General features: G+C 40.4%; 6 protein-coding genes, 2 long non-coding RNA genes and 1 pseudogene across 10 annotated transcripts; 3 read left to right on the forward strand and 6 right to left on the reverse strand.

The window, feature by feature from the left end:
* Window positions 1–411: 411 nt before the first annotated feature.
* Window positions 412–17204, reverse strand: eif4eb (eukaryotic translation initiation factor 4eb). The gene is made up of 7 exons (XM_033642087.2): window positions 17096–17204; window positions 14367–14470; window positions 10285–10380; window positions 10074–10137; window positions 6541–6654; window positions 1251–1390; window positions 412–1160 (listed from the first exon to the last, which is right to left on the reverse strand). Exons 1-7 carry the CDS (start codon window positions 17111–17113, stop codon window positions 1046–1048), a joined length of 651 nt encoding a protein of 216 aa, XP_033497978.1. The 5' UTR covers window positions 17114–17204; the 3' UTR covers window positions 412–1045.
* Window positions 17205–17207: 3 nt separating this feature from the next.
* Window positions 17208–34142, forward strand: metap1 (methionyl aminopeptidase 1). The gene is made up of 12 exons (XM_033642086.2): window positions 17208–17367; window positions 18735–18786; window positions 19019–19128; window positions 19694–19754; window positions 26044–26135; window positions 26221–26304; window positions 26567–26705; window positions 27494–27625; window positions 29033–29176; window positions 29283–29348; window positions 30727–30889; window positions 34004–34142. The coding sequence occupies exons 1-12, from the start codon at window positions 17251–17253 to the stop codon at window positions 34017–34019; spliced, it is 1176 nt and encodes a 391-aa protein (XP_033497977.2). The 5' UTR covers window positions 17208–17250; the 3' UTR covers window positions 34020–34142.
* A 2091-nt stretch (window positions 34143–36233) lies between these two features.
* Window positions 36234–45194, reverse strand: LOC117267274 (alcohol dehydrogenase class-3 chain L). Its single transcript, XM_033643061.2, has 9 exons — window positions 45047–45194; window positions 44318–44419; window positions 42697–42838; window positions 42520–42607; window positions 42188–42407; window positions 39985–40245; window positions 39527–39662; window positions 36598–36736; window positions 36234–36335 (listed from the first exon to the last, which is right to left on the reverse strand). Exons 1-9 carry the CDS (start codon window positions 45062–45064, stop codon window positions 36311–36313), a joined length of 1131 nt encoding a protein of 376 aa, XP_033498952.2. The 5' UTR covers window positions 45065–45194; the 3' UTR covers window positions 36234–36310.
* Window positions 45195–49244: 4050 nt separating this feature from the next.
* On the reverse strand, window positions 49245–67044 carry LOC117266820 (alcohol dehydrogenase 1-like). 2 transcript variants are annotated; one of them, XM_033642192.2, is made up of 9 exons: window positions 66916–67044; window positions 64604–64705; window positions 53004–53145; window positions 52838–52925; window positions 52425–52644; window positions 51938–52198; window positions 51099–51231; window positions 49866–50001; window positions 49245–49535 (listed from the first exon to the last, which is right to left on the reverse strand). In XM_033642192.2, the coding sequence occupies exons 3-9, from the start codon at window positions 53092–53094 to the stop codon at window positions 49502–49504; spliced, it is 963 nt and encodes a 320-aa protein (XP_033498083.2). In that variant the 5' UTR covers window positions 53095–53145; window positions 64604–64705; window positions 66916–67044; the 3' UTR covers window positions 49245–49501. The 2 variants fall into 2 exon arrangements, with proteins under 2 accessions (XP_033498083.2, XP_078031033.1); XM_078174907.1 differs by lacking the exon at window positions 66916–67044 and adding an exon at window positions 66453–66867.
* Window positions 66978–68214, forward strand: LOC144466932 (uncharacterized). The gene is made up of 2 exons (XR_013493326.1): window positions 66978–67112; window positions 67970–68214. It is a non-coding gene; the product is annotated as an uncharacterized LOC144466932 (long non-coding RNA).
* Window positions 68215–79879: 11665 nt separating this feature from the next.
* Window positions 79880–90729, reverse strand: LOC117267268 (alcohol dehydrogenase 1-like; annotated as a pseudogene). Its single transcript, XR_013493429.1, has 9 exons — window positions 90688–90729; window positions 89414–89515; window positions 85819–85956; window positions 85116–85203; window positions 84644–84863; window positions 81447–81707; window positions 81194–81326; window positions 80161–80299; window positions 79880–80054 (listed from the first exon to the last, which is right to left on the reverse strand). The product of XR_013493429.1 is annotated as an alcohol dehydrogenase 1-like (transcript).
* Window positions 90730–97016: 6287 nt separating this feature from the next.
* LOC117267546 (alcohol dehydrogenase 1-like) lies at window positions 97017–116305 on the reverse strand. The gene is made up of 9 exons (XM_033643509.2): window positions 116166–116305; window positions 100986–101087; window positions 100569–100710; window positions 100408–100492; window positions 99165–99384; window positions 98043–98303; window positions 97702–97834; window positions 97426–97564; window positions 97017–97331 (listed from the first exon to the last, which is right to left on the reverse strand). Exons 1-9 carry the CDS (start codon window positions 116181–116183, stop codon window positions 97298–97300), a joined length of 1134 nt encoding a protein of 377 aa, XP_033499400.2. The 5' UTR covers window positions 116184–116305; the 3' UTR covers window positions 97017–97297.
* A 3180-nt stretch (window positions 116306–119485) lies between these two features.
* Window positions 119486–141103, reverse strand: LOC117266986 (alcohol dehydrogenase 1-like). The gene is made up of 9 exons (XM_033642513.2): window positions 140949–141103; window positions 139732–139833; window positions 136669–136810; window positions 123061–123148; window positions 122583–122778; window positions 122072–122332; window positions 121722–121854; window positions 121425–121563; window positions 119486–121337 (listed from the first exon to the last, which is right to left on the reverse strand). Exons 1-9 carry the CDS (start codon window positions 140964–140966, stop codon window positions 121304–121306), a joined length of 1113 nt encoding a protein of 370 aa, XP_033498404.2. The 5' UTR covers window positions 140967–141103; the 3' UTR covers window positions 119486–121303.
* On the forward strand, window positions 126079–127320 carry LOC144466933 (uncharacterized). The gene is made up of 2 exons (XR_013493327.1): window positions 126079–126565; window positions 126715–127320. It is a non-coding gene; the product is annotated as an uncharacterized LOC144466933 (long non-coding RNA).
* Window positions 141104–144179: the final 3076 nt, after the last annotated feature.

The raw sequence follows: 144179 nt of genomic DNA on the forward strand, positions 1-144179 counted from the left end.
TGCTTCGCCTGCTGGCTTAAAGAATGCCCATCCTTGAGAACGTGATGACATTTGTCATGTTGAAGTGACATTTTTAAAGGTGGCGATGGGAAGAAGATGGGAAGCCATGTTGCCCAAAGTAACCTTTTCTTTCAAAGTTCCTTTTATACTGACATTTTAAGGGAACTTGAGATGATGGGGAGGAGGTGGGTAAGTTTGAATTAGGCACTTTGAATAAGGTGCATGGTGAATCCTATGCTATTTGGAAGCTGAGGAAAGGACTTTGTTGTTTTCCTGAGACAAAACATGTCTCTGTCGGTATTCTTGTTTCATACACTAGGAATGTAAACCAGTGGAAAACTATTGGATGGTCTACAGTAGACGTCCTCAGCAACTAAAGGTCAATATCCTCTAATACAGCACCACTGCAAGTCAAAAGGCAAATCTTTTATGACAGGGAATGTACCAATTACAGGTTGCAAAAAAGTATTACACAATTTAACAACTAATAATTGCAAAACCAATGTTTTAATTATATTAACACTCAAATGAATATGAGTCATGAAATACTTTTAAAAGGTTGATTACGTGCAACAGTTCAAGGCAAAAAAAAAGCATAAAACAGAGGCCTAACAATCTAATCATATGCAGGCAAATTAATAATAAATTAAAAGGGTTTAATGTCATTAAGGATTACAGCAACCCAACAATGCTGTAGTGACTGGGAGAGAAATATACATTTTTTTTGCATTTCAGGATTCCCTGACATTAAAGAAAAAAAATCAACACAAATTTCTTTAGTAGAGTATGCAGCACTCTAAATCTTATCCACTAATAATACCTCTCATTGTTAGTGTTTTGGAAGATTCATGTTCATCTGTTTTCTGTGTTTTTTTCCCTGTGGTTCAAGTCCTGGGCAGGTTATGGAAACACTTGGCATGTAGTCTTGGATCGTTTTTTTTTTTCTTCTTCCAGATTGCATTTCCGCAGAGTCTTTGCAGCAAAGTAAACATATGAACCAACAACAAATAAGACAAGAAAATGAAAGAGGCACATAGGGCATTTCTCAAACGACAAATTTGTTCTTGGTGGTTGAACCGCTTTTGGTAGCTGTGTCTGCGTGAGATTGGTAGCCGATAGTCATCTTCATGGGAAGCCCCAAGCGCTCCTTGTAAACTCTCCTGTTGACAGAAGAAAGACACCGTGAGAGGATGCAGGGAATCATTTGTATTTATGAATGGAAATGTTTTGATGCAGAAGACACGCCTCACCCTATGTGTGTTACGGCATCCCGGTTCTCATAGTCTGATGTCCAGACGGCTATTTTATCTCCTTTCGTGCGGATGTTGACCACAGCTCCACAGACGTCATCGCTGTAGTCGTCAAAGGCCTCTCCGACTAGGCACAGGAGCTGTTGAAGAGATGAAGTGGAACAAAAGCTATTGTCATAACCTGTTTATTCACATCTCCAACTTGATTAAGTAGAAATACTCCACATGGATCAGCAAGAAGTTTGAGATTTTTTCTCATAGCTGCACCAGTTTTACAAGAATGTTTTCAGGCTTTGTGGCAATAGAATGCTGCAGCAAGAGTCCCAAAGGCCAAGACAATGGCCAAAAGTTGCCCTTGAACACACCACAAAGACTACAGCTGACTAGCATGTATGTTCTGCGCCTGCGTGAGAAGAAATACCTCTATAACAGCATGTGGTGGTAGTCTGTATTCATCGTTCAACAAGGAAAACCAGAAGACTGAAAGGGCGGATTCAAGACATTAGCTAGCCGATGCCGAATTATCAAATGATATTTACCACAAGCTAGTGAAAAATACAACATGCTGATTCGTCTGAAAAACAGCCGACTGGTGACAATGGTGCGGGAACCGTTGGCTTGGTTTGTCAGAGCCCTAAAACCTGGAGGTAAGTTAGCATTTATGCACTTGTGGGTCCCTCTTGTTGAAGTCAGTGAGTTTTTTGGATGTGTTTTTGGTTAGACATGGATGATAAACAAGGTCTGCGGTTAACACAAGCTTAAGAGACTTTCACAGTTTGTTTTCTGACATATATCAGTTAATACCCCGTCCGAGAATGTGGAAGCTTTTACATGTCTTAAAAAACCTGGTTGCTACGTGGCTAAATGAGACTACAGAATGCCATCATGCCGAACATGGATTTACAGCCTCATTGTGGTGGTGACATTAAGGTCATTCGACTGTGGTGTAGTTTATTTATAGCCTAGCATTAGCTTTTTACTTCTGGTGATTGCATTTATACTTCAAAAATCATAAAAATGGTGTTCATTTGTGAAGATTATCTTGCTGAACAAAATGTGTAAGTATCATTAATGTTTGTTTGTCACAGAACTTATTTTCTGCAATAATCCAAAATCCAATGAAAAAATAGTAAATAATTTCTATTTCAGCAATCTTTACTATATAATGACGTAAACTCTGTCTGTGGGTGTGTCTGTTCCACGTTTTTCTCCTCACTGACTTGGTCAGTCCATGTAAAATTTGGCACAGTGGTAGAGGATCATGGGAGGATTCGAATGAAGCAATATTACACCAATTGGTCTAAGGGGGGGCGCTATAGCAACCGACTGAAATTGCAAACTTTGAATGGGCATATCTCATGCCCCGTATGTCGTAAAGACATGAAACTGTGCACAGAGATGCCTCTCCTCATGAGGAACAAATTTACCTCAAGAACCCATAACTTCCGGTTATATAGATTTTCCACCATTTTGAATTTTTTGAAAAACACTTCGATCTCTTCCTAGGAAGTTTGACCGATCTGCATGAAACTCTGTGAACATAATCTAGGGACCAATATCTAAAGTTCCCTCTTGGCAAAAGTTGGAAAACTTACTAAAACTGAGCTTCTATAAGGCAATGAATATTGCGGAGGGCGTGGCTCATCACATAAAGGTGTATAACATCTCAAGGGTTTCACCGATCACCACGTAACTTTGTAGGCATATGACCACACATAATCTGAGGGGACCCCTCCATTATTGACCCCATCAAACAAAATGGGGGCGCTAGAGAGCTAATTTCTTATCTAGGCCTAACCGCCATATCGATTTTTACTAAACTTGGTAGATATGTAGAACAGGACGCCTCAAGGTGACTGGAGAAATTTAACTCTAATTGGCAACTGGGTGGCACTATAACAACAGAAAAATGCTTAAAAATGGCTAAACTGCGACTGATCGCTGTGGCTCCCCCTGTGGCCCAATGTTTGTTTTTGTTTTTTTTTCTAATTTTTGGTGTGACTAAGTCATGGTATGGTATGCTGTACATAATCACGGAAACTGTCAGTGTGTCACTCTGTCAGTCAGTCATTCTGTCTGTCCCACGTTTTTCTGCTCACTGACGTGGTCAGTCTATGTGAAACTGCACATAGGCATTGAGGATTGGCATAGGTAGAAGGTGACAAAGCTACCAATGGGTATGTACTAGTAATACTTAAATTGGATTAGAAAATCTTAAATTTTGTCCTTGCACATTCCAATATAAACATAGTAAGGACCAATTATCTAAACTCATGTCTTCCCCATGGCATGTTGGCATTTCCAGAACTTTTCATCATTCTAGTGTTGACCAAATCTTCACGTCAACACACAATAGATAATATTAACATAAACTAATCAGCACGACTGACCAGACGAAACTAGACTAGACAAACAAGGCAGGGTTTTAGATGATCAGCATCACCAGCCCAAACCCAGGACTGTGTGCATGGATATACAGTACAGGCCAAAAGTTTGGACACACCTTCTCATTCAATGCGTTTTCTTTATTTTCATGACTATTTACATTGTAGATTCTCACTGAAGGCATCAAAACTATGAATGAACACATGTGGAGTTATGTACTTAACAAAAAAAGGTGAAATAACTGAAAACATGTTTTATATTCTAGTTTCTTCAAAATAGCCACCCTTTGCTCTGATTACTGCTTTGCACACTCTTGGCATTCTCTCCATGAGCTTCAAGAGGTAGTCACCTGAAATGGTTTTCCAACAGTCTTGAAGGAGTTCCCAGAGGTGTTTAGCACTTGTTGGCCCCTTTGCCTTCACTCTGCGGTCCAGCTCACCCCAAACCATCTCAATTGGGTTCAGGTCCGGTGACTGTGGAGGCCAGGTCATCTGCCGCAGCACTCCATCACTCTCCTTCTTGGTCAAATAGCCCTTACACAGCCTGGAGGTGTGTTTGGGGTCATTGTCCTGTTGAAAAATAAATGATCGTCCAACTAAACACAAACCAGATGGGATGGCATGTAGCTGCAGGATGCTGTGGTAGCCATGCTGGTTCAGTGTGCCTTCAATTTTGAATAAATCCCCAACAGTGTCACCAGCAAAACACCCCCACACCATCACACCTCCTCCTCCATGCTTCACAGTGGGAACCAGGCATGTGGAATCCTTCCGGTCACCTTTTCTGCGTCTCACAAAGACACGGCGGTTGGAACCAAAGATCTCAATTTTGGACTCATCAGACCAAAGCACAGATTTCCACTGGTTTAATGTCCATTCCTTGTGTTTCTTGGCCCAAACAAATCTCTTCTGCTTGTTGCCTCTCCTTAGCAGTGGTTTCCTAGCAGCTATTTGACCATGAAGGCCTGATTCGCGCAGTCTCCTCTTAACAGTTGTTCTAGAGATGGGTCTGCTGCTAGAACTCTGTGTGGCATTCATCTGGTCTCTGATCTGAGCTGCTGTTAACTTGCGATTTCTGAGGCTGGTGACTCGGATGAACTTATCCTCAGAAGCAGAGGTGACTCTTGGTCTTCTTTTCCTGGGTCGGTCCTCATGTGTGCCAGTTTCGTTGTAGCGCTTGATGGTTTTTGCGACTCCACTTGGGGACACATTTAAAGTTTTTGCAATTTTCTGGACTGACTGACCTTCATTTCTTAAAGTAATGATGGCCACTGGTTTTTCTTTAGTTAGCTGATTGGTTCTTGCCATAATATGAATTTTTACAGTTGTCCAATAGGGCTGTCGGCTGTGTATTAACCCGACTTCTGCACAACACAACTGATGGTCCCAACCCCACTGATAAAGCAAGAAATTCCACTAATTAACCCTGATAAGGCACACCTGTGAAGTGGAAACCATTTCAGGTGACTACCTCTTGAAACTCATGGAGAGAATGCCAAGAGTGTGCAAAGCAGTAATCAGAGCAAAGGGTGGCTATTTTGAAGAAACTAGAATATAAAACATGTTTTCAGTTATTTCACCTTTTTTTGTTAAGTACATAACTCCACATGTGTTCATTCATAGTTTTGATGCCTTCAGTGAGAATCTACAATGTAAATAGTCATGAAAATAAAGAAAACGCATTGAATGAGAAGGTGTGTCCAAACTTTTGGCCTGTACTGTATGCCAGCACCTGATCACAGATCTGCTCATAAAATTTATTACGTTAAGAATGTTGGCAAAACAAACTCATTGGACAGCAGAAAAAAGTCTTAGCAAACTGTAAGCTGGGCAAAAACAACATCAATGGGTAGTAAAGTAACAACAACATAACTATTCTAAAAGAAATGGTGTTTTCCAACGATTATTACAAATCATTGAAGTTGAAAGACGGTGCAGGGCTCCTCACTTGCTCACAGGCTGGAGTGCTGCTTATCAGTGGAGAGCTCAGTGCTGCCACTGGTGGCCAGATGAAGAATAAAAGAGATTACTACAAAACATCTTTTAGTGGCAGCTATGAGTGTTACACTGCATAGCAGCACTCCATCCTTCTTATGTTTTTTTTCCGTTTTGTATTGGGTGTCTGAGGTGACTTTCCCATGCTGGCGCAACATGCGATGCATTTTATTTCAACTGCAGAGACTATAGCACCGTAAACTGCTGTATACAGAAAATCTAAGCGTTCACTCAAAGTATGTGCAGTGGATGCTCCAAATAAAAAACAAACACACACACAGCATTCAGAGGCAGGATTAAAGTCAAAATAAGACTTGAAGAGAATGCTCATGGTGACGGGGGAGATGTGGCGAGCTCACCTGCAGGCATACGTCATAAACGCTTGTCTACAGTGTTTGTGGTAGTTACTCTCACTGCCAGAGGGCGGAGACAAAAGTACCACAGTCCAGCTTTAACATATGGTAAACAATAAACCCAGAAAGACCAGTGGTTACAGTATTAACAGTAAAGTAAGTGCTCTGCGCTTACTGGAAAGGCACAGCCTGCTGGATGTCTGTATCACTGTCAGTGACCTTTAAGAGCCCGTCACAACACTGTGAGGACTGCACACTTAGCAGAAAGCAAGCCAATTTTCAGTTGCTCTCATTTGACTGTGTTGTGACTCCTTATCATCGGTTCAGCATGCAGTCAAGGCAATATCATACATATGTTTTGGGTATTATAGAAGACAAGGATGACAACACTGAAACAATCTGATCTGTGGCTCACTGCAGGTATGCTCTCCGCAGTGTAACAAGAGTGTTACGTGGGTAATTAGTGCACAAGGGGCACAAGACAAGAGAAACAGCATCACTCATTTGAGTAACACCACTGAACAAGATACAAAGGACAGTGGCTAGAGCCAAACCTACAGTTTCCAGCCAGAAGCGGTCCAGGTCTAATCTCCTCTGCTGCTTGTTGAGTGTGATCAGCCAGCGCCCGCCACGCTTGTTCCTCTCGTCCTCCCACATGGGTTCAATGCCATCCTGCAGCAACGGTTCAAATTGTCAATACACATTTTAAACCACTAAAAGTTCAAAACAGACTTTAATAGTGAGGCTGAACTTGATTTCCACACTGCCTGCAGGAAATATATCTTTTTCAACTCTTCAACAATCGCTGCATAAATTCTTTCAATCTGATTTAAAGTTTGCAGCGGGTACTAAAAGTTTGGCAAGATCTCAACACAAGTCCAGTGGTTGTTAAATAGTGAGTTAGCATGTCTTTCTCAAGTTGCATTTATGCCCTCCAACACAAGCTCTGCCTCAACATTCTGGCACACATTTTCTAAGATTTCAGGTGTAAAACTTAAACTGCACAGGTGCTGATAAACTAACTCCCCTGCTGTGGATACAAGTTCACTGGTTAGTCTTTGCCACAGGTGATCCTGCTTATTACTTTAATAAAGGCACACTTAATTATACACTGCAGTCATACTTGATTACTGCTTTTCCATTCATTATCATCACCTATCCATCTCACACAGTATAATTAGTGGCTGCTAGCCACCTCCTGCCATTTACCTTACTGAACTTCCACAAACACTTCTTATTTTCACATCATGTTAAATGAGGTCTTTTGCAGATTAGCTGAGTTGGTACAGACACAGTTAGTCAGAGAAACTCCTGCAGTATTGTTGTTGTTTTGAGTGAAACTCTGTGATGACAACTCAACAAGGTATTCATCTGTTTGCAGGAGCTTTATTTGAGTCTGTTGTCATTAAAATTTGTCTTAATTAGTGAGCTTGTGTTAAAAACATTTTTATTACATTTTTAAACTGGGACCCTACCTGGACCCTTTTTCCCCATGTTTTTGTGTCTGAGTGACTAGTGGAGACAACAGCTGTAGTAATTGTTCAGAACTGAGAGAGACTGCTGCAGCCACAGCAGCTAAACAGGCTGCAATGTAATCCCTTCGGGCAATTGTGCAGGGTCAGTTTGCTTCCATTAAATGTGCATTTTTTTGCCACTGACAGGCTCAGATTGTTATTAGAAGTAGCCCCTTTTACACTGCCTCTTCAAGGCGGGAATTTAACAATAGCCCCTTTTACACTGCCAGATTTTCGGCGAATGTTGGGCCATTTTGCCAGCAAGCTGCAAGCGTTTATACACACAGAGCTGGATTGGAGAGTTGATCCGAGGTGCCCAATTTTCCGCCTCGTAGGGTAGTCATATTGGCGGAACCTTTTTGGTTTAAACAGAACGAGGTGCCCTTCTGCAACAGGAGGGGCTATTGAAGACTTGTGGGAGGAGCTGTCGATGACGCCGCACGTGCGAGCCACTGGCGATGGATAAACAGGAAACAGCTGATAGCAGGAATTAGCGAGCAGCTAGTAGCAAGAGGGACACGCAAACCGGACAGACACTGTAAAGATGAGCAACTGGGGAGACAAGGAATTGCGCACCCTCCTTGGCCTCGCAAACGAAGAGGCCATTTACGTCAGATGACGGGGACGGTGAAGGACGGGCCGACTTACGAGAGAATAGTCCAAAGGACTGACTAGCCGCGGCTCCCTCTCATGTCACTGTTTAAGTCACAGGTTGAGCTACACGTTTTGTTACTTGCTCATGCCCCCCATGGCCCCGAAAAAGGCGCATTCTGTATAACCAAAAGTAGGTAGGTGGCATTTTTGCTGCACTCCCAGATTTTGCTTTTATACTGCCAATGCTGAAAAAAGACTGATTGGGCTTTCCTGAAAATTTGCACAATTCTTGTTTAAAAAGGGCTTATGTTATTCCAGACTGCTGTTCTGTATAAAAAGTGCAAATGCACATGGGGGGGGGAAACAGTCGTCCCACCACTAAGTCGGCATCAGAGGCAATGTATGAAACAGCACAGCACTTTCATACAGACATAACAGTGTCTGTATGAAAGGGACAGCTGGTAGGACAGGCTCATGGGCAGCACGGGTGTGAGGTTTTGATGATGCGTTATGTGTGTGACCCACTGCAGGAGATTTAAGGAGTAGCTGTAGCAGTTAGCAGCTAAAGCTAAAGAAGAAGAGCAGTGGCTGAGAATGTCCGCAATTTAGGAGCCATATAACAGGGTGGTAAATGATTGTTATTATCAAGTTAATTCCATTTTTATTATTTATAAAGCGCTGCTGTATGTTGTATGTCACACTGGAAACTGACGCTGTCGTATTACATGTCACACCCATCATGCCTGTTTTGCTTCCCCATGCTGTCTGAAGTCACCCACTGGAGTGAAATGTTTCCGCCGTTGTTTGGTTCTCTGTAAAAATGCAAAGGCTGCATAAAGACAGGACTTTGTAGTGGCCCTGTAGCGGGATATCTGTGTAAAAAGGTCTAGTGTCTGAGAACATGATGGAAAAGACCTTACAGATATATTAAATGCATTTTTTACTTTTGCTTATCTGGTTGGCGTGTCAGTGTGTAACCCAGGCTGTGTTCAAAATCAATCACTATATAGTGAGTGGGAAGTAGTGAATGAGTGAACGATATTTAACACATCTCAAGTCTCACTCAAGGAGAAGTCTCATTCTGAAATCTTGAGTATTTTTCCACATTGTTGAAATCAGCTACATCTTTAATATAACACTAAGCTATGCTCAACAACCTCTTCGTGGCACTCCTCTCTCCATCTCTCACTAACATTTCCAACTCTCACAAGATCTCAGAACGAGACCTCTCCTTGAGGGAAACACAATAACAAACAGAACAGCGAAAGGTAAAGAAAAATGTTTGATTTCTCTTTAGGGTGCTTCCCATAATGTTGTCAGACACTTTTAATAACCATTGGAGCATGTTAGTGCTAAACACAAGCACTTTTACTGGACATGCATTGATGGTGCAAAACTGCTCGTGGAGATAACACTGCAGCCTGTTTCACTGCTATGGCTCCACAGTGATCTCTCTCAATACTGGACCAATATGAAAAATGTTTGTTTCCATCAGTCACTTAAGACACAGAAATACAGGAAAATAGGCTGCAGGTTCAAAAATAGAGAACTTTCCCTTTCATCTTAAATATTCTCACAAAGAAATCAGTTTTAAACTAAATGTTTTTTGAAATAACTGTCAAAAGATGACTTCTTCTCCTTGTACTGCAAGTGTGAATGATACCAGCTAACATATGTGAGGGCTTAGGCCTTTGCTTAGTTTGAAAAAATCATGTTCCCTGATGTAAATGTCATCTTCCACTTTGAAAGGAAGGCGTTTGTAGCCTTTTACATGGTAATTTTGTTTCACTGAGGTGGAAAACAACACTATTGTCCCTGTACATACTGTCGAACACACAATACAGTACTTCTGGACTCTGGTTGTAAAATATAAAATACTTCTCTCAGCCACCACAGAGGATAATGGTATGCAAAAATATTTAAAAAAAACTGGTTCTCACTCACTCATCACATTTACATAAATGCTAAATAAATCTTACGTACCTTAAAAAGAGAGTAATCGCAGCCTGACATGAGGTTGCTTGACAACTGGATGTGGTTGTAGAGACTGAAATAAAGAGACCACAGCATTAACAAAACATGCTGATCTGACAGTATTTCAAAACACATATAAAGTCATGACAGTTTACTGCTGCAGTCGCTCCATGGAAGTACAGGAAAGGTAAAAGACTTGGAGAGATTTATTGCTCCTTACGCCCAGAAATCTTCAACTGTGTCAAATGTAGAGATGAGTCGCAGGTTGGCCTGCCATGTTTTGCTCTTGTCATTCTTGAAGAACCACAGGGACCATCTGTTGGACGAAAACAAGAAAAAAAATTTGCATAAATGTAACAAGCCTCTAATTAAACACGAGGTAAACAAAAGTAACCAAAAGCCACTGAGCTTTGGAGCAAATGAGTGACGTATGGATGCACCTGGATGCTGCAAACTGTTCCGTAAATCATGTCATCACTGTCTCTGTACAATTAATTGTGACACTGTGCCATACTTATTTCACGCTAAATCCTCTCATGGCTCAGCAACTGCCTAAAGCTCTTCAGGTTGAGAAATATTAAAAAAAACTGACTGTTGACGCTATTATAAAGCCATTATAGCAGCCAGTCTATCAGCAGGGGTTTAAATGAGAGCACAGTCCAAATAAATGCCACAAATTGAATTGAATAAGCCAACTGATACAAATCCAATTCCCTTGACTGGCACAATATTTGCATAACAGAGCGTCTGATGAGCAAATACAACAATCCGACACGTTCGTTTCAGTTTATGCCACAATATGGTGATACTGTCGGTGGGCATAGTTCATTAGAAAGAAAATAGTTCCTACATGAAACTGCTCACAACAAGGCCTGTGGATCATTGTGTAACCTGGTCTTAACTCCTGGAAAGAGACATTGCTGTTGAGTTTTTCAAATGTATTTTTTGAGCACCACGAGCTGAGTGCCATCTAGTTCCAATATATTGGAGAGAAGGCAGACATCTCTATGGCCGATATCTCCAACACTTGGTAACTCACACCAAAACAATCTAGACTGATAAATAGCACTACAGGTAAGGGGAAAAATATGTAATTTTGATTTTGCGGTGACCTGTCCCTTTAACTATAGACCATAGTCTGTGGCAGCATATTGTATAGTCCTTCAGATGGACCTTCATGGGGTGTTTCTTTGTCTTCTAGTGCAAACTGTGATAGCCTCATGCACCCCATGACACTATAAAGAAATAAGCAGGTCAAGAAAATCAAAGAATGCTAAAAGGCAGAAGTTGTTTGACCTTTTACTAACATAACTTAGCTGTATGGAAAATCATGTTGGATATACTGCACCAATTTAGCCAAACAAATTTTGGTTATTGGTCAATATGGGGAAATATTTTTCTGTTAGACTTCAGCCAATGTGTTTCAAACCTCACGGCTTAGATGTGAAACCCCAGACAAGTGTTTGTGCATACATTTTCCTCAAGGTGACTGGCTTTAAGTTAAGTAGAGTTTTCTATTTGACACTTGTAGACATAAATATCCTGGTGGAATTTAAACATATATAAAATATGCAATCATTGCTTCTTTGTATTTTGAAGGGAGTTAAAAACTATCTGAGTACGGATTAAGAGGAAAGCACTGAAACACCCGAGAAAGGTCATCAGACCATCAGAGTCTTACGGTGGGGAAATAAAATTTCCAATCTAACATTTATTTGGAGAGAATCCACTTTAACAAATAAATATGTTTTGCTGCTGACCCATCCATAGCAGTGCATTGCTTAGCTTTTGTGGCGGTACTCTTGTCTGCTTCTCCAAACTGGGGACATGCCAACCATCATCTACTGTATGTTATACACCGACTATGGATAAGTGACTCATACAAGCCCACTTCAAAATGATCCAAACCATCCCTTTAACTCATGAAGAGCATGAATACACACAGACAGGACTGAAGCCATTAAGTCACACTGCTAACTACTGAGTCACTAACTACAGGCACAATATTATAAATCATTAAATTATATATAACATTCTCAAATATAATTAAATTGGTTGTTAGAACAAGCCCAGAATTAAAGAAATTATCAAAATGTAATCCCATTTATTTTCACATAATTGTACTTTTTTTTTAAATCCAAGTTGAAAATGGATTTTTGTTAATTTAACTGCTCAATCTATCTGAAAAGCGAACATGTTGAAATTTGAATTGATACATTTTTTAACATGCTCAGCTTCTTCATGGTGAACACAGTGTCCATTGCCTCCGGTGAATGGTCGATTCATGTCTTGCTTTCACTTCAGTATGAGCAATCACCCATTCAGCTTTGTGAAAGAAGGGTCATTCAGTTCTTGAACTCTGCTTAGCCATCAAAGAATTGTATCACACGAGTCACCAATCTTTTCTTTAAAGCTGATGATGCATACATTTTCCCAGCTTTGCGTTCATACAGTTTCACACTCTCACATCTGGGAGTAGCCCATTATGATAACTGGGTAATCAGATAATGGTGTATCTTAACAGGGGCCAATAGATAGGATTTTTCGGTTTTGCCTCTCCAGTGGAAGTCTAAGCAAATAGCAAAATTAGCAATTTAATACATTCTGTTCCACCTTGTTTCAGTTGAAACCCTTCAATTCAACAAAGCAGTTATTACAGCATTACTACAGCCAAGTGCATAGGTTTTGTTTCAACATTGGTGGTGATGCACTTTCAGCTGAGGGTGTGGGGGTCCTCCCCCAAGAAATTCTGAGCATTAAACACATAATTTCCTGAATTCTGGTGAATTTTTATGCAACAATTTAAGGTGGAAATGTCTTTATTCATTAAGGGTGGAGAAAAAAAATTGATATAGCATAGTATCGCAATATTTTTATGTGACAATATTGTGTCATCACAGAGTGCCAAGTATCAAATTTTTTATTATTCAAATTATCAATATTACAAATACAAATTGACCTTTAGGTAGCATACTAGAAAAATGTAATCAAATGCTTTTCTTGTCCACTAGATACATTTTGCTGCTGCGAAACAATGGCTGAGGTGAGATGAAAAGACTTGAAACTTTACCTTATTAGATTAAAAAATGTTGACAAAGTTTTCCTTAAGGGACATAATTAACAGTTGTAAAAAGGTAATAAATTGCAATATATTTTATCCCAATACTCAGCATATCACAACACAATAATATAGTATCATGAGTTAAGTATTATGATAACATCATATCGTGATTCTCACCTCTATTATTTATGTAAAGAAAAACACAAAATTCAGGCCCATAAATTAATAGTTCATGTGTTTCAGCAACGTCTCTGCTCATGTTCAAAACTGATCCCACATATCTTTGTTTACTGAGAAGTTGAGAATAAAGTTATATTATGAGAAACGCTGAAATTTGATGAATAGAAGTAATAATTCAAAATATTTCAAGAAATAAAATCTACCCCTTCAGACCATCTGACAAACAGAACTCCGTTTGCGACTCAATCTGGAGGAAACTGAAACGAACTGAAAACACCTCTGATGAGGAAAATCTCACCATTGTGTACCTTATTATCCTCACAAATACGATTTTCACCACCCCTGATAAACTGCTTGTCACAGCTGCCTCCTGAATGTTTACAGTGGGAACCAGAGGAAAGACGCCACACTGTAGTCCAAACTTGTTACAAGTAAAAATGACTGGAGGCTACAGTAGCCTATGGAGTGTCAGAAAATGTTAAAACACGATGCACATATGACTTGAAGCAACCTATTCTATAATGACTTTATTCTGGAAATATCACGCCTTTTTTCTTGTAATGTAATGACTTAAATCTTGAAATCTCTCTTCTAACAGTGGCTCCGTCGTAGTTTGACAGACTAGGATTCTGTCAAACTTTTGTTTATTATATTCTCTCGCTAATTTGCAGCTGAATCAAAGCAGTGTCTGCAGTGTTTACTCCAGTCCACCCTCAGGACTCCTGCAGCAGCAGCAGCCAGCTCTCCCTGCACAATCTGTCGAAGCAAAGCCTCAACATTGCTTCTTCTCCCTTAACCTTTTATGGCAGATTGCAATCATTGCTCCTGGGGTTGCATACTGCCACCCAAATTACCAGAGACATAGTTGCATCTATGAGAGGTGTTCTAGTATAGTGGTTCCTCTAAATAAAAGCCCTCTGTCTGCTACTTTTATGGTTTTTGTAAACCATAAAATTTGTAAAAAAACAAAAACAACAACAACAACAACAACAACAAAAAAAGCTCAGCTTCCATGGTGATATCTTTAAGCATCAACAGTACAAGTCAGTACAGCCTCTAACCTGTTCTGGAGGGGGTGTTTGATGTAGGCCTCTGGGTTCACAATCTCTTGTCCAGTCTCCTCAGCTCCATCTTCATCAGGCTGGGATGGGCTTGGGTTGGTTTCCTAAAAAGCAGTTTGGTAGAGGTGAGACACGTAAAAGGGGAGTAGGCAGTGGGCGTCCTTTGCCCAGTGCAAATAACCATACTATGTATGGCAGCATGGTGCATAATTTCTCAAGTTAGAAACTTTCCAGTTGTTGATTAGTTATTTATGAGTGAACCCTTCAGCCAGGGCAACCAGATGTTGGTACACATAACCTCCTGTGACCCTGCGTCCTCATATGAGGACATTATATTTTGTGTTTGCTGCACCTTATACTTCATTCTGCTTCACTTAAACCTGTTGTCCTCATTCGTGGACACTTTTAGCAAAAGCACAATACACTAATCTATCTAAAAACAAGATGGCAGCCATCTCTGCCAAGTCAGTCTACAGCCAATCTTGACACAAAAGTGGACAAGGTACAAGCCCTGATAAATATTATGGTTGAAACTTATTTTTTTAAGCTTAACAAAGTTTATAGTTTGATATTGTACATAAATGAGACCAATTTTTGCAATAGCAACCAACCAGATGCTGTTAATTAGGAAGTACTCATTTGAAGACACTGGGACTTTTATTATTTTATTATTGCATTATCACAGCATTGAGGAAATTCCTTGACTGGAGTATGGAGTGAGAGAAAAATCATAGAGTTACAAAAAAGGCTTTTAGATATGTTGGATTATTTGCAATTTGGTCTTTATACGGCCATGCTCAGACATTGAAATGAACAGTTTTGAACAGTTTAAGACTTGAACATTGACCTCTAATCTATAGAGTAACAAAACATTGAACAAATGTTGCATTGTTTGTAATTTTCTTTTTGCACAACAATGTTCAGGCACTGAAATAGTTTTATACTTTATTACACACTTGTGGAAATTAAAAATAAACCCAATGTCCCCATATGATGACATAATTTTTTTTTCAAAGACAATGCCTAGTTTTTTTTATATACTTATCATCAGGTCCTACTAATCCCAAATAGCTAAAAGAAATTAAAATGTACACTGAACAAAAGTTCAGATCACAGAAGGTTAAGCAGAAGTCAAAATTTAAAAAGCACCCATCAGACAAAAGAGTAGTAACATTAGTAGTGGTAGTCATGGTATTTCTATTCTCAAATAAGATTAGTAATTTCCTAAATAAAGTTGAATAAATACAAAAAAGTGAAAACCAATATAAACATCTGTATACTTCACCAGTATGTGGCTAATTAACTCTGCAGCTAATTACTGTGTAATTCCCATTTATAACTATCAGCCTGTTAAAAAATGAATGCTAAATTACTTTCTTTATGTTAGAATGACATAACCTTCCATCAAGTAAGAATTTGGTCCAAATCTTGAATTTGGCACATATTTGGCACTCCTTAGCAAAGGAGGGCGATGGCTCAGATGTGCCTTTGTTTGTTTGTTTTTTTGCCTTGACCATTACTGAAACCTCACATATTTTTTCTTGAGCATCCTTATTGACACTCTCTTCACCTCAAATAACCATGACGGGCAAACATGACGGGAATAAAAAAAAAGAAGTACACAACAGTGGCAATGTCAGTAACTTGGCACGGCGGACATCATTAGATTTTCCAAACTAAGCCTTTGATGTCTGAAAGTTAAAAGCTGAAAATGAAATTCTGCTTTGTTTTTCTTTTTTTCCTTTTCTTTTCCTTTTTTTTTTAAAAAAAAAATTAAAATTATTTCATTTTACTGGATCTGGTTAGTGCAAAGATGAAAGCCTCCATGGCATGTGATATGTTCAAGGACTGTCAATTTGAAAATCTGAAAACAATTTCTGTTTTCAGGTTACTGGCTGTGTTATAAATGGTTTAGTTTTGGTGGTTCCTGGTTAAACGTGGCTTTTAAACTCGCCAGCAGGAACTGGCGTTTAGAGGATATTTTAAGTAAATACAAAATACGACCATTTTAAGTTGTATGTCCCTCCCCTTGGCCCAAATTAAAAAACACAACTCCCTCCCCCCTGCTTAAAAAAAATAACAACCCCCTCCAAAATTAACGAACAGTCCCTAAATAGTGTTTATAGGGGGTTGAAAAAAACTTTTAAACTGACACTGGAGCTGTTTTACCATCATCTAGCGTTAGTTAAGTTAACGTTACCTCAGCCACTAAAGTTGCTAACTTTGCATCGTAGAGGTCACCGGGGAGCAATGACAACCACTTTTGACAGCTGAAATTTAAGCTACAAAAACAAACTACTACTTGTATTTGTTGCATTATTTTACGTGCCGAATTAACTGGTAGTTCATAATTATCATGACTGTCTTTAACATTTGTTACCCATGTATGTATTTTTGCGGTTAACCTGAGCAATGGCAAACTGACTAAACTTGTAATGGAACTTGGTGTGGTTCTCTTCGCAAAGGTGAACGGCACGTCGGTTAGCTATAACGTCAGCATTAAAGTTGGGAGATCTCACACACAGGCATTCCTCTTTTACGCTTGGGTCGTGGCACACAAGACAAACTTAAAACTAGTCAAAACACCACGTGTGATTGTAACAACTGTCCATTTCCACTTGAAGACTAATGTTTGAAGTTATACATAAACTTTAAACGTAAACTTGCCCCGTAATTAAAGCAAGAAGCCCCCCAAACGTTTTGATATGTTCTTAAGAGAAAGAGCTCACCGGTTCGGCGGTCGCCATCTTACAAATCTCTGTTGGGAAAGTTTCTGTTGATTGGACCGAGCTGTACAACGTGACGGCCCCGCTGCGGACATGCGCTGTGTGCCGCCGCTGGCTGGCTGCTTCTCCGCGACTCCACCCCTCCTGCAGACGAAGGCATGGCGAGCACCGAGGCTAGAAGGGAGTGTGAGACGGAGGGCTGCAACAAGGACGCCAAACTTCAGTGCCCAACATGTATCAAGCTTGGTATTCAAGGCTCCTATTTCTGTTCACAGGTACTGCTGCTTTTTCGGCTTGTCCGCTTTAAACCTCGGCTGTAGCCACACAACTAGGCCCTCTGTGTCATCACGAGGCTGCTAGCTGTCAAGCTAGGTAGACATGTGTAGGTGCTTTATAAACCGCTAATAATGCATTTGCTTAATGTTAACTGATGCCTACTGGCTGTGTAATGTTACACAGATTGCAGAGGATGAATAATGCAGTCAGTAATTGAAACTGATAATGTACCGGTAACTGTAGGCCGAGGGTTTGTCAGCTAGCTAACTTGGTTGATTAGCTTAAGTCATACACCGTCCCTGCTTAAATTGAAAAGCCCATACTGTGAAGTTGTTTTTGCTGACAGCGTAAAACTGTATGAATTAATGAATGTGTAGGAACCAGGTGTTCTAGTAATGCAAATTACTGCAAGTAAGGATGAGTAGTGAAGTGCCACAGAGTTAATGTTGCGTGATGAAGCGTTTGGTGTCACAGTGTTTGACCCTCGCACTCTCCAGCGAAACCAAAGCCCATTCACAAATCTGTCAGTTTAGAGATGGATTTGTCACAGACAAATTCAGTTTAGAGATGGATTTGTCACAGACAAAACCTCATACATGGCTGAAGCCCTTGGGAGCTTAACAGTAGCTACTCTCAGCTACAGATGTTCAGCTGAGCAGGACTTTACTTAAACTTTTATTACTGACAGACTCATACAGTTGTTTTTCACTCAGGTACTAAGATAGCTTGTAACAAGTCATGTGAATCACATGTAAGAGTTGGTATTATGGTGTTAAAGTTTTTGCATGCTTCTGTGGGGCTACTTTTTTTGCACCACACACTATTTTGGAAAAGGTTTATGCCAGAAAAAACTACACATTAAACTACAGCAGTCACTCTCTGTGTAAGCACTCTGCGATTCTCTGAGTCAAAAGCTTTATAAATAGTTGGGTAGGCTGGCAGTTTAAATTATCTTGCGCTGCCATGGTATTTGACCCCAGAGATCTTTGCTGTGATTGCATTTTTTGGCTGCGCAACTGGACCCTGCTTTCTATATTTCCTGTCTCTCTCCCACTCTGCTGTTGACTGTCCAGTAAAGGCACAAACGTCATTGAAATTAGCAATACATGGTAGAGCGATTATGCCAGGATTCATACAGACATATCTATGAAAGGCTGGACTTTTATGGCACTTTATATGGTGCAATATCTGTTGGCCAAGCAGTCAGGTTTGAATCAGCACAAAGTCACTGACCAGGCATGTGATTGTCAGCCATTAGTTAAGCGCACTTTCAAGCACAGTTTGCACTGTGTGAGTAATAAAAATGCATAGGTCAGTCTGTCTATCATTGTGCACCCCAACTTAGAGATTGTCTTTTTTTTTCCAGGAATGTTTCAAAGGGAGCTGGGTGTCTCACAAGTTGCTGCACAAAAAAGCAAGTATGTATTACGGGTCATTGTCACTTCTGTACTTTAACATCTGTGTTGGACTCATTTAGAGTATATGAATAACATGCATGTTGTTTTGGTTAATAGGCTTTCAACAATTAAACCTTATACATGGTGTTCAATTAGCACATGTTACTGAATTCAGAAACAGATGTTTTCCCTGGACTGTGAACTGACACTGTGTTGCCAGATGCTTCAGATACTTTGTGCTGTGTTTTGTCAGAGGAGGACAAGAACCTGAATGAGTCTAAGAACTGTGTGGAGAAGGACATCAACACAGACCCATGGCCAGGCTACCGCTACACAGGAAAACTACACCCTCACTACCCACTGGTAATTTCTTCCTTTTCAAAAAACTCTATAATTGTACATACTTTGTCATGTCTGATTTATTAATTAAAAAATTGAAAGAAGACTCAAGTGCAGGCATGCATAAACAATGCCACCCTTTTTGTCTCCAGTTGGTTGTACTGAGTGGTGCTAAACTGATTTACCACATTTTTTAAATGTCAATTTTTCCCTTGTGACACAATTGTGCTGAAAGGGTGTCAGTATACAGACTGGTTTCAGGCTTTGGATATTACATTAACTCTCGTAAGCAGAGATGATTAACAGTCAGTGCTACACACCACACCATATATTTCAAACCATGGAAAAATCCAAAACAGGGTCATACACTGAAATGTGTCAGCGTATATTTGTTTTGGATGTGTCAAAATATTGTGTTACACCAAATGGCCTCCTAAAAAGAATGGAGGATGGCACCAGGGAAAAAAGAATTGACAGAGGATAACAGGAAATGTTAAAAATTGTAGCTTGCTTCAAGTATTTCCTCATCCTTCTGCTGGTTTATGTGAATTCCATAACATTTCTGTCCTTTTCCTTGCCCCTGGTGTAGACTCCCATGAGGCTCATTCCCGGTGACATCCAAAGACCTGACTATGCTGATCATCCCCGAGGTAACTATGCTTTTTTCTCAAGGAAATATGTTTCAGTTGATCACATTTGCTCATCCTTCACTTGGGAGGCTTTGGTGTCTTCTTTGAAACTTAGTTTTTGACATGGAAAAATGCAGAAAGATGCAATTTTAGCTTTGTGTGTATTTCTTTAGCCTTTTTTAAATAGGAATTGTGCAAATTTGCAGGAAAGCCCAATCAGTCTTTGTTCAGCATTGGCAGTATAAAAACAAAATCAGAGAGTGCAGCAAAATGCCACCTGCCTACTTTTGTTTATACAGAATGCGCCTTTTTCGGGGCAATGGGGGGCGTGAGCAAGTAACAAAATGTGTAGTTCAGCATGTGACGTAAACAGTGACATACTCCAAGGAAAGCCACGGCTGGTCAGTCCTTCAGCGATTCTCTCATAAGTTGGCCCGTCCTTCACCGTCCCTGTCATTTGACGGTTAATGGCCTCTTCGTTTGCGAGGACAAGGAAGGCACGCAATTCCTTGTCTCCCCAGTTGCTCATCTTTACTGTAGTGTCTGTCAGGTTTGTGTTTCCCTCTTTTTTTTTTTGCTATTAAGAGTTTTTTATTATTTTACAACAAGACAACATACATACAAATCACACATACATACATACAGGACAAAACATACAACGAGAGTAGGGAGAAGAGAAAAAAAAAGGGGGGGGGGGTTGCAAGAGTGTCATGCAGTGTTCATATAAAAGAGAAGCAAGCACGCTGCCCGTTCCATATTCAGGAGATCTAAAAATTCTCCAAGCCATGACTCTCTGGTAAAACAACCCGGTTTGCGAACTTTCCAATTCATAAGGATGAGTCTTTTAATTGTGTTTCCCTCTTGCTACTAGCTGCTCGCTAATTCCTGCTATCAGCTGTTTCCTGTTTATCCACCGCCAGTGGGTTGTACGTGCGGGGCCAATATGTCTACCCTACAAGGCAGAAAATTGGGCACCTCGGATCTTTCAACATGGGGGTCTATGGGGAGTGACTGGCTTTCGGAGCCAGCCTCCAGTGGCCATTAGAGGAACTGCAGATATTGACACTTCCATTTTGACTTCATTTTTCAGCCCCAGAGGTTGCCGCTTGTCCAGTTCAACCTTATTCCACTGGCAAAGTTGCCCTGCAACATTTACACTGTCAGTCATTGAATCTAAAATGCATCCTAAAGCTCGCCTTCTTTGGACGACTGGTTGCTGTGCTGTTCCTGCAGGGTTGGGTTCTGCCTTTTTCTTACCATCAATATACTGTTATCTGGTTTTACGAAAATCCATATTTGGTGGTATATGTAAGTCAGTTCGGATCCAAAGCAGATGAGAATAGTGATTCTTAAGTAATTATTTTTTACCCATCCCTGCTGCTACCCATATAAATGTATAGTTATTGGTGGAAGATTGGAAGGATTTTGTACAATCCTGAGTGAGAATCAATCTAATTTTTGCCTACTGGCAGAGTGAAGAGTGCCTAATGACCCCCCCCCCCCCCCCCCCCCCCCCTAAGATCCACAGATTCTTTATATCACTTCAACATAACATTTAGCCATTGGTGGCATAGATCTGCCAACATATGAATGCACATTCTGAGCTGCAAGCTGTTGAAGGCCCGTCTCAGTGTGTTACAATGGTAGACAAAGCAGCCATCCATGCATGCTTTATGTAACTTTTTGCATGAATACCCAGATAGGCTGATATGTCTTGTGCTGTAGGCTAGAGAACTCTGTACAAACAGGACGGTCAGAGCGTCTGCAGCCCTGTAGCATAAACTGAAGACAGAGAAATTAGTGAAGAACAAGACCATCAACTGTACAAGTTTTGTAACAACTCAGAGTAATAGCTGCTCACTACTAACGTCTTAAACCCTGTTTTGTCACCAGGTTATATCATGGAACGTCTGGTTTTCCTCATAAAAGGAAACAAAGTAAAAAAGAAAACATGATAGAACATATAATGTGGTGTCGTCACTAACAACCAGCTATCTGTGAATAAGGTCACACAATTCCATCCTTACTATGTGGTTTGAGCGAGTGGCTAAAAGCTGAATACAGCTGCAGAATGAGGTGTGTATGCTCAGTGTGACTGGCAGTAGTAATAACATTTCACTGACTTAATTTTGATTCAGTATTACAATGGGGGAAAAAGTTTAAGTATTTTAACAATTAAGAATTTTGCGTAGTTCCCTATCTCCCGATGACATTACTTTCAAGGCTGACATTTTAAACCGTAAACTGGAAATGATTTTGCTTTGTTAAACAGCCCAGTAATATCTCATATCTCTTGCCACAAGTGGTTTCAGTTTTATTGCAGGAAACAGTCAATCTTCCGGCAGGTCGGCAGTCACGCTATGTTTTCATGACCAGTTTGCCGCTTTCGTGTTAATTATTTGACACCTTTAATTATAACCTGACTTATTTATGTCTGTTTCTCTGGACAAGTCATTCATTTCCTGCGCAACCATGGCAACCTCCACATCCTTGTCATCTGACTGCATACATCCATACTCCGGTAGTCATGGTTACAGTCTCTTCTCATTCTCCTGTGATGCCTTCTCAGGGACTGAAGCACAATTGTTAGACTTTATACTTTATTGTCCCCAAGGGGAAATTCCTTTTCACTGCACTGTACCCATCAGACCCCAGCATATATATCAGCACGCTGTAACAACATGCAATTACAACAGTATATAAAAAACAGCACATGATAACAACATGCAATAACAGACAATAGAACACACTCAGGCTTGTGCAGCGAGGCCTATCGTTCAAGGCAGCTATGGCTGCACTGATCAGGCTTTTCCCAAAGCGAGCCCCTCTGCACCTCAATGCTCTGTTCCTGCACCCGGAGGACAGTAGGGTAAAGTGGTGATTGAGTGGGTGTGTGATGTCCTGTCCTGTTGAGGTTGGAATGCTTGCAGTTTAGCTCTGCAAGGTTGGGGTGTGAAGAGACCAATTATCCTGGCAGCGGTTTTGGTTATGCATGTGATTTGGCCCTATTAGTAGCAGATAACGTGATAAAGAAGCAGGTGGAAGAGTTCAGTAGTATGGGCTGAATGCAGCAGAGTCCTTTATGCTTTTGTGGCCCCCTTTTGGATGTCAGAGCTGAGTCTTTTGTCCAGCATTCCTCAGAGGTGTTTGAAACTGTCACCTATGGCTGCAGCAATCAGTTATTGTAGTAAGATACCACAGATATTCTGCCAATTATATTGATTCGTGTTAAATGCAAATGTTAATGTTACCTTGTCTCGGGTCCGCTCAGTAGACTGGATGTGTAGATTGCATGCTTTCTGCTGAGATGCAGAAGCACTGGCTTTATGCTATTATGGTGAGCTAGTTTGGTTTTGCAACAGATACATTGTACAAAGTTTTTAGTTTTGTTTCAGCTTGAAAGGATCACAAAATTTGGACACTTCCCTTCATTCTCTCTGGCCTGTTTCTTCTCTTTGCCCCTCACATTTTGCTGTCCACGCAATCAGATAACATCTTCTATTTTGAGATAGCTTTTCAAGTCATGTGTCCACAGCATAAGCACGTTGTGCCACAGTAATAATCATCCATGTGAAACACAGTGCTGTATGTAGCTATATTGATTAAACAAAGCATCGATGCAAATAATTTGAATCAATGATTTTTAGTTATTGAATTACTCAAGTTGCTTGATGAATCATTTCAGCCCTACTGTCAACCATTGCAATTGTTTGGTTGTTGATGAGAATGGGGTGCTGAGGTGAGGGGGGACCAGTTATTACCTTTGTCTTCCTCACATTGAGGTGAAACGGGCTAATGTTTTTTAACTTGGCGCTGTTACTGAGCTGAAGTCAAATCTGGAACTGTTTTTATTTTTAAATAAAACATAAACTGGTTATTATAACCTCTGGAAAACCACTAAGGATGTATCATTATGAAGACATCATAATGTGAATGCTGTAATTCTCTCACACTTTTCTTCCTCTCTGAGCAGCTGTATCAAAGCGTAAGTAAGTCTAATTGATTGGTGCGCTCACACTGTCAGCTCTGCAGCTCAGGAGGTCTGTATTTGACTTGTACACAAACCTGTCTAAAGTCTGTGTTGCTAGGCAACTGTTCATGTTCGTCGAGCAATCATCTTGTTGAGTTGATAAATTATAGATTAGTGAATTGTTGATGACTCCATTGCATTGAACAACATCCATGTATATACCATCCTGATGTGCTTCTCAGTCTAAGAATTATATAATCTTGTTTAATCTGTAGTTAAATTGCGAGTATGTGTTGCCAAGCTGACAGCACTACCCCCCCCCCCCCCCCCCCCCAGCTCCTATTAGTCTCCATATAACAGTAACAGTCCGCTCTGTTCCTTGGAGTCGACAGTGTGAGTGTCATTAGAGTCTGCCTCTGCTCAGGTGCTGATGCTGTAGCTTATTCTGTGCAAGAGCAGCTAGGTGTCCATAGTACCATAGCACTGTAAACGCTTTCATGTTTGTTAGAAAATTGGGATTTAAGTTGAAAGAATGGCATAACAAAAGAATTTTTTAATGTATGAACCATTAGAAAAAGGCCTTACGTTGAAGATGAGGTTTGATAAGAGATTTCAAAGACGATATCAACATCGGCTGCCTGGAGCAATCTAACAGCAAGGAGTTCCACAGCTGTGAAACAAGATCAGACCAAAAGGCAGTCTTTTATATTTCTGGTTATTTTGAAAAAGTGCTGTGCAGTCTGTAAGGGTGAGAAATTATGCAGACTCAACATGTTAAATAAAAAAACTTGTTTGTGGAATTATTTAAGTTCCTTTTTTAAATTTGGAATTTTGGTCACTGGTTTGAAATTAACCATTTATGTGATTTTCTTTTATTGCTCAAATTTGATCCCAGTGAAGATTTAAAGGGTTACGTCAGTATTTCAACCTGGACCCTTTTTTCTTGTGTTTTGTGTCTGAGTGACTAATGGGAACAACAATTTTTTTGGAACTGGTCTAGTACTAAGAGCCAGCAGCAGCCAAACAGACTGCAATGTAATGCTAATGGGCAATTGGGCACTGTCATGTTACATCCTCTAAAACTGTTTGTTTTTGCCACTGACAGGTTCAGTTTATTATCCTGTGTCTGACAACATTATGAAGAGGTTCCCTACAGAGATAGACCTATTTGAGATCCTTTTTGTTTAACCAGAAACAGCCCTGAAGTCTCTATCGCCAAACCCACCAGACTCCATTTAAATAAATAGTAATTTTATGATTGTAAAACATACTTCATTCAAAGTTGACAGAAACAAAGTTAAACTCACTTCCACTGTTATAACAATCAGTCAGCTCTGGTTTGGTTGAAAGAAACCCTTAATTCATCCATGTAGATGTAAAAAAAGATGCTGGCTCTGTACATGCTAAAATTACTGTTTATTTAAATGGAGTCTGGTGAGTTTGGCGATGGTGATATCAGGGCTCTTTCTGTTTTGTTTTGTTTTTTTTTTTGAAAAATTATCCAAGTCTTTAATAGAAAGGTCTGTAGGTATCCTTTCCAGAAGTTGTCAGACTCATAAAAATAACAATCTGAGCCCATCAGTGGCAAAAACAAGCACTATTAGTGGATGTGCATTCACGGTGCAGAAATGCCCCAAGTGGTGACATTGCAGCCTGTTACGCTGCTGCCGGCTCCAGCGCTCTCATTCAGCACTGGACCAGCTAAAAAAAATCATAGTCTCCATTTGTTACTTAGACATAAAGCCAGGGGAAAATAGGGTCCCAAATACAGAAGTTACCCTTTAACTTCACAAATATCACTGAGCGATATTGACAAAACCGAACACTGAGTCAGTCTTAGACATGGCTTATGCTGCGTGTAGATGTTGCTTACATTAAATAGAGAGAGTGTTTTTTTCTTCTTCTTTTGATTAATCAGTGAAAACAAAATCTTCTCTAATGTACTCATAGTCTGGAGTTGTATTAATCGTGTACTCTGTTGAAGCTGCCAGGAGTCAGACACCACAGAAGGTAAAAGATAATAATACGGGTGGATTCAGTGGCTTAATATAATCCATCCACTTGATATTGCACCAGTTATTGTGTAACTGCAAAATAACAGAAGGATGATGATGTTTGTTCCTTCTCGGCACCAAACAACTTTTTGTTAACTGTCACTTATATACAAACTAATCCAATTAGAAATCTGCAAATCTGACTGTGATGGTCCAAACTGACGCTGCGTCTAAAAGTTGATAGACTTAGAGCTGCTTTAGAAGGTCCTATTTAAGTCAGCTCCTTGGCCTCGCTGAGCATTGACGTGTGAATAATGCCAGTCGTCTGTCCTTGTTTCCTTCACAGGGATATCTGAGTCGGAGCAGTTTCTGAAGGGGACGTCACAGATCAAGATCCTGTGTCCTGAGGACATTGAGGGCATGAGAGTGGTGTGCAAGGTAACAAAAACTGCTGTTGCTGTTATGATGTTGCCATGGTTTGTATTTTTAGTTTTCCATTGAATGACATGAATGTTATTTGCAGCTGGCACGAGAAGTCCTGGACATCGCAGCGGAGATGGTGAAACCTGGTGTCACAACAGAAGAAATCGACCATGCTGTACATCTGGTATGTTTATACGAACACACACACAAGTTATAAAGGCTAGAATTTTGTGTCCTTGTACTTAAAGTAGGCTTTACACAAACCCCAAATTATTCCATGTGCATTTGGATGTAGAATCACTGTGTACACATACGAACTACATTAACTTGTAAGGCTGCTACATGAGGGGCACGGGGTCACTCATCTTCTTACATACAACCGTTCTTGTCTTCCCCTCTTGTTGCTTCTCTACTGTCTCTTTAACCAACATGCTTTGTGTTTTCAGGCCTGCATAGCAAGGAACTGCTACCCCTCCCCTCTCAACTACTACAACTTCCCCAAATCCTGCTGCACGTCTGTCAATGAAGTCATCTGCCATGGCATCCCAGACAGAAGACCATTACAAGAAGGAGATATCCTTAACGGTAAACTCAACGCACTGCATATTACATGATTTTCAGACCCTAGTATTTACAAATCTCTGCCATGGCAGAAGTGTAGCAAAAATCATACATTTCAGCAAGGGATGCATGATTTTTTTTACTTTGTTCTTTGTATGAATGTTAAAAATTCCCCTAACAAACCTAACATTGATCTTCCTCATTAAAACTTTCTCACTGCTGTCATGTTCTCAATTTTCCGACCAAGTCCTGGGAACAGTTTAGCTAAGTATGGATGTGGAGGAATGTTTTATTAAAGAGAGTGTGTGGGGGGAAAAAAAGATGCCTCCTTCATGACTAATGGTTGTACCAGCATCTTGAAATGGTGTCAGCAGGAGTTTGGCCAATTTTAGCTTCTTTATGAATATTTCTGCTAAGGCAATGTCTTCCATCCGCCACTCCCCTCAGAGTATCTGATGGAGCACTTGCCAACAACTCATCTCTCGCTGCGTGGTCCGACAAGACAAATTGTTTCATTAACCTTTAGCAGTGGGGATTTGCTTGTCAGGTTCTCTGCTCTCTATATTTCTCCTCAAGTGGGAAAAGTCCCAGTTTGCCCACTAGTAATTCCAATTTCATCAGCAATTTTCCAAAAGAGACATTTTATTTGGCCTTGCAAATGGGTCTATATTTTATAAAAATGTTCACCCAATACATAGTGGGTTTTTTTCAGGTTATTCAAATCAGCACTGTCTTTGTGTTAAACATAATAGGATCTTGTTTGTCATGTAACACAGCAGCTCTGACGCATGAACTATCTCACTCTTGCACAGTGGACATCACTGTTTACCACAACGGTTTCCATGGTGACCTCAATGAAACCTTCTACGTCGGTGAGGTGGATGAAGAAGCAAAGAAACTGGTTCAGACCACATATGAATGCCTTATGCAAGCCATCGACTCAGGTAGGAACTCCAGCCTGATTTTCTTTCATTTTACTGAAGATGTATGCATACAGAATACTACACAGCCAGAGAGATGGCAACACCCTCACCTTCACCGCACTTTGTTAAGAATTTTGTGCAGTCCTACATTATTATATAGCTGTTGGGCTAGAAGGGTTATAATCAAATATTGGTATCGGCATATATGTCAAGTAACAAGAAATGCACAAGATGCATTTTAATCGATGTAGAAACAGTGTTGCCATTACATAATCTGTCCACCAGAGGGCACTGACATTTCAAAGCAAGTTGAGATTGGTTTTGACAGTTACTTTTCTGCTCCTGACCTGTTTTCCAAGGTCAAGAACGAACTTTCAGTCTCAGATTTTAAGCTAATCCCTACCATACACTAGAAGACTGCGAAAAGACATTTAAAAAGCTAAAGTGTGACAGCCTCTCACATTGAAAGATAATGTGGGTTTTTAAAACTAGATTCCTTTTAAGGTTATTTCTCGCTCCTGGTGTGAAATATTACACCAAACTATATATATAAAGAAATATGAGATATTAACAATTCCTTATGTGTAAGCAAAAAACATATCATTCTAGAAACACAAGATAAAGATGAACTGTATTTGCGTACAAACTATATTTTGGAATTTGTTGCCTCAACTCGCTGCCAGCCTCCGTTGGTTATCTGAGCTTTTTTTAATGAGAGGAGACTGGGAAAATGAGAGATGAACTGTTTCAAACATTAAGATTTCTAACTAAAATAAGTGCTGGTTGGTGTATCAGTATCAGATACATGCTGAATTAAACTCAGACATTGGTTCACCCAACAACTCCACCAATTTTTCCCCCTTTTCCAAAGCACAAGAGAAGTGTACTTTCCTGAAGTGTCCTCCATGTTTACTTGTCGCCTGTTTGCTGCTTCCTGTTTGGTGCTAGAGAGAGCACGGTTATTGCTTGTTGACAGTGTTCACATCATTGAACTTCACTATTTGCATACGCCAAGACTAGAAAATTAAAATAATATTTAACATGTTTAATATGAGAGAAAAGACTGAGTTAAGATGTACTGACTGAGTTTTATGACCATCTTACACCAATTGATTGAGATCACAGGAATGCACCACAGCTCGAGGGAACTCTTATGAATGACATTGGCAAATATGTCTGCAACAGTGAAATAGTTGTTGTTGGCTGTAAGACCACCATAACATGGGTGCAACTGTAGTCACAATTCTGTGATGGGTCCTTGTTTGGTGGTTTCCTCAAGTTTTTGTAAAATAAAATATTGGCAATACATCATCAGATTTCTATCTCTCTCAAATATCAATATTAGCCTCAGAATTTCAGTCTCCATGAGACTAAAAAACTATAGTAAAATTTTCAAGGCCTGTAACCACCGTGCTTACCTTTCTACAGTGAAGCCTGGCATACGCTACAGAGAATTAGGTAACATCATTCAGAAGCACGCTCAGGCCAACGGCTTCTCTGTGGTGCGGAGCTACTGTGGCCACGGTATCCATAGACTTTTCCACACTGCTCCCAATGTGCCACATTATGCCAGTGAGTAGTCGCACACACACACACCCGCCATCATACATAAGTTACTGTTGAATTTCTTCCATGCTCTCCTACAATAAGATGATTACTATATCCATTCATTTCACAGAAAACAAAGCAGTTGGAGTTATGAAGCCTGGCCACGTGTTCACCATTGAACCCATGATATGTGAAGGTGAGTGGAACTGCATTTTGTATCAATAGTGCGAGCAACAACAATGATAATTATAAAGATAATAATCATTGAAATTGGTAGAAATATAACATAATGGCCTTAATTAAACAATTTGCAAAGTTGTAGCAATTTTATAAAACAAATATCACAGTAAAGAGAGTAAAACAGACAAAAATATTGCTAAAAACCACGAATCTCAAAAATGTCAACTTTTCATTGGCAAGGAAAAATGTTTTCAGCTTTGTCACAGTGCATTTTTCTGATAATTAATTGGGTTTTAAATGGATTATTTGGCTTTAGGAGCAGATTGTGTGTTCTCAACCCGCACAGGAACACTTTTGTCTTCAGTTTATCCAACCAAATTTGAGATACATTGATTTCCTAGGACAGCAACAAAACTAGAACTGTCTTAAAACAAAGTTTGTAATATTGCTTCTTCAAGTGTGATGCTGAAAGTCAAAAATGTTGTCACTTTTACACACTTTGTGAAACTAAATGTAAAAGTGACAAAATAGAGGAAAAAAATGCTATGACTTGTTTGTATTTCTTTAAGCCAATCACAGTCGTCTTGGAGCTGTTGTCGTTTGGGAAGTTGTTTTGGTGGAATAGTTGCATGTGGGGAGGTGAGCAAGGTCATTAAAATGGCAAATTCTCTTCAAAAGAAAATACCACAGAAACAGTAATAGATAGAGGTCAACTTGCTGGCTTTATGTAGCTCTAGCTTGTGTAAAATGGAACAGATCGGTAAACTGGTGAAGTCAGGGTCACTAGTGCATGCCAGTGCCAGGGTAAAAAGATGTGGCAAATCAACTCCAGATGGCTGTGTGAGAAATCAGGGCATTAGAGTCCTGCCAGACGGAGCCTGGGCTTTTCTGAGGTGTGTTTACAAGTTGTTTTATTAGTTGTAGATCTTTGCAACAATTCACTGAGACGGCAAAGGAGGTATGCGTTGTAGCATGATCCAAATCTTCATCAAAACATTTTCAACGAAGTGTTGAGCTCAGAGTGTTATTGTTTCCTGTAACAAAGGGGATTTTCAAAACAGCAACACACAGATAGCCAGAAGGAGTTAGAATGTTAGTTTAAATAGCCGACCAATGGCAGGTTTATAGCCACAACCGGTGAGTCAGACTATTTTACACTTTAACCTAGACTTGGGTACAAGGATTTGAGACTGTTAACTGGCTCACAAGGGGTTAAATAAGGTGTAATACAGCAGACCCAGTCATGCTTTAAAACAGGTCATTAAAATCCACTCTCTATCTCACTGGTTCAGATCGCCAGACTTAAAGTGTTTGATTCCACAACTCTGTTTAATTAATGCTGTGTAAGCTGAAGCCGTGTGTATTTGTGTGTGTGTTTGTGTGTCATGTCTCAGGTGGCTGGCAAGACGAGACATGGCCTGACGGCTGGACGGCGGTGACCAGAGATGGGAAGCGCTCAGCTCAGTTCGAACACACCCTGCTGGTGACAGAGACCGGCTGCGAGATCCTCACCCGCCGCCTGGAGGACAACGGTCGCGCTCATTTCCTAAACCAAATGTAGGCCGGACTTGAACGCACCCAAGGACTGGACTTTCCAGACACAGACACCCAGCACCTCTGGGCCTCACACACACACACGCACACGCACACACACACACACACACACACACGTCAAATGAGGCACCACTGCTAGAGCTCAGTGTAACTGTGGCTCTCATTGTTCTTCGAATTAAATATCGGTTCCTCAAAGTAAATGGAAGTACTTGAATTTGTGTTATATCCAACGTGGATTGCTTTATTAGTGAAAACTGTATACTCTGAAGGAAATATGAACGTATTTATGAGATTTGGTTTCGCTTAGTGGTCAAGCTTGACATCGGGCCTTTTTTGACCTCTGGATCATGTGAACCAGAGATTTTACTGGCTGGCTAGTTGTTGTCTGTGGTGTGTGGAGCTCAGGGCAAATCCAACTAGTACGCCATGCTTCGCTTCTTTTTTTCCTCAGCTTCTGCTAACTTAATCAGACTTCATGTGAATATTCCAGAGATGGACTGAAAAGACTCAGCAATACTAGAGACAGTGGAGGGTATCCTGGAAACGGGGTCAACAAGTCTCACAACCTCAACAACCAGCGACTCACAACAGCAAATAGAAAACACCAGAGCCAAAAACGTATTTAATACAAGTTTAAATTGAAGGCAACAAAAATCATCCACTTGACAGTTTTTATGCAGACGAAGCAAAGATTAATGGCAGACACATTTAAAGAAGTAGTTTGAAATTTTTGGAAACATACTGTCACTTTCTTGGCCAAAGTTAGGCAAGAAGATCAAAACCACTCTCATTTCTGTCCCTTAAATATGAAGCTACAACCAGAAGACAGTTAGCTTAGCATGAAGACTGTAAGCAAGAAAAACAGCCAGCCTGGCTCCATTCAGAATTGGAAAAAAATATATAACCACCAGCACCTTGAAAGCTGTATCTTCATGTTAAAAAGGATAGTCCACTCTAAAAGTAAAAATAAATATTCATCCTCTTACCTGTAGTGCTAATTATCAGTCTTGATTATTTTGGTGCGTGTTGCCAAGAGTTGGAGATGTCAGCCGTAAAGATGTCTGTCTTCTAGTTCTCTCCAAAGTGCCAAAAAATACATTTTGAAAAACTCAACAGCAATGTCTCTTTCCAGGAACTATGACCTGGTTACTCAAGATAATCCACAGTTTCATGTAGGAGCTATTTTCTTTCTACTGAACTACACCCACCAATCCCATCACAGCCTAGAAGGAAGTGTGCATCTACTGCTACCTCACCTTGCACCACTGAGCTAATGGTACAGCTCAGACAAAAGGACGCCATTAATGTTTACATCTTGCACTATCATGAGCACGAGCCCCTTGTCAATGAGTAGATGCACGCTTCCTTCTGTGCAGTGATACGGTTGCTGGATGAAGTTTTGTTTCTGCATGAAACTGCTCACAACAAGGTCTGTGGATTATCTTGAGTAGTGTTTATTCCAGTCTTTATTCTAATCTGGGCTGAGCTAAACTAACCTCTCTTGGCTGCATCGTCATATGTGTTGAATTTTGCTCATCATCTTATGCAAAATTAGCATTTTTCCAAAATACTGAACTGATTTCTGTACTGGCTTTGAAAGAAAAATATTCAGTAAACATTTAGTCTATTGCTTCATGTCAGCCTATAATTATAGTACCAGAGGTGTGTACTACGAAGCAAGTTTGACACAGCTAGACTTTCGTTGTGTTAGCTGGCTTGTCAAAGCCTCCGATTATACCCATACCTTGCTGTCGGCCTCTTGAAACCATATTGCCTGACTCCCAGATCTAATAAACACTGCGGCACCCGGCTTCTTTTTGTCAAATTTGTCTGACCTAGCAACAGTAACTAAGGGGGGTGGCACTTAGGACTGGATTATGCACATATGCTATGTGTGATTTTATAGAAGACTATAGGCTATTTTAGAGTGTTGCAAATAATCGGGGGGACACTACAAACAACAACAACAATAACAACAACCCTGCAAATAAAACAAAATGGTGGCACTAATGTAACATTGTGGCTTAACAAGTTTGTATATATAATGTATTCCTTCAGCTGGGAATCTGTATCACTCATAGATTAACTATTGACTATGCCCAAAAGAGTTGATGGTGACGGGATTTCAATCTGAAACATAACCTGCTTCAGACCAGGTTAGGTCAGCATCGGCACAAGTTACCATGGCGATCTAGCCAGTGTAAAAGAGAGCCACCTTCAAAGCAGTCACATTGCCAAAATATTCTGGTTTTTGCCCTTCCAAAAATGACAGTATTCCTACTAAGTTGTTTACATGGCTAATGAAAATGTGTATTCCACTGATAATTCTGTTTACATGCAGCTGTGCATGCTTTGATTAATGTGCCCTAACATGCTGTTTTACAAATCAAAATACAGAACAGTGGAGCTCCTCGAGCTGCTCGTGATTGTGCTTTTTCCTTTGCTTACTGGTGGCGGACTTGTTCAATCATGCAAACATAGCCTCTTTCCTTCCTGAAAAGAGCAGTGTTGGGATATTTGCACATATCCAAAAACCTGTCTTTGTCATGTCATCTCTATACAACCTCTGCAACCTGTTGTAAAACCCCAATTGAGACGTATATCTAAACGGAATGTGCTGTTTACGTCATACGTGAAGTTCAGAATATTGTCATATTTGGAATAATAGTGGATTATTAGTGTGCATGTGAAACCAACCAAACTTGCTAACCCACTAATTTGGCCTCAGAGTACACACCTCTGGTCCGCTATCACGGTCTTATTTACCTGCTGATGTGTCCAGCACAAGCCCTCTACTTCAGTTATTATATCTTGACTGTGGCTATTATTAGTGCGCACACAGTTTTCCAGTAGATTACGTCAGCCATGGTTGCTAGGAGAATTGTGACGCAACCACAGAGCATCTCCATTGATATCCAGAATGAGAATAACAACATTGATCACAAAGTCATTGAAGTGCTGAGCTTATTAATCCTGCTTTAAGGAATATTCTTTTGAGTGTCTCATGTTTCCAATAGCCCTGGTGTAGCAAATTGAGCCTTAATGTGTGAACCTAGGAGTTAAAACTTGCCGGATATCTCGAGGCATGTTAATTGATGTTTCCCCTTATCTTGACAGTCACTGTTTACCTTGACGTGGGGAGTTTCCTGGTGTGAGCAGCAGCCGTTCTTTCTACATTTTCAGAGGACTAATGTGATCACAGTTTCTCTGCCATCTTTGTATTTCTTCTAATGGAGTAATAAATGACTCTTCTGTAGCTCTGTGTGGGCGAGTTTGTCCTTGAATAGATTGGTGATCGAAGTCCCCAAAGTGCTTTAATTTATCAGGCTTTTATTACTGGAAATGTGTAGCTGTGGGCCTTAATGCCTTTTTAAACTCAGTGAGTACAATGGTAGTCTAAACTGCATTTAAGATTTGATTTTGACACTGTTTCCTTTAAGCTGTACTAGTGTGACTATATCAGCAGATCTTGAACTTCATGAAGTTACGGTGAAGGTTCTCTGCTTCTATAAACATACATGACATACATACATGGCCCATAAACATGACATCATTAAAAACTTTATCAATACAGTATTTAGTCTGCAGCAACTAATCCAAGACCATCCATGCCCATAGATTGTGTAAAATAATGGATGCAGCCACCATGACGCCACCAATTTGTTTGTGGACTCCCGCTTTGAAGCAGCAGGTTTGTCATTTGGCCGTCGCCCCCTGGATTTTTGGAGTCAGAAAGGACCAAAATTGGACAAGAGGGTGGAGCTGACTCAATCTGTGACAACACCTTGCAGTCAGCCTGTCACTTAAAGCTTAATTTTAAGCCCTAACAAAATGTTAACGGGTGAGTTTTCTATAAAATTGAGACTGATCTTGGGTGTCTGCTTTAAAACTGTGCTGACTGTATGGATCTTCTGTGCTGCTGGGTCAAAGATATGTGTGAAGCATCCATGTTTTAGAATTGATGCGCTTTTGCATGGACATGGATAATTACTCTAATATGACTAATCCATAGAAACATACATCCGCAAGGCAGTAATTCTAGTTTCTTTTTCTTTGCAACAGATGTCTGATATGGGTGATGCACTTGGGCTTGGCAGACTGGCTCAACAGTGCCACCTAACAGCTTTTTAAGTAAAAGCCCCCATCTTTAAATTTCATGTAGATGAATGAAATTTGGAAGGAATTTGTAACATGATCAGCCTTAAGAAAAAACGTCTTCGAGATATACCCAACAGGAAGTCAACCTCATGTGATAAAGATCATCTGATATACACAAAATTTATGTAGTGTGGTCTACATGATATACAGCGACAACCTACAGGTAGTGAATGTTTTCTAGCGCCATATGGTGGATCCAGGAAATGGTTCACAATTTATAATATGTCATAAACAATGTCTAAATCATGTAAACAGTGTCCATTAGTCATGGGAATGCACGGCTGCCTGGCAGTAGAACTGGTGTCCTGCCAGCACCACCAATGTGCAGGAAGATGCAAGGGTCGGTCCATCTCTGCTTTAATTATACTTTTTTCTGCTATGAATGAAATGTGTGCATTGGAAAAGGCCTTTTGAGAATCCAGTGTAGTTTGAGGTTAATCAACCCAATCAAGCATAAAGGCCCACAGTCCTTTGAGCCAACCATTTCAATATTATATGTCCTCATTGTCCTTGTACAAGAATCCTTCAGAAGTTTGCCTCACAGGCGGCAGACCAGTCTTCATCACCATGGAAATACAGAGGAGGAAAACTTTTTTGCTTCTGGGTCTCCACTGTAAAGCATGAACTAAACTGTTGGGAAACATGGCCGTCTACATGTTTTACCTAACTGAGTCTGGCGTAGCTGAGCACAAGCCGTCGTAGTAATTCTCTGAAGTCTGCTCCAGTTTGAGTCAACATTTTCAAAATGAAAGCGCCTCACCCAAGCTTGGAGAGACGCTTACATTTGTGAGAAGTTATGAAACAGTCCGGCTAGAAGCAGACTTGTTCTCAAATCCTACGGGAGAATAATCAAAGGTTGTTTTGCAACTGTGTCAGCAGGCAAGTTTTACTTCATCTGTGGTGTCTTAAACACAACTTCATCAGGCCTTGATGTCCATGCTGCTATCAAAAAGAACCACTCAAAAATCCTCATCGATTAACGCCCCTCCAACTCTGATGCCATTTGGTTGTTTGTGGTTGTCGTAGCATATTATTCATTCAGTCTGGATCAAAGAATATTTCAGAGTAATCTTGTTTTGGTTCCTCTGTTTTTCCTTCACACAATGTTCTCTCTGTGTATGTGCGTTCCTTCAGGGGCGAAACACTGATCAAAGAGGTGTCTGTGTATTGTTCAAATAAAACACGAACAGAAATTTGACAGATTATTTATTAAACTGAGCAGCGTAAACTTGGAGTGACATCATGGTTTCCTCTGCTCTTCTGCATCTAGAACTGAAGGACGACGCGGATGCTGAAAGATGAAAGTTGGATTACATTGTGTTTTTTAAGACTTAAAATACACAATTGACTAATTCAATGCTCATATTTGAAGAAAGAACCCTCATGGTGCAAATAATTATGAAGTCCTGTCTTACAATCTCGTCTCAGCTTTGTCCTTAACAGAGGGCAGCAGTGATGCATAATGTCTTCAACAGTCAAAACCCAGAGGGACACTAAACCACAGCGCATATTAACATAAACAACTTCAAAATGTTTCTTAAATCGTGGCTTACCATTTCCCAGCATGCATGAGATCAAAACCATCAGTGATCTTCTCGAAGGGCAGAGTGTGAGTCACAAATTCATCCACTTTGAGCTTCTTGTTCATGTACTCCTCCACCAGTTTGGGGACACTTTCCACACTCTTGTATCCTGGGAAAAGTGTAAATGAGCTCATTAAGTAGAGGAAAGTGGCGATGTGCGTTTTATCAAGTGGTTGCATTAAATCTGAATGGCACGAAGTTACTGACAAGCTACAGACAGGGCAGAATACTGAGCAAAGGACAAGTGTGCTTATGTGAATTGAACAGAGCTGTTACGTCAGTGTAAAATGAACCTTGAATCCTTTCATATTACAACATAGCCTCATCTCTAAGGAGGGTAAGATGTTCATGCATGTGAAAAAGCAAACAAGAAATCCAGATTATAGTAGTTAAACAGCTGAGCTTCAACAGAAGTGACAAACTGAGGAATGACTGTTCTAAATCTACACCTACACATCTTTCTACGTGTAAATGCTTATGTAACAGCCTGGCTTCAATCCACAGTCACAAAGCACTGCAAGAAATTAATGAGTAGTTTGCTCTGTGCAATATGAGCTCATTATGAGCCACCTTCTCTAAGCTGGGATCTTTGTTTGTTACTGTAGAAGCAGGTTCCCGTTTGGAATTTCAGTCAATGCAGCTATATTAATTTTAATCACGCTTAGCCTGTTACCCACCTTGAAAAACTTTGGGCCATATTAAACAATCTATATTGCATTGTGCATGTATTTAGGGCATATCCAACCACTTTTGCTCATTAAATGGCGCACAATTTGGGCACAAAATAAGGTGCAAGGGGCAAAGGGGTTGTAATTAGTCCCTTCATTAATTAATCATAGGTGTGTGTTCAGCCAGTCAAAGTGTCATCTGCACTTCCCTCGGCGGCAGTGGCTCGGCCCATAGGGACTTAAGTTGGGAACCAGAGGGTTGTCAATTCAAGTCCCTGTCCGGACCAAATAGTGGTAGCTGGAGAGGTGCCAGTTCGCCTTCTGGGCAGTAAAGCACTGAACCCCCAAACGCTCGGAGCACCTGTCCATGGGCAGCCCCCTCACTTTGACATCTCTCCGATTAATGCATGTATAGGTCCTGTTTGTGCATATGTGTGTATTTTGGGGCTATGTGTGTATGACAACCTCGGGGATTAATAAAGTATATATTCTATCTTCTCCCTCTTCTTGAAAAGCCAGGTGCGCCTGCAGCTGGAACACTGCTATTTATGTGCTGGATTTGGTAACTTGGGAGAAGCAAGTGTTTTTTTGCTGAGAGTAATGCAGTAACGTCACTGCAGCACATACTGTGGGACATTTAAGCAGCAAAATGAAAACTGTAGTTATAAACTTTACAGAGGACACTGAACTAAACTTTTAGCTTCTGAGATATTCAATGAAGTTACACTGCTTCTCTCGTGTAAATGCGCACAGCGTCTCTCTTAATGGGGAGTTGGACAGCAGCTCTGCTCTGATCTCTGCTACGTTCATATTTTACAGAATGTAAGTAATATTTTCCTCAATATTGATGTTATTATCTCACTCACCCACAACCTATCTGTATGTCCCTGTGTGTGTAATTAGCAGAATGTAAGCGTGTTGTAAACCCACCTATGTAGGCGCATCTTACAATATGAAGAAAGTGCCCTTTAAACAGCAAAAAAAAAAATACTGCGCCATTCTGACTTCAGACCAGATGTTTGCTGGTCAATAATGCAGTCACTTTCTGCTGCCTCAAAATAGCAATCTCAGTTTAAGAACTACATGCCCATGGCCACACAGAAGGGCACAAGAACATTTGTTACTCACACAACATGGCCGCTAGCTGCGAAAATTACACCTGCGTTGGTCTGACAAACCTGGCCACTTTGCGTCAGGTGTAAGATAAGGCCCAAAGAGTTTACAGCCATTACTAATGGGCAGTTCTTGTCAGTGTACTGAATCACTAGAATCCATTCATTAAAAAAATGTGTTAAAAGGAATGGTTCACAGAATTGTTTAGTGCTTGACTTGAGCTCTGACTGCATGTAGGCCCATGTACTAAATGTATACTTTCAGTTGAGCAAGCTAACTGCTTAACTGAGAATGGTTGTTCATGTAGGATAAGCAAATGTGGTGAGAATTTAGTTATAATGCTTCCATTTATAAACTAAAAGCTGAAGACCCACTATATTATGTACAACACATTTATTTTTAAGACGCCTTATTTCTAAGTTAAATATTTTGTAATACTTCCTACTTTGAGACTTCAAGACATGAGGGAAGAGGGCAGGCTTCAGTGACTCAGGGATTCACTCAGGGCTCACATTTACTGTGCAGTACATTCAGGGAACGAATCACCGAACATGCTGTTCCCTTGAGGTTAAAGGTTCTGAGACCGTCACAGGCCTGAATCACAAAATCAGTGAATCCCTGCACGATCGCTCACAACTGACTAAGAGCTCAACTGAAATGAGAAATTAACAACTTGATTCAGTTCAATTTGTCACCCAAAGATTCATTCTTTTAAACAAACTGTTTGCAAACATCACAACAGCCATGCTCGCAGCTCTGTGAGACTGTACTCAGGACCAGCTGTTCTTCGAGCTAACTGCTAATGCCAGCATGCTATGCTCACAATTAGAATGCTGACATGTTGATGTCCATCTTAGTTTAGCATTTTAGCATGCTACCTTTCACTAACTGGGGCTAAAAACCAAGTGTAGCTGAGGCTAATGGGATCTGTGTTTGTTTAGCAGGTATTTGATAGTAGTGATCAGATTAAAAGTTCAACCTAATGATGGTGCAATGTGAAAAGTTATCAGTTTCTCATCCTGAGATGGACATTAGTGTCTGAACACATATGTTGAAAAGCAAACCTCCTTACATCTGCATCGCAAAACAAATCATTCTCAGAACAACTAGCTGGTTACCTCCAAAAGCAGTGCCTTTCCAGGTGCGTCCAGTCACCAGCTGGAAAGGCCGGGTGGAGATCTCTTGTCCGGCTGCTGCCACCCCAATGATGACACTGGTGCCCCATCCTTTATGACAGGCCTCCAGGGCTGCCCTCTGCCATCAAGAGACAATATCAGGATGAGACAGTATCACATCAACCTGATCCAAACAGCACCTGACCAGAATATATTTGCACATTGCCCAATTTTGTTTATCATACATTTATTATTTTTTTTTAAGGCCTGATGTATGCCAGCATTTTTAGTGGTGGAGTGGGGTGTGCTATGCCTCCATATTCCCATCCTGCCAAGAGTGAAATTGCAGTTATAAACAACTGAATTTAAGTTACTTGTATTCCGTGGAATAAAAGTATTCAAAACTACAATATACCTGCTGCATAACATCGATAATATGGGATTATTATTTCCCCGCTCACCATGATTGCCACATTGCCCACACATTCAAAGGAGTAGTCCACACCTCCATCTGTCATCTCCACCAGGACCTCTTGGATCGGCTTGCTGTGATCCTTTGGGTTCACCACGTCTGTGGCACCGAACTCCCGAGCAGTTTTGAACTTATCGGGGTTGAGATCGATTCCAATAATCCTCGCTGCCCCAGCTGCTTTGCAGCCCATGATTGCTGCAAGGCCCAGCGCCCCCAGGCCAAACACTGCACAGGTTGAGCCGGCCTCCACCTGCAGGGTGAGGCAAATACAGGTCAGCACATTTCTGCTGCTATTAATGGCACAGCACACAGCAGGGAAAACAAGACTGATGTTGAATAGGACACCTTAAATTAATGCCACATAATGATTAGAAAAGGGGACAACACATTTTGCATGTGCTTGCTTCTTTAGGCTTCAGCTGAGTTTCCCCCTGGCATCAGGTAAATACTGTAGGTACATACTAGCTCATAAACAATAAATGGACATATTAAATCCATATTAAAAATGCTCCCAGCAGTTTGCTGGGACTGTAGGCACAACGGTGCTTTGACCAAATTACTAACATCAGCATGCTAATATGCTCACAATGACAATCTAACATGCTGATGTTTCGTAGGTTTATTGTTTACCATGTTCATTATCTTAATTGTGTTAGCATGCTAACATTTCTTAATAAGCATTAAACACAAAGTACAGCCAAGGCTGACAGGAATGTCATTAGTTTTGCAGGTATATGGTTATAAAGAACTGGACAAATTAAGATTTTGATGATGATGCTAAATGAAAATTTAAGGGATCACAACAAATTTCATGGCAATAAGCCCCATAGTTTTTGAGACATATAACTCAAAAATCACAACTTAACGTCACAGTGGCACTAATGGATAACTCAGAGGGTCACCAAAGTCATCAGAACATGTATTCTGGGGACCATGACTGATTGTGCCAATTTATCCAGTAGACACTGAGGAATTTCACTTTGTAAGTAAAAGTCTAACCTGTTGGTGGCGCTGGAGGAAAAGTCAAAGGCTCACCAAAATTAGAGGGTTTCATCCTCTGGGAACCATGAATGTCTCTATTAAATATCATGGCAATGCATTTAATAATTGCTGAGACAATTTAGCCCAGAACAAAGTGGTGGGCTGCTATCCCATGTGCCATGCTGCTAACGTGGCTTAACAATACACCAGCACTAGCTTACAGTCAAAGAACTTACAGTCCTGGTCATACAGAGGCTAAAGTTAAAGTCTGCCTAGTCTGAGTGGGCGGAAGTTTGCTGCATAGATCAGCCTCTCATTGGGCGGAACGAGCCACCCGCTGAAGTCCCACCCTACCACCTCCGGTTGTGTAGCAGTTTTCAACCGTTTTCAACACGTACTTTACTAACTTTTGCGGTGTTTGATCTTGCGGGAATGTAGCCATTTTTCTGCCATGGTTCGCGTCCTGTAGGTGATATTTTTGTGGGCGTGTTACACCAAAACCTGTTTCCCCCCGGCAATATTTTTGCAAGCGCACCGTTGCTGTGGCACCGCCCAGAACGATTGTGATTGGTTGAAAGAAGTACAAGCAGCCAGGGCGTTTTTTTCTCCAATCTCAAAGTGAGAGTCGGCCCAGCCAGACCTTTCTTTTCTTGAGAAAGGTCTGGTGAGCGAGACTAAAGTCTGCCTAACATTTAAATGAATAAAAACTTGTGACCACACTGAATACAAGTATAGATGTAATTGCGGTTTCAATCCACACACAACCACCAAGTGGGTTGGAACCTGTAATCTTGCATGACTGTTTCAAACCAGCAAGGTAGCAGCCATTAGCCTGCAAGTCAGCGAAGCTGCTGGGAAGAATGCGATAAGACAGCTCATGGATAATATTCAAGACACTCAGACACAGAATATCTGCTTTCAGTGTGGTCTGATGAAAGTATACAAGTGAGACTTGGTAATTGAAAATGCAACCGAGCCATTGAGGAAGCAATGGGGAAACAAATGGTGGAGAACAGCTACAACCATTTGGTTATTTGAGCCCAACAGAGTGATCAGATTTCAATTGTATCTAGACAAACTAAAATAAAAGTGTAAGTGTAATCAGGTTTAATCCTCTCTAGATACAATCTAAAGCAAGGCATAAAGGGGGTCTTAGTGACCAGCTGCAATGACTGATCATAGCACCGTGACATTAGAGGCAGCAGACTCACCTTGGCAGTGTTTAGTGCAGCTCCATAACCAGTGGTGATGCCACAGCCCAGCAGACACACCTTGTCGAGAGGAGCCCTGTTGTCCACTTTAGCCAGGGAGATCTCAGCCACGACAGTGTACTCAGAGAATGTGCTGCAGCCCATGAAGTGGAAGAGGCTCTTGCCCTTGCAGGAGAAACGGGTTGTCCCATCTGGCATCAAGCCTTTGCCCTGAGTGAGCCTGGAGAGCAAAATATAACACAGATCTGACATCTGATCAGCTGCACAAGGCAGGAGTTTTATGTTCGAATCTGATGTACACAGTCGCACATGATTTAACCCTGGATATTTACCTGATCTTTTGACACAAGTTGGTTTTTGGATTCTTACAGAACTTGCACTCTCCACACTGTGGGACATACAAGGGTATGACTGTGTCCCCTGCAACAAAAACAGCCTGTTTGAGCATTACCATAATATATAGTGATCCTCAATGAAGAGAAGAGAAGAAAAGAGAAGAGAGAAAGAACCTGGTTGAAATTTGGTGATTCCCTTTCCAACGCTCTCCACAATGCCAGCTCCCTCGTGGCCCAGCACTACAGGGAAAACTCCCTCAGGGTCGGAGCCGCTTAGTGTGTAGGAGTCAGTGTGACAGATCCCTGTGGCCACAATCTGAAATGAGAGACTGTGATCTGATCCATGCTCAATTGATTTATCATGCTCTGATCTGAACATGAACTCCTGCTGTAATCTGAGGAGATCAATCGGTTCATGAATCAAATGCTAATAGTAATAATTTAAATCCTCAATTTGTGAGAATTACTTTTGGTAGAGGTTAAGTTTCTGTTGTGAAGATAGTATTAAGTTAAAGAGCAGGTCTTTCTTGCTCAAGGTAAATTATGAATACAGTAACAATAGAGCAGACTCTTTTCTTTTACAACATATAACCAGATATAACTACAGGGGCAAAGTACACTGTAGTGTTGGACTGATTGAGGAAAAACTGAGTATAGATAAGCTTTTACATGGAGCTGGTTGTCATATAGTGTAGATGTGTGTAGATGTTATAGACCATATACAGGTACAGTGACTTATCTAAGATGAAAAGGCAGCAAACCTTGCTTTAATTTTATAGTTTTAGTTGATCAGGCTCAGATGATTTCTTAAATGGTCTTCAAACATATACAACTTTTATAGATTTGAATGGAGGGATCAGTTTGAGCTTAAAAAAAACCCCCAGCACATTAAAAGAGAATAGCCTACGAGTCTACCAAGGGCGGAGGCTTTGTTTCAACATTTGGGGGGGCACATATAAAGCGAGGGTTCAAGGGTTTTCCCCCTGAGAAAAAGTGTGTCAAATACTTCATTTCCTGCATCCTGGTGAATTTTTCATCATTTTAAGATATTTATGTAAAGAAACACAAAATTCAGGCAGCGGGTGACAATTCAAAATATAAAAATAATATTTAAACTAATAAACTTATAAACTCCTTCATATGTTGTCATGTTAACTCAATAGACCAGTTTGTTAAAGTTACTGATTGGTGCAGGCATGTTTCAGATCATTTTAGAATCAGTAGGCCAGGATTTTTTTTTTTTTTAATATTACTTCTTTTCAACAATGAATATTTGTTTCATCTATATTTACACTGCACTGTGTAATTTGCAAAGCATTTGTTGGTTAACATGTTTTAGGTTTGGACTATTTTTCAGAACATTTTGAACAATTTATGTTTTAAAAAGTGATGTGGACAAAATCTGCCATTTCAAAAAGGGGTGGGGGCACATCCAACTGTCTCCAGTGTAAATTAAACTTATTTACTTGAGTAATGTAAACCTGGCTGCAACCATAGAAACAGTGGTTACATAACCTTGGAAAGAGCCGCAGCTCAAAGGTGTGTCTGCACGCATAGGCGTGATTCAGTACTTAGACAAATAACCCTTAATCCCTACTGAGACGTCATTTTTTGTTATAAGAATGAGCTTTTTTCTTATCTTTCCAACTTTGAACAGTTGCTGCATTGACTTTAATTAACTGTAGATAAATTATAAGCATGACAGATGAGTTTGCAGCAACATATTTATCTGGTAGATGCACAAATCTTTAGTAAATGTGTATCATTAATAAACACATCAGCCCTGTTTCATTACCTTGAGGCGAACTTCCCCATCTTTAGGAGGTGCCACCTCCACCTCCTCCATGGCCAGAGGTTTTCCAGCCTCCCATGCTACTGCAGCTTTACACCGGATGACCTAAAACACAACATCCAGGATCTTGAGCAGGCCTGGCATCACTCATGGTAATTACTCTGTGGACATTTAGCCCATTCAGTGCTAAAATGGAAGCATCCGTGATTCAAAGGGTGGAGGGAGACACACTGCAAATTTCTTTTACTGTAGACTACTGTAAAACAGGATGAAGGTCTGTTTATCATTAGTTCTCCAACCCTGTTTCTCAATGGCTTAACATAACAAAACCATAACTGTCACCTGTCTTCAAAAAAAACTTTAACTTTTTTACCCCCCATTGTGCAGACATGTTGCAACAACAGGAAGCCTTAACCAACACCCAGAGTCCTCCAACAGATACACAAAACACTTGCCTATTATAGATTGTGAAACAGAGGGTCTGTTTCTTTTTTACGGCAGTTAAATTAAAAAAAAGTCCCAATAAATAGCAGATCTAACCCCACTCCCCTTACCCCTCCTTTTGTACTGTAAACATTCCCTCTGTTCCATAAACACTTGACTGAGCAGAGGACAAAGTCCCAGCAACTCTAGCAGTGTTGATGCACCCAGAACAGCTCAGATCCATTCAGACATTTACAGAAATGTATTACTTAGATGTCATTGTATGTGAGGAGAAGTCAGTGTGCTTACCTTCCCTGCAGTTGCCATGTTGTTTCACAACCGGACTCTCGCTCACAAGGTTAGCTGAAAGTGCAGGTCTTATCAGAGTTTAGACCAATCACAAAGACGGGTGCTGCCTGCATGAGCTGTGGGCTGTGTCCACACACTTTCTGCTGATCTTTCCACTTCCTGCAATGCTCATTTCCTCTGTCCAATGGTTAACCAGAGGGGAAGATGAGTGTATTTAAACAAAACACACATACTTAATAAAGATTTATAATATGTAATACATACATTTCATGGAAACCACATTTGTTTCTTTCTATTAAATCCCAGTTTACAGTGTGCCATTTAGTTTAACACTTCAGTAAACAATTTAGGATCAAGAAACATTGGTTGGGTTTTTCATTAGTTTTTGATTTTTTTCTGTATTTATTTCTGTTTGATTCCAGTTATATTTCAGTTTGGGTTTAATGCTTTTAATATAGTTATTTGTATTCATCATTCATTTATTATTGGTTTTATTAATTACCTATTTATTTTGCACTAAAGTCCAGATGAAATGGCATTTTGAGAGCATCTAGTTTGTTAAACAGTTTCAGCGAGATATAACATTGGGAGTAACGTAATTTGATCATTGAAAAGTGTCCATGTCATAACAAACATGGTCTCAATGGTGCACACTGTTGGGAACTTGTGGTTAAAAGTGCTGTGAAATAATTTATGGTTATGATAAATAATTATTAATTATATCACAGTATGTAGTATGATTTAATTTACATCAAATCATATCATGGGACAGCATTTCCGAAAAAGGAAAATGACAGCCAATTAATTAATTCTGTCTCATAAAATATACACTGATTGCTCACTAAAATAATAACTATAACCAGAATCATCCAATCAGTAGTAAATACTGAAGGATTTTGGAGTTTCTGACAGAGAAGAGGTTGGCACATTTACTCTTGAAGCCAAATTAACTGGAGAAAAGTAAGGTACTACATGTATGAACTACAGCCTGTCTTACTTTCAGTACAGAGGTGGACTGTGATTTTAGCTATGACCAGTAGAAGCAAACTCTGGAGCTCTTGCGCTTAACTTGCAGAGAGGCATTTAGTGGTCTGTCACCGTTGGATGTGTGACCATGTTCAGTTTCAATTTACAAAACAGAACAAATCATTTATGGAGTCCAACAACACCAAATGCCCAGGAACAGTGCTGGCCTTTAAGCCAATTTTACACGAAGGCCAAATGTGGAATTACAACCTCTGAGTCCATCACGTAGAGTAATGGGGCCCAGATGTACATTCTGAAAGAGGCGTCTATAAATCAGTGGCAACCCTGCAAAACGACTAATTTCACTATCAGAATTTGAGCCATTCGAATTTGATAACATTCTAGAAGATGGCCAGACGATTAAATAATTTTTATCCCCAATCATGTCAGCAGACAGTTGCTCAGCCAATGAAAGTTAGCTGCTTGGCAGCCACAAGTCACTAGTCTGCTTGCTCTATGGGCCCCATAGTGCAATAATTGCATACTGCAGAAATCAATCATCTGAAGCTGTCAGATATACCACTTTCCTCAATGTGAATAAATTAGCCCAGTGACCATGGTATTTTTGGAAAATAGAACAAGGATTGGAAAACACCAGAGGACATACTAACGTAGCATGCTGTTGCTAGCTGGCTAACCAATGAATTTCTCTATGCTGCTCAACGTTGGAGATTTATTGATGGGTGGATGTCATATTATTGGTTGAAACTGGTTTTTACTAGCTTACGTTAGCATACAACATATTTTATTTTACAGGAGGACATCATGGTTGGATTCCAATGTAAGAATACAAAGAAATTGATTTTTTATTTATTTATTTATTTTTTAGCATAATTTGTGCTGGGTCATTCTAAAGATCAAAAATGTGACAGTTTGAGGCTCCTCTGGGAATCATAGCACCACATCTGAGGAGGCAGAAGTCCAAGCACCAAGGTCCTGTTGACCTGCAGCAACGTCTGGCAGTTCATCTGAGGTAAGTTGTAGTGTGACCTACTGTCAGCTATTTTATTGAGTTTCCTCTTAGCAAAATGCTGTGAGCATATTGGAGTACCCTCCAGTTAACAGTTACACAATGTATACATCAGGGGCTTTTGAGCAGAACTGCCATAAGCTTGTGCTGAAACCATTAGCATGTTGTATTTGTGGGGAAAATGTGTCCAGCAAAAGACAAGTACTTTGTCTATGAATGCTGTGAGTCATAGTGAATCTGATATGTGTACGAGTGTTTGAAATTGTTGCTATTAAGCCATGTTTAAAGTGTGCTTAATGTTTGTTTTGGGTGTGTTTTGAACAAGTGGTAACCTCTGGGGATGACGAGTGAAGCCAATGCGGAAGTGCCAAAAACTGCAGTTCGTTTAATGGCCACTTGAGGCAGACTCCAAAAGCAAGTCAATCCCCGTAGACCCCCATGTTAAAATGCTCAAATTTACAGCAGAAATAAACATGTTTACGGTCTAGTACAAAAAGCAGTTTTGGTCTCTATAGCTAATGTCCCCTTTCATGACAGCTGTACGGGGGGTGAATTTTTTTATATGTCAACCGTTTAGATTTTATAAAGACTTAAAGTTGCGCGTAATTAAGGGCGTGGTCACTTTGAGTGACAGGTGGCGCCATCACGGGTGGCTAATTCGCAAGTCATTGAACCTGGCCACTCAGCCATGTTTGTGCCTTGTGGATATTTTGTTTCATGAGGGAGCTGGCAGCATGAGCGGGAGCAACCAATACCACAGGGCTAGCCAAAGTAGCGTAGCTTGTTAGCCTAGCTTGTTAGCCTTAGCTAACCTAGCAGCTTCGAGCGAGGTGGGAGTGTTTAAGCAACCAGGTTTCATTTGGCCCACCTCTTTGCCCATTTTTGATTGGCCGGGAGTTGGGCGGAGTCAGGCACTGCCAAGATGGCGACGTCCAGAGCCGCCTACTTTGAGCTTCAAACCTGCTCCTCAGAAACCAGTGGGTTACGTCACGGTGACTACATCCATATTTTTATACAGCCTATGGTTTTGAATCAACTAAACTTCAATCAACTAAACTTTACAGAAACGTCTGCTCCACACGAGTATAAATTCTCACAACGGCGTAGGCCATGTGCGTAGGCTATGGTGTAGGGTCTGCTGCACAAGTATAAATCCCTTTACCTTTATTGTGAAAAATAACAATGAAAGGGGTCGATCTGTGATGCCATGCCTTTGTCAAGGTTGAAAGGAGAAACAAAAAAAATCCATTTTGTTCCAAAATTTTAAAAAAAAAAAGACGGTGCTTTTTTGCCAGGTAATATTCATGTTCTGTGTGAAAGTACTCATAAAAAAAAAACAGTTAAAAAAATACTGACATGTGAATTAAGCCCGTTCTTACTTACAACTGTCCAATTTTTGTGTCTGTCTAAGTGCTAGGGAAGGAATAAAGTTCTTACACTTTTGAGCAAACTAAATAGTGCATACAATTAAGAGTTGGATGGGATCATGTACCGGCCAAGTAATGCCTCATCTGACTTGTAATAGGTTCTTTTGACAAATATTGACAATGTGTAGTTCAGTTTTAAGTGAAGCATACTTTTCATTTGTGATCCCAGTTTTGAAATCTATGGCGGCCAAAAGCAGCACATGTCGTAGTAATTTTGTATCTTGTCAAACTGCATGACTGAAACAAGTAACACAGTAAATCTAGTGTGGTTGAACCTAAATGAAGATGCTGCTGAATCAGCTTATGTTTTCCAAAGATCATAATGATGAACAATTAAAATCAAATCATGGTCCCTCTCAGCTTCAACATAGAACAATCATGACCTGTAATTTCTTCACCATTAAACCTCACAGTGCCAAACAACAGCTGTTTATGTACCTATATGGCCTCATGTCATTTCATTTAGTGTGCCTGGTGTCTGCAATATTGGATCCTTTATTGTAAATTCTTCAATAAACAGGCAGAAGCTGCTCAGGGATAAATCCCGGAGCACATCCTAGCAGAATATTAACAATGCTGTCTGCCAAGTTAAACAAATGTTGATATGATTAGGGTGGTCTGAGTAAATCTGAGGGAAAACTATTTGACGGACACTTAAAACATAGTTTAACAGAGCATTCAGAGACATGCTGTAGATATGTGAATGCTGTGCCAATGACATACAACACCATAAAACCAGAACACAAACAAGGAGGCCACAAACCCCATCTGTTAACATCATTTATTTTGCTCTATAAACACCAGACATGTTTAGCTTTCCTTATGTGAACACTGCAGATAATTCTCACGATCTGCACGTACTCCACTGAATAGTATTCACTGTTCAAATCAGGCATGTATAATGTGCATAATTTAAGAGATTTCTTGACTATAGGTATTGCATTATTTGTGTGAATATTATGCTAAGATTTTGTATCACATAGTGAAAAATTACAGAGTTACTTTGTGGTCACTGAAAGCAACACAGTGGTCTTATTGTGGAGAAACAGTCAGGATGGTCCGGATGCTGTAAGAAAAAAAAGATATGAATATTAACTTCATGACTGATACTGTTAAGTCATGAATGGTAGAAAAGTATAGTTGTATAAACATACCATTTGAAAAGACCAAGGAGTGACGTTTCGGGCCACAGTTTCGGGCCACAGGTGCCCTTCCTCAGACTGAAGAAGGGCACCTGTGGCCCGAAACATCACTCCAGGTTGGTGGAATAAATGCACCTAAAGGGAGCTAAAGTGTGCGGACTTTTCTTGGTCTTTTCAGTTTTATTAATTTAGTCCAGCACCTTTTTAATTTTTTGGATGTGCACGACTACTCTGTTTGTTTTCAATAAACATACCATTTGCCATGTTTCATCAGTTCAATGGCATCATTGACCTGGTCCAAAGTCACGTGAGTGATGAACTCATCTACCATCACCTTCTTGTCCAGGTAGTCTTTAACCATCTGAGGCACAGCATCCCGACCCTTAAAGCCTAAATGGCAAAATAAAAACATAAAAGTCTAAATGATAAAATATAAACTTAAGCCTAGATAGGAATTGTGCAAATTTGCAGGAAAGCCCAATCAGTCTTTTTTCAGCATTGGCAGTATAAAACCAAAATCGGGTAGGGCAGCAAAATGCCGTCTACCTAATTTTGTTTATACAGAATGCGCCTTTTTCGGGGCAATGAGGGGCGTAACAAAACATTTAGCTCAGCGTGTGACGTAAACAGTGTTGTGGGAGGGAAGCCGTGGCTTGTCAGTCCTTTGGCGATTCTCTCATAAGTCGGCCCGTCCTTCACTGTCCCCGTCATCTGACGGTTAATGGCCTCTTCGTTTGCAAGGGCAAGGAGGGTGCGCAATTCCTTGTCTCCCCAGTTGCTCATCTTTACAGTGTCTGCTAGGTTTGCGTTTCCCTCTTGCTACTAGCTGCTCACTAATTCCTGCTATCAGCTGTTTCCTGTTTATCCACGGCCAGTGGGTCGCATGTGCAGCGTCATCAACAGCTCCTCCCACAAGTCATCAATCGATCAACTCACCAATCCGGCTCTGTGTGTCTATACCCTCGCAGCTTGCCAGCAATATGGCCCAACATTCGTAGAAAATCTGGCAGTGTAAAATGGGCTTTAGAGTCTTATCTAGTATACATTCGTTCACTTTCTGTAACCACTTATCCTGTTAGGGGTCGCGGGGGGCTGGAGCCGATCCCAGCTGACATTCGGCAAGAGATGGGGTACACCCTGGACAGATCGTCAGACTATCACAGACACAGACAACCATTGATACTTACATTCACACCTAAGGGCAATTTAGAGTCACCAATTACCCTAGCCTACATGTCTTTGGACTGTGGGAGGAAACCCGAGTACCCCAAGGAAAACCATGCTGACACAGGGAGAACTCTGCACAGAAGGGCTCCGCCACCACGGGGTGTGAACCTTGAACCCTCTTGCTGTGAGGCAACAATGCTAACCACTTTTCCACTGTGCCACCAATCTAGAATACAGCTACTTAGATAATGGCAGGACATAAGCCCAAAGCCATTCGGTTACTGGAGATTCATTAGTGTTGGTGGTCATATTTGTCTCACCTCCAAATGCAGAGCCCGTCCATGCGCGTCCAGCAATGAACTGAATGGGTCTTGCAGCAACATCTTGCATGTCTGTCCAGCCAACAATCACGCTGACACCCCAACCTTTCACACATGACTCTAAGGCACTGCGCTGGATGGAGAAAAAGCACAAAGTCAGTGGGCTTGTAACATGATGGGTGCTGGTCCAAATCTCTTGAGCAAGCTGCAACCTCCAGGGCTGAAAAATGAAGCCAACATGGAAGTGCCAAAAACTGCAGTACCTTGAATGGCCACTTGAGGCTGGCTCCAGAAGCAAGTCATCCCCCATAGACACCCATGCCCAACTTTACACCAGAAATAATGATGCTTACAGCCAGGTACAATTAACAGTTTTAGCTTCTAGCTAATTTCTCACCGATAACATTTAAGTAAGACTTAAAATTATTAAGGGCTTTGTGTGACAAGCTGTCAGCAAGACGCCACCTCAGTCTATGAGCCACATCTCTTGCTTGCTCCTCCATAGCACCACTCTCTCATCCAAATATAATATAATTTCTGGCTCCCGAAAAACCACAATGGCGATGGCCAAAATGTCAAACTCAAACTTCAAAATGGCAGTCCACACACCATTGGTTGACGTAATGGTATCTCCATCCATTATTTTATCTATCCATTTGTTCAGCTATGCTATTTTGTTGCCCTAGCTACAAAAATGTGGGCTTTGTAACTCAATTAACTACACTCAGCTCTTTTCCAATAACAATTGACTGATGAGAAAAGAGGTTACTGTTTAATAGTTAGGTAACACCTCTTAATTGTATATAATACTTGAACCACATGAAATCTAGTGTCCCTACCATAACTTCCACATTCCCAACACATTCCAGAGAGTAGTCCACTCCTCCATCAGTCATCTCAGATAGCACTTGGCTGATGGGTTTATTGTGATCCTTAGGGTTCACAAAGTCAGTCGCGCCGAACACCTTGGCTTTCTCAGACTTCTCTGGATTGATTTCAACAGCGATGATCCTCTTGGCTCCTGCAGCCTTGCAGCCCATGACTGCAGCCAAACCCACAGCTCCCAGGCCGAACACAGCACATGTTGAGCCTGGTTCCACCTAAAGTGTAACAGACTGTGGTCAACATTGCTCTTCAGGTGAGACTTGTTAAGGCTCCATAATAAATAATGGACAGGCTTAGTGTTCCATGATGGGTGTTTACTCTTTGAGAGGCTTTCCAGTTTGAGCAAGAATTTTAAAACAAAAGTCTTTTATGTCATAAAAATAGCCCCTTAACACAAATTTCTCATTTTGTTGTTTGAGTCTAAAATAATGACAAACACACCTTAGCAGTATTAATTGCTGCTCCATATCCTGTGCAGATCCCACAGCCGAGCAGACAGACTTTGTCCAGAGGGGCAGCGGGGTCGATCTTAGCCACAGCCATCTGGTTAACCACAGTGTACTCAGAGAAGGTACTGGTTCCACAAAACTGCAGCACCTTCTTCCCCTTACAGGTAAACCTGGACTCTGGGCCGGACATCACTTCGTAACGACCACTGGATCTGAACAAGAGTTTATTTTTTTTATGTCAAAACCTGAAACAAAATTTGAGTGCTGCTCTTGTCCTATTAGAGGGTTCACTGAATATTTGCAATAAGCTTATTTTGAAAAACACTGTTAGGGACACATAGAGTAAAAATGTTTCTGTCTGTGGAGTGCAATGGATAGACAGAGATGAGTGCTTGTTTTACTCACAATGCCACTTCACACATGTTGGTCTTTGGACTCTTACAGAAGCGACATTCTCTACACTGAGAGATGAACAGAGGGATAACCTTGTCTCCTGAAAGACAAAAACAATGTTGCTATGTGAGAGTCATGCAAGTATATATCTCACAATGCTGTACCATTCCAAACTGACCTGGCTGATATTCAGTCACTCCAGGCCCGACACTCTCTACGATGCCAGCTGCCTCGTGGCCGAGGACTGCTGGGAAGCCATCTTTATGCATATTCTCAAAAAGGTGGTAAAGGTCTGAATGGCAGACAGCATTCGTCACAATCTGCAGCAAAGACAGTAAAGAAACAATGTAAGCACAGAGACAAATTAAGGGGACAGGATGATGACTGTTCACTCTCAGTGGGTTCAGCAGCACTAGCAACACTTTTATATTATGTTGAAACTTTTATTCAGATTTATATCAAACACATCATTAAATGTGGGCAGCACAGTGGTGTGGTGGTTAGCACTGACGCCTCATAGCAAGAGGGTTCCTGGTTTGATCCCAGGTGGGGGTGCTCTTCTGTGCGGAGTTTGCATGTTCTCCCCGTGTCAGCGTGGGTTTTCTCCGGGTACTCTGGCTTCCTCCCACAGTCCAAAGACATGCAGATTGGGGACTAGGTTAACTGGTGACTCTAAATTGTCCGTAGGTGTGAATGGTTGTCTGTCTCTACGTGTCAGCCCTGCGACAGTCTGGCGACCTGTCCAGGGTGTACCCAGCCTCTCGCCCAATGTCAGCTGGGATAGGCTCCAGCCCCCCCACAACCCTCAAGAGGATAAGCCATAGACTGCGAAACCGGGGGGGCCCGGGGGGCCATGGCCCGGGTAACTTTTGTACTCTGACATAGAGGGCTGCATTGGGATTGGGTCCCGCCGGGTCCCACGGGTCCCCATTAAACAGTAGAAGAAGAAGAAAAAGAAGAAGAAGAAGATGTAGCCTAGCGACAAGATGTCAACACAGAAACTTGGTGCACATGCATGAGCGTTTCCACTCCATATTTATTCATAAATGGACGAATATGCCCTGAACCAGCTTTCATACCAATTTGCCGCTTGCCTGTCTGTCTGTCTGTCAGTCAGTAAGCTCCATCTGTCATGAGACAAACATGAAAGAAGACATGCAGTTTATTGTGTTTCACCGGCGACGAGCTGTCATTACGCGCGACTATTACGCACGTCTGCACGCTCTTTATAACTCACTGTGTGAACCTATGTTGCATAATAAAGATTTGTCCCCTCGTAATTTTTAACCGCGCCCTCAGTAACTTCATCCTGGCGCCGGGCTTGCCTTAACCTCAATCACTGCGTGATTATATAAAGGTAGAAAAATAAATAAATACAGAGGAGGAGAATAGAATATGAAACAGCCTTTATTTAATTAAAAACTTAATGAAAACAACGAACTAGGAGCGCTATTCCCGACCAGTGCGTCAAAAGACATGCAGACCAGGGAAACGAAACAAACAACCCCATGAATCTCTTTATTAATAGCCTATAAAATGACGTGTTTTCTCTTGCGGGACGGGAGAAGACACAAAATCAATGCATCTCTATTATTGTGCAGGCATAAATTCTCAGAGTTTTGCGGGAGGGGGCGGGAGTGGACATACACATCGCGGTTGCGGGTGTTAATGGTCAGAAATTCAGTGTTCTGGTTACTTTTCAGTAACTGCACAGCTGCGCTTGTTTTGTTGTTGTTGTGTGTGTGTGTGTGTGTGTGTGTGTGTGTGTGTGTGTGTTTGCGTGCGGCTCTGCACATCAGTCTGATATGAGTGCTGACTTGTGATGATAATGAATATGATGTTGATTTAGATTCAAGACAGCAAGATGAGTTTTGGTTGTGGTTGTGGACTGGATGTACTTTGTTGTTTGCTATAGTTTCATCTGTGTGTTTATGTGTAAATAGGCTTGGCCTGTTGTGTGTGAATGTTAGAGTGGGATCAGAGGGGTTAATCTGAGCAAGCATGTGTTTGTGTTCATGCGTGTACTGTAGATGTGACTGTGTGGCGTCGGAATAAAAAAGTGCTCCGCAACGTTATTTAATACATCAGTAATATTGACTGTTTCAATGCATATACCGGATCAGATGTGTTCCGCGGTCCATGGGATAAGCGGTTAGAAAATGAATGGATGGACATCTCTAAATGGACCTTATGAATTCCCCTTGCACAGTAGGTGGATCCCCGCTATATGATCAAGATCATGTGAGAACTGCAGGATCACAAGATCACACAAAAATCCATCTTGTCAGGCTTCAAGGACTGTGTTTGAGTCAGTGTCCTGTTAAACACTAGCTACTGGCAGGTGTCAACATGGTTTAGGTGTGTGTCATGCAGTGTTGGGAACATTACTTTAAAAAAGTAATTAGTTATAGTTACTCGTTACTTTCCCCAAAAAGTAACTGAGTTAGTAACTGGGTTACTGCACTATAAAAGTAACTAATTACCTGGAAAAGTAACTTTAGCGTTACTTTGTTATAAAATACTCAAATACGTCAAAACAAGCTTGGACACACCCCTCTTAATGGAACTGTATGTAATGAAACTCAACATTGAATATGTTAAATGAATGAAAATGACACTTAATAGAATACATCATTATTATAAAACATTGTACACTTATCTACACCAGTTAAAGAACCTCCATTAATTGCGCAATTTAAATGTGAATAGTCTCATTGACTGACCGTCACCTGTGTGTATGCGGAGAAGGAGAGGGGCGGAGGGAGCGGAGCTGTGAAAACATCCTGCAGTCCGAGTCATACCAGCATGTATTTAAATAACTTATTAGATGGATATATATAGAGAGAAAGGCGACGTTTAGAGAGCAAGCCCAAATAAGCCAAAGTCCAAAGTCGCGGCTACTAAGCGGACCTGGCAACTCTGCTTGTGTGCTTGTGAATACCTGCCCTACTCTGCCTCTGATTGGTTTATAATAAAATTTTATTCTCCCTAAGCCATCATCACTTATGCGATTGTCTCTCCCTCCCTTCCCCCTCATGTGCCCTCACCAAAGAAAAAAAAACACTTTAGAGCTCCGCTGAGAGGGAGCTTGCTTGGGTGAAAGCCGCTTCAATGAACTCAAGTAAAGCCGAGTATCGGCGCATTTCATTGTGAGTAAAGGTAACGGCGTTACAACGGGGGAGACAGTAACTTTTTGATTACTCATTACTGAAAAAAGTAGCGCCATTAGTCATGCTGTTTATTTATAATGGCGTTATTCCCATAGATCATAGATGACTCATTCCTGTGGCTACTGTGCGCCAAACATCTGACGTCAACTGGACCGCCAGATCAGGTCCATTTCGCGTCAGTCAGTCCAGGACCATATCTGTACATCTACATGACCTCCGTAATAGGTTGTGCATCTGAACATCGTACTACAACTTCATCTGAATGTTGATGTGACATTCAATATTTGAACGCTGTAGTCGATTTTTTTCTGCTCACCACATGAAATTTTAAAACAGCCTCTGTAATCAAACCTTAACAAGTGGACTCCCAATACATTTGTAATGTGTTTGTGTGTGTATGCGTGTGTGTGTGTAGGTGTGTGCATGTGCGTGCATGCGAGCGGTATTAGCACAGCAGCAACGGTTGCTACCTGCTGGGTGTTCTGCGCAAGCGTGAACCCGCCAAATTGAATTTACGTAGCCGTTATAGTTTATTTTTAGCTGCCTGCAGTTGGTCGGAGTCGCACTCGCAGACACAGACAGAGAGAGAGGTTGAATTGATCAGTAAGTAGCTATATTTAGCACATTGCCTTTTATTTCATGTTAGCAATACAAATCTTTTTAACATCTACTTTTCCTGTTTACTTTTACTGTGTTCATGATTGTCGTCTGAGAATATCTCCAGCTTTGCTTTTAGTCAGGGCCAATTTCAATGACCGTTATTTGCTAACGTTATTGCACGGCTACAATTCACTATTTTAATTATTAAACAGTTTTTTTCGGTCCGGTTACTACCGTTTACGTCTAGGTCCGGACCAAATTAAATTATGGTTTGTTTTTTTTTTTTGGTCATGAACCAGCATTAACGTAACATTATGCTTCTGCCCATCCATGCAGTTCTACTTCGACGCTAACGTTAGCTAGCTAGCTAGCTAACTAGCTAACGTTAGCGTCGAAGTTACTATCAGACAGTTTGCATTATTTGTGCCATTTTCAGCCTGATCTCACAGAAATACGTGAAATGACCACGACCTCATAACACTGCATTCGGTGGCAGCATGTTTCTAGATGCAGTGTAATAACTAGTTCGGCTTTACTAGATATATTCAGTAGATCTATCTTTTTACGACCCTATTTTACAACAAGCTGCAAACAAACCTACTGTCCCAAAAATGCTGTTTCTAGCGTATTAGCTAAAATATTGAAAATTAGTCGACATCTTTACTTTTTCTTAACATAGTTCATCTAGATGCAGTGTAATAACTAGTTCGGCTTCACTAGATATTAGATATATTCAGTAGGTCTATCTTTTTACGACCCTATTTTACAACAAGCCGCAAACAAACCTACTGTCCCAAAAACGCCGTTTCTAGCATATTAGCAAAAATATCGAAAATTAGCCGACATCTACTTTTTCTTAACATAGTTCATCTAGATGCAGTGTAATAACTAGTTCGGCTTTACTAGATATTAGATATATTCAGTAGGTCTATCTTTTTACGACCATATTTTACAACAAGCCGCAAACAAACCTACTGTCCCAAAAACACTGTTTCTAGCGTATTAGCTAAAATATCGAAAATTAGCCAACATCTTTACTTTTTATTAACATAGTTCATCTAGATGCAGTGTAATAACTAGTTCGGCTTTACTAGATATTAGATATACTGGGCAGATATATCTTTTACAACCCTATTTAGAACCGTACTTTGCAAATCAGAAGAATTACAACTATGTTGGGACTGCAGGGAATTGCAGTTTTTAAAAAATATAAGTGTTTTTCCTAGATTTGGAAGTTGTAAATACTGAATTGAGAGTACACTGTGGACTTTAAGGGGATGGTAACCACACTTGTGTAATCAGATTTTAAATATCTAATTTCTAAATGGGTGAAAACTAATTTTATCAATTTTATTAATTTTTATTTTATTATTTTTTGTCAGTATGGAGAAGCTGCTTTGACAGCAGCACCGCCTAGTGTTGAAATTAAGTATCATACAGTGAGATAACATATTTTGTCATCCAACTTTTTCAGGGGCTGTACTGAAAACATTTAATGAGGGGACTGAGGATGCTGTCCACAAACATGCTGGGGAATACCATAAGCATGCTCCATCCAGAAAAACATATTAAACATACACAAGATAACATTAAACAAACACAACACAACATTAAACACAGACAAAATAAGTTGAATTTGTGATTTGTGAGAGATTTGAATTTGTGAGAGACAACAATAAAGTGTATTTTGAATGAAATATGACAAGGGGGACATAAACAACGCATTAAATATACACATTACAATACACCCAAGATAATGGTATTTGTATGTTCTCACAATGGAAGACAACAATTGAAGTGTATTTCGAATGCTGTACTGAATATTTTCATTGGAAAACAAGGTTGTAAATGGACCATAATTTGGCCAATATTTTAAATATTTTTGCACATAAAAATTACGTTCAAATTTGGTCCATATAAGACGTCGAGAGGACATCCACACCAACCATTTTTGGACCATATTTTAACCTTGTACAGACGTCCTGTAGCCGTCAAAACTAAACGTCCAGAAGACGTCCAAAAAAGACGTTGTAAAAACTTTCATTCTGCACCCGATGGAAACGTAATTTCTACGTCGGACCATGACGTCTAAAAGACATTGTCAGAACGTCAGCTTGCCAAGATGGCGGCAACGTCTTGGGGAGGTCACTGCCGGCTGGCTAGTACTGTTGTGTATGGAGATAAGTCTTCAGGCGTGCTCACTCAAAAGTCTCAAAGTGTAATTGGGTGCCGGTCCAAAATATTACAGCAAAGCAGAAAAACCCAACAACACTCACTAATAAATATAATACTTTTTAATATAGTGGACTGCACAGCAGCAGTCAAATGGACACGTTTCAGCTCATAGCCGTCCTCAGCGTTAGGAAATGGCCACTTTAGAATGAAAATACAGACAGTACTTACTGACCCTCACGTCGACAAGAAGTCCAGTGTAGTTTTTTAATCCACAAAACACGTTCGGGGTATCGGAGGATAACATCTAGGAGTGCTGTGTTTACATGGCAACTTTTAGTGGAGACGGTGGAGTCGTGTCCACACCAATACCCAGCGAGTGGCCAGGTCACTCTTGGAAAAGAGGTTTTAAATCTCAATGAGTTTTTTACCTGGTTAAATAAAGGATATTGATTGAGTGCTGAAATGTCCCCACCAATAATTTGGTACACAAACGGTTAACCTCTAGTCACACCTCATTTACTGCTAAAATGCTTGAGACAGGATTCCCCATCCAATCCAAGCAAGTCTAGTTTAAAGCCCCACCCTTGAATGAAAAACTACGTTTTCATTGGCTGAGATGTCCTCCACTTTCCTGGGAGCTGGAGCTCCAGCACTGTGCAGCGCGCACTTTTCGTCAGAGGCAGGCAGAGCTGAGCTGCTACAGTAGTTAGCGTAAATTATCAATCTTCGCTCATTACATCAATATACTAAAGTTATTCATCAAAACAACTACTTATCCTATCTCTATATATTAGTATAATCGTATCAACACCTCAGATATACTCAGAATGTTTTAATTATGTTCGTCATTAATTAGCCGCCAGTTTAGCTAGTGCTAGCTAGTTTATCTGCTCGATGTAGCCTTCCAGCCATCAGTAGCCCACTTCATCCAACGTCAATAGGTGGATGTCATGGGATCCCTCTTTCCCTGCATAATCTAGCTAGCTAACTGCTATTGTCGTTATAAGTGCCGAGTTTGGACTCGGGCTACAAAGTTTCCTCCGTTTTGTTGTTCTGGAAATAGCCTAGGAAGCCTAGTAGCTAACTAGTATAGCCTGTGTGTATGTTTAATCCAGATGGCAGCCAAAAGAAGAAAGGTGCACATAAGGAGCTATTTCAGAAGAGTAAGTCGACTTTAAAGAAAATGTTTTCACAATTGCCAGAGTCAACAATTATCATAGGCTGATAATAATAGCCTACTTAACTAAGCTATTGCCTGGCTACACGTTTTTCCTCACTGTTAATATGCCATGTATCAACATGCAGGTGACAGAAGCAGTGCCAGGCACTAGTGCAGGCAGAGGAGAGGAAAGTGGAGAGGCAGGGACAGGGTCACGGGTGAGTTACAATGACTTGGTGATGTGTTAGTTAGGCTAGATATAGTACTTTATTGTGACAAATGTTAGGCTAATGATTTATTGTATAACAATGATTCGCCAATGTTGATATGTGTTTGAATTGAGAGCTTTGAATAGGCAAATGTCTCACTGCTCATATGACATGGATCCATGTGTATGTGACAGAAGCAGTGGTGCCAGGCACCAGCGCAGGCAGAGGAGAGGAAGGTGGAGAGGCAGGGACAGGGACACAGGTGAGCTAGAATAATAATGACTTGGTGATAGTAGTTAGTAGTTAGATTTAGTATTGTGACAAATGTTGATCTGATGATGTAACTGGTTGGTTCATCACCGTCTGTTTGAAATGGGAATTTTGAATAGGCACGTTTCACTGGTCACATGGCATGCATCAATGTGTTATTTTATCAGTCAACAGTCTCAGAAGCAGTCCTGCCAGGTATTGGCACAAACAGAGCAGGAGAGGAAGAGTCACAGGTGAGGCCCAGGTTTCTAAGTTACAAGTAAATGTAGATATTACTATACTAGTATATAAACAAGTGGTGACTAGCATCATCAGTGTGTAGATCTACATCTATGTAATTCTAAATACATCTATGTATTTCCATGTGTAGTTACAGTAGTTGATAGAGTGGCTGACACTGTTCACTGATGTCACTCTCACTAGCCATGTTTCCATCAGCCTGTTTAGATGCGCATCTAGAAGTATCGCATCGGAAAATTATGATGGAAACACCAAAATTCGAATTAAAATCCCCTGATTTGCACAAACTAAAATACACTCACTTTAGCCAGGTTTTGGTTGATTCGAAAAAATGTTGATTCACAAAAGGGGGGATGGAAACAGTTATGTTCGAATTAAGTCTGACGTAGCACACCTCTCTCTATGGTGATATCCACACTCCGGGTCAGGAAGGCGGTAATGCATTTACAAGCTGGTTGCCAACCGCCAGAAAACGTAGAAGAAGAAGAATGCAAAACTTGTTTTGTTTCCGGTTCATAGTTTTCACCAAAGTCCATACATTTAACGGAAACACACAGGATTCGTTTTTCTTTTAATGCGCATTTCCCAATGATTCCAATCACTTTTGGATGGAAACATAACTACTGCTACTCTCTGTTGCTGTCTTCTCTGTCTGGAGCAGTTTCCTTTGATAAACACAACAGTAAAGGCTACAATTAGCCACTCTATCAACTAACTACATGTGGAAATACATAGATGTATTTAGATAGAATTACATAGATCTACACACTGATGATGCTAGTCACCACTTGTTTATATACTAGTATAATAATATCTACATTTACTTGTAACTTATAAGCCTGGGCCTCACCTGTGACTCTTCCGCTCCTGCTCTGTTTGTGCCAATACCTGGCAGGACTGCTTCTAGTCTCTCTTAATATCCTCCATTAAAAAAAATAAACAGTTGATATATAGATAAACACAAACACAGCATAATTGGAATTTAAAGTTATTCTTGTTAACTTGTCAAGGCTATCTTTACTGTGACCGTTTGGATGTTGGAAACGGTTTAGCCAAAAACTCAGCACCACCCACTGACTGGAGCAGCTAAACAGCTAAACAGTACACTAAAATATGTTTCTGAAAACATTTGAGGCAAGAAATAGGCAATGAAGTTACAGAATCTTAATTTATATTTGATCAGTGCTGCCTAGTCTTATGTAGCCAGACTTATCTCCACAGTAATGTGTCAGTACTAGAGATAGGTCTGGGATCTCCATTTGGTGTTTCTCTAAACCAATCACAATTGTCCTGCGCAGTGCTAAGATGATGGTACCCTTGCCAAATAGTGCCGTGGGGTGGGGGGGGGGGCACAATGACAGGGCTAACTTATAACATCACACAGCTAGCGAGCCTTGTCACCATCAGTGTGAGTTTGTTAAGAACGTTTACTGGCTCAGTGTTTGGTGTTAGCCCTGCTGGTGTGTTAGCTCCTGCTAACCAAGCAAACTCATGGGAGGAGAGTGGCTCCAGAGGCTGCGGCAAAGGAAAATTTGCTGATGTGATGGGGAGTTGGGACAGTCTGGGATCAGTGCAAAAAGTATCGAATTCAGATATCCCTTGACTGGAGTAGTGTTGCTTTCGTCAACGAAAAGTATGGCTAAATATCGTCGTCAACGAACCTTTATCACGTGACGAAAACGAGACGAGACGCAACGTAGATGGTGGTCATGTGACGATAACTATAATTAAATATATAATGCAATATTGTTGACGAGACTAAATGTGGTTTACAAAATAAAACCTCTGCTAAAATGTCTCTTCATTTTCGTTGACCAAAACGAGACAAGATGAAATAACGTTATAATGTTTAGTCACGTTATTATTATTTTGCAGTATTTTTGTTTCCTATAGGCTGTGCGTCGCACTGCGCAGACGGACTACAGTTGTGACGATATATGTTATATATATAAGTATGTTATGTAGCTCCACGAAAAGAAAACAGTTCCCCCAGTCTGTTGCCAGGCAACGCGGAACACACACCAGGAACCCACAAGCTACTTTGTAATTACATTGATCTGCAACTGTGTAACTTCGTCCAGTTCGGCTGATGAAACGTTGGCATACCTGGATGTTGGCACAGCCGGATTCAGCTTCCACTCTCCCTCATCCTCATCAGTACCTCATCAGGTGATCATTGATAATTCCTGACCGTGTTCGCTTCATTTTTGCTCCTCTCCAGTTTGTCGAGGTCGGCTGATGTTACACAAACACACCTGGAGGTCTGCACAGAAGAGTCCTGGCTTTCCTTTTCCTCGTCCTCTCCTGACGACCACTCATAATTTAATTCAAATGTAATTTTGGGGAAAATATCCATCTTCTTTTATCCATTTATCCATCCATCTTCTCTTCGTATTTTCAGCGTGTAAGCTATAGCAAGGAGGCTGTTGTTGTTTTCCATAGTGAGAGGGATTTTGAAAATGGTAACTTGCAGATAGCAGAAAGAAAGGAGAATGCCAGAATACATAGCTGGCCAATGGCAGGTTTATACGCATAGACGACATCTGGTAAGTCAGACTGAGCGCTGCCTAGTCTGACAGTTTGACGACAGTTCATGAGCAGTAATTGACAGCTGCGTTAGAGACTCCTCAGCTCTGATTGGTTGTTTTCTGTGAGCTGTGGTAGATTCTTGCAAATGCCATTAAAAGCACAAGAAGTGGGAGCAGGAACTTGATTTTTTTTCTTTTTTGCAGACTATCTGTCTCCTTTGCTTCTGTGTGGATGTAGTGACAATTTCAGCAAATATAACCAATCGTCATTTTTATAGTTTTAACAACTGTATGTTTAATGTGCGTTACAGTCTTGAGTCTTCTATCTGAATGTCCTCTCTGTACTAGTGTTGTCATGGTACCAAAATTGGGACCCACAGTACGATACCAGTGAAAGTATCACGGTTCTGAGTAGTATCACGATACCACTGTAAAAATTGGGGCAGATGTGCCTTTTGTCATTTATATAAAGATAAATCACTTTTCTATAATACATCACTGATATTTTAAAGGAATAAATTACTTACTGACTTATTCATACTTCAAAAACAACATCAATAAGTGATTAACATAGCGGGAATCGAAATAAAATAAATAAATAAAATAAAAATCAACCAAAAATCAACCAGCCACCCTCCTCCTCTGACAAATAAAGAACAGTCCCTTAAGGGCGGTGAGGTTTGTGGACCATTACCTGCCACAAAGAGAGAAATGTGAACGGCTCGTTTCTCCTCTGACACGCCACATAACTGTGTGCGACCACGGCTCGGCTGTTCAGGTACTACTGGGCAGTCATGACACCAATAAAGAGGAAAATATTGGACCTGGAGCCGGACTTCACTGTAAGCCATTATCTTGCACCGCAGAGCACTATGGCCGGCAGGGTTCGCTTTTTGTTTCTGCTGCTGGTTGAAATTTGTACTCGCACAGCGTGCTCCTGAATGATTTCTTTTGCTTGCGCAAAACTATTTTTAGTTTAGGAGTACAATGCTCGCACCGTAGAGCTCTGTGGAAAACAAATCACTGTATCATATATAAACAAATCTAGCCTACAAGTAACAAGACATAAATAATAACTTTCTCTGCTTAAAGATACTCAGTAGTTCAGCTAATACCTGAAATGTCACTGGAAAACAAACCACTGCAGCAGCATGTTGAGTGTCAGGTGGCCAGCGCACGCCGTTATTGGACGGTGCATGGACACTCACCCTCTTGTGATTGGACTTTGAACTTATCCCACAGTAGTGGTACCATGAGGTGCCGTAGTACTACGGTACTCCAACATTATGGTATCATATGTACCGTGGTGTTTTAGTACCGCGGTCTACCGTTGGTACCAGTATACCGTGCAACACTACTCTGTACACCTCAAGCAGTAACACACTGTGTGTGTAAATGTATGTGTTGTGATAGTGGACACCTCTCACCTTGATGCGGATCTCGTTGTCCTAGGGCGGAGCTACCTCAACCTCTTCCATCACCAAAGGCTTGTTGGACTCCCAGGCCACTGCTGCCTTACACTTGATGACCTACAGGTGGTGACATCACATGAAATTACCCAACAAATACTACTGGATAACAGTGCCACGACAATTTGTAGAACTCTGAACACTTAATTCACTGCTCTGAGTGAAGCTAGAGACAGATAAAGCAACATATTGTCAGTGTTTCACATTTACTGGAAAAGCAACATGCTACATTAGCAATAAGACTATAATGTTGCAGTGTCTGTGCTGTAATTCAGTGCCAGCACTCATCTAGAGGCCCATTTCAATGTCAAATCAACTGACTGCCGCACAAAACAGTATCATATCAAGCAAACAAATGGGTGTCATATCCTCCATATTTTTTTTCATTTCATGTTAACAGCAAGTAGTTTCAGTGTCTGATACCACAGCTCCTCATAAAAACAAACATTAAAAAAGCAACAGTTTGGGGCATCGGTGGCTTAGTGGGTAAAGCAGGCTGACACCCCCCCCCACACTTCATGCTTACCTGTCCTGTCCATTAAAGGCAAAATGCCCCAAAAAATATCTTTGAAAATAAAAAAAACAACAGTTTTAAGTCCACACAAGTTTATTTGACTAACACAAGTTTCATTATGTAGGTGTAGAGTTTTATTATGAATATTATGAATAAAAGGTTAGCAAGTAAACCACTGAGTAAATCAGTTGTCTCTGATCTGATAAATCATGTGGTTTGTCTTGATCTCATTTATTTCCCATGGAAATATAAATTATTCCACTATTATTATTCCACTTCCAACCATTCACACTCACATACATCCCTACGGACACTTTAGAGTCAGAGTCAGTTAACCTGCATGTCTTTGGACTGTGGGAGGAAGCCGGAATACCTGGAGAAAACCCACGCTGACACAGGGAATGGCAATAGCAATTCAAACAAACATACCAAAAATTTAACAAAGCAATGATAGTTCTTATTAAGTGGCAATTAAATCTTGGAATTGCCTTAGCCTGGGTTGCTGCTGGCCGAGTGTAAATGCTTGGTAGTGCCCCATCATATCATTATTACATTATTATTATTATTATTATTATTATTATTATTATTATTACAGCGTAATTAACAGAACAAATTTAAAAACTACCATAGTCAGTATTTCTTGTATTAAAAAAACAACATCCATTTTGGGTTTACACGGTAAAGAACCAGTTTTAACCACCATGTGTGAATTACTTTTCCTTTGTTCTGTCTTTCTCTTGCAAACAATCATGCAATAGTCATCTACACTAAGGTCAACAACAATAGTTACACAAAACTGACTGTATAGTTTCAAACTGTGTGCCAAGTGATAACAGATAATGACATATTTCACAGGCAGGGAGGACAGAGAGACAGATAGAATGTAAGAGACATGATATGTTAAGGTAAAGCTATCCTATGGCTTAACTATTACTTACCAATTACAGGTTCTATTGCAGTGAAATTAAGATACTTACCATTGTTTAGGAGAAATACTTACTGTAACTGCATATCTATAACCAGATGCACATTAAAACACTGCACAGGAAAGCACTTAAACCCTCACGTCAGGTACATTGTTTTTTCAATTATTCACTCTCCAGTTAATTAACCAGCCTCATATACACAAATGTGAAGTGCACACATGAGCACAGAGGAATCTCAAAACCATCCTAATTTTTAGTGTGAGTGTATAAATACACAGGTGTGTCATGAGATAGACAATATTCATGCACACTGCACAAAAAACAAATACATCACATCATGAATGGCCACATGTTGGATAATACTTACTTTACCAGCTGTTGCCATTGTTGCTGCAAAGACAAGAGTAACCAAGCGAGACAGGAGTCAAGAGAGGACAGTAGCCGCAGGACAGGAGTGGGGAGGAGAGACCTTGGACTTATACCTTGAAACTCCATCTATCAGTTTTGCAAATATTACGGTTGGCTTCCGTGTTTAGCACATACTGCACAAGTAGAAATCTCTTACAGTACAGTTTATAACGTTACTTGGCTTATTTGAAAATATGTCACAGTTGGGACTATTAATAAGTCTGATGAGGTTGAGTTGTTTTGATTAAGTGAATGCTAACATCACAATTTGGATACAACGTTAGGCCTATGTGTTAAGCATATTTCTATGGAGCTGTAGCAGCATAGAGGTGTTTATCCTTTGTGATTTGCCACTGTATATAATGAGCGCCGCTGGTGGCCGCTGATGAGGTGGGCCAGTATAAAAGCAGCAGTCCACCCACCAGTTCTTCCTTTGCGCCTCCGTCACCTCTGTCACTTCCGGGTCAGCGGTCATTTGATCCGACAGGTATGAGTGCACGCTGCTTCACCTCGCTGGTAGTTTGTCTCTCAGTGTGCTTAAGGCATTGGTGTTGTTGTAGGGCGACTGCCTGTGTGCTGCTCCGGCCCCCCCCTGTATGCGCTGCTGCGTGTGTCTGTGGTAGGTGTCCTCTCTCTCTGCGGTATGGTTGATGCTGTCCGGTGGCTAATGCTAGTGTGGTCACAGGTAAATGCTGGTGGCTGCCAGGAGTCCTCTCTCCTCCCCTCCTCTCGTGAGTGTGTGTGTCCATCGCTGCTAAAAAGCTATGTATGTGTAGCATAACGTGCACCGCGTCATCATCAGTGTACTTAATATTGCTAATAGTATTTTTCTTGATTAGGAATTATTGTAACCAGCTTATTGGGGCGCTGCTGTTTTGTCTCACTGCGGCTGCTGCTGTCTCCCCTGCTTCTGCTGTTTTGTCTGTTTTGTCTGTGCTGTGGCTGCTGCTTTGCCTCCACCGCGTCTGCGGCACGTCTCTGCTGCGGCTTCGCTTTTATGGCACGGCGCCACGCGGCGGTCTTATAAACCGCTTTGTAGCTCTGCTTCAACAACATAGGCCCTTGGTGACTGTTTGAACGTCCGGTGCGGGCAGTTGCTCAGCTGCACGTCGGGGCACGGTTCTCTATTTATATGGAATGCATGTGTGAAAGCGTGGGTTTACACCATTATTTTTGGTTATTTGTATAGGTTTATTTGTATGTTTTGTTTGGGTTGAACTTGATTCGGTCTGTTTGTGTAACTCATTTGCTAATTGAATTAATTTGAAAGGTTCTTTATGTAATTAGGAAATTGTTTTGTTTTTCTGTTCTTTATTTTCCTTTTTGTTTGGGTTATATTCGTTTGAAACCGAATTGGGTAGTTATTCGTTGAGATATATTAAGTTTGTGCCCTGCCCCTTTAATTACAATTGTTAGATTTTGCTTTGTGTTTTTGTTGCAACCCCACTAATTTGTTTTATCTTCCCCTCTTTTCAGTGGCTGGAGGCCAGTGGTGGCGGTGTTGGTGATCTGGTGTTGGCACCCTTCTGTCTTGTCTGCTGTGTTCCTGGGAGTGGGTTACTTCACTGAGTGTGTGTCTGCCACCTGTGTCCGGTGATATAAGTTGATTTCTGTCCATCAACTAGGCCTCAGCCCTGATCAGTTTCCTTTTTCCCTCCCTGTGTGACATTTTAATTACGGCTTTTACCCAGTTTGTTTAATAAAGTGTTTTTTTTAATCAATTGGAACCACGTCTCACGCCTCTTGAGTAACGTACCTGTGTGCCTTTGTAGTGCAAAAATAATTCTCTGGGTGCAATTCCCAGGGTGGCGTTGTCGTCAACCTTAGCTTTACTATTCCTACTCCTCTCCTCCTTGCCACAGAGCTATAGTATAATTGATGTTCCAAATTCCACTTGAATAATGTTAGTGCTCAGGACTGCTTGATTAACCTTTCTAACTTAACCATTGTGCTGATAATTACACCATAAGCTGAGCTCCTCAGCCAAAGGGCCAACTAACTTAATGCTAGCTATAGCGTTGAGTACCAAAATTGGTATTTTTAAGGGCACTGACCCAAATTGTCAATAGTACCAAGTACCGATTCACCATAAAGCCTCCATGCCACCAAAATTCGGTACTTGCAAATGCATCTAGGTGAGAATGCCAGGCTTCGACAAGACGTGCAAGTGCCACAAAGAACCCCAAAGCCTGGATGCTAACCACAGAGCTGAGGATAGCGCCACTTAGACACTCTGTCGGCTGCTAGACAAAACTATAGCGCAGCACTGATCTGCCGTGATAGTCTTCTTCCTATATAATGACGAAAACTCTGTCCGTGGGTGTGTCTGTGTGTCCCATGTTTTTCTCCTCACTGACTTGGTCAATCCATGTGAAATTTGGCACAGTGGTAGAGGGTCATGGGAGGATGTGAATGAAGCAATATTACATCAATATCTAAAGTTCCCTCTTGGCAAAAGTTGGAAAACTTACTAAAACTGAGCTTCTATAAGGCAATGAATATTGCGGAGGGCGTGGCTCATCACATAAAGGTGTATAACGTCTCAAGGGTTTCACCCATCACCACGCAACTTTGTAGGCATATGAGCACACATAATCTGAGGGGACCCCTCCATTATTGACCCCATCAAACAAAATGGGGGCGCTAGAGAGCTAATTTCTTATCTAGGCCTAACCACCATATCGATTTTTACTAAACTTGGTAGATATGTAGAACAGGACGCCTCAAGGTGACTGGAGAAATTTAACTCTAATTGGCAACTGGGTGGCGCTGTAACAACAGAAAAATGCTTAAAAATGGCTAAAATGCGACTGATCGCTGTGGCTCCTCCTGTGGCCCAATGTTTTGTTTTTCTAATTTTTGGTATGACTAAGTCATGGTATGGTATGCTGTACTCAATGGGTATGGACTAGTTTTTTTGTTATTACAGAGAAAGTAGCCTACCAAAAAAAGGTACTGTTGGGTACCATTAGTGAATTCCAGGTACCAGAACCTATACTGGTATTGGTTCAAATGTGAACAATACCCAGCCCTAGTTGTGACTAAAGAGTTTCTTGTTTTTTTTTGTGTTACAGCAATGGTGGATCGTAGAGCCTCTCAACAGTTTCTAGAAGTAAGAGGCACAAAAAGACCATTTGTGGCCTCTAAAGAGTAAGACGTCGAACGAACTAGATTCTGTATTAACAGCATACCTTAATCAAATAAACATGTGCATTAAAGCATGTTTAGTGGATTATCCCCTGCTTAATTAGATGTACAGAACATTAATAAATAGGCACATCAGGCTAGGATACTGTACATACTATAAACATAATGTTTATAAGCCTATTTGTAATTTCCTTCTCTTAACAAGAAAAAAGGCCTCTAATCATGATTGTTGTTGGGTCAGTGTGAGTTAAATATTAGCTTAGTTAAATATAACATTGGCTCATGAGGTAGTAGAGTGGCGAGTGGAAGAGGTGAAATGAGGATATAATTTTGGAGTTTCAATAGGAAAGAATAAAATTGAATAGAATAGAAAGCCTTTATTGTCTTGTGTTGTGCAGGATACAGTGAACTCCTGGTTGGTGCCTAAGAGTTTAAAAAAGACACATTTCATACAATATTAAAAAAGATAAGCATACAAATACACAAACCAAATACAAATACCTCATTGCACACAAAATAAAGAGGTAGCTATAAAAGTGCCAGAGTCAACAAATTGCCCTGACCACAGTGGTTATTGCACAAATAAGATCAGATAATTGCCATGTAGAAATAAAATGTCATTAGAGTGTTGTTGTGAGAGTGCTTCTGAGACAACCTGATCTCACAGAAATACGTGAAATGACCACGACCTCTTAACACCGCATTCCGTGGTGGCAGCACGTAATGGGTTGAAATTACGTGCTGCCACCACGAAAACAATGCCAATGTAAAGTCAATTAGGGTCCTCTCCCGTGGTGGACACACGGATTCCCTGATTCAATCACGTCACGTCAACCTCGTTTTCCTCAATGATATCTTTAACATTCCTGTATACACACAAAAACGCGGAAGTGTTCTTGATATTAAAACGAGAAATACATTCCCCTGTTATAATTTCCCACCAATAATAATAATGATAATAACGTGATAGTTCGGCTGTTCTAGATATTTGTTATAGCCTATTCAAATAGGCTATTCAATCACAAAAACGCCGTTTCTAGAGAACTTGCTAAAATATCTGAAATGAACCATCATGCCTACTTTTTCTTAACATATTTCATCTAGGTGCAGTGTCATTACTAGTTCAGCTTTACTAGACATTTGATATATTCAGTAGATGTATCTTTTTACGACCCTGTTTTACAACAAGCCCCAAAAAACCGTCCCAAAAACGCCGTTTTAGAGTACTAGAGTACTATCTAAAATAACTACGATTAGCCAATATCCTTGCTTTTTTTCTTAACATAGTCCATCTAGGTGCAGTGTAATAACTACTTCAGCTTTCCTAGATATTAGATTTATTCAGTAGATCTAGCTTTTTACAACCCTATTTTACATGCCGCAAACGAACCTACTGTCCCAAGAACGCCGTTTCTAGTGTATTAGCTAAAATATCGAAAATTAGCCGACATCTTTACTTTTTCTTACCATAGTTCATCTAGGTGGAGTGTAATAACTCGTTCGGCTTTACTTGATATTAGATATATTCAGTAGATATATCTTTTTACAACCCTATTTAGAGCCCTACTTTGCAAAAAAGAAGAACTACAACTATGTTGCTGATATGTATCAAACTGCATGGCGCGGTCCCAGGGAATTGTAGTTTTTTAAAAATCTAAGTGTTTTTCCCAGATTTGGAAGTTGTAAATATTGAATTGAGAGTACACTGTGGACTTTAAGGGGATGGTAAACACATTTGTGAAATCAGATTTTAAATATCGAATTTCTAAATGGGTGAAAATTAATTTTATCCATATTTTATCCATATCTGACAGCACCCACAATTGACTACACTCACATGATAGCTGAGGTCAAGAGCTCTCTATAACAGTTGGTCCCATGTCTGTACCCCCTTTCGTTGCTGAGTTATAAGCCCTCAAACATGCACTGAGGTCAAGGTTCAAAGGTCAATGGCTGAAAGCAGGAGCCATGTAGAATCTTCATACTGACATATGTTACTCTCCAGGTTGAGACCTTTCCAATGATGTACAGTACAGGCCAAAAGTTTGGACACACCTTCTCATTCAATGCGTTTTCTTTATTTTCATGACTATTTACATTGTAGATTCTCACTGAAGGCATCAAAACTATGAATGAACACATGTGGAGTTATGTACTTAACAAAAAAAGGTGAAATAACTGAAAACATGTTTTATATTCTAGTTTCTTCAAAATAGCCACCCTTTGCTCTGATTACTGCTTTGCACACTCTTGGCATTCTCTCCATGAGCTTCAAGAGATAGTCACCTGAAATGGTTTCCACTTCACAGGTGTGCCTTATCAGGGTTAATTAGTGGAATTTCTTGCTTTATCAATGGGGTTGGGACCATCAGTTGTGTTGTGCAGAAGTCAGGTTAATACACAGCCGACAGCCCTATTGGACAACTGTTAAAATTCATATTATGGCAAGAACCAATCAGCTAACTAAAGAAAAATGAGTGGCCATCATTACTTTAAGAAATGAAGGTCAGTCAGTCCGGAAAATTGCAAAAACTTTAAATGTGTCCCCAAGTGGAGTCGCAAAAACCATCAAGCGCTACAACGAAACTGGCAAACATGAGGACCGACCCAGGAAAGGAAGACCAAGAGTCACCTCTGCTTCTGAGGATAAGTTCATCCGAGTCACCAGCCTCAGAAATCGCAAGTTAACAGCAGCTCAGATCAGAGACCAGATGAATGCCACACAGAGTTCTAGCAGCAGACCCATCTCTAGAACAACTGTTAAGAGCAGACTGCGCGAATCAGGCCTTCATGGTCAAATAGCTGCTAGGAAACCACTGCTAAGGAGAGGCAACAAGCAGAAGAGATTTGTTTGGGCCAAGAAACACAAGGAATGGACATTAGACCAGTGGAAATCTGTGCTTTGGTCTGATGAGTCCAAATTTGAGATCTTTGGTTCCAACCGCCGTGTCTTTGTGAGACGCAGAAAAGGTGAACGGATGGATTCCACATGCCTGGTTCCCACTGTGAAGCATGGAGGAGGAGGTGTGATGGTGCGGGGGTGTTTTGCTGGTGACACTGTTGGGGATTTATTCAAAATTGAAGGCACACTGAACCAGCATGGCTACCACAGCATCCTGCAGCGACATGCCATCCCATCCGGTTTGCGTTTAGTTGGACGATCATTTATTTTTCAACAGGACAATGACCCCAAACACACCTCCAGGCTGTGTACGGGCTATTTGACCAAGAAGGAGAGTGATGGAGTGCTGCGGCAGATGACCTGGCCTCCACAGTCACCGGACCTGAACCCAATGGAGATGGTTTGGGGTGAGCTGGACCGCAGAGTGAAGGCAAAGGGGCCAACAAGTGCTAAACACCTCTGGGAACTCCTTCAAGACTGTTGGAAAACCATTTCAGGTGACTACCTCTTGAAGCTCATGGAGAGAATGCCAAGAGTGTGCAAAGCAGTAATCAGAGCAAAGGGTGGCTATTTTGAAGAAACTAGAATATAAAACATGTTTTCAGTTATTTCACCTTTTTTTGTTAAGTACATAACTCCACATGTGTTCATTCATAGTTTTGATGCCTTCAGTGAGAATCTACAATGTAAATAGTCATGAAAATAAAGAAAACGCATTGAATGAGAAGGTGTGTCCAAACTTTTGGCCGGTACTGTATTTGGTTTAGCTCTACGACAAAGTTTAGATTTTTTCATTTTTTGGACACAAGCCATGCCAGGTGTAGTTTCAGAGAGCACTTTGAAGGCCCCGTGTATAAAATGAGTTTTGTTTGTTTCTTTGCTTGTTTTTTTCTTTTTTTACTGTAGATAGTTACTAAAATGAGTCATCCTCAGACAATACAATACTACTAAAAAGTAAAACCAATAATAACAATAATGAAATAAGCAAAATAATATTAAAATCATATTGAAATGTTAAAATCTATTTACAGAGTGGAATGGTAGCCTAATAGATAACTTAGATAATATTTATTATTGTTTAGACACTTTATTATTGCTTAGATACTATTTAGCCTATTATTGTATTTACTTTAACATGTTCTACTTTTGAGTAATTTCCGAGAAGTTATGTTAAAAAAAAAAAAAAAAATTACAGACTATAGGAGACAACCTCTTCAGTGTCTCACGTCAATTAATTAACACGATTTGTCGGCTTTTTATAATGCCTGTTTTTTTTTTTTTTGCTGCTGTCTCCAGTTGAGAGTGGTGATTTGCTAAATACATTCTACAATAATAATTAGATTAACATTTGGTCTATAATATTGTTGGCTATATTACGGATTTTAATTAAAAAAACGGAAGAATAAAAGAAATAAACACCGAAATAATTACTTTTTTTATTGATACTCCTCTCTGACACACACACACACACACACACACACACACACACACACACACATTGAACACGCGATTGAATGAATGAATGAATGAATGAATGAATGAATGAATGAACATTGGAAGTGGTTCAGCCACAGTCCCGCCGGCTGGCGCGGTCACATTGAGATTACATTTGTTTTTTATTACTAACAAAATGTTTTATATTGACCGTATGAATGGTTTCGTTTTCAAATAAATATTTAGAAACGAAAATATGCTTTGGTGTACTTTTACAGAGTTCTGCAATATGTATATAGCCTACCTGTATCAAAATGTATAATTTTCAGCAGCGGTTTGTGTGACAGCTGCCACGGTCGGACGTATAACCAGCGGGGCAGCCGCTGGTTCTGTGGCGCTGGCTTGGGGTCCACTCTCCCCTGGTGGAGTGGAGGGTGGCCGGGTTGCCAGGGGCAGACGGCTCCATGTGATGGTGTTTCCTCTCTGGTTCTTCCGTGCTCAGCCTTATTTTTATCTTCTTATTTATTTATTTATTACTGGCGTTTGGATTCAGTTATGGCAGACGGATGGCAATCTAAAATGGAATGAAGCCCACAGACGGCGGACAGCAGCTACAAAACAGTAGTGGAACGCGCCCCATCCGCCCACAGCACAATGCTCTTAAAGCCCTACGCTATCAAAAGCTGGCAAAATACATTTATTTTATTTTATGGCCTTGACATTAACCTGTCATATTGTTGAGTTAGCAAGGACACTTCCGCGTTTTTGTGTGTGTACAGGAATGTTAAAGATATCATTGAGGAAAACGAGGTTGACGTGACGTGATTGAATCAGGGAATCCGTGTGTCCACCACGGGAGAGGACCCTAATTGACTTTACATTGGCATTGTTTTCGTGGTGGCAGCACGTAATTTCAACCCATTACGTGCTGCTACCACGGAATGCGGTGTTAAGAGGTCGTGGTCATTTCACGTATTTCTGTGAGATCAGGTTGTTCTGAGAGTGCACTATGGCTGTTCATTTTGTATGTTGATTGAGAGTGTGAATGCACTTAGGAAAGAAACTGTTCATGAGTCTGGTGGTCTGAGTTTGCCTGAGGGCAGGGGGTCAAACAGGTGGTGGTCAGGCTTTCTTGGAGAGGTAGTGTGTGTTTGCAATGTCTTGAAGTGAGGGAAGAGAGCAGCTGATCATTTTTTGGGCTATGTTAATGACCCTTTTTGTCAGCTGCTGAGCAGCCAGTGTACCTGACTGTGAGGCAGTATGTAAGGACACTCTCTATTGTGATGTGTTAGAGGGTCACTGGATTATTTTTCTTAAGGATTCTCGGGAAGTGCAGATGCTGCTGTGCCTTTTTGACAACAGCCATGGTGTTGGTGGACCAGGAGGGATTGTCTACTATGTGGGTTCCCGGGAATTTGAAGCTCTGAACTTTTTCCACACAGTCTCTGTTTGTGAAGATGGAAAGGGGGTCCGCTCTGCACCTCCTGAAGTCTATGATAGTTCTTTAGTTGTTCATAGACTTCAGAAAGCTAATATAATGAAATTAACATACACAAAATAAGGAAGAGAGCTTTTTTGTGATACGTTGCTATTGATATGGATTTAGAGCGCCTATTTGAGTCATCTAAACAGTAAACAAAAATGTAACATATGGGAGGTAAAGAAACATATGAATACATTTGATTCTATATCGCAGTTTAGTCTAAACTTGGCAAGATGGACACTGGCTTCCAGCAGTGGGCAAAGAAAGTGATAAGTAAAATTTCTGACTGATTTGATGAGCTTTGAAAAATTGCGTTAAAGGGGCAAAAAGCGAAATCATTTCACCGCTAGGTTTGCTGTTGTACACTGCCTGTAGACCAAAACAAAGTGTGTCATGAGCCACACCTCCCTCTACCTCTGCTCAAGCAAAGCTCTCGCGAGATGACGTCACACAGCCCAGAGGAAGTGAAGGGTAAGGGAAACGCTTAGTATGCTATTTACAGAGATAGCACTGGCAATCTGAACCAGTCAGTGGCGAAAAAAAGCACTTTTAATGTGCAAACTTATACGGGACGCATTTGCCCCCATATCTACCTCGCGGCTGCCAGCTGCATCCACCTCCCTCAATACTGAACCAATTTTAAAACGAGTTGTACCTATGAATCATACGCACACATACACATGGGGAGATAGGGCCCAGGTTGAAAAATACCTAAGTTATCCTTTAAGCTTTGCGATTCTGTTGATTATACCTGTTTATAAAATGGTACAGCTCAGCTGAATCCGCATTGGTGGCAAAGGGAGAGGGAAGTTGGAGGACCTGAGTGAGATTAAAAACACGGTAAGTGATTCTGAAAAATGAAACATACTACGCTAAATGGGAGATCAGTCTAAACACTAAAATTGTTATACTACTGAACTATACAAGTAGTCATGCTAATCATAAATGTTATTACAGTATTATATGCTGCTATAAGATGCTGCAGATCAGTACTGAAAGGACCTTGGTGAGACTGAATACATAACAACATATGTCTCAACTAGTTCCAGCAATAAGGAATCATACTTGGTATGCATTATACTGTATTTTGTAAGCTTCGCTCACTGGCCAATAAAACAATGAAACCCTATTGAATAGCTGGTAGATTTTGAAATCCACCTTATAGTTCATCTTATAGTCAGGGGTGGCTCAGGTCTGTTTTGGACCAGCCCCTCGTTAGGCTGACATAGGCCTAGTCTGCCGGGGGACCTCCTATAATACACTGAGCTCCTTCTCTCCTTCTCTCTCTCTCTCCCTCCTTTGCTAACATTCATGTCCTGTTACTGCATCTCGCTAACTCGGCTCTACCGCATGTCACTAACTCGCCTTCTTCTCTGGAACCTTTGTGCTCCACTGTCTGGCAGCAGCGCTCCACAGTGCGAGCGTTTCACTCGCATTTGCGTCTAAAAATAGGTGTGTCCGAACTGTAAAAAATATTTAGGGGCACGTGCGCATAAAAAAATCAGCCGAAGCAGCCTATATTTTTGTCAAAAAAAAAAATTGGTTTGGTTTGCTCAGGGTGTAAAACTAGCCAGGACCGCTGACCGGGAAAAGCGGCGGACCTCCAGCGGACCCCCATTAAAGGGTTTTTCCTTATCTGCTATGAGGGTCCAAAGGACAGAGGGATGTCGTATGCTGTAAAGCCCTCTGAGACAAATTGTGATTTGAGCTTTATAAATAAAATTGATTGATACATCCCATAGTGGTTTAATGCACAAAGCATTAGGGAACATTTTTAACTTGGTGGACATACACTCATTACATATCAAAAAGACAACCAAAAACATGAGACAACTTCAACTGAATTCATCTCATCAAGTAACTGATGCCACTCGTCATACTTTGTTAAACATTCACAACTAATGATGTTCCATAACTTAAGTTGGAGAACAAAGACCACACCTTAATCTCCCAAAGTGATTTCCCACCCAGGCCTCTATACTGTAGGTGTGCCTTTCTCCTGTCTTTTTCATACCCTCTGTCTCAGCACAAGACTGACATGGGGTTTCAGTGGAACCTAAAGACTCCTGCAATGAGACAGCACCCTCACCCTGGGTCTCAACTCCCTCGGTTTTGCAAGCCTTTCTCTGTTCCTTATTTTTAACAAACCAGACTCTCCCAGTGGTGTGGTCTTTGTGAAATAAGTGCTAACACAGTTCTTGAAAATCATAACCTCACATATTTTTTTGTCGTAATCTGCAGTGAGTATAAAATTGCTCCTGTTTACTTGATGCAACATTTTTTTCTCATTTCTCTGTCAGTGGAGAAAATACATAGGTACCCCTTACTCCAAACGACTGGAGCATCACCATGTAGCACCCCAATCCATGGTGGAGACTATGAGTTTTTTGAGATTTAATTAATTCATAGCAGTAAATAAGTGCATAGTAAAAAGAAAAAAAATACATATGTGTGTATAAACTGCTGCTGCTGCTAGTCCACTGACCCTTTCTGCTGTCATTTACAGTCATTGGCAGTCAGCTGTCGATCTCCTTCATTACTATCAGAGTCATAAGGATTACATTAGTCATTAAATTATAACATTAGCAATAAATAATAAAGGATGTGATTGCACTTGACTGCCAACCAAGACTGAGGACATCATTTAAACGTTAGCTTAAAATATGTCAACATGGCAGATAATGTTTGATAACAGATACAATCTCACATATTTATATTGTGAAATTATTCACGTCAATTGTTATAGAATTATGCTATGTCATCTTTGTCATATATTTATTTATTTGTGTGCAGTTTCCTATGTGCAAGATTTAGTGTGGTGGTCAGCACTCGCTCCTCACAACAAGATGGTTACTGGTTCAATCCTAGGAGGGAGCCCTTCTGTGCGGAGTTTGCATGTTCTCCCTGTGTCAGCGTGGGTTTTCTGTGGGTACTCCGGCTTCCTCCCACAGTCCAAAGATACGCAGGTTTGGGGATAGGTTAACTGGTGACTCTAAATTGTCCATAGGTGTGAATGTGAGTGCAAATGTTTGTCTGTCTCTATGTGTTCACCCTGTGATAGTCTGGAGCCCTGTCCAGGGTATACCCTGCCTCTTGCCCAATGTCAGCTGGGATAGGCTCCAGCCCCCCCACGACCCCCAAGAGGATAAGCGGTTTTATTTATTTTGCTTCAGATATGGGAATTTCCCTGGTATGGGATTAATTAAGTCTTATCTTGATTTATATAATTCTAGCTGTTAACTCTAGATACTAAATATTAGCAGTTTTATTGGGTTGGGTTGACAGTCCACAACTATGCTTTTGCCCACTTATGCTAGCTTTTTTCAGTTTTGTATATTTTACTTTTTCATTCTGTTTTATTTTATTTTACTTTATTTCATTAAAAAAATTATTGTCTTACACCTGCACAAGGTTCGTTTATCATTCTATAATAGGTTTTGTAATGAAATGTCAAAGTTGTAGTCCTTTTATGCTACTGACAAAATGACAATTTGACAATAAAATAATATAGTAATAAACTATGCTTATGACCCTGCTCTGTTACACTCAGTAATAGACAAAAGGCAATGCCATAGCAACCATATGCCTTAATTTTACCTGCTGTTGGATATAGATATAAATGCTCATTCTTTAAACTATCTGGCCTCATCTTGAAAACGTTTAACAATAGGGGGTACTACATAATACACAAAATCGCAGACTGGGGGTCCTGAATATTGTATTGAAAAAAAGTTACATACCATTAAATAACAGCTGCAGGCAAATTTTACCCGTTAGCATTGTTTGACATTAACCAGCAGTGTTAACAGTGATAAATTAGGGGGTGCCATCATGAGATCAAACAAAAACAGTTTGGGTTTGGGTTTTTTCCTCAAAGGAGAACACAGGGCAAATCATTTACAGAGCATATAGTTTTGCTGCAGCAGATAAAAAAATAAATTAATTAAAAAATGCAATTTAATGGCTGTTGGACTTATATTGGAATAATTTCAACACGCCCATTAAGTGATGCAAACATTGATAAATCTAAGTTGGTGTGAGTAAAACTGATCAAAAATTGTTTTACTGACAAGTTTTGTCACAATAAACACAATGCAATAAAGAATTTCTTCACATGCTTAAGGCATGTAGACAATGTCGTGTGACCTGATGAACTGAAGAATGCCGCAGCAAGTGCCATTTAACAGGATACATGTAACATAAAACAGTTCTCAGTAGCTTGCATAGTAACATCCAGTAGTAGCCACCTTGACTTTCTGACTCTTTATACACGGTCTCAACTAGTACCTGCTTTGACAGTGCCAACTAGTGGTCTGAAGCAGCAGATATATATATCGTAAATAACAGGCCACAACAGATACCCTAAACTCCATTCCAGCGACATACAACGCAACACCAGGACAAAAAAAAGAGGCCACTCCGATGTTTAGACCATTTATTTTGCTCTATAAATACGCTGACATGTTAAGCTTTTGCTTACATCAACACTGCAGATGATTCTGATACTCTTCACGTAATCCACTGAATAGTGTTGAGTGTCACTGAAAGCAGCACAGTGGTTTTACGTTTGAGAGACATTCAGGACAGTCCGGATGCTGTAAAACAAAAATAAAAGAGAAACGAGCAGACCTGCACCTATTAATTTATCTGTGTTGTTGCTGAGTTATAAATTGAGAAGAATGTGTAGGACTGTAAACCTACCATTTGCCGTGCTTCATCAGTTCAATGGCATCATTGACCTGGTCCAGAGTCATGTTGTGAGTGATGAACTCATCCAGCTTCACCTTCTTGTCCAGGTAGGCTTTAACCATCTGAGGCACACCATGCTTACCTTTAAAGCCTAAGCCACAAAATCACATGATAAGAGCATGGCATCTTAGCTAGAGTACAACTAGTGAGATGATTGACCCTTTGCTAAGTCCCACCCCCCAATCATAGCGTGGCATCGGCCAGCTCTGACAAGGGCTAGACAACTTATTTTCAGGCTAGTTTTGTGGATTTTAAAATAAACATTGTGCCTGGGGCACGTGTATATATGACAATTATTACCTGGAGAGGTTGAAAGGAGATACACATTTCCTCCCCATTCCAAAACCAAAATCAAACCCTTAAAGGTGTAGCGTTAGTCAGCTGGCTAGCTACTGAAGTTATAGCCCACTGAATGTACAGGCTGCTTTTGCTTTTAAATGATTATAACACTGAATAAAGACCTATCCTGCTTTACAGGAACCAATGAAGGTAAACAGGTAAACTTAAATTGCTTATTTTCAACCAGCTGTGTGTCATTGCAGTGTGTGCAAACGAACATTGTTTGGCTGTCCCCAGAGCTTGTCCGACCGATGGACTGGGTGCTGGTGGCATGGGAGAAGCCAAACTTTATTCATCTGCACACACTGAAATGACACACAGCTGGTTGAAAATAAGCCAAATTTTCCTTTATATTTATTGTTTTGTAGCTGAGTGACTTTGACATCCTGGATATATCCTTCAAACACATTATGTAGACCCTTTAGTCTGCTTCTCTCTGAAACTGTTTTTTTGTATTTCCAGAAATTTGATATTTCCTCAGGGGGGTGCAGCTAGTTACAGTGTGGGCTTCATGTAAGCTCCGACAACTTGACGGACCCTCACAAAGGGGCTGGGCTTAGTAAAGGGCCATTGCAGAGAACAAGCCCACAGCAATTTGGTTACCAGAGATTTCTAAGTCAGTGGTGATGGTTATATTTGGGCTCACCTCCAAACAAGGTGCCCTTCCATGTACGTCCAGCGATGAGCTGAATGGGTCGGGTAGCTACTTCGTGCATGTCTGTCCAGCCAACCAGAACGCTGACACCCCAACCTTTCACACAAGACTCCAAGGCACTGCGCTAGATGAAGAAACAGCAAAAACAGCACACTTCTTGGGGGAAAAAAAAATCGTACCTATCTTGAGTCTTCTTGAGCCAATTTGTATCAAATCTTTATGCAAACCTCTCTATCTGCCTCACCATGACTCCCACATTTCCAACACATTCCAGAGAGTAGTCCACTCCTCTGTCAGTCATCTCAGACAGCACTTGACTGATGGGTTTACTGTGATCCTTGGGGTTGACGAAGTCAGTCGCGCCGAACACCTTGGCCTTCTCAGACTTCTCTGGATTGATGTCAACAGCAATGATCCTCTTGGCTCCTGCAGCCTTGCAGCCCATGACTGCAGCCAAACCCACAGCTCCCAGGCCGAACACAGCACATGTTGAGCCCGGTTCCACCTAAAGTGCAACAGGCTTTTGTCAACATGGCTCTTTAGACTAATGCTCCATACAGTAATTCACTTACAAAGACCACATTAATTAAGATATAGATTTAGACTAGTTTATTGCATATGATGGATTGAGGGTCCAAATGAAGGGATAGAGGGATGAGGGTTGAGGGATAAAGGTCATGGGATGAGGGGAAGAATCAGGGTCATGACCAGATGCATGGAAGAGTATGACTGCAGTCCCCTGTCAGCTGAGGGTGGGATGGAAGGGGTGAACAGGGGTAGATGAAACTGTAAGGTCCGGTTTATACGACATGAAAATGGTAAACTTTAGTTGCCTTTTGGCTGATCGTTTACACGACAGCGGTGTTTTGGGTGCCTGAAAACGCAACAGTGTTTTGGGTGCCTGAAAACGGGTTCCAGAGTGCAATTTTTTGGAAACAGCACCATCTCCGTTGTCATGTAAACTTGCAATATGCAGTTCCTCTGAAAACGGAGACTTTTCGCACATGCACATTACGCTTCCAGTCACTAGACATGCGCGTGAAAGTCAACCATCATGGTTTTGGTCATTTTTGCGGATCCGTGTGCATGGTGATTGTTATCAAAACATTGTCATCTAAACACGGTGACAAACAACTTTTTTCAAAACGAAAATGAGAAATGATTCTATTTTCAGTGGATCGTTTTCGTGTAAACATGGCCTAATGCAGATAGAGCCCCCAATAAAAACTTCACAAGGAAAGGTGGTCAAGGGTGTTTCTGATGCTGTTTAGATCATAGCAGATGTAAGTGCTGTACGCTGGGAAGACCAGTGGTCAAGGAGGTCTGGGATTCCTTGCCTTAAAGCAATGGAAGCAGCTAATAAGGAAGGAATGCCCCAAAGGGAATATTTTGGATCTGGATAAGATTTGGTGATAGGGGTGGTGAAACCAGAGACCAATTGGCCTATCTCAGAGACAAACAGAAGGTCTTGAGGAGAAGCTTGGCTGACTAGTCTTGAGTTTAAGTAGTCTCAGGTGGGTTCATATGGATGTAGGTATGACCCTAACCGAAGAGGAATATGGGGTTGAGATTGACCTGGCTGGTTGGTCTTGCTACTTTTGAGTTTGTATATGGGGTCGGATGAATGAAAGGAAATGACGTGGTGTGTTGAGATGAGTGGAAGCAGCAGCTGTGAACTCTTAACAGCACAGAAAGCTAAGGAATTTATAGACTGTCTATAAATGGAGACAGAAAGCCTGTGGAGAGTTCAGCTGCAACAGACAAGCAGGTCTAAAGTGAAGGGCGAATGTTTTAACATAGGATGCTGTTCAGCCTTGTGGAGGCCTTTAATCAACATGCTGATTTGTGAGTGGGACAGGGGTGGACACAGTGCCCCTGAGGACAGCTTCATGAGGAAGTGAACGTAAGGCTGGGGGTAGCATGGAAGACTTTGAAGCAGTTCCATCCGGTCATATATGAAGATAGGGAACCCTGCTGTAGAGAATGGTGTCTTTCAAAGCAGTGACTAACAGTTCCAGCTGTGGGGCAAAAATTAAAGATGGTGGGAAAAAAAATGTCGGGCCTGAAGTTGGAAGAGGGTCAAAGGCTGGAACCAATTGTCTGAATTTCTAGAATGAAAAACGAGAAAGTGAGTCGGTAATTGAGTTTTTATGACCTGCAATGTGGGAGGTCTGGATAATGAATTGATGTTGGGCCAAAACCAAGGTGAGCCTTTGCAAGAACTGCATGATGTCTGGACAAGCCGACCGTTCCTTGTTAATGATGTTAACAATACTGTTGTTGGAGTAGATGGCGATGGATGTCTTTGACCATTTGTGCCAAAGAAAGGCTGCAAGCTGGACAGACACATTTCGCAGATGGTGGAGGAAGAAGTAAGGGATGAGAATTCGGGCGGCCATTCAGTTGAGAAACACCTGCTGCCCAAGTAGCCACCAAAGCCGATGGAAAGGGCTGTGTCTGTAAACAACTAGATGTCTTTGGGCCTGGTGACATCGTCATCATAAAAGAAAGAGAAGAAGATGGGATAGGAAAAGTAGAAGCAAAAGGAGAAGAAAGGATGCTAAGAAGGAGGGATGCATGTGCTTGAGTTGTTTGTGAAGCTTGCGAGAAAATTGGGAAAGAAGACAGCTCTGAAACAGTGGGAGCTTGTGTAGTATTTAATACCACATGGCCCTCAGAGAAGGCTAATGTGTATGGCCGGGCTTCTTTGGCTGGGGGATGTGCCATGACATCATCAGCATAGAGGTGGAAGAAGTGGTCTGGAAGCTTGGAGAGTGGTTTTCTGCCGGGAGTTTGTGAGCACTTTGAAAGGTTTTGTATTCCTGTCTTAGGGACACTTGAAGTAATGGCGTGGTGAATACGGCTCGCGGTGGTGTCACCTGTTGTTCAAGCTCTTGGATTGCAAGTAGGTTGGCAAGAGGTGTCTGGAGGGGACAATGTCCCTCGGACACCAAAGACAGGACCTTCCCCTGAAGCTGCTGCTGAGGCTACAACATTGGAGTTGTCGACCAACCAAAGTTGCTGACAACATTGAATGGAAGGAGATGGAGAGAGAGAGACTTATGGACCTAGGGAGTTTGGGGAACTTCTTCAAACAAATCACTATCAGAAGGGGTGAGAAGGAGCTCCTGGTCCATGGCTTATTGTAAGCAAATGTCTGTACTGTCTGTCATGGGTCATATGATAACTGAGTCAAAGGAGAAGAGAATGGATCAGGTGTACTTAAATACTTTTGTGTGGAAATGTGATGTGTTTGAGGTGTGGTCATTGTTCCTGAACTTAGTTATAAAATGTCATTAATCAATGAAAAGGTTTTATGTCCTACAATGAGTGCGTACTCTTTCAGAAGCTGAGAATTTTAATTTTAAACAAAATGTCTCATTCCATTGTTTTAATCCAAAATAATGATGTAGGTGATCTGCAACAATCAAACATACACACCTTAGCAGTGTTAACTGCTGCTCCATATCCTGTGTAGATCCCACAGCCAAGCAGACAGACTTTGTCCAGAGGAGCAGCGGGGTCGATCTTTGCCAGAGCTGTCTGGTTAACCACAGTGTACTCAGAGAAGGTACTGGTTCCCGTAAACTGTAGCACCTTCTTCCCTTTACAGCTTAAGCTGGACTCTGAAGGTGACATTGCATTGAGACGATCAGTGGACCTGGAAAATATGTTTTTTGATGTAAATAATCCGTAAGCAATCCAAAACAACATTTGATTGCTGGTCCTGTCCTATTAGAGGCTCCACTGAATATTGCAATATGCTTAAAATTAAAACAAACAACCATCTGAACTATCTGTCCTGTGGTATTGCCAAACAGCACCTAAAGTCGCTATCTTGACAGAGACATGTTGAATAAAATGTGTCTGGCAGACAAAATGGAGTTGATGGCAGGAGATAAGTTGAGCTTACCATCCTTTCTCACACTGGTTGGTCTTTGGACTCTTGCAAAAGCGACATTCTCCACACTGGGAGAGGAACATAGGAATCACCTTGTCTCCTGAAAATTTAAAAACAATGTTGCCATGTGAAAGTCAAGTCAAGGTTATAAGAATATTCGCTGAATGGCACTGATAGATCTCAGTTTATATACCTTGTACACCTCAACAGTAGTGATGGCCGAATGAAGCCTCATGAATCATTTTCTTTATTTTCTGAGCCCACTAGATGATGCTTTTTCTTCAACAAAAGGTTTAAAACACACTAGAGTTCCATTCTTTTAGCCTCTCTCTTTAAACCAAGAGCACCATCTAGTGGGCTCAGAAAATAAAGAAAATGCTTCATGAGGCTTCATTCTGCCATCACTACTCACCAGTACCTGTAGTACTCTTAATATACGACGACTTGTTAGTAGATTCTTTAGAGGTTTTCTCACCAGGGCTGTCGCTTTTTTAAAAAAGTGAAAAGGTATGAATTTTGAATGAAAGCGACAGCCATTTTTGTCACTATTTCCGAACTTTGGACATAACCAGGCAAACTGTTTCCCGACTTTACGCTGAGCTTAGCTGGGCTAAACACACCCCAGCTCCGTACTCAACAATCAACCATGAGACATATCAATCATAAAGAAAGCAAATAATCTATATTTCAGAATGTTAAACCATTCTAAACTGACCTGGCTGAAATTCAGTGACTCCAGGCCCGACACTCTCCACAATGCCAGCTGCCTCGTGGCCAAGGACTACTGGCCGTCTTCATGCATATTCTCCAAAAGGTGGTAAAGGTCTGAATGGCACACCGAAGTTGCCACAATCTGCACCAAAAACAAAAAACACTCAAGCCTAGTCCATATGTACACGAATACTTCTGAAAACAAGGTTTTTCCTTCCTAAAAAAAAAAAATAAATAAAAACACAATTGAAGCACCATAAAGAGCATACCAAATCAACAGGCAGTGATATAAACCAAGCATGCGATAAAGAACAAGATGTTGGCCAGTCAGAAGTCTAAAAAAAAGCTGTTGCCTAAAGTCTACCTAGTGCAGTAACCGCAGTGCACTCTGATGCCTCTGTTCCTCAATATCCTCCTGAGACCCTGCGTCCTCCTATGAGGACATCACATTTTTGATTTCCTGCACCTTTTACATCATTCTGCTTAAAGGGATAGTTCGACATTTTGGCAAATTCGCCTATTGCCGTAATCCCTATAGTCATATGAGTAGGTACATTACCTTTAATTGTCAGTGCCTGCTGTTTTTAGATCGGTGGGACAGAGCTGGCCGCTGAAATGGAGGTGAACAATACAGCCCCCTCTCTCCCTCAAAACTAATCAAATACACCATCAAATGACAAAACGCTCTAGTGGAAAACACATGGCTTGCGCATTCCCCACGCTATGAAATAATAATGTATAATTAAGTAACATTACGACACATGAAGCAAATACTCGGAACTACTTTCTTGAGTAAACCACTGGGCGGAGTGACACAGTACGCAGCTGAGACAGTGTTGTTGTTATTGCTTGTAGCCTTTTGCGGTATCATCAGCTGGACACACCAGAAGGTTTGAGGAAAGTTTACAAGTGTTTTTGTAGATCATGGTTTACACATGCATTGTAAAAGGTTGTGGTAACAAGCTTAAGACATGGAGCAAAGTAAAGTTTTACGTAGTTCCAACCAGTAATACGGACAGGATGAAACAATGGCTATTTGTGCTGGACATTGACCCCAACATGCCTGTGGAAATGGTCCGGAAAATGTTTGTGTGCTCCTGCCATTTTTTTGCCCGAGGACTACACTGAAAGGATGGAGCGAGCGCAGAAGCTCAGGAATGGTTCAAATACTTTTCTTGAAAGATACTGTCATACCATCTGTCGGTATCACAAAACGAGCAGACGTGGTAAGTGATCGTTGTGTATTTTGCTCAGCAATCTCTCTGCTGTAACGTTACCTCCATGTTGAGTAACATTAGCCTACAACCCAAGCATGGTAAATAAGGCTAAAATGCAAATGTTGTGGTTATGTTATGGATAAGTGCTTGCCCAGAGCATATAGTGAAGTGACTGGCATTACTTCTCATTGCTGGGAATAAACAGACTGCTAGGGAACATTTTATGTTGTTGTTCCCTCAGGAGTTGTGGTGATTTATGAGTGTGGAGTTAGCATGTTCTCCCCGTGTTCCGGTGATTATTTTGAGGCGTAGGCTACTCTCGTCCCATCCCACCATCAACATATGTATGTATAACATACAGTCACTGGCCACTTTGTGTACACCTGTGTAATCTAATGCAATCCAGTAGAACGACTATACCATGATTTTCCCCCCGAAGCTTAGAAATTTTCGGTTATTGTTGACATTGTCTAGAAAGTGATGATTCTACTTTGTTTGTTATTGAGGTCATAGTGAATGGTGGTGGTGTGTACGGGGGTGGCCTCCTAATTTTATCTAATTGAGGGGGACAAAATATTAGGAATACTTTTCAATATACTGCACTCCAGTACACCAACATCACCCACTACAACCTCAATAATAAAGTAGAATAATCACCTTTCTGACAAAAACTGAAAATGTAAAAGCTTTGTAAACGTAGAATGTGTGGCAGAGCTGTTGTATTGGATTGTATTACATTGCACAGGTGTACCTAATAAAGTGGCCATTAAGCCCCACATTTACACCACCAATCCATGCCGCTCTGGGTCTCCCCTCAGCCCCTGGTTGCTCGGCAGCCTCAGCCTCTCTTCTTGCTCTCTCTTCTTCCAAAACCTGTAACTCTTCCTCTGTATATTCTGGCGTCTTCTCAACAAACTTGTTGTTTTGATGATGGGAGTAACTGCACTAAACATACGCTGTTTGAAATCACTCCGCCCAGCAAGTACTGTATATCTGGAATGTAGTTCTGGCTCTGCATTTGGCTTCAAAACAACTCTGTCTTGTAGTATTACATTATTATTTCATAGCGTGGTGAATGTGTAAGCTACAAGCTGTCCACTAGAGCATTTTGGAGTCATTTGATGGTGTATTTGATTAGTTTTGAGGGAGAGAGGGGGCTGTACCGTTCACCTCCATTTTGTGCGCTGAGCAGCAGGCAGTTCTGCCCCACCGATCTCAGAACAACAGGCACTGATAATTAAAGGTAATGTACCTACCCATATGACTGTAGGGATTACGGCAATAGGCAAATTTCCCAAAATGTCGAACTATCCCTTTAACTTAGACCTGTTGTCCTTGTTTATAGACAGTTTTTGGCCCATCTAGTGGTAGTAAGAGCAAAATACACTTATCCATGTCAGAACAAGATGGCAGCCATCTCTGCCAAGTCATTCTGCAGCCGATCCCAACACAAAAGTGGACAAAACCTGATCAGATGTTCTGGTTGAAACTTTTTTTTTTTTAAGATATTTTTATGGGCATTTTTTGCCTTTTTAATTGATAGGATAATGAAGTGTGAAGGGGGGAGGGAGGGAGAGACATGCAGCAAAAGGCCACGGGCTGGAGTTGAACCCGGGCCGCTGCGGCAACAGCCTGGTACATGGGGCGCCTGCTCTACCACTAAGCCACCGACACCCCCTGGTTGAAACTTTTTATTTATGATTATAATGTCTGTAGTTTAATATGGCACAGAATTTGACCAATTTCAGCAAAAGTAACAAGAGTAACAACACTCTTTATTAGGAAGAACTCGTTTGAAGACATTGGGAATTTATCATCAGCTTGTTGAAGGACATTGGGACTGATCCCAAATAGCTGGGAGAAATTAAAAATACATACCAGACAAAAGTTCAGGTCTCGGGAGTATATAGTGGAAGAGTAACTGTATATTTATGTATAAACATGTAATAAATGTTAGCAAGGTTAGAGCCAGCACTATTTTGTCCATGTCCGCCAAATTGCACAAAAAAGAAAAAAGTCGGCTCATTTGTGACGCCTCACAGCGGAGGTAATGGCGCATGCTCTGACATTACAAGCAAATTCTGTGTTTTTGCATCTGTTTTCACGCAGATTTCACGACATAACATCAACACTGAAAACAGAGTTTTTAAAAAAACTTCACCCTGGATGGAGTTTCACAAAAGATCTATTTTCAGTGACCTAAAACAGACGAGGCCAAAGACAAATAAAGAGACAGGCTTATGAGAGGTCACTCCTAGTGGGTCCAGCAGCACTAGCAACACTTCGAAATCCATTGACACTTTAATTTGGTGTTAATATGAATCATATCACTAAATGGACCTCACACTGTGTATGTGTGCTCTTATTGTGGACATCTCTCACCTTGATGCGGATCTCGTTGGCCTTTGGTGGAGCTACCTCTATTTCCTCAATAACCAAAGGCTTTTTGGGCTCCCAGGCCACTGCTGCCTTGCACTTGATGACCTACAGGCGGTGACACCACATGAAATTACCCAACAAATACTACTGGGGACTGTTAAACAATATCAGGAAGACTTAAAAGAAAAAAAAAAAAAGAGCTGCGACTCCTTGTTGAACTGTGAACACTTAATATTCCAACCCACTGGTCTTAGTGAGAATAAGTAAAGCAAGGTGTTTTCAGTTTTTCACATTTACTGTAAAAGCAACATGCTACATTAGCAATAAGAAGACTATAATGTTACAGTGCCCTGTGCTGTAATTCAGTGCAAACACTGCCGCTCCTCGTAAAAACATACAAGCAAAAAAGGCACCAGTATAAAGTCCACATGATTTATTTGATTAACGTGAGTTTTATAAATCTAAAGCTCCTACAGTCTTGTTAGCAGTCCTTTCAGCTCCTACCCAAAACTGAGCATGAAGTTGGACAAAGTTAATGAATGTAGGGTCAGCAAATAAACCACTGAGTAATATCAGTTGTATCAGATTTTTATAAATCAAGCGGTTTTCCATGAATTCCTAAGCATTTCTTGGAATGTTTTTTTCACTCTTTTAATCTGGCTGACTATCCCCACAGCCTTGCCAATATAAACAGTAACACAAATTTGACTGGATAGTTTCAAACTGTGTGCCAAGTCAAAGCAGGACATGAGATACTTCTCTGGGGCAGAGAGGAGACAGAGATATGAAGTAAAAGATAGAAGGACAGGGTATTTTAAGGTAAAGCTACCCTATGATTTAGCTATTACATAACAATTTCAAATTATTCAAATTTTTTCAAATTCTATTGCAGTAAAATGAAGATTTTTTAACTTTGTTAAGGTGAAATACTTCATGTGCGTGCATCTGTGTCAGTATCTCTATCTGTAGCCAGATACACAGCAAAGTACAGCACAGAAGAGCACTGATATGCTCATTTTTTGCTTTTACCACCAGCTCCGCAAAGTTAAAGTTCCAATTAATCATAAATTGCCCTCTGCAGAATAGCCACCTGGTGGTAAAACATATTAATAAATGCTCATTTAGACCTACAAGCAATGTTGATTGGCTAATTTAGATGTAATAGTCTGACTTACCTTTATTATAAGGCTAAAATATGTTTTGTGGCTCCAGACAGAGTTTGATTTTATTATTATTTTTTGTCAAAAGTGACTCTTTTGATAGTAAAAGTTGCTGACCCTGGCTCCAAGAGGCTTTTTTAAAGTCTTGTGATGTTGCATGTGACCCCAATTTTGGTACACCTAAGTGAAACGTACTACAGGAGCTACTTCATGGACATTTTTGAGGTCGTGCTACTGAGCCATTTTGTCACAGCTGAGCCTGAGACCTGTATAGAATCAAATACTTCACCAGTTTTGATGTGAGTGCAAAGTTACTTTATACTTTTAAAATAAGATAATAAAGATAAAAGACTGTAAATCTCTTATCTATACTGTATCTTTATTATCCTATAAAGCACATGGAATTGTCCTGTTGTTTGAAAATGTGCTATACATATAAAACTGCCTTGCGTTGCCACACAGCCTGAAAGTAATGTTTGGGATGAGTTGGGTGTTCTGTTTGAGTTCTTAATCTGTTCCTGTGTGGGGGCTGTATTTATTAAGCCTCTCGGGTTACGACTAATCAGTGATCATGACCAGGTCCCCTTCACTATCTAATCACTGAGTCAGAAAGGCAAAAGCTATCATATTCTGAAATACTTGCTAAGTGCGTGTTCAAAGTTCAGTGTTATTGTCTTCTTGTTAAAGGTGAGGACAGTGAGGTCATTGGGGACTCTTGACTGTAAATCCTTGATTTTTCAGTGCCACCCATTGTCGCATGTTATTCATAATCAGGCCTCCCATGAATAAAACCCCTCAGTTACAGTATTAACAAATTATGTTGTTATATTTATTGTATTAATGTCATTGCCAAACTTGTCTCAGAAACCCAACTAGACTGTTCAGGCTCATTTATACTCCCTTTACATATGAAAATGCCATCACTGCTCATATTCTTCCATGGACCCTTTATGATGACAGAGATACTGTACTCTCTCTATTTCATTACTTTCAAATGCATTAAAAAGTCAAAAACTAGTATTCAGTGTGAGTGTTATGTAAGCTATGGTGATTGTGAGTTTTTAACAGTTGTGTCTGGTATAAGGCAACCACTTGTTAGCTTTGCATAAATTTAGGATCTGTTAATGTTCAGTTTTTGATGGGAAACCTAATTATTGTAACACCCTATCAGTAACAACACTTCACTTCAGTAAGGACATGCATTAAAGGTAACATTAATGCCAATACATCATTTTGAGCTGGAACAGTAACTGTGAAAATGAATATCATTTTAATAAAAGAAAGCCAGTAATTAAATGGAGTAGAAACAAATGTTTTGGAAGACAGAAAGCACATTGCAGTGCCGCCAAGGCAGGGAGAGCAGGTGACATGGAGGTGAAAGATGGAACAGGAACAAATATTGATGTTTAACATCCAATAATGACATCATAACAGTCTCATCCTAATGTTCAGACTCCTGTTGGCCTCCATACTTGTATCAGCATCAGGGTTGGAAATTAACTCTTTGGCCACCTGCCACTGCTGGATCCTAAAATCTACCAGCCACTGACTCGGTTACCATTGTGGCAAATTAACCACCACTTGCATATTTTACCACTGTCTGGCTGGGGGCTTGTGATCATTTTCAACCCTGATCAACATTCTTTCTAGTCACTAGTTTATTATTATTTGACATTATTTTTTTAAAAAAATAGATAAATAAATTAAAAGTTCATCTCATGTCTTGGTGAATTTTTAATATTTTAGAATGGAAATGAGATTTTAAATTTTAATTTTTGTGAGGGACAGACCCCCAGACCTCCCTGGCAGATTTGGTCCCCCACAATGGTGACTCTGGCTACAGCCTTGGATCTCAGTCGTGTTAACAAACAGGTCAACTGAACTGATGAAGTTATTTGCTTAATGTCCAGAAACGTTTTACAGCTGAATACAGAAGACTGAGATACTCGAAATTGGTCCTAAAAGTCAGAGACCAAAAAATGATTTACACTGTCTCTGGTATACATTGAGTATGTCAGAAACCTTGGCAATATTTTGGATACTGATCTCAATGTTAAAAAAAAATCACACAACCAATATCACAAGAACAGCATTTTACCACTTTAAAAATATATCAAAACTTAAAGCGTTCATACTTCAAACTGACCCTTAGAAACTGGTTATGTGTTTATCTCAAGCAGGTTAGACTCCTGTAATGCTCTATTTGCAGGATTATCCAAACAATCAGTCAAACAGCTCCAACTCATTCAAAATGCTGGAGCCAGAATCCTTACACATGCATGAAAATCTGAACATATTACATGTGTGTGTGTGTGTGTGTGTGTGTGTCTGTGTGTCTGTGTGTCTGTGTATGTTTTTGTGTTCTCGCTTTGATTAGGTTGATGTTGGTGACTCATGCTCATACTGTCCTATGCTTATGCTGCCTTTGTTCTCATATTTTCTTTATGTTGTCTTTCAATGAGAAACACTAGTGTTTAATGTTTACATGTAGTGAAATGTGCTATATAAATAAAATTACAATTGCTATTTCAATTTTTAATAATAATAATGATAAAAAAAATCTCACATGTTCTAAAAGATGGAAATGAAGAAAATATCTACCAGCTCTGTCAGACTTGACCAAATACAAATACTGATGTCATGCCCAATTAACCACTGGAAGAATGTCTTACACTGCATCTTCAAATACTACTCAGTGGGATATTTTGTCTGTCCAGTATGGGGGCCTTGAATGACAAGGTGTGCTGATGTCTGTAATGGATTGACAGCAACACCATAGGGTTTGTTTCTGTTCAATGCCACACACTTCCTGTTGTTGTGATGTGTATTGTGTTCAGAAAGTTAACTGCATGCTTCGGTGTCAGAAAAATCATTCTATTCATTCATTCCATTATGCATAAAGGTAAATAAAGCTCCTTTCTTCATTTCCACTGAGTGATAGCCAATGAACACGTGGGGTTCAGCCTGTAAGAGCCAATGTAAGAGCCAATAAGAAAATATCTAGCTCTTACAGGCAGTATATTGTAAATAAGATCTTCGGTATTCCTATAAACTAATGCAAAACCATGGGATGCATCAAAATTTTATTTTGTGCTGTTGATTTTCTTTTCTTTCTTTTTTTTTACTAAAGAGAGAGCACAGGACAGGTAATTAAGAGAGCAGATATGTATGCTGTAGCAGGAAAAAAGCAATTTGAGTACAGTTGGACTTACATATAGGAAATATAATTTCAACACTGCCTGTCAATTTATAGTAGTTGACATTGATATGACTAAGCTGGTCTGAGTAACTTTGACCTTAAACTGTTAGAGTGACAAGAGCACTTTTGTTACTGTTTGGATTGCTGGACTGTGTAAACTGACATTTCCTCCTTTTGTTCATCAGACAAAGCGCAGCCAAATGAACTAATTTTCCCACAGACCTTTGCTTTTTCACATTTTTGTGTGAAAAGCTGCCTAGAAGTTGTTCTTCAGTCACAGCTGGTCACTGTGGTATGTGACCCTGCAATGCCACCACGCCAAAAAAGAATCTTTCTCCTATTCTGTCTCTTTCTCCTAGGATTTCCTCAGAGGAGAATCATGAGTGCTAGAAAAGCTGCCTCACCTTTCCTCCATTTCTTCTCACCTTGTTGCATGAAGCTGCGCCTCACCTGGGAAGCAAATAAGATCAGGTGGCAGCAGCAGGAGGCACTGACAAAAAGCTGTTGGATAGTTTCCAACAGCCTTCAGTCTGTGGAGGAAGTCACAGAAACACTCACATCCTGCTAGATCCGATTCCAATTTATTCAAATGTTATCAGACCCATACATCAGGGGTTTTTTTTCAGTTCAGTTTTTCTATTTATTTCTCTGTTTTAATTGTAACAGAGTAGCCTATTAAAATGCTTGTCAATCTGTCAATCTAAATTGAAAACATTAATAGTCAAACACAGATGAAAGAAATAAAAGACGATAGCTTGTTTTTTAGATCAGTCTGAGTCAGGGCTTCACATCTGTACAGATATTATTTTAGAAATCCTCACATCCCACTTACCACAAGTCTTTGTGTTGCTAAATACTTCAATAAATAAAACAATCCAATGTTACATAGGTATAGTTTATGATCTGTGATGTCAATGTATTTAGCCTCTCTGACTACTAAACATCACTATCAGCCACACAATGTATTTTGTTACCAGAATAAATACTGCAGCTGCCTCAATCTTGTGAGATTATCGTCCACTTGTGCATGATGTCAGAGCAAGTCGGGATGAAGTTGGACACAGGTCTAACTGGAATGCATTGTGTGGTGATTGGTGGTGATCAATTCTGCGCAGGCCTAGCTCATCTTGAAGGAGTCTAAGAGCTCTCTGAACTTGGCCTGCTCAAACAGCCATACTCAACTCTTCTAATGACAGCAGACAAGTTAGCATCTTCAGCAGACACAAAGTTTGCAAGCAAACCTTCCATAGCATTAGTGCAACAGTACAGCTAAGCACGACTGTTAACTTTTGTCAGTGTATGTTACATATTGATTTGTTTTCCAGTGAGTTTTATTGTTGTGATCTCTTTGTAGTCAGGCTATTGGGTAATTGGCTTTTCCTGAGCTATTGTATTGTTAGATAGTTTATGCTTTACACAGACAAAGTCTTACATGCAACTAAACGTCCTTTTATTAACCTGGCACCTTTATACAACACAGATCACACACATATACTCACATGATTTGACTCTCGAACATAACTACAGTTAGAAAGGAAACTCAAAGTACCCGCTTTGCACCTGTCCATTGTTCTATTGGTCTAACCAGCCACATACAGTCAGACAGAACCTCTTTCAGCCAGAGTGGCCATCTATGATATGGCCATCTTCTTGATAGTTAGCCATTTTTTCTTGGTGAGTTCACACTCACACCTACACACATCTTTGTCTATGTCCTTTACACACACACACATAAGCACACATCCTTTGTCTCTTAAACCCTATTCGGACGGGATTATTTTTACATAGGGACGTAGGGTAAAGTAATAATTACCAGAGATTTTAGTCCCGTCCGAAAGTGCCATGTCAGTAATCATTACCGCACGATGTCAGTAAAGATTACCGCGACTTTTACCTTCTGTAAAAGGGTCCAGGACAATTACCTCAGGTAATACTAATCCTGTGCGAATAGACCAGCAGTAAATATGTGTGTTAGGGCTGTCAAAAAAAAAAAAAAAATCAAAGTTAGAAATATATTCGAATATATATATATTTTTTATAAGTTCGAACCTAAATTTGTTAATTCGAATATCATTAATAATTAATTAATACTATCAATAATTTTGCGGGACGCAGCGGGAGGGAGAGGCGCCGATGGAGGAGCCCGCTGCGCCAACACCACCCACTGCGCTGTCCGCGATGGGTGACCTGTTCGGGGAGACATACAGGGAGAGTGTTGCACCTGCTGCCTCCCTGCCTACACTTTTTGAAGAAGAGATGAAACGTTACCAGAATGAGACACCACTACGAGCCGACCAGGATCCACTCTTGTGGTGGAAAACTACGCACTGAAGTATCCAAACATTGCTCAGATAGCGAGGCAGAAGTTGATCATACCTGGCACTTCAGTGAGGTCAGAAGGGGTGTTTTCATCCGAGTGTCACGTTCATATTGCGTCAGCAATAAGCATCTTATTTTTTGTGTGTTTTTTTTTGTAAAAATAAATAAATAATAATAATAATAATAAATTCTAATATTATTCAAACTCTACTAAATTAATTCGAAAATATTCGAACTCAATTTCATGGTGCTTTTGACAGTCCTATCATACGCTCATGATGGCAGGAGGGCATGGCGGTGCATGAATGGATTTACCCCTCCCACTTGTGGTAGTTTTACTGATATTTCTTATCCCGTGTGAATCGGCCATTAATATTACTGACGTCCTGTGGTAAAGTGACATTACCCCACATGCCCAGGTAAAACTAATCCCGTCCGAATAGTGCTTTAGTCTTTAGTTAGACTTATTTAAATTGTAGATTTGTATGTTTGCATTACTATAAATAAGTACCTTTGAAATCCTACTCGCTGTCTGTTTAATATTGCACAAGAGTGAATGAATCACCATCCCCTGCTATGTCAAGTGCTCTGACATCCTTAAATCTTTACCACTGATATGGTAATTTTGGTTACAGTTATTATTTCAATTATTAACCAGAGTTCCAAATTAATAGTTCAGTATATTTAATGAGCCTGAATTTATCAATTGATCAATTATTGATCAATTAACATGATCAATAATTATTTGTAATAATTATTAATTATTTCTGATAGCCATTTTAATATTTTTGAACCATACATTCCCAACATAACACTTACTACAATGCAATGCAGAATTTTGTCACATGATAGTTTTCACACTTGAATGTGTTCCGGGGACATACAACATGACAAAATCACAATATAAACAAGGAAGCCACAGACACCATCTGCTGAAACCATTTATTTTGCTCTATAAATACCAGACATGTTTAGCTTTAAACAAACAATACAGATGATTCTCACATTTTGCATGTGATCCACTTAAGAGTATTGAGTGTTCAAAGTCAGGCATGTGTGGTGTGCATAATTTGAAAGCCGTCTTATTATATGCATTGTATTATTTGTATGAGTGTTATGCTGACATTTTGCATATTATGCTGAGCTTTTGTATAATATAGTGATGAAATATTCGGTTACTTTGGGGTCGTTGAAAGCAATGCAGTGGTGTTATTGTGGAGAAACATTCAGGACAGTCCGGATGCTGTGGAATGAGAAAAAGGAGAAATGAGCAGATTAATTTATCTGTGTTGTCATTAAGTCATGAACTGTAGAAGAGTAAAGTTGTATAAACATACCATTTGCCATGTTTCATCAGTTCAATGGCATCATTGACCTGGTCCAAAGTCATGTTGTGAGTGATGAACTCATCTACCATCACCTTCTTGTCCAGGTAGGCTTTAACCATCTGAGGCACTGCAGCCTTACCTTTAAAGCCTAAGCCACAAAATCACAAAATGAGAACATAAAGTCAATCCAGAATACAATGAGCTAGATAATGGCAGAACTTAAGCCCAAACCCATTCAGTAACAAGAGATTCATTAGTGAGTGGTGATGGTCATATTTGTCTCACCTCCAAACAGGGAGCCCTTCCATGTGCGTCCAGTGATGAGCTGAACGGGTCGGACAGTAACATCTTGCAAGTCTGTCCAGCCAACAACCACGCTGACACCCCAACCTTTCACACAAGACTCCAAGGCACTGCGCTAGATGTAGAAAAAGCACAAAGTCAGTAGACTGGTAATATGAAAGATGCTGATCCAAATCTCTGGACTAGCTGGGCTGAATCACTTATTGAATGACACTAACCGCTTTTCCAATAACAATTGACTTTGATTAGAATAAAGGTTATTGTTTAATAGTTAGGTAACACCTCTTTATTATATTGAACTGGATTTAATCAAATTTTCCTACCATGAGTCCCACATTTCCGACGCATTCCAGAGAGTAGTCCACTCCTCCATCAGTCATCTCAGACAGCACTTGGCTGATGGGTTTACTGTGATCCTTGGGGTTCACAAAGTCAGTCGCACCAAGCACCTTGGCCTTCTCAGACTTCTCTGGATTGATGTCAACAGCAATGATCCTCTTGGCTCCTGCAGCCTTGCAGCCCATGACTGCAGCCAAACCCACAGCTCCCAGGCCGAACACAGCACACGTTGAGCCCGGTTCCACCTAAAGTGCAACAGACTGTGGTCAACATGGCTCTTTAGGTTGGACTAATGCTTCATACAGTAATTCACTAACAAAGACCACACCAATAAAGATAAAGATTTCGACTAGTTTATTGAATATGATGGATTAAAGGTCTGGATGGAGGGATAAAGGTCATTGGATGAGGAAAAGACTCAGATTCATGAACAGATCGATGGATGTGTTTGAGGGATGAAGAGATGAGGGGAGAAATCAGGGTCATGAACAGATGGACGGAGGAGGACAATGGTGGTCAGCTGGAGGTGGGAAGGAAGGGGGGAACAGGGAATATCGGGACTCTAAGTGGGGGAACTGTCTCTTCCCTTGCTCTAATGTGGATAGAGCCTCAGAGAAAATCTTTACAAGGAAAGGTGCATATGGGCATTTCTGATGTTGTTAATGTCATTGCGGATGTAAGTGCGGTACACTGGGAAAGATCAGTGGTTAAGGATTGTAATTATGCAGTCTGGGATTCCTTGCCGTAAAGCAGTGGAGGTAAGTCCAATAAGGAAAAAATGCCCTAAGTATGGCTCTGGGGATATTTTGAATCTGGTTAAGATTTGGAATAAGTTCCACCCAGAGAAACACAGATTTTGGTCAACATGTCTCTTTAAGTTAGACTTATTAATGCATCATACAGTAATAATCAATGGAAAGGTTTTATGTCCCATAATGAGTGCATACTCTTTCAGAGGCTTTCCAATCTAAGGAAGAATGTTAATTGAAAAGTCTTTTATCATACAAAATTGTCAAATTTATAGGCACTTAACACTAAATTTCTCATTCTGTTGTTTCAATCCAAAATAATGATGTAGGTGATCTGCAACAATCAAACATACATACCTTAGCAGTGTTAACTGCTGCTCCATATCCTGTGCAGATCCCACAGCTGAGGAGACAGACTTTGTCCAGAGGAGCAGCGGGGTCGATCTTAGCCACAGCTGTCTGGTTAACCACAGTGTACTCAGAGAAGGTACTGGTTCCAGAGAACTGCAGCAGCTTCTTTCCCTTACAGGTAAACCTGGAGTCTGATGGTGACATCACCTCTAAACGAGCCTTGGTCCTGAATGAAATAATACAGTTTTGACATTAGAGAAAACTAAGAAAATTAAAACAAAAAACTATTAAGGGGGCCTTCCTGAATACTTGTAATATGCTTATGCTAAAAAACTAACAAAAAAATTAACATAGATCTTGAATTTTGTGTGTATAAATATATACATAAAAGTGGTTAAATAAGAGTATGTATAATGTCAATGTCTAACATGTTTGAGATCAAAAGACTGTTAGTTATACTTTTCTGATTTTAATTTCGTTTGGTTGTTTGGTCTGTAAGTGTCAAGTCAGCAGTCTTACACCAAAGTCATCAAAAACCAGCGCCTGATTAGTGACTTCTGGCATTAGACACTGACAAAAAAATTATGATTTTTCACACTGGCATGATACATGGGTGGTTGCTGTCATGGTCTAACGGCATCCGGCAGCGTCAGAGGGAAACGTGGCTGGACAACGACAAAAGCTTCCTGTATAATTGCAAAGCCAAACCCTGTTCTTTTGTCATAAACCCAATCACGTGCTTTTGTTGCCTAAACCCAACCATGTGCATGTCAGGGGTAAAACTGTTGTTGAAGGAAAACAAAACATCAATTTGCAGTGTTGAACTGAAGTAGTGTGTTCATTTTGAAAGAGACTGTTTGCAAACAGTCATGTAACAGGCAGAACTTGACATGGCATCCCCAAATATCAACAACCTTGCAAATATCAACAACGTGGAAAGTCCATGACCAAAAATCAATATGTGACGAGGTTGGAGTGAGAATTTGTGTCAAATCTGTTATGTCTTTTTATGTTTTGTGTGCACCCCAGCAAGAGTAGCTGATGTTATGCATCCACTGATGAGGATCCTGATAAAACCAAATCAAATCAAACTGTACTGTGTTTTCTTTGGACAGCACCTAAAGTTCCTACACTGATAGGGACATGCAGAAAAAAATTCTTTGTGTCTATTACCTTTGACGAATGAAAAACAATATAAAAAGAGAGAAAATCGGGACAAAAGCAAGAGATTAAAGCTTATTGTGCTCACCACACATCACACTGGTTGGTCTTTGGACTCTTACAGAAGCGACATTCTCCACACTGGGCGATGAACAGAGGAATCACCTTGTCTCCTGGAAATTCAAAGACAATGTTGCCATGTGACAGTCAAGCAAATATCCCAGAATGTTAATACCATTACAAACTGACCTGGCTGAAATTCAGTGACTCCAGGCCCAACACTCTCCACAATGCCAGCTGCCTCGTGGCCAAGGACTACTGGGAAGCCGTCTTTATGCATATTCTCCAAAAGGTGGTACAGGTCTGTGTGGCACACTGCAGTTGCCACAATCTGCAGCAAAGACAGTGACCAAACAATGAAAACAGGAAGATGGTTAAGGGAACTCACACTTATTGGGTTTAGCAGTACGAGCAACATTTCTAGCATTATAGTGACACAAATATCAATCATTTCACTAAATGGACCTCAGGAGTTGCAAGCAGGATTTTTATATAAAAGTACACTTCCATCACTACTAGTGGCAAACAGAGGCTGAGAAGCAAAGAAGAGACAAGTGCAGTAACACACTATGTATGCACATGTGTGTTCTGATAGTGTTCTCTCACCTTGATGCGGACCTCGTTTTCCTGGGGCGGGGCTACCTCAATCTCCTCAATCACCAAAGGCTTGTTGGGCTCCCAGGCTACTGCTGCCTTGCACTTGATGACCTACAGGGCGGTGACACTACATAAAATTACCCACACAAAATTAGAGTAATTGCTGAGGAACTAATGAGTAGTTACTGAGGAACTAAGCTACACAAAATTAGAGTAGTTACTGGGGAACTAATGAGGAACGAATGAGGAACTAATGAGTAGTTACTGAGGAACTACACAAAATAAGAGTAGTTACTGAGGAACTAATAAGGAACGAATGATGAACTAATGAGTAGTTACTGAGGAACTAATGAGGAACTAACTATTAGTTAATGGTCAGTTCTTCATTAACTCATGATCAAATTTCAGAGGAGTAGTTACTGAGGAACTAATGAGTAGTTACTGAGGAACTAATGAGGAACTAATGATGAACTAACTATTAGTTAATGGTCAGTTCTTCAGTAACTCATGATCAAATTTCAGAGGAGTAGATACTGAGGAACTAACTATTAGTAAATGGTCAGTTCTTCATTAACTCACGATCAAATTTCAGAGGAGTAGATACTGAGGAACTAACTATTAGTTAATGGTCAGTTCTTCATTAACTCACGATCAAATTTCAGAGGAGTAGATACTGAGGAACTAACTATTAGTTAATGGTCAGTTCTTCATTAACTCACGATCAAATTTCAGAGGAGTAGTTACTGAGGAACTAATGAGGAACTAACTATTAGTTAATGGTCAGTTCTTCAGTAACTCATGATCAAATTTCAGAGGAGTAGATACTGAGGAACTAATGATGAACTAACTATTAGTTAATGGTCAGTTCTTCAGTAACTCATGATCAAATTTCATAGAGGGGTTAATCATGACTTAATAATTAGTGAACTAGTTACTTCATCAGTACAGAATCATTACTCAATAACCTGTCCATTAGTTAACCTTTTTATGTCCTAAAGTAAAGTGACATAATGATTAGTCTTTCATTACTTCATCATCATCTTTACAATTAGTTCCTTAACAAAAAAAATCAGACAGCAGGATTCTTGAGAAGAGTTTTATTCATTATTTTCAGACCACATACACATTAATATGATCATCCATGTTATTCTGTACAAGGTGCTGACACACCAAACCGACATCAAAGGACTAGCGGCAACGAAAGCCAACTGTTGCGTCGTCTACGTCGCCTCACGTCACCCTGTGTCAGTTGCATTTGAGCACACTACAAAGACTACACCCAACGCTTGAAACTGTTACTCATTTATTTTGGCACTGCCCCATTGTCAAAAGACTCTGGAGTGATATTTGTAATTTTATTGCGAACAATATTGAAAAAGAATTTAAGCTGTTTTGGAGGGATGTGCTGTTTGGACTTTTTGACTTTAACAGAAATACGGCAAAACCCAATGAATGATTTATTATTAATCTCATCTTACTTTTGGCAAGATTTCACATTCACAAATGTAAGTTTACACATAGAAAACCTTCTTTTGTTGCTTTCGTTACATCGATTCCATTAAATTTTCCCTTAATCAAAAGGCAATCAAAATCATTAATATTTGTGATAATTTTAATATTTTCTTGTAAACTCTTATCCCCCCTGGCATATGTGATATATGACATATATGTGTAATGTTGAAGATTTGTATTCTGTAAACTTCCTGTCTTAAATAAAGTTGTGGAAAAAAAAAAAAAAGACTACATCCGACGGCCAAGTAGCACATACGTTCTGTGCCTGCGTGAAAGGAAATAATGCAAAAAGGGAAACCGGAAGTCCGTTGAATGCATGAGATCAACAAAGTAGCGCGGAGTGATATCATTTTGATGTCTCACTTTACTTTAGGGTACACAAAAAGGGTAGGTAATGATTAAGTAATAGTTAGTTCCTCATTAGTTCCTCAGTAACTACTGAAATTTGATCATGAGTTACTGAAGAACTGACCATTAACTAATAGTTCGTTCCTCATTCATTCCAAATTTGTTACATAGTAACTATTTTAAATTTTGTGCACCTCAAACAACAGTACTGTGAACAACGGTGTGATCAGCATACAGTACTTTACACGCAGCCCCCATGATAAATTCCTTAAGCTTAGCCTACCTAAAATGTGACACACTATCATATTTATTTCTAAGGCATCATCGTACAGAATAACATGGATGGTCATATTAATGTGTATGTGGTCTGAAAATAATGAATAAAACTCTTCTCAAGAATCCTGCTGTCTGATTATTTTTGTTAAGGAACTAATTGTAAAGATGACGATGAAGTAATGAAAGACTACTCATTATGTGTCACTTTACTTTAGGACATAAAAAGGTTAACTAATGGACAGGTTATTGAGTAATGATTCTGCACTGATGAAGTAACTAGTTCACTAATTATTAAGTCATCTATGAAATTTGATCATGAGTTACTGAAGAACTGACCATTAACTAATAGTTAGTTCCTCATTAGTTCCTCATTCATTCCTCATTAGTTCCTCATTTGTTCCTCACTAGTTCCTCACTAGTTCCTCATTCGTTCCTCATTAGTTCCTCATTTGTTCCTCACTAGTTCCTCACTAGTTCCTCATTCGTTCCTCATTAGTTCCTCAGTAACTACTCATTAGTTCCTCAGTAACTACTCCTCTGAAATTTGATGATGAGTTACTGAGGAACTGACCATTAACTAATAGTTAGTTCCTCAGTATCTACTCATTAGTTCCTCTTTAGTTCCTCATTCGTTCCTCATTAGTTCCTCAGTAACTACTCTAATTTTGTGTACCTTAGTTCCTCAGTAACTACTCATTAGTTCCTCATTAGTTCCTCATTCGTTCCTCATTAGTTCCTCATTCGTTCCTCTTTAGTTCCTCATTCGTTCCTCAGTAACTACTCATTAGTTCCTCATTAGTTCCTCAGTAACTACTCCTCTGAAATTTCATCATGAGTTACTGAGGAACTGACCATTAACTAATATTTAGTTCCTCATTAGTTCCTCATTCGTTCCTCATTAGTTCCTCAGTAACTACTCTAATTTTGTGTACCTTAGTTCCTCAGTAACTACTCATTAGTTCCTCATTAGTTCCTCAGTAACTACTCTAATTTTGTGTACCTTAGTTCCTCAGTAACTACTCATTAGTTCCTCATTAGTTCCTCATTCGTTCCTCAGTAACTACTCATTAGTTCCTCATTAGTTCCTCAGTAACTACTCCTCTGAAATCTGATCGAGGTACTGAGGAACTGACCATTAAGTAATAGTTAGTTCCTCAGTATCTACTCATTAGTTCCTCATTCGTTCCTCTTTAGTTCCTCATTCGTTCCTCATTAGTTCCTCAGTAACTACTCTAATTTTGTGTACCTTAGTTCCTCAGTAACTACTCATTAGTTCCTCATTAGTTCCTCAGTAACTACTCTAATTTTGTGTACCTTAGTTCCTCAGTAACTACTCATTAGTTCCTCAGTAACTACTCATTAGTTCCTCAGTAACTACTCCTCTGAAATTTGATCATGAGTTACTGAGGAACTGACCATTAACTAATAGTTAGTTCCTCTTTTTTTTTCAATCTCTCCCTGCAGCTATCCACAGTCCCCACCTGCCTCAAATCATCCACCATTGTACCTGTGCCTAAGAAGTCAGCTGTCACCTGCCTCAATGATTACCACCCAGTCGCGTTGACCCCCATTGTGATGAAATGCTTTGAGAGGCTCATCCTGAAACACATCTCACCCCTGACCTGGAGAGCCACCAGTTTGCCTACAGGGGGAACCGATCCACAGAGGATGCAGTCTCCATAGCACTCCACACAGCCATCTCTCACCTGGAGCAGCCAAACACATATGTTAGGATGCTATTTATTGATTTCAGTTCCGCCTTCAATACACTCATCCCCCATAAACTGGTATTCAAACTTCGCAATCTGGGCCTGCCTACCCCACTGTGTTCATGGATCAGTGACTTTCTCACCAACAGGCCGCAAGCGGTGAGAATAGGATCCCGGTGGTGCTTGGACAACAACCTGGTCCTGAACACCGCCAAGACAAAAGAGGTCATTGTAGACTACAGGACAACCAGAAGAACAGCACACACTCCACTACTCATACAGGGAGAGGTAGTGGAGCGTGTGGACAACATCAAGTTCCTGGGAATCCACATCACAGCTGACCTCACCTGGGCTCTGAACACCACACACTCAGTAAAGAAGGCTCAGCAAAGACTCTTCTTTCTGAGGAAGCTCAGGAAGGCTGGACTTCCCTCCAAGCTAATGACAAACTTTTACAGAAGCACCATCGAGAGCATCCTCTGTCTTGGCATGACCGTTTGGTACAGCAGCTGCACGGCACAAGACAGAAAGGACTTAGCCCGGGTGGTAAGAACAGCCCAGAGGATTGTGGGAAGTCCTCTCCCAGACCTGGACTCGGTGTACGCTGGCCGCCTCTAGAGGAAGGCCAGCAGCATTGCCACAGATCCCATCCACCCGGGTCACACACTGTTCTCTCCCCTGCCCTCAGGACGGAGGTACAGGGCCCTCAAAGCAAGGACAAATAGACTGAGGAACAGCTTTTTCCCCAGGGCTGTGGCCTCCATCAACCCCCCTGCACTCACATACACACCAGCCCCAAACTGAGGAACTGACCTTTGCACTTTGAACTGCACCGTTGCACTTTACCTCACCTTGCTGCTGTTTTTACACTGCCTGCTGCCTCTTTTATCAAAGTTTTTATACTGCTGCTATATCTCTCACGCACATTATTGTTTACTGACGTCTTTTTATATTTATATTTATATACTGTCTGTCCTTTTATTGTGTTGTTATCTTGCCGAGGGTACTACACGTAATTTAGTTGTGCAATGCACAATGACAATAAAGTCTTCTTCTTCTTCTTCTCATTTGTTCCTCATTCGTTCCTCATTAGTTCCTCAGTAACTACTCTAATTCTGTGTACCTTATTGTAAAGTGTTACCGACTATATTAGGGTGTGTTTCCAAAAACAAAACAACAAAAAAACAGTGCCACGGCCCTTTGTTGAACTCTGAACACTTAAAGGGATAGTGCACCCAAAAATGAAAATTCAGCCATTATCTACTCATCTATATGCTGACGGAGGCCCTGGTGAAGTTTTAGAGTCCTCACATCCCTTGCGGAGATCGGCGGGTGGAGCGGCTAGCACACCTAATGGCAGATGGCACCCCAGACTAATGTCCAAGAACACAAAATTGAATCCACAAAGTATCTCCATACTGGTACTAGAAGGTACTAGGTACATACATACTACTAGTGTGCTGCAGCCGCGACATAAAAAGTTGTTTCAAAAAACGTCATATGAACTCTGTTTTTAGCCTCACTGTAGCCTGTAGCTCTGACTGCTTCTCTGTGCTCCGCGTTCACATGTGCGCGCTCAGGGTGATCGGTGATGCACGGTCTCTGAAGAGCTGCAGTCTCGTCAGTACTGATGTCCAGATTCTCAAGTGCAGGCATCACCAATTCCCAGTCTGAGCAGCAAAGACTTTCCTCATCCGTTGGCATTGCTTTGCATTTGAAACAACTACACCACCAGGTTTCCAGTGCTCGACTCCGGTATTCTGCGGCTGGCTGAGGCTCATGAGCTGCGGCGGCTACTTCGTCCAGTAACCTGAGTTCCGTGCGTATACTCGGGCTCAAACAAATATGGCTCAACAAAGAAATGCTGTTCCTCCTCAATTACAAAGTCTTCAGACATGTTGGTCTGTCCTTTGCTAAAAGACCGTAGTGCAATTGATCTTTTAGCTCTGTGTCCCCCTGTGGTGCACGTGTCACGTGATGTAAACACGGGTAAGCAAAGCTCATGCTTTCACTGGTCTTGCACAAGCGCGCACACGTGAGCACGGAGCATAGAGAAGCAGTCAGAGCTACAGGCTACAGTGAGGCTAACAACAGAGTTCATATGATGTTTTTCGAAACAACTTTTTATGTCGCAGCTGCAGCACACTTGGATCACTATGGATGACCAGTATGAAGATACTTTGTGGATTCAATTTTGTGTTCTTGGATGTTAGTCTGGGGCGCCGTCTACCATTAAGTGTGCTAGCTGCTCCACCCGCCGATCTCCGCAAGGGATGTGAGGACTCTAAACTTCACCAGGGCCTCCATCGGCATATGGGTGAGTAGATAATGGCTGAATTTTCATTTTTGGGTGCACTATCCCTTTAATATGTATACTCAGTCCACTGCTCTGAGTGAAGACAGAGAAAGATAAAGCAACATATCACTACCTTTGTACATTTGTGGTAAAAAGCAACAGGCATGTGCACAGATAGACCTCAAATGATGCTCAAGCACCTGCCCTTTTGCCCTCTGTCTTGATACATGCACTTTTTGCAAGACTTTTTCAAATAAATGCATGTTGTATGCCCGACAACTGCATTTGAGTTTTAATTCTGCAAGACTGCAAGAGCCCCTGCCTCTTCCTCTTCAACTTTCCTTGTTGTCGCAGCTAAGTTAGGTTAGTGCAGGCAAAATTGAGGGCCCTGTAAAGCAGCGTCATGTCACCCTGACCTGCCTTCAAGGACACTCAGGTAACAACAGTGTTTGCCCTAAGCCTCAGCATTGTTTCCAGCTGTTGTGAAATTAAATAGCCTAGCTATAAAAACATCTCAGTACAGCCAGCCTAATTTAGGCAATAACCCGCCATTAAACTTTACAAGAAGTAAGCTAGTCTGGTGTAAAATCAAACACCCTCCAGTTCTCTGATTTGGGTTCATCAGCTGCCTGGTGCGAGCAGAGACAGACGCTGAATTGCTTTCCCACTTCCACAACTTAAAAAAAAACCAAACTTAACTTGAAATAAGGTTTACGTTAATTGATAATTGAGTGTGGAGCTGGGATTCTGGGCTTCTTTATGAATATTTAAAGGTTACTTAGGAGATAATTAACGGAATTTATACGTGACTGTTTAATGGAACCACAACGGTGCACGTGTCACGTGACGTAAACACCGGTGAGCAAAGCTCATGCTTTCACTGGTCTTGCGCAAGCGCGCACACGTGAGCACGGAGCATAGAGAAGCAGTCAGAGCTACAGGCTACAGTGAGGCTAAAAACAGAGTTCATATGACGTTTTTCGAAACAACTTTTTATGTCGCAGCTGCAGCACACTTGGATCACTATGGATGACCAGTATGAAGATACTTTGTGGATTCAATTTTGTGTTCTTGGATGTTAGTCTGGGGCGCCGTCTACCATTAAGTGTGCTAGCTGCTCCACCCGCCGATCTCCGCAAGGGATGTGAGGACTCTAAAACTTCACCAGGGCCTCCATTGGCATATGGGTGAGTAGATAATGGCTGAATTTTCATTTTTGGGTGCACTATCCCTTTAATATGTATACTCAGTCCACTGCTCTGAGTGAAGACAGAGAAAGATAAAGCAACATATCACTACCTTTGTACATTTGTGGTAAAAAGCAACAGGCATGTGCACAGATAGACCTCAAATGATGCTCAAGCACCTGCCCTTTTGCCCTCTGTCTTGATACATGCACTTTTTGCAAGACTTTTTCAAATAAATGCATGTTGTATGCCCGACAACTGCATTTGAGTTTTAATTCTGCAAGACTGCAAGAGCCCCTGCCTCTTCCTCTTCAACTTTCCTTGTTGTCGCAGCTAAGTTAGGTTAGTGCAGGCAAAATTGAGGGCCCTGTAAAGCAGCGTCATGTCACCCTGACCTGCCTTCAAGGACACTCAGGTAACAACAGTGTTTGCCCTAAGCCTCAGCATTGTTTCCAGCTGTTGTGAAATTAAATAGCCTAGCTATAAAAACATCTCAGTACAGCCAGCCTAATTTAGGCAATAACCCGCCATTAAACTTTACAAGAAGTAAGCTAGTCTGGTGTAAAATCAAACACCCTCCAGTTCTCTGATTTGGGTTCATCAGCTGCCTGGTGCGAGCAGAGACAGACGCTGAATTGCTTTCCCACTTCCACAACTTAAAAAAAAACCAAACTTAACTTGAAATAAGGTTTACGTTAATTGATAATTGAGTGTGGAGCTGGGATTCTGGGCTTCTTTATGAATATTTAAAGGTTACTTAGGAGATAATTAACGGAATTTATACGTGACTGTTTAATGGAACCACAACGGTCTTCTTTTATAAACAAGCTTCACCGTTTACAAATTCTTTGGCAGTAGATTGAATTTTAAAAACTGGATTTTATTTTATTTATGAACCAGCAAGACATAAAACACCATTTGACTGCATGGCAGGTTAAATTAAAGGGTTCTGATGGGAAAGTAACAACAAGAGAAAATGTTAAAACAAGCCCTGCAATAAGGCATGTAGAGAAAAAAACATGTCTGTAGCAAGCTGAATTTAATGTAAATGAACCAAACATCCCCCCCAAAGACTTCTCTTCAGCACTTTGTACATTTAATATTTAATTGCAGAACTATGAGATAGAAATCATCCTAAGACTGCATCAGTGTGTCAGAGCAGCTTCTGTACATCCCGAACCATTTAAACCTCACTGCAGAACACAGCCTCTCATTTTTACACTGTAAAATGTGTGTTGACTCAGCAGGGTCAACAGTAAGTGAGAAAAGTTGATCTACAGAAGAATAAATATCTGAAAGCAATACAGAATGACTAAGAGTCTTACCTTACTGCATTATATTCAATCATATATATATTTTGAATTGTCACCTGCAGCCTGAATTTTGTGTTTTCCTTTACTTACATCAGAATATTTTCACCATGAATTGATGCAGAAAACTTCACCAGAGTGCAGGGAATGAAATGTTTGAGGCTCACAATTTCCTGGGGGGATGACCCACAGACCCCCCACTTATTATATGACCCCTGCCCTTTCTTTTTGCTTGAGTACCTGACCTCAAAAGTGTTTGTGCACGGTACTGAAAAGCAACATGCTACATTAGCAATAATTGGTTGCAATCTTTTGTGCTATAATTCATTGAAAACACTCATCTAGAGGCCCATTTCAATGCCAAATCAATTGACTGCCACATTTAAAATGCAAACAAATGGGTTTCACATCCTCCATAATTTTTCATTACATGTTAACAGCTGGTAGATTAAGTGTCTCTGACACAGCTGCTCCTGGTAAAAACAAATATGAAACGCATCAATATAAAGCCCAACCCAGTTTTTACTAGCACAAGTTTTGTCAGTACACTGTAAAAATGATAACTAGCAATTGTTCATCTCACTAAAGTTTTCGAATTATTCTGACTCAGAATTAAAGCTTTGCCATCTGTAACTGACAAAAACTTGTCTGTCCAGCAAACTTCTCTCCATTTTGCCCTAACAAGTATTTTCAAGTCAGTATAACAAAGATTATGGAGTTGCAGTCAATGCAGTCCTATTTTCCTTGAAGTAAACCCCGTAGACTGACGTTGCACGCGTTGACTACGGGGTTTCCGCATTTGAACGTGGTCTGATGTCTGAGGACGGGGCGGTTGGTCGGACATTTTGTGACAGGACACTGGACAGTGCAGCTATGGCAAGCCGTTTTAACATTTAATCACTAAGTCCGACTATCTGGAATTACCATTATAGATATCTATAGCGTCATTTTGACTAGTAGTAATGTCATTGTGACTAGTATGAATTTTAATTTAAGATATCTGTAACGTCATTCTGACTAGTCAAAACTGAATGACAGATATCTGTAACGTCATTCTGAATAGTCAAAACTGAATTACAGATATCTATAACGTCATTTTGACTAATCAAAACTGAATTACAGATATCTATGACGTCATTCTGACTTGTCAAAACTGAATTACAGATATCTGTAATGTCATTCTGACTAGTCAAAACTACAGTTACAGATATCTGTAATTCAGTTTTGACTAGTAAGATTCAAACTATTTTTGCCATTCATGTGTATGGGTCATTATAGATATCTACAATTACATTATGACTATCTATAATTCCAGTTTGAGATATCTACAACGTCATTTTGACTAGTCAATTCAGTTGCGGATATCTACAATATCATTTTGACTAGTGAAAATGACGTTGTAGATATCTACAACGTCATTTTCACTAGTCAAAATTCAGTTACAGATATCTACAATGTCATTTTGACTAGTCATAATTCAGTTACAGATATCTACAACGTCATTTTGACTAGTCATAATTCAGTTGTGGATATCTACAATGTCATTTTGACTAGTCATAATTCAGTTGTGGATATCTACAATGTCATTTTGACTAGTCATAATTCAGTTACAGATATCTACAATGTCATTTTGACTAGTCATAATTCAGTTACAGATATCTACAACGTCATTTTGACTAGTCATAATTCAGTTGCGGATATCTATAACGTCATTTTGACTAGTCATAATTCAGTTACAGATATCTACAACGTCATTTTGACTAGTCATAATTCGAATTCAAGATATCTACAACGTCATTCTGACTATCTGAAACTCAATTCAAGATATCTAGAAAGGACCATGTAGATATCTTCAATTGATGATAATTAAAGATATCTTGAACTTGAATTATGACATTATGTCAAAATTAAATTGTAGATATCTCAAACTGGAATTACAGATATCCACAATTCAGTTGCAGATATCCGCAATAAGAACTGCAGATATCCGCAACTACATTGGAGATATCTATAATGACAAACCCCATACACATGAATGGCAAAAATAGTTTGAATCTTACTAGTCAAAAGTGAATTACAGGTATCTGTAATTAGAGTTTTGACTAGGCAAAATCTAATTACAGATATCTTGAATAAGAGTTTTGACTAGGCAAAATTATGTTGCAGATATCAGTAATGAATATCCAGTCTAGCGATTAAATGTTAAAACGGCTTGCCATAGTGCAGCAGGAGTTTCGGACTTGGAAATATTTGGCAACTATTAAGTCTTCACAGGTAAGTGTGTTTTTTTTTGCAACTAGATAAGAAATGTAACCGTGTGCTGTGGTATTTCAACTGAAAGTTTGATTCAAGTCCTTCAATTACCAAAGTTTTGCCTTGTTAGCTAAGCTGGTATGGTGTTGGCGTTGTAACGTTACACACAATTACCTCCAAAGATAATTCTGTTACACAATACTGTTAAAAGGATTTGTTAGGGGAGAGAAATGATCCACATGTGCGCCGAAAACTATTTTTTGGGGGTGTGGGGGCATATGTTGTGCAGCAACTCTGCTTTCAATACAGCCCGCCTATTCTATTAGCGGCTCGCGGGCCACATGCAGCACAGAAGCAACCTCTGAGTGGCCCGGGCAGGATTGGTACCGAGACCCGGTATTGAACAGCGCGAGGCAAATTTAATCAAGACCGTGATACTAAGCTCTGCCGTTATTGGCGTTAACGTTACATTTTAAAGTTAAGTTTTCTTGTATCATCATGAAGCAGCCTCTCTCCCGCACTCTGCAAGTCAGGGCAGACCTCCTCACAGCACACACATTCAGACGCACGCACAAACTGTGCTCTGTCCACAGTCTCTCATTCACCGCTAATATGATTTATGATCGCGGTCGACACAAGCACATCACGCTCTCGGTGCTAACAGCAAAGTGTTAAAGACAAACTAAAATGAAAGCTGTCTGTATGTAGGCTAACACTTTATCTGAACATGTACCTGAGGCAGCCGACCTGCAGACAGTGAGTGTCCTCAGTAGAGGAGGGACAGAGAGCAGGATGAATGACTGATACTGATGTTTGTCTTCATGCTGAGATAATGTGACTTTCTTCACTCAGTATTGTGACGTCAGGAGGAATATTTATTTTATTGACATGTTAGATTTGTTTCCAGTGAGATATTACTGAGTTTATGTAGTGACTTTGTTGTTGTAAACATGACTGTTGCTGCTATAGACTAAAACTATATCTTGTGTATCTGACCCATAAGGGAAACGTCAGGGGGTGAGAGGTGAGGTGTGTGCATGTGTGTATGTGTGTGGACAAAAGAGGGGGAAGAAGGAGATGCAGGTAGAGAGCTAGTGTGTTATTAGTTACAGTTTATGCCACTAAATATGCTTCTGTGCATTGATAGGTCTTTTTTTATTGTTTGTATTTTATTGTTTTCAATTGGTTGCTCACTGCTGAAAATGTCTGACCCATCAACATTTTCAGGTTTTAAAATCTGGATTATTTGAAGTGTATGAGATACTTATTCATAGTCAGCGCATTACCTACAGTAGATGGTGGTCAGCAGGACCCAGTTTGGAGAAGTGGAGAGGAGTACCAGCACAGAGTGTATGTAAGTGTATGTTATATTTAGAATATTTTCACCACTTTACCTTTTTTTTGTGGTGTTTAAAGTATGTTTTGCTGCTGACCCTGTCCACAGCAGTACATTAGTTAGTTTACTAAACCAGTACTCCCGCTGCTTCTACAAACTGCCATCTACTGTAGGTAATACACTGACTATAGATAAGTACTTCATACAACCCCACTTTGAATCCCTTTAAGTTGGGTCATTTTGCATTTCATCTTTCCCTGTGTGGAAAGAGTAGTTATGGCTTCAATGGGATATGTCAGATGTTGATGAAATAGAGCTGTATTGTGTCATTTATTACAGGATCTGCAGCAAAAATGATTTAAGCAAAACTGAATATGTCCTATATGTGTCTTTTGTGTTTCAGGGGTGAATTGCATGCAGTACAAGTTTTGCAAGTTTGCCAGCTCCTGTCAAGAGATTCTTTTAAAACATTGTCGCCTTCGTCACGGTAAAGGCGCATACTGGCCTTGTATTCACACAGACTGTGTATGTGTATTTAAAACACCTGGCGCATTAAGGTCACACCTCTCAAGATCACACACAACTTTGAAAATCCACGAAAATTTAACATTTCAATGTGAATTGTGTGATTTTAAAGAGATTTGCAGTGAAAAAACTTTTTTGAACCATCTTGGACATCATTTAAAGAACAGAGAAACTGTACAATGTCCCTTTCTAAGGTGTACCTTTAAAACAAACACTCGCTCAACCTTCAGTTCTCACAGAAGTCGAAACCATAAAACTTGTACACTTAAGGATTTTCAAACAATAGAAAGAGCTGATACAGAATATGAGGCAAATAATGGTGAAGAATCTGACTGTGAAGCAGGGACATCATCACAGCATAGTGTGAGACCAGATGAGGTTGAAGAGATTGTGGAGCATGTAGATAGTGAGACACTTAAGCACAAATTGGCTTCTCTCTTTCTTTATATGCAAACAGTGTTACATGTTTCTAGAGGTGCAACCCAAACGATTGTAGAGGATTTGCATGACCTGTTGTCTTTTTCTAGCATTCAGACTCTCAACAGTGTCAAAGATATCCTATCAAAACATAACATTGAAACAAATGATTCTGTTTTGCAAGAAATTTCTAATGCTATAGTCCAAACTAATCCACTACTTTTAACAACATCAGAGAAAGGTTCCCTATCTACAGATCACCGAAGACACTTATATTTCAAGGAACACTTTTCTGTTATCGAACCCACAGAATATCTTTATAACACAGCCCATAAAAATGCTTTTGTTTATATATCTGTCACTAAGGTACTTGAGAATTTACTAGAACGGGCAGATTTTTTGGACCAAATTGTATTTGATCAAGAATCTTTATCTGGACGCTTTAAGTCTTTTCAAGATGGCAGGTATTACAAGGACAACAAGCTACTAGGACAGCAAAACACATGTATCAGTTTGGCATTGTATATTGATGATTTTGAAGTTTGTAACCCCCTGGGCACCTCTACAAAACTTCATAAAATAACTGCAGTATATTGGGTTGTTCTAAATTTACCAGCCAGGTTCCGATCAAGTCTAACTTCAATTCAGCTTACTCTATTGGGTAAAAGTGTGGATGTCAAGCAATGTGGTTATGAAAAGTTTCTTGAGCCACTAATAAAAGACATAAGGTGTCTAGAAGAAGAGGGAATTTTTGTTGAAGTTCTAGGTCAATTTGTTAAGGGAACTACATTTTGTGTGTGTGCAGATAACCTTGCAGCACATGGTCTTGCAGGCTTTTCTGAAAGTTTTACTGTTGACAAGTTCTGTCGGTTTTGTTTGATAAGTCGGAACCAAATTGCAGCCACTGAAGTAAATGATTTCCAATTGAGGGGTGTTGATCAACACAGCAGTTTTTTGGAAGAGCTTAGGGAAAATGACAACCTCCAAAGCATTAATGATGTGACAATTTAAATGAGTTTTAGACTCAGAATTGTATTTTTATACAACAAGGAAATCTGTGTCTATTGAACGTGGAAATGCATGGCATTGAAGCAAGAATTTCATTGTTAGCCTGACAGGAATATCTTAATTAGGTGAACAAGAAAATCCAAGTTGGCAGAACTCTTTCCTAAACTTGTAAACCTAAGTAAAGTCAACAACAGTAGTCAAAAGTTGAGAAAACTCAAAAATCTATTGCATCATGTTGCCTTGATAATTTGAGTTTTCTCAAGGTTAACTATAGTTAATGGTTATATATTGTATAATGTAGGGTTAACAAGTAAACTACTGAATAAATCAATTGTCTCAGTTTTTATAAAACTAGCGGTTTGCCTTGAATTCATAAGCACTCTTTGGGAGGATGAACTCCTCCTCAATCATTTTTTTTTCTTGTGGCTGACTATCCCTGCAGCTTTTCCAATGTAAACACTAAAAAAACTGACTGGACAGTTTCAGACTGTGTGCCAAGTCAGAACAGGATATGAGATATTTACTGTGGCAGAGACACAGACACAAAGTTAGAGACAGAAGGACGGGGTATTTTGAGGGAAACGGCCCTATGGTTTGCAGTTGCAGTAAAATAAAAATTTTGAACTTCACTGACGTGAAATAATTCATGTGGCTGCAGAGCTGTAACCAGGTACAAAATGCAATACAGCACAGCAGAGCACTGAAACACTCATTTTGGGTATCAGCTTTGTATTACACCATTCACCCTCCAGTCAAGGACCCAGCCTCATATACACAAACATGAATTGCACACAACACAGGAGCACAGACAAATCTCGAATGAATAATACTCATGTAAAATATATCAATATAATATTGTCACATAGCTTTTTGATGTTTTGTTCCATTACACATAAATACACAGCATGTGACATAAGCAATATTCATGCACACATTGGAAAAAATAAAAATAAAAAAATCCAAATAAAAACACCACATAAATATAAGTACTTACATGTTAAATTATACTTACCTTACCAGCTGTGGCCATTTTTGCTGCAAAGATTAAAATAAAGCCAGAGAGGAGCTGTGAAAGTCAAGAGAGCAGCTACAGGACAGGAGTGGGAAGGAGACAAGAGGCAACAAGGTTTTATAGGGTGTCAGTGAAGTTTGGCACACATTCAGATGGGCAGGGACTGTAAATTGTTTCAACTTAAGTGTGAGACTACCATGGGTTAGCAGAAACTATGGGGAAAACAATTGTTTATAAGCCCTTGCAGCCATGTTATCAGTTCCTTGACGTTCTGCCCAAATCTGGGCAATACACGTGGGGCCTGTGTGGAATAAACTGGCAGCTGTCAAAACCAGTGGACATGAGAAAATAAGATTTAATTTATTTGATGATTTTTCTACTCTAACATGTCTTACATGTCTGACACAACTTGTCTTGTCTTATACTTGAAAAATAGTCCTCAGGGCAAGTCATTTAAATCCTATTTCTCTTATAATTTCCCAGCCTTGTCCTCAACAGAGGGCAGCCATGCACTGCACTAAATATGTTTTTGTTACAAATGGAATTCCAGATTTCTAGACATCACTGTGCAAAGACTGGTAAAGAGTAGAAGTTACAATTAGGCCTTTCCAGATAGATATGGACTAAAAAGGGGGATAGCCTGTGTTTGCCTGAGGCCCCAGAATGACTAAAACGCCCCTAAACCCAGAGGAACACAAGATATTCATGAGATTTCTAAAAGGGTGGAGAGTGAGTCACAAAGTCATCCACTCTCAGCTTCCTGTTCATGTATTCCTCTACCAGCTTGGGAACACTGTTCCCGCCTATCTTGGGAAGAGTGTTATTGAGTTCATCTAGTCAGTGGAGAGAAGATGTGCACTGTATCAGGTGGCTTCACAAAATTACAGTGTCTCTGTACTGTATGTTATATGGTATGGACAACATTCTAAATGCATCTGTCACACATCACTTTATTAGCACATTTGAAAATAACTAGAATTACCACCTCGTAGTTGCATTCCTCCGTGAACCAGTCAAGTTACAGTTAGTTTACATCCATGACTGTCCAGACACATTCGTAGCCATGACAATTGACAATGTTTTAAATATGGATGGTGCTGCAAAGAAGCTACAGATTCTAAAATATTCATGCTTCACACAATTCTTCAACCCCACAGGACAAAAGATCTATAGAAATTCAGTTTCAAGGTGGGTATCCAAGATTATTGACACCAATTCAGTTTCTAACCAAATGTCTCTACTTAGCACCTGGCCAGAAAAGTGTTTTTGCAGAATGTCACAGAGAGGTCGACCTTTGACTTTTTGGGTATACATTTTCATCACTTCATCATCTTATTCTATTGGACATTTGTGTGAAATGTTGTCAAAATTAGTGTATGATTTATTGGGTTATGGCCAAAAACATGTTATTGAGGTCACAGTGACCTTGACCTTTGTTCAGCAAAATCTCTTCAGTTCATCATTGACTCCATGTGGCCGTTTGTGCCAAATTTGAAGAATTTGTCTAAATGCCTTCTTGAGATATCACGTTCATGAGAGTGAGATGGAGGACAGGTCACAATGACCTTGACCTTTGACCACCAAAATCTAATCAGTCAGTCATTGACTCCAACTGGGCTTTAGTGCCCAATTTAAATAAAGTCCCTAAAGCCATTCTTGAGATATTTTGTTCACAACATTGAGACAGACCAAGTCACAGTGACTTTGACCTTTGACCTCTAAAATCTAATCAGTTCATCACTGAGGCCAGATGGATGTTTGTACCAAATTCCAAGAAATTTCCTCAAGGTGTTCCTAAAAGGTTTTATACAAACTTGAATTAAACTGATATACATTAACATCTCTAAACAAACAAATCCTGATGTCTAAGATACCAGATAGCTTAACTACCAGCCTCCACCCCAGTGATCACGTTAGTGCCTCAGTTTTTATTGCAGGTTTCCAGGTCTGACCTCTAACACCAAGACAGGACAGTATCCCATCAACCTGATCCAAACAGCACCACAACCTCACCCCTACCTCTATGCTCAGTTTATCTTGTTTGTAAATTTAAAACTTTGTCATGTAATCTGTAACATGAGCAATTTTGTTCAATGAAACCATGCACACTTGGGTCATGATTCACATGGTTCATTCAGTACACACAGAACTGCTGTAGGCGTAGGAGCTAATGATCAGTATGGGATAACATTATGGAATCTTCATCTTCTAAGAATCTCACGATTGCCACATTGCCCACATGTTTTAAGAAATAGTCCACACCTGCATCTGTCATCTCTGCCAGGACTTCTTGGATTGGCTTGCTTCTCCTCCTGTCTCACCAATAAAATGTTTTCAGTTAGCATAAACCCTTTCTTCTCCCCTCCCGCCAGTTTCTCCTATGGAGTCCTGCACGGATCCATCCTCAGCCCTATTCTCTTTTCTATCTACCTCCTTGCCCTGGGTAGAAGCATACAGGACTTTTACATTACCTATCACTGCTATGCTGATGATACCCAGCTTTACCTACACCTGAAACCCAACTGCCCATTGGACCTAAATTTCCTCTGAGACTCCCTTCAGAACATCTTAAGCTGGATGGCCCTTAATTTCCTACAGCTATATGTAAACAGATCTGAGGTTGTGCTCTGTGCCCCTCCCCCCAGACTTTATTAAAATGACCTAGTCCAACTGTCTCATCCCCATGCTACTAACCTTGGTTTCATCTTTAGTGCTGTCCTAAAATTTGATTAACAGCTAAATGCAGTTGTTTTTTTGTTGTTGTTTTTAGCTTTGATCCATAGCCACACTAATAACTGCCCTCTCCCACCCAGGAGATAGTCATCCCTGTCTTCATATCCTCACAGATCAGCTACCACAAGTCCATATACTTCGATATTAGTCGGTATGACTCGTCCAGAATGCTGCTGCTAAGCTACTCACTGGAACCAGGAAGATCGCACATCAGCTTCATCCTGGCTGTCCTGCAGTGGCTTCCAGTTCACTGCTAAATTGATTTTAAGATCTTCCTGTTTGTTTAATGGCCTGCCCTTTTTCCCTCTAAGGAGAACACAGGACAAGTAATTTACAGAGCAGATATGTATGCTGTAGTAGACCAAAAAAATGCAATTTCACAGTTGGACTTATATTGGAATGATAATTTTAAAGCTGCCTGGCATGTTAAGCAAACATTGATATAACTTAACTGGTCTGTGTGAATGTGACCTAAGACTAGCTAAGAAGAACAATGAACACAATGCAATACAGGATTTTGCAACATGAGTTTTCACACTAACATGCCATTCCAGTGACATACACAAAGAAGAAAGCCACAGACCCCATTTGTTAAGACCATTTATTGTGACATATATATACCTGACATGTTTAGCTTTTCCTTACTAAACACTGCAGATGATTCTCACAATCTACACATAATCCGCTACACTGGCTACCTATCAAATACAGGATTGATTTTAAGGTTCTTTTATTTGTTTTTAAAGCCATACATGGGCTGGCACCCCAGTATATAGCTGAACTTCTCTGCCCCTACTCCAACTCCAGAATTCTTAGATCCCCCAAACAATGTCTTTTACTGTCCCATGATTGAGGCTGGTGGGTAAGGGAGATCGTGCCTTTGCGGTAGCTGCTGCAAAGCTTTAGTATAGCCTCTTTTGGCTTTTGGTTGTTTGTAGTGGTTTTAATATCTTAGTATTTTAGAATTTTTTTTACGTACGTAATTGTTCTCACCAGTTTTATTCTGTTTTATCTTTGTGTACATTTTATATTGCTATTTATTTGCGCGTACTTCTTTTATTTTGTACAGCACTTTGGTCAATTGCTGTTGTTTTTAAATGTGCTATATAAATCAACTTGATTGGATTTGACTTGATTTTGTGTTGAGTGTTTAAGGTCAGGTATTCATAGTGGGCATAATTTGAGTATTTGTATACTACTGTTAGGTCATGGGCCAGGTCAAATTTTTGGCACCATCTGAGGTGGTAAAATCTCTTTGCAACTAGTTTATTTGTTGGGTCCATATACAACTTTGAAACTTGACAGCCATTTCAAATTAGTGGCTTTACTAATTTTTGGGGGACAATAATGGTTTTTGCAATTATTGCCCTGCAGTATCTGCACAAGCGGTTTGCTCACAGTCTATAGTAAGAGCTTATGTACAATATGTGCAGCAATTTAGTTTGAATCAAACAAAAGTACACATACATAGACTATAACATTTATATTCATACAAAGAATATAAACAGGCTTTGAGCTGATCCGCTCTGGGCTAGAGGTGGTGCAACATGGTGGGCTCCATGGAAGAGGACCTGCTCCTTTCAAAGGGCTCATTATAAGGCAACAAAAACACAATGATACTTCTTTTCCTTATAAAAGCGTCTTGCAGTAAGGAGAGACATCAGTCTGTGGGGTTTTGCTTATGAAAAACTTAACTATACCAGAGATCTCACATACTACCATGCTCAAATGTCCTGCCTGGAGGTTGATCAGCCTGGTGCTCATGTACACTTTGTTGAGGGTGTTTTTTCTGTCCAGCTGAGCACAAACAATCTCATTAGAAACTAGACCAAACAATTGAGGAGACTGTAAGCAGGGACACCCAGACTGATGCAGGAACAAAGGGTTTTAGCCTGACAACTGGAGCAGTCACCAGATACGATCTCACTTCAGAAAACAGAAGTCAGTATCTGAGGCAACTCAGGGACATGAGAGGCTATGACTCTTAGTATTGTTTGAGCCATCAAGATCTACAGAAGCCATACATAATTCTAGTTTATAACTAAAACCATGTCTTGTGTGGTCACAGTGACTTTGACCTTTGACCTTCAAACATCGAAATCTAATGAGTGCATCCTGGAGTCCAAGTGGATGTTTTTGCCAAATTTAAGGGAAATTCCTTTATGGCATTCTTGAGATGTTGAGTTCACAATAATAAGACAGACAAGGTAGAAGTGACCTTGATATTTGACCACCCAACTCTAATCAGTTCATTGTAAAATTCAAGTAGACCTTTGTGCCAAATTTGAAGAACTAGAGTTTGCTACCTTGGGTGGTACCTTTTGGTGAAAGTTCTGGCCTGAGATCATGGACTAAGTGGTAAATTATTTGATTACTTTGGGATCACTGAAAACAACACAGTGGTCTTATTGCGGAGAAACCGTCAGGACTGTCCGGATGCTGTGGAACAAGTAAAAAGAGAAATGAGCAGATTCATTTATCTGTGCTGTCACTGAATGGTAGAAAAGTATAGTCGTATAAACATACCATTTGCCATGTTTCATCAGTTCAATGGCATCATTGACCTGGTCCAAAGTCATGTTGTGAGTGATGAACTCATCTACCATCACCTTCTTGTCCAGGTAGTCTTTAACCATCTGAGGCACGGCAACCCGACCCTTAAAGCCTAAGCCACGAAATAAGAAGAATATAATAAGAACATAAAGTCAAATACAGCTAGCTAGTGTGGAATTCTGTGGAAGTCTGTAATTGTGGAACATAACCCCACAGCCATTTAGTTACCAGAGATTAATAAGTCAGTGGTGATGGTCATATTTGTCTCACCTCCAAACACAGAGCCCTTCCATGTGCGTCCAGCAATGAGCTGAACGGGTTGGGCAGAAAAGTCTTCTAATTCTGTCCAGCCAACAATGACGCTGACACCCCAACCTTTCACACAAGACTCCAAGGCACTGCGCTAGATGGAGAAACAGCACAAAGTCAGAGTGCTAGCCCAAATCTCTGGACTAGCTGAGGAGAAGCTGCCAAGTAACTTAATGAATGACACAAAGCTCTTCTCCAGTACCTGCCACTGGAACTTCACTTGTCTTTGTTCAGAATAAAGGTTATTATTTTAATAGTTAATTAACATCTCTTAATGTATTCTTGAACCATGTAAAATCTAGAATCCCTACCATGACTTCCACATTCCCAACACATTCCAGAGAGTAGTCCACTCCTCCATCAGTCATCTCAGACAGCACTTCACTGATGGGTTTACTATGATCCTTGGGGTTCACAAAGTCAGTTGCACCAAACACCTTGGCCTTCTCATACTTCTCTGGATTGATGTCAACAGCGATGATCCTCTTAGCTCCTGCAGCCTTGCAGCCCATGACTGCAGCCAAACCCACAGCTCCCAGGCCGAACACAGCACATGTTGAGCCCGGTTCCACCTAAAGTAAAACACTTTGGTCAACATGGCTCTTCAGGTGAGACTTGTTAAGGCTCCAAAAAGAAATAATGAAAAGGTTTTAAGTCCCATGGTGAGTGCTTAATCTTTCAGATGCTTTCCAATGTGAGCAGGAATTCTAATACAAAAATTTTTAATGTCATAAAAATAGGCCCTTAACACAGAATTTCTCATTCTGTTGTTTCAATCTAAAGTAATGTTGTAAGCAATCTGCAACAGTCAAACATACACACCTTAGCAGTATTAACCGCTGCTCCATATCCTGTGCAGATCCCACAGCCGATGAGACAGACTTTATCTAGTGGAGCAGTGGGGTCAATCTTAGCCACAGCCATCTGGTTAACCACAGTGTACTCAGAGAAGGTACTGGTCCCCACAAACTGCAGCAACTTCTTCCCCTTACAGGTAAACCTGTCTGGGGGAGGCAACCTGAAAAGATAATCTTTTGATGTAAATAATCTGAAACAAATTTTGAGTACTGCTCTTTTCATATTAGAGTGTTCACCAAATACTTACAACTGATAAAAAAAAAAAAAAATAAATAAAAATAAAAACAAGGAAAGATCTAAACTATATGTCCGGCAGCACCTAATGTTACTACATGTGTTGAATGAAATGTTTCTGTCTATGAATGCATCAACATACCCAAGCAGGAATGAAAATAAAAATTGAAAATTAAGAGAAAATGGAGTGGTAGGGAGGATAGCTCACCATCCTTTGTCACACTGGTTGGTCTTTGAACTCTTACAGAAGCGACATTCTCTACACTGGCCGATGAATAGAGGGATAACCTTGTCTCCTGAAAGATAAAAACAATGTTGTCCTGTGACATTCACATTAGTCCTAGTCCAATTTTTATAATGGTGTAAATACAAATATTGGCTGAATGGCACAGATAGGCCTCAGTCTGTATCCCTCATACACTTCCACTTACAAAAAATTAAAAATTAATTAATAAAATTAAGAACTTTTAGGATAGTGTGCTCTACAGGTTTTGGTCACTAGGGCTGTGAGTGTTTTAAAAAGCAAAAGAAAAAAGAATTTCCAATAAAACGTGATGGCCATATTGGTCACAGTATTTCTGAACTTTGGACAGTCAGGCCAGTTCCATACTGAACACCAGTGTTGGGTAAGGGTTACTTTAAAAGTAATCAAAGTACGTTACTGCGTTACTCTCTAAAAAAGTAACCAGTTACTTTACTGCGTTACTCCCTGAGTAAAGTAACTCAATTACTTTAAAAGTACTTCCAACGTTACTCCCTGAGAAAAGTAACTCAAGCACTTTTAAAGTACTTTTGAGTATTCTACATTTCCTATTGGGCAATGGACCACAGGGCACTAAGCCTACATTTTTTGTCTCCAAAATTAAAGTTATGGACCACTTGCCCTTCACTGAGATCCAATTCTCCCATCACAGCCGTCACTTTGACCAGTAGAAACACACAACGATCTGCTGCCATAGACAACTGTATGACAACAACACCCCAGCATGTTTAATATTTCCTCTAAGGGATGTTACCACACAGAGTAAAAGGGGGAAATGATGGTGTGAAACAGCAGAGGCACTTTGTCAACCCGCTGAGTTAACGTTACTGTCATTAGCATCAAGCTAGCAAACAATGGTACATCCTCACGGTCGGACATAAAGTAATAACATTAACAAATAGCGGCGGGGCTTTTACTCACCACAACTGCAGAGGCTCCCAGCTTCATTTGAAACAGACTACATTATAGACGGTCCGTTATTTATTAATCCCTCTGTGTGTTTATATATTTACTTTTTATCCGCTCCGTTGTCTTTATAAAGTTAACACATCGCACCGTCATTTCAAACTAAACATTTGTTTCAAATTAAAAGCCCCTTATAACCTCGGCTGAGAGAATCGCTCCATTTTCTAAATAGGCTTTTATTCTGAAACATTTGTCAGAACTTCCTGTGGAAGATACAGTAGCTTGACAGTTTACGTGTGGCGCTTCAAATGTAGCTCCTGCCATTTGGGTGATTCTCTGAATTCGGTGCACATTGGGTTCTCTGGTTAATGAAAAAAATACCACAAATAATTGTGTTTCTGAACATTGCATCTGATGAAGGAGTATTTGAACCTCTGAGAAAATATGTTTTCCCACCTTAGGCATGAAATCCCAAACATTATTAGGAATTTCTTTGTCAGTTAGATTGTTTTAAATTCAACCCCGTAACGGGACAATTTGATTCCTGTGTGAATATAATTCTAAAACATATTCAAACTAATTCTTGCAGTGTCTTGTCACCTGTCCCTTGTGTAAAATAACTTATTATAAGTATATTTTATTTGATTCTAAATAATAATAATTTGACTGTCAAGTAGGATATGGCAACTTAATGTATAAGTGGTCTTCATAAATCATGAAAATATACTTGAACATAAACATTAGATTAGGCTTTCATATATTTTCTACTTGTCTTCTAAACTCTGCATACAGTCCAACAAACACTTATCTAATATTTGTCATTATTATCAAAAAATGTATGAAAATGTATCAAGTAACAGGGTTGAACACACTGTAACAGGGTTGAATGCACTGTAACAGGGCTGAATGAATGACACAACATTTAATCAAATTGAAATTGACTTTAATTAATTCATTAAAACAAACAAGAAGAAAGAAACATATCAGGTAAAACTATTTCATTCAAAACATTAACATCAGGTAAAACTATTCCATTAACAGCAGGTAAAACTATTCCATTAACACCAGGTAAAACTATTTCATTAACATCATTAACATCAGGTAAAACTATTTCATTAACATCAGGTAAAACTATTTCATTAACATCATTAACATCAGGTAAAACTATTTCATTAACATCAGGTAAAACTATTTCATTAACACCAGGTAAAACTATTCCATTAACATCATTAACATCAAGTATAACTATTCCATTAACATCAGGTAAAACTATTCCATTAACACCAGGTAAAACTATTTCATTAACATCATTAACATCAGGTAAAACTATTTCATTAACATCAGGTAAAACTATTTCATTAACACCAGGTAAAACTATTTCATTAACATCAGGTAAAACTATTTCATTAACACCAGGTAAAACTATTTCATTAACATCAGGTAAAACTATTTCATTAACATCAGGTAAAACTATTTCATTAACACCAGGTAAAACTATTTCATTGACATCATTAACATCAGGTAAAACTATTTCATTAACACCAGGTAAAACTATTTTATTAACATCATTAACATCAGGTAAAACTATTTCATTAACATCAGGTAAAACTATTTCATTAACACCAGGTAAAACTATTTTATTAACATCATTAACATCAGGTAAAACTATTTCATTAACACCAGGTAAAACTATTTCATTGACATCATTAACATCAGGTAAAACTATTTTATTAACATCATTAACATCAGGTAAAACTATTTCATTAACACCAGGTAAAACTATTTCATTAACATCATTAACATCAGGTAAAATTATTTCATTAACAACATTAACATCAGGTAACATAAAATCTGCAGTATCAGCAGTAAAAAAAAAAGTACATTGCTGTCTGCTCTAAAATCTGGGAATTTACCCCCCCCAGTTTATGGTTACATCTTAATGCTCAATCTTCATTTCCAGTGGCGTGAAGGTGGATGGTCTCTTTTCTTACCTGATCTGTTGTTCTTGCTATTTATGGTTCTCTTCATCCTTTAGTCAGACAGTCTGTCCCAGATCTCTTTCTGAATTTGCATGTGACGTGAATCATGTCCTGTCACGGGATGAGGAGGCGGGATGAGCTCAAACACATCATCAAATGGATACTACAGTAAATCCTCTTGTAGAGGCCAAAAGAACCTGTTTTTAGCTATTCTGGCATGGTGCATACATTTGACTTGAACGTCGGTTTCATCTGTGGCAAGGATCATTCCTGGATCATAAACTGTATAAAATAATGGACGTAGTCGCTGTGACGTCATCCATCCGTTTCAGAAGAGTGGATTTGAAGCTCAAAATACTCCGCTCTGGACGTCGCCATCTTGGCAGTGCCTGACTCCGCCCAGCTCCCGGACAATCAAAAATGGGCAAAGAGGCGGGCCGAAGGAAGCCTGGTTGCTTAAACACGCCCACCTCGCTCGGCGCTGCTAAGTTAGCTAAGGCTAACAAGCTAGGCTAAGAAGCTACGCTACTTTGGCTAGCCCTGCCAGCTCCCTCACGAAACTTGAGGTAAGTTGAGTTTAGCTGAAACTAACGTTGTACAACAAACCTTGAAACAATGATTCAGCTGTTATCTTAAAAAAAAAAGGCTTCAACTTTTTTTTTTAAATATATAACGCTAATTTTTTATTACACTCATTTTACTTTCATATGCACAGTGTGGAGCACTGGTGACAGCTATGTCCGGCGTGGTGTCCAGAGAGCTGCAGAGACCTTGGGAAGCACCCTCAGTATGCCGGGCGTCCGTGTCTGCTGGTTTGGCTGGGGTGGACTGCAGTGGAGAGGCCTTTTTTCCTTCTTTTCCCACTCCCTGTGAGGAAGAGCAGCACCAGATGTCCTCTTCATCCACTATGGCGGCAATGACATGGGGAAGGTCAGCAGTGTCAAGAAGCTGGTCAGCATGATGAAGGAGGACCTGCACCAGCTTCACCTCCAGTATCCTGGCATTAAGATAGTATTTTCTTCATTGACCCAAAGGTGCAGGTGGGAGGCTGGTGGTAATCCAGCAAAGACTGATAAGGCCAGGAAATGTGTGTTTACAGTTAGAAATTATATGTTTTTAAGTAAATTAGTTAATTGTCTTAAAGACCACCTCCAAACGCAGTGAACTGCTTACAGTTGGCAGTGTCACTGCTTTTGAATTTGGCCTTTAGGACACATTTTGTTAGGCCTGATCATAGCCCAGGCTGTCAAGGCTAATGTTGAGTTTTTGATATTCATCTATAACTTGTTTAAAATTTCAATAAATTCTATTTATATTTGCACTCCTTTTGTCTTTGTTACTGACTGAATGTTGTATTTCACAATCGAATCTGACTGTCAGTTGAAAGGGCAAACAAATCATACACTACAGATAAAACATTAAGCATTAATGTTTAACATTGTCACTGACAAAAAATTAAGCAGTCCATTTCTGTGTGGGCCTGATTATTTTAACTTTGTACTTGAAGATAACTAAGCACCTTACACCCAGCAGCAGAGCCTGAGAAGATTTTGGAGAGTAACCTTTGTTTGCTGCTCTGATAGAAGTCTAGTTTTAACACAGAAGAATGTGACTGGATAAAAGGGTTCAAAGTGAAAAACAAAGAATTAGCTGGACACAATAGTTTTGAAGCCCCCAAGGAGGTATCACTTGTTCGGTATGTTGCCAACTCTGAGAGGGTTTTCCTCAGGCAAAGGTATTGTGACTTTTTTGTAGTGAGGCAAACAGAAAGATAATCAGCCAATTATGTGTTGTTTTTTTAAGCCTCACTACATAAACCTCAATACCGAGCAATACCCACAGAACCTTCTCATATGTCACAACGTCACAAATAAATAATACCTCCTACGGGACTTAAAACTATTCAGTGTGCAGATATTTCCTTGTTTTTCACAAAAGGAGAATCATTTCTCAGTGAATTTTCTTCATTTGTCTTAAAGAAATGTCCAAACAAAACCAGCACATAACATCAGCTTTTCATTTTTTCATCTTACATTCTGCTAAGACAAATGCAAACTTGGGTAAATGTTAAGACATAAATAGAAACATTAAGATGCCATTAATAACGATAATGGTTAATGGTTTAAATCACCACTATATTTCCAATCATCACAGGAAACTGATGAAAGACAGCTTTCAGAAAATGTGCTTTTACTCTAAAGTAAATTTTGTCTGATCCATTTTATATAGCAAAAGTTATAACCATTACACAAACAGTTTAACAAAATTAAGTCAAAGTTTGCATTCATGAAATCATCACTATTAAAAGGTTACAAAAAGTACACATGAAATAAATAAATAAAAAGATTTATAACAGTAATTATAAAACCTATGGATTAGGACCCAGTGTCATAATTTGCAAAATCTTAATTTCTTGTGAAACAACCTCTTTACTGTGGAGTAAATATCACATTGGTCGAGGCGTTGTAACTTTCCTCAAGTGTCCTACATGAGATAAAGATGACAGGTTAAAAACACAGGTAGAAAACATTGACTACAGCCTTATTGCTGAGTAAGTGGCTGTCATTCATAAAATAGTTTTGTGTTTAAGTTCTGTAGATATTCGACTTTATATTTGAATGTGATTTTAAATTTAACTGTACTATCAAGATAACTGGAGTATGAATGTACAGTATGCAGTTCATCCACATTAAAATAATTGTTGCTATCAAAAGGAAACTGAACTGTTCTCAAAGCTCACTGCCACTGTGGAATCATGCTATGTTCGGCTGTCTCGTTATGAGAATATTTTTTCCATTGGTTTTTCACAGACTGTATGTGGGAGAAAAAGGTAGTAATTCTCACTTTGATAAAGGGTCTTTGCATAAAAGGCACTAAAATGTTAAAGTCGGTAAATACATGTCATGTTCCTTGATTGATAAAATCTTCATTTGGCCTTTTGCATCATGGGAACACTAAACTGCACTGGTGTGTCAGTAATTTCACCTTATCAGGAATAGTACAGAGCAAGCTGTGCCCTAATCGAGTACTTAGTAATGTATGACAATTAGTAATTTATGTAATGCATTTAAATGTATTATGGACAATAATTCATCATTTTAAACTAATAAGTTTCTTGACTCTTTGTGAGGTACTGTATAAAAAAAGGTGTCTTTATCCTGGAGTCAGTGCTGAAGTGATGACTCTCAAAGTGTTCACTGCACAGACGGGAAGTCTTGTTCGGAGTCCAGTTCTGTCTCCTCGTGTTGAGTGTCCACTGGTCCAGTCTCTCTGGGTCACCTAGAGGAAAACTTTACACAGACAAATAGATATTAAAAGTAATATATGTGTTAGGTTACCTACTTCACAGACACCTTTACATGCAAACGCACTTTACATGCAATACAACTTAAATTACTTCAATGTTTAACAGATCATAATCAATTTATTTTAGCAAAACAAATAGGTGGTGGCCATCACAGTCCTCATATTCTGTCTGTGCATTATCTATTGTTGTGTAACTACATGCCTACAGGCTTATATCATACACTAATCTTAATATTTTATATGTGACAGTCAAATGTCACATTAGTTTTTTTAATCACGTTACACACCTTATTGTAATTTCACACAGTTCGCCACTTTTAAATTTACATAACGTTACACAAGTATAGCCTTAATGTTACGTTAACGTTACACTGCTCATATGACAACGTTAACATTGCAACACGTTAGCTAACTAACGTGGTGGACCTTCATTTTCAAACCTCACACAGCCTCAGCCTTTTGTTCAAAATATTCTCTTCCTAAATGCCTAAATCATAACACTTCTCTGTCAGGCTCTGACTTTGATGCATCCCCGGACTGGCGTCTTGCTCGAAGGCTAACCGTTAGCTGGCTGGTTAGCTAGTTAACGAGCTAAGCTTGTGTTGTATCGTATTGTCTGTGGCTCTGTAACTTGATGTGGATGTTGCTGCTGTGATACAGGTCGCACTTGAAAATGAGACCTCCAGTATCAACGTGATTTTACATGTATTAAATAAAGGCTTAATAATATAATAATGAGCTGACAAGCTAGGTGGTGACCGCAGACACCGATACACGCTGCTGACAAGCTAGGTGGTGACCGTAGTGACCGCAGACACCAATACCCGCTAATTATAAACATAAATAAAATAATACTAGAATTTCCGAATTTCACTTACCGAAAAACCTGGAGCACAGACTTCTTGGACGGTCTGTTGGTATAATTAATCGAACAGCAAGCCATATTACTCCAATATTTGCCTGAAAAATTATCCGAAAGGCACAAACACGGCTGAGAGGACAGGTTCAATGCCTTGAACATGGGCACGAATTGGCTGAGATGACGCCGAGCAGAGGGCCGAGTCTGACCTCAGCTCTGCCGAGCTCCGCACAGCAGAGCCAGCGGCTAGTTAGCCACCCGTGATGGTGCGACCTGTCACTCAAAGTGACCACGCCCTTAATTATGCGCAACTTCAAACCTTAATAACATTTGTCATGAAAGGGGAAATTAACTATAGAGACCAAAACCATTTTTTGTACCAGGCTGTAAACATGTTTATTTCTGTTCTAAAGTTGGGCATTTTAACATGGGGGTCTATGGGAATTGACTCACTTCCGGAGCCAGCCTCAAGTGGACAGTCAGTGAACTGCAGTTTTTGGCACTTCTGCATTGGTCTCACTCGTCTCCCCCGGAGGTTGGGGCTTGTCCTGGATACAATGCTTTATCATAAGTGAGCATGCACCACTCCCCTATGACCTCTGGGTCATCCCAATTTATATGTTTCTGCCCTTGTGACACAGTAGCTGGCGACAATGATTTGTATTCCAGCACTCACATTCAAGCTTTCCATAGGTGGAGCACATGCAGCTGACATCTCGTGATGTTATCTCCCCTCGAGCAAGAGTGATGACCTGATGGATCTGCATGGTTCCTGGGACTGGTGGAATGGTGGATGGCATCCTTTGCAGTGCCTGCTCAACAGCTTCATCTTAGATAAAATACAATTTGATTGAAGTGTCCGTCTTGGAGAGGGCTCCTAAGTATTGTTGATGTCCTGGCCATGGCTGATGAGGTTGTCTGCTGATCTCTTTAAGGCAGCATCAGCACCATCTGGTGCTCCTTTGCCGTGACTGGATTCGAAAAAATTCCAGGTCCCTCTCAGTCCTCTCTTGTCAAGCTCTGTACTGAAGAGAGATCTGAGATTATCAACAAAAATAACAACAATGCACGGCCTTTATTTACTGTTGTTGACAGACTGACAAACCCATCAGCGTCAGTCCCTCCTGAACTGCTATCCACCAAGGCATGCAATGACTTTGCTTCTTTTTTCACAGACAAGATTTTAGAAAATTTATAGTTAGAAACCTTAGGTCCACTACCTGCTGCCTTGACACTCTGCCTAAGTTTTTTTAAAGATGTTTTTAACTGCATAGCATCAGATATACTACATATAGTCAACTGTTCTCTTCAGTCAGGCCTTTCTCCAGTCATTAAACCTCTCTTAAAAAAGCCTAATCTGGATGCCTCAGTAATAAATAACTACAGGCCCATATCAAACCTACCATTTTTAGGAAAGATCATTGAAAAGGTTGTTTTTCAGCAACTTAACACCTTGGAGCAAAACAATTCCTTTGATGCCTTTCAGTCTGGATTTCAAGCACATCACATTGAGGAGTTTTTCCTTATTGGGGAGTTTTTCCTTATCCGCTGCGAGGGTCATAAGGACAGAGGGATGTCGTATGCTGTAAAGCCCTGTGAGGCAAATTGTGATTTGTGATATTGGGCTTTATAAATAAAATTGATTGATTGATTGACATCACAGCACTGAGACTGCACTTGTAAAAGTTTTAAATGACATTCATCTGAGCAGTGATGCATCAAAGATTTTGGTTCTGGTATTACTGGACCTCAGTGCTACATTCGACACAGTCGACCATAAGATACTGCTCGACAGACTAGAAAAGTTTGTGGGACTTTCAGGCACCGTGCTAAATTGGTTTAAATCTTATTTACAAGACAGGGATTTCTTTGTGTCACTTGGCAATTATGAATCTGTGTGAACAAAAATTACATGTGGAGCTCCTCAAGGGTCCATTCTTGGGCCTCTTCTGTTCAACATCTATATGCTCCCTCTTGCTCAGATTATGGTATATCATAACATCGCCTACCATACTTATGCAGATGACACACAACTTTACATAACAGTGTCACCAGATGACTACAGTCCCCTACATCTGCTAAATGAGTTCATTGACGAAATCAATACATGGATGTGCCAGAATTTTCTACAACTAAACACAGACAAAACTGAGATAGTTGTTTTTGGCCCCAAAAAACAAAGATCAATAGTCAGTGCTCACCTTGACGCCATGACACTAAAACCTACAAATCAAGCCAGAAATCTTGCTGTAGTTCTGGACTCAGACCTAAATTTCAATAGTCACATTAAGACAATTACTAAATCAGCCTACTACCACCTTAAAAACATAGCAAGAATAAAAGAATTTCTGTCTAAACAAGATACAGAAAAACTTGTTCATGCTTTCATTTTCAGCAGGTTGGACTATTGTAACGGTGTCTTCACAGGCCTGAGTAAAAAATCAATCAGACAACTGCAGCTCGTCCAGAACGCTGCTGCCAGAGTCCTCACCAACACCAAGAGAGTGGAGCACATTACACCAGTGCTTAAGTCACTGCACTGGCTTCCTGTGTGTCAAAGGATAGATTTTAAAATCTTGTTACTTGTCTATAAAGCACTAAATGGTCTCGGGCCTAAATACATCTCTGATATACTTGTACGTTATAAAGCATCCAGACCCCTCAGATCATCTGGAACAGGTTTACTCAGTGTTCCCAGGATCAAAACCAAACAAGGTGAAGCAGCCTTTAGTTTCTATGCTCCCCGCCTGTGGAACAAACTTCCAGGATATCTGAGGTCAGCTGAAACTGTCAACTCATTTAAATCAGGGCTTAAAACATTACTATTTACTGCAGCTTACCAGTGAACTAGATATGTAACTTATTGTTAGGATAATCTGTAGCTATTGTTTTTATATTTGTCTGCTGTTGCTTTTGCTTTATGTTTGCTTTTTAAATGCATTTTCTGCACTGTTTTTAACTATTTATTTTCTTGCTTTTAGCTCTTGTTTTTAATGATCTATTGTTTTTAATGTATTTCTCTGGTAAAGCACATTGAATTGCCTTGTGTATGAATGGTGCTATATAAATAAAATTGCCTTGCCTTGCCTTGCCTTGAAGAGAAAAAAGTTTCCTTTCTGCCTGTACTGCGTACAGGGCCCATCACTAAAAAAGTGCACGACAGACACCTCTGGGTGTGTGGTCTGCACATAGTCCAGCGCAGGTTTCAGATGTTCCCATATGGCAGCTGGACTCTTGTGCTTGGATGGTGAGATGGAGGTAAAGCAGGTTGGCTCTTGGGTTCCACCAACATAGATGACCCCTATGTGAAGTGTGGCCTGTTGGTGGGATGATCCAAAATGTACTGAATGAATTTCAGTGCTGTACTTACAAGAAAAGTTCTCAGAGAAGTCAATGTGAATAAGGCATTCATCATTGGCCATGCAGCTGCGCAGTCCACGGTAGTAGGCATACTGTTGCCTGATGTTGAAGAGATGCCTCTTAAACTTTGTGAGGTGTGTGTGGAACCTCTCTGCAAGTTCCTCTTGACTGCTCTCAATGGTTTGCTTTACTGTTATTTTTGCGACCGAGCTCTCTTCACCATTTGATTTTGCTTTGTCTTCTGTGGCCCACTGCATATAGGTCACCTTCTGTGCACCATTATATGAGCTTGAGAGGGGAACGATTCTGTTCTTGCAACCTTCACATTCTCCATACATGCAGGCCTTGCTGCCAGTGTCACAGCAGACAAGTTCGGTGAGGCTCTCTAAATTTGATGTTCCAATAAGCTTAAGCTGACAAAGCTTGTCAGCCAGAAAGCCCAGGTTTTCATGTAACCTGCACTAGCAGGTGTTGCGGTCTGAAAAGGAGGGGTGAACAACCCAAAAGGTTTGCAGCCGGCAAAATGAGGCACAGGAAATGTGACTAGTATTGTTTTCTGCCAGAAACTTCCTGTGAAGGTTTTTCATCGTGTCTACAAGGAATTGTTTTTGCATTTTTATTTTCTTCTTTGTTACTGTTTGCTTTTTGCCCGTCGTCATCTGAGTCACATCATCTTGTGAAGAATGTCTTCACCTTGCTCTCCAGGGATGTATCAGTGTTATTACTCAGGTCTTCATTCTCACACAAGGTCCTGCGTTTCTTTGAAAAGCCTAGTGCTCTCTCAGACCACCTCTGCAGCCTGTATTTCTTGACTATCTTCCCCTCAACAACCTCAGCAACAGTTTTTTTTCCTTTTTCATTTCTGGCATTCTTGTACTTTATCCTAATATCACAAATTAGGGCTTCATGGTGCAGTAAAGTTTTCCTCACCTTGCTGTTCACGGTACAATTCTTCAGCAGTTGACGGACTTTGGACCTGGGAGAGTCTTTATCGATGGTTGCTCGCTGGAGTCTTTTCTTGTATTTTTCTTTCTGCTTCTTCTGATGTTTGAGTTTCCTTTTTAGTTCTTCTATTTCTTTGCGCAGTGTGTCTCTTGCTTTTCTGGATGCTTTCTTGCCTGCTGAATGACTAAGATGAAACCATACAATGTATGGAAAGGGGATCGTTAGTTTGCAATAATTGACCACCATGGCTTTGTATGTGTTTGTTTGTGAGTGAGTGAGTGAGTGAGTGGAAGGGGGGGGGGGGGTCTGAATTTACTACTAAAAACAGTAAACCATGGCTCCCTTCCTACAAATGTGTATATAGCAGCGTCTTTTAAACAAGCTATCATAATTAAAACCAAGCACTATCTCTAACCACATATTTCCCTCACCGTGAAGACTCTGGTCTGGCTTGCACTGCATCTTGAATCTCACTGTCAGGACTATGTGGAGGGGTTAGAGAGATAGGCCCACTGTTGTCAGTCTCAGCTTTCCATTTCTGTCTTTCTTTAGCCTTCCGCCACTCCTTCCACTTATGTCTTTGAGCTCTCTTGCTCAGGTTATGGATGGATTTCTTTTTCCCTGCTTCTGTATCTCTTTTCCACCGCTCACGCTCTTTCCTGAGGTATTCTTCCCTTCTCTGTGCATCTGCATTTCTTCTCGCCCTGTACTCTCTTTGCCTCTCTGCATTTGATTTAGCCATCTGATATCTGAAAATAATGAGCATGAAATAAGATTAAGAGAAAAGGGGCTGGCTGGCTGGCTTAAGAACAGTTCAACCTTCAACCCCGTAACAATGATTCAACCCCATAACAGTGTTTTTTGTTACGGGGTTGAATGTTACGGGGTTGAAGATTTTAGCTAAAACTAGCCATAAGTCCACGTTAGCTAGGGTATGGAGCACCACATGGCATGAGGAAAACAAGAAATTAATATATTTTTCCAACACTATTGTTCGCTTTTTCCCAAACAATAGTAAATATCATTTATGCATGTAACAGTGTTGAAAGGTTGAGCTTGACGATGTCAATTTGACGATAAAAACAATGAAATATAGGTAAGAAAGTATGCTAACACTTACCGCTCTTTACAGTATGAGCTGGAAAAGACTTGAGTGATGTCACTTCCTGGGTGCTGAGGAAGTTGTACTGAATCATTATTTTTAAAAAGGGAGAAATTTGTATGCTGTTACGGTGTTGAACAAAACTGGGGGACATGATTAAATAGTGCTATTTTATAAATAATTCATATATTTTTCTCAGATTTTTTTTATTTAAGTTAAAGTAGACGGGCAAATGATTATATTAGCGGAAAAAACTTGGGGTTACTGGCTATTTTTATTTGTTTTATATTCAGTGAAAAAGTAACTTTGGTCAGTGGGGATATGCATATTTGGCTGACCTCTACTCCTCAGCAACCCATGAAATCTTTCAAAACATAATTTTTAAAAATATGTTTGTGTGTTATAATGCAAAGACACATAGGTCTTTCCATTTCTTGCTTTAAAATGTATTTTGTGGTTTACTTTATATGAAAATCTTTGAGGTAAACCTGTGGGACACAAAGTGCACCGAATTCAGAGAATCACCCATCTGCTGACGCTTTTAGGTGACTACAACAACATGTCGGCTGGCACATGAACAGACAGTGACTCAGATAATAGTAAAGTAAAAACAGGACAAGAATAACTCGATGACATCACACACGCTGTGAAAGACGACCAGGGATAATTGGTGAGTACCAGCGTGTAGAGTGTACCAGGCATAATGCAAGTCCTGAGTCTGAAATATGTCTGTCAGCAAGTCCTACTCCACCTATTTAGACTCCACCATAGACAACGGCAGCATTTCTCCGACCACGTAGCGAGCCACAAGCTCCATGGCTTCTTTCAGACTGATAGGTTTAACGTTATCTCCATTATTAGAACCACACGACAGCCGTTGCTGTTTCGGAGCTGAAGGACCAGCGTTCTAAAAGTAACGGAAGTAACTGATGTCTTGTTTGAAAATGTACTTAAGTATTTGATTACTCAAACAGCAAACATACGCGTTAGGTTACTCGTTACTGCAAAAAGTAATCAAAGTACTCTAACGCGTACTTTGTCACGCGTTATACCAACTCTGCTGAACACACAGATATTTTGTACAATTCCAAACTGACCTGGCTGATATTCAGTGACTCCTGCCCCGACGCTCTCTACGATCCCAGCTGCCTCGTGGCCGAGGACTGCTGGGAAGCCTTCTTTAGGCATACTCTCAAAAAGGTGGTACAGGTCTGTGTGACACACCGCAGTTGCCACAATCTGCACCGAAGACAGAAACCAAACAATGAATACACAAAGATGACTGATAGAACAGGCTTATGAGGGTGTTCACTCTCAGTGGGTTCAGCAGCACTGGCAAAATTTTCACAATATATTGTCACTTTTATTTGGTGTTAATATCTCACATACAGTATCACTAAATGGACCTTATGAGTTGCACTAAGCAGAACTTTTTTGTATTGGTACACTCTGCAGCAACCTCACTTTGTCACAAATTGGTAGTAACAGAGAAGAGTGATAAAAACAAATGCAGTAACACATGTGAACACATGAATATGTGGGAAAGACAGCACAAGGGGGGGCTGCATGTGCGCTTACCAAGGAGACCCCATCATACAATATGATAGAGAACAACTTCTGCACATCTGATCAATGGACAGCACTTTCTCACCATGATCAGTAAACAATAAGGAATATCAGTGGCTTGGATTATTTGTTGCTATACCTAGAACACATAGGAGACAAAGTAACGAGGGTCATGGGCCAGGGTCCTGAACAGGTTGGAGACACTTGCAGACTGGCACTGCTCTATGAGTATTAGTTGAGTAAATGTTAAGTCACTGGATAATACATTGGATGAACTCAGGAGTGGCATGGCTCTTCAATAAGACACTAAGAACTGTAACATGCTTAGTGTTCTGACAGAGACTTACCTTGACCCTTTGGTCCTGGACTTGGCCATTGTTCCAGAAGGGCTCTACATTGACTGCTAGGAAAAGACATTACAACTCAGGAAGACCAGGGGAGTTACTGCCTTATAATCCACAATCAGTGGTGCTCAGATGGGGAGATCATTTCTACTGTCTGTTCTCCTAACCTGGAGCACCTTATGATTGGACATCATCCTCGTTATCTCCTGAATGAGTTTACATCTGTCATTCTCACAGCAGTATACACTGCACCACACACCTGCACCATCCATGCATTGGATAACCTTGGCAGAATTGAAAAAAAAAAACTTCATGGCCAGAGTTCGAGAACCTGGGGGAAATCAGATTACTTCTTACTTCTGCTCCTTCCTGCCTTCATGCAGAAGCTTCAATAAAACACAGTTGAAGCAGATCATTCTGCATTGGTCTGGCAGATGTTCTCAGCCCTGTGTCACTGCTTCAGCACTATGGAGTGCTATGTGTTTCATGATAACAACAGTAACATGCAAACTACACAAACTTGGACAATTTGAATGAATACAGGAAGTCCAGATATGTGCTTGTAGTGCAATGAAACTATACAGGGACAAAGTAATTGGGAGTGGGAGAGGCCCTCTACACTGCCATCTCCCCCTTGGGAGAGGAACACCTGAGCTGTTCAATGCTGTTCACTGACAGCATTCTCACAAGGTTAGCATTCAGTACTATTGTGTCCTCCAAACTTGTCATAAATCTCAGAGACCTAGGACTCCACACTCCCCTTTGTGACTGGATCCTGAACTTCCTGATGGGCAGACCCCTGGCAATAAGGATAGGCATCACCACATTTCTTTACCCTGACTCTCAACATTTGCACTGCTCAAGGTTGCGTGCTCAGCCCTCCGCCAGGGGTGGACTGGGGCTGAAAAACAGCCCTGGACTTTGACTCGGCCGAGCCCACAACAACCGGTGCACATACGGTATGCGCTTCCTTCTTCTTCAATTTGATTGGCAGCCGGCCGGCTCATAGATATCTATGGGCCGGCTGGCATCCAATTTAAAGGCTGCCACCTAGCGGACTGGACGTGGAACAGTAGATTATCAGTAGAAAAAAAACAAACAAACAAACAAAAAAAAAAACGGTGATGACTGCGTGGCGGCCGCCGGCCATCCTGGAGTACCGGCCGTTCTGTGATTCTCCAGAACCTCCAGATGGCCAGTCCGCCCCTGCCCTCCCCTGTATTCCATGTCCAATCATGACACCGTGGCCACCCACAGGTCCAACACCATCACCACCAGTTTGCTGCCAACATGACTTGTCATTGGCATGATCACCAACAGTGAAGAGACAGCCTACCAAGAGCCAAGAGTAGGTCAGAGTCCTGACATCTTGATGCCAGGACAACAACCTCCATCTCAGCGTCAGCAAAACAGAGGAGCTGATCGGGAACTACCAGTAGCAACAGGGAGATGGACACACCCCTATCACCATCAATGGGACTACGCTGGACAGAATCAGCAGCTTCAGGTAACTCTGGGTTCACATTCTTGCGACTTAGGAGCTATGGACTACAGGATACTCTGCAATTTCTACAACTGCACCACTGAGAGTATCCTGACCAGCTGCATCACCGCCTGGTGTGGCAACTGCACCGCCCTCAACCATGAGGCATTACAGAGGGTGGTAAAAACTGCTCAGCACATTACCATGATGGAGCTGCCATCAATGGAGGACATCTACACCCCGGAGTACAGGGAGAAGGCCAACGGCATTATCAGAGCTCCTAATCATCCCAACCACAAACTGGCTGGGGACATGCCAGAACGTACTGCAGCATCTGGTCCTGCACCACCTGGCTCGGGGGCAGCGTAATCCATGGCCATCCAGGCCATTAGACTGCTAAATTCTTGAGCTCTCAGGCTAGTCACTATGACACTTTACTCACACAAACACACCCCCTATGCATGGGTGTCACTTTAAACTTTACTACTTGATACTACTGCCAGACTTGCACTGGACTTACTGGTACTGTACATATATAACCTACTGCACCACCTACTTACAACCTGCTGTTCACATCTCAGCATATGTATTACTTCTGTTCTCATTACGAAGATACTACATGATATGTAAATGTCTGTGTACTTCTTTGTATCTGTAAGAGCAGTTTTATTCCCTGCTTCACTATAACTGTTGTGTACATAACAATAAAATAATCTGAACCGGAACTCTGTCTGTATGTGTGTGTTCTGATAGCGCACATTGCTCACCTTGATGCGGACCTCGTCGTCCTGGGGCGGAGCAACCTCAATCTCCTCAATCACCAAAGGCTTGTTAGGCTCCCAGGCCACTGCTGCCTTGCACTTGATGACCTACACGGCAGTGACACCACATGAAATTACCCAGCATGAGGTATGACAAATACTACTGGGGACTGTTAAACAATTTGAAGAAGGGTACCCTACAAAAAAGCTTGACAGCTTTTCCCATCTACTGTAAAAAGCAACATGCTTTTTAGCAAAAACAGTGATATAGTGTTTCAGTCTTTGTGCTATAATTTAAGGTAGACACTCAGCTAGAGGCCCATTCAGTATTATATCAAGCAAACAAATGGGTTTCACATCCACCACGCATTCTTTTTATGAATTTATTACTTTACAACTTATGTTAACAGCAAAGGGCTTCACTGACTCTAACAGAATTGCTCCTGGTAAAGGCAAACATGAAAACCAACAGGTTGAAGTCCACACAATGGCTATTTGACAAACATAATTTTTATCCCAACAGTTAATGTAACTGAGTGAATCAGTTGTTCAGATTTGAAAAATTGAACAACTGATTCTCTTGAATTCTTGAGTATTTTTGCAATTCATAATTATTTCTTTAATTCACCATGGAAATGTAATGCAGTCTTGGGCTTGCTCTATTCATTTTTATCATTATTTTTGGGTTACTACCCTACCCAACATACTATCCTCAGCTTTGCCAGTATCAACAGTTCCACAGAGGATGGCTTCAAACTGTGTGCCAAGTCATAACTGGACTTGAGATAGTCACTGAGGCAGAGATAGAGACAGAAAATAGGGTATTTCAAGGTTAATAACTTAACTGTTACATGTGATACATATCTGTAACCAGATATGCAGCAAAAATACTGCACAGGAAAGCTTTGACATGCCCTTCTAATAGTGGATCAGAGCAGATATCAACTTGGTATTACACTTATCCACACCATAGAGAAGCACACTCAAATGATTATTACTCATATTATAAATTATCATACATGATATCAATGAGTCTGATTGCTTGGTGATGTTAGTTTCATTACTGTGCATACTGTGGCACCAGTTTTCAGTGTTTGTGCATTTACACAGATTTGCCAAACATCATGTGACATAGGAAATATGAATGCACATATTAACATTAACAAAACCCCTAATAAAAACACTAGATAAATATTTGTTTCCACATGTCACATTATACTCACTTTACCAGCTGTGGCCATTTTTGCTGCCAAGATAAGAGTAAACAAGCGAGAGAGGAGTTAAGAGAGGAGACCAGCTGCAGCGCAGGAGTGGGGAGGACACAACAACAGACCCTGGACTCTATTGCCAGCACAGTTTGACATTCAGAGGGGTGGAGACTTGTTATCACTTCCTTGAGTTCACAGAGAAGCAAACCTAGGCAAGAGAGTCGGAGCCTGTGTGGAATGAACAAACACAAGTGTATGTAAATCTCTTTTTACACCTAAATAACTTTTTGATAAAACAATAATTTTCAAATCACCACCAGGCTTTAACTAGCTATTGATTGGGCAGGGCAACATCAGTTATACTCAGTGTATTGCCTGTTGCATGTCGGATGTATAAAAATATTATAGCAGAATATATATATATATTATATATATATACATTGTCCAGTTATTTTTTTAAGCCACTGGCCTGAGACTAGCCCCTGCTCATTTGCTCTGCTTCTGCTCTAAATGCTTACTCTTAGATATATTGTTGCTTTCATGGATTTCCTGCACTCCAGCACTCAGGCTCCTTCTGTGTGCTTGTGAATTGTATGCTCTCAGATCTCTTCTCTGCATTTGGATGTTTTTGTGCAACATCCCTGTCAAAATTCCCAATGCCAGGTGTAGTGTTGACCAGTGAAATGATCCCTGCCTCACTGCAATTGCTTCACTTTACTTCTTAGAGCATCCTGTGCGGGTGCTTGAACCAGGTTTATCCACTTTCACCCTTCAAGGCTTCATTGAATGCACTTCCCTTGCTTTCTTTATGACATTTAGGATAACAAGGCAGTTAAAAAACATGCCAGCGCCTGTACTTTTTACTGTGATAGCTAGCTACATTTAGTAGCCTATAATAGTAGCCATAAAGCACATCGACCTCCTGTCGGTGTGCTGCAGGACAAAACTGCACCTTTAAGTATTCTTGAGCTGCAAATATGACTTTATCACTTCAATTTGTAGGAAATAAAAGCACCAATAAAACAAATAATCTTCCTTGAGATTCTTTTGGTCCATGTTTACCAGCTGATTGGCTACTTCAGGGGTCAGCAACCTTTACAATCAAAAGAGCCATTTCTAGCCAAAAAAGAAAAAAAAAATCTGTCTAGAGTCACAAAACATATTTGAGTCTCACAATAAATGTAACACAGCCTTTAAGTCGAATTTAGCCTATCAACATTACTAATAGATCTACATGGGCATTCATTAATTTGTTTTAGCACAAGGTGGCTACTCTGCAGTGGGCTATTTATGGTACTTTAACCTCCCTGACACTTTTCCCTTTTTGGATTCTGAATCCACAGCTAGCCTAGCTAGAGAGACTCAAGACTACTGTAACTATTGCTAGTGATGTTGTCAGCGGAAAAGGCACCAGACCACAGACGTATGATGCGCATTTGAGTTGACAAAATGTTAAAACATTTTTTTAAATCGGTATATAGGCTACACAATTTTATAGTCAAAGAATGAATGAATGAAAATTAAGATGTTAAAAAAATAACGGTTATTCATTTCATTGTATTTAACTATGAAAGCCGCAAGGAGCCATGGGAGAGGGGCTAACGAGCCACATGCGGCTTGTAAAAACTTGTAAAGAAAGCACGGAAGGTACATTTAATAAAGTGTAATTGCCTATATGGGACGCTCTAAGAAGTAAAACAAACGCGCCTGGGACAAGGCAGGGATCATTTTATTGGTCACCACTTGGGGTATACGTAAGTAAATGGGGTATACCCACCTATAAGCCATAATGGCATTGGAATATATAGAAGAGTATACCTGCTTCCTCCTAGGTAACTTATCCATCTACCTCAAAGTACACCCTTCTCATCAACTGCCACTACACCACTGCATGGCATTCTACTGGTTGGGGGATTCTGACAGGGATGTTGCACAAAAAAAAAATCCAAGGTCAGAGCAAAGATCTGAGAGCAGAAGATTCAGCACAGTTTGAGCAGAAGCAGAGCAACTGTAAGTGCAAGCAGGGGCTATTTGAGTGCGTGGGCAGGGCTTTAAGGGAAAAGAAAATCAAAATCTAAAAGTGAAATTAATAAATCTTGCTCACATTGAAAAACCATGCTCTTTAATGAAGACAGGAATACAACTCCATACACACACACACACACACACACACACACACACGGAGAGACTCACAAACACACTACGTCACACCAGAGATATTGGATGAAGCGAGATACCAACTCAGCTCACTTCCTGATTCAGTGACGTCAGTGCCACGCCCCCGTAGGAGACTTGCGGCAGCTCTGAATGTATTGTCGTCAATGAGGAAAATGAACGTGATCACAATTTATGGTCAATTCTTTCGCCTTATAGTCACTAAAGTAAATATTGGGTTCGTTTTCCACAAGCCACACATCTTACCAACATTCTGACACTAAAGCTGCATTTTTCATCCGCACAGATCAAGAGAAAATTAACTTTGTTTGAGCCCTGTCCGTCTCAGAAAGTAAGTTTTCGCAAGATCTTGTGATCTTGATAAACAGGCGGTAAAATCACAGTTAGCTTACAAACAGTTATTTACCGCTAGTAATAAATAAAAAATGCCCAAGCTTTGTGCAACAATAGGCTGCAATAATAGGAAGAATGTATTTTCATTCCACCTGCTTCTCGATCCGCATACACAGACATCCACAGAGCATCTGTTCAACACGGTGGTGGGTTGAGGGAGAGCAGGCTCTGATTGGAGGGAGGGCTAACCACGCCCACTTAGGAGACAGGAAGAGTAACCGTTTTCTTAACACTGGATAAGCCTACGGTGGGGTATCTCGCTTCATCCAATATCTCTGGTCACACGCACTCCACCTCCCACCCGGAACACTCTCTCCTATGGGGTGCACGCGAGGCGCGTGCCTGTGTATCCGCAGGGCTCCAAGAGTGACTAGCTAATCTCATTAATACACAAACTTGAGAGCTTTCAATATGTTTCCACCCCACAGCAAATGAATCACTACGTACAAGAGCGCCGCGATAATACTTTAACTTTCCGCTATTGACATTGGACCGGAAGTTCACGCCCGAAACATCAACACTTCCGGCCCAAGACGAGTCGGGTTATTCAGAATAAAAGCACAATTGGCTCCGCTTTGATTTATTTCATTTTTAACAATACTTTATTTTAACCATAGTTTATCTATTGTAACAATACTATATTTAACTTTATTAAAACAGCACTTTGTTTAGATTTAT

Source organism: Epinephelus lanceolatus, chromosome 15 (genome assembly GCF_041903045.1).
Source record: "Epinephelus lanceolatus isolate andai-2023 chromosome 15, ASM4190304v1, whole genome shotgun sequence".
In the NCBI taxonomy this organism is placed as follows: domain Eukaryota; kingdom Metazoa; phylum Chordata; class Actinopteri; order Perciformes; family Serranidae; genus Epinephelus; species Epinephelus lanceolatus.

What these genes read in the sequence shown, in the direction of transcription:
- eif4eb (XM_033642087.2), bottom strand. An exon ending in AAACACCCCCTCCAGAACAG is followed by an intron (nt 10,381 to 14,366) that starts GTTAGAGGCTGT and finishes TTCGTCCAACAG; the next exon opens with ATGGTCCCTGTGGTTCTTCA. An exon ending in ACAGTTGAAGATTTCTGGGC is followed by an intron (nt 10,138 to 10,284) that starts GTAAGGAGCAAT and finishes TCTTTATTTCAG; the next exon opens with TCTCTACAACCACATCCAGT.
- metap1 (XM_033642086.2), top strand. Translation starts at nt 17,251, where the DNA reads ATGGCGAGCACCGAGGCTAGAAGGGAGTGTGAGACGGAGGGCTGCAAC. An exon ending in TATGCAAGCCATCGACTCAG is followed by an intron (nt 27,626 to 29,032) that starts GTAGGAACTCCA and finishes ACCTTTCTACAG; the next exon opens with TGAAGCCTGGCATACGCTAC. An exon ending in TGAACCCATGATATGTGAAG is followed by an intron (nt 29,349 to 30,726) that starts GTGAGTGGAACT and finishes GTCATGTCTCAG; the next exon opens with GTGGCTGGCAAGACGAGACA.
- LOC117267274 (XM_033643061.2), bottom strand. An exon ending in AATCACCAAATTTCAACCAG is followed by an intron (nt 42,608 to 42,696) that starts GTTCTTTCTCTC and finishes TTTTTGTTGCAG; the next exon opens with GGGACACAGTCATACCCTTG. An exon ending in AACTTGTGTCAAAAGATCAG is followed by an intron (nt 42,408 to 42,519) that starts GTAAATATCCAG and finishes TTTGCTCTCCAG; the next exon opens with GCTCACTCAGGGCAAAGGCT.
- LOC117266820 (XM_033642192.2), bottom strand. Translation starts at nt 53,094, where the DNA reads ATGCATAAAGATGGCTTCCCAGCAGTCCTCGGCCACGAGGCAGCTGGC. An exon ending in AACATGTGTGAAGTGGCATT is followed by an intron (nt 52,645 to 52,837) that starts GTGAGTAAAACA and finishes ACTCTTGTTCAG; the next exon opens with ATCCAGTGGTCGTTACGAAG. An exon ending in TTGGGAATGTGGAAGTTATG is followed by an intron (nt 51,232 to 51,937) that starts GTAGGGACACTA and finishes TTCTCCATCCAG; the next exon opens with CGCAGTGCCTTAGAGTCATG.
- LOC117267546 (XM_033643509.2), bottom strand. An exon ending in AGTCACTGAATTTCAGCCAG is followed by an intron (nt 100,493 to 100,568) that starts GTCAGTTTGTAA and finishes TTGAATTTCCAG; the next exon opens with GAGACAAGGTGATTCCTCTG. An exon ending in ACCAACCAGTGTGATGTGTG is followed by an intron (nt 99,385 to 100,407) that starts GTGAGCACAATA and finishes TATTTCATTCAG; the next exon opens with GACCAAGGCTCGTTTAGAGG.
- LOC117266986 (XM_033642513.2), bottom strand. An exon ending in AGTCACTGAATATCAGCCAG is followed by an intron (nt 123,149 to 136,668) that starts GTCAGTTTGGAA and finishes TTTATCTTTCAG; the next exon opens with GAGACAAGGTTATCCCTCTA. An exon ending in TTGGGAATGTGGAAGTCATG is followed by an intron (nt 121,855 to 122,071) that starts GTAGGGATTCTA and finishes TTCTCCATCTAG; the next exon opens with CGCAGTGCCTTGGAGTCTTG.